The sequence below is a fragment of the Varanus komodoensis genome, unplaced genomic scaffold (assembly GCF_004798865.1).
Source record: "Varanus komodoensis strain SLA01 unplaced genomic scaffold, ASM479886v1 scaffold18_3, whole genome shotgun sequence".
Taxonomy (NCBI): domain Eukaryota; kingdom Metazoa; phylum Chordata; class Lepidosauria; order Squamata; family Varanidae; genus Varanus; species Varanus komodoensis.
The window spans coordinates 2,868,797-2,988,188 of record NW_025335549.1 but is presented as its reverse complement, the minus strand read 5'-3'; the positions used below and the strand labels follow the sequence as shown (position 1 = coordinate 2,988,188).

The window sequence follows — 119,392 nt, the reverse complement described above, 5'->3', positions numbered from 1 at the left end:
GCACACGCCGTCCGTGACCGTCACGTCGTAGTAGTAGCACGGTCCGGGCTGCGGGGGACCCTGGCGCGGGTGCTCGCCTCGGACCGCCTGCGCGCCGCGCTCCCGGACGCGCCGCCCGTCTCCGTGCTGCGGCTGGAGCGGTACGGCGCGGACGTGCCGCCCCCCGGCGCGGCCCCGCGGCCGCCCGCCGCGCCCTGCCCGTGCTACTACTACGACGTGACGGTCACGGACGGCGTGTGCCAGGAGAAGTGTCACCTGGCCCCCGAGCTGAACCCCCTGGTGCACAAGAGCGCGCTCCGCTGCGGCCTGCGCGTGCGCATCACGCAGTGCTCGTACATGTACAACGAGAAGCGGCTGGGCGACGGCTTCCTGTGCATCGAGGGCCTCGAGATCCTGGGGGTCTCGGACTTGGGGGAGGCCCCTCCGGCTCCCAAGCCGGGCCGCGAAAAGCCCGCGGTGCCACTGAGGGGGGGCAAGAGGCATTACCTTCCCTTGTGGAATAATGAGGACCCCTATGGGGAGATCTGGGTGGAAAAGAAGGTGGCACAGGATGTGTGTGTCGATGGTAAGTTGTGCACCAGGAGGTGGTGTGGCAGGCCGAGCCGTGGAGGCGGGTGGTGGATGGCAGGCCGTCCTCACGGGGGAGGGTGCCACCCTTCCGAGATGCCCCTGCTGACACTCCTCCTTCCTCCGGGCACGAGCCGGAGGCCCTTGCTTGCGAGAGTCCTGCACTCTGGCTCTGGCATAGTGCCACTTACGTTAAGGCAGTCAGTGAACAGCTCTAGGAAGGCGTCCTGACCACATTCCTGATGAAGAGTCAGGTTTGCAGGTGACACACAAGCTAAATTCTGAGAAGGGAATCATAGCCAGTAAGAGTGTGGGGTGCTTGAGTGGACTTGAGGGTGTACCTAGATCTAGGCCTGAACTGCCCTACTGTGCATTTAGGTACGTTGGAATAGTATGCCTTATTGCATTCTGGCCCCCTTCTGGAAGGCTGATTTTCTGTTTGGGGCTTTTGAATTCAGGCAAGGAATGCAGCTTGCATATTACCTGTGATAGAGCAGCTGTCCTAATATTGGGCTTGTTTATTATTTCTTTATTCATTGCTTTTCCATCCCACATTTTTTCTCCCTGGAAGGAACCCATGTGACTTAGATGGTCTTCATTCTTTCCATGTTATCTTTACACCTCTGTAAGTTAGTTTAGGCTGAGAGTCAGTGACTAGCCCAAAGTCACCAAGGGCACTTCATGACTGAGTGGAGATTAGGCCTGAAATTTCCCCAGTCACGATCTCACACTCTGCCACATTCACACTGGCTCTGTATGCTTTCGGGAGAGGCATATTAATCATAGATGGCCCAGTTTTTGATACCGGTACATCTTACTAACTTCCCTGTGTGCATTAATATGTTTCTGTAGGGGTATTACATGGGGCTATTACACCCAGTCTTGTCTGTTATTTGTTTCTGTTTGCTTTCTTAGAATCTAAGCTGGGAACTCTGTTGCAGCTGGACATGGGCTGGAAGTCCAAAATCAACTTCCAGCCCTTGCTTGTAAGAATCCTGCATAAGGCAAGATTACGGTATTATGGGAAACCTGACACAAAACTGGACATGCCGTATCAGGTAGGAAACCTGCATTTATTAGCAATAAAATATATTTATTTATTTATTTATTTATTTATTTATTTATTTATAGCATTTTTATGCTGCACCCATCGCCAAAGCCTCAGGGCGGCTTACAAAGAAAAAGTTTGTATGAGGGGATATAAAATAGGCAGTTGTACATCCAGTGCATTCTTGCATTGGTGCTGCTGGGTCAGTTTTAATTTGTTACAATGTCTGCTGAGTTGTTCCTTTAACAAATAGCTACAACTAAAGAAAACAATTGTGATTGATTACATAATCATGTCTTTGTACAAAGTAACTGTGTATAATACATATTTAGATACAGCTTGTGTTGATGTAGCACAGGCTTTCTAAACAATGAATTTTGTCCTAAACAGAATTGAAGTATACTAAAGGCAACCTCCAGTCTAGTATAGTGCATCGACCTCCATGATTGTAAGAATTCCAGCAGAGTTAGCTGGTTGTAGTGGAAGATCAGAATTGTTATTTTGATAGAATAAGAGGCAGTTTTGTTGCTGACTATTATGCTAATATGCATCTTACTTAAATAACTTTCTATTTAAATTTCCAGATCTTTACCTAGATTAGCCAAATTTCACTAACTTGAGCATGCAGAAAGGGGTGTCTTATAATGTTGTGATTAATACAAATTAGTAATTCTTAGTCATTAGGAATTGTTAATGTGATATGCAACATGCAGATCACTTGAATATGTAACAAGCGTTCACTGCACTGTGCAGTTTTTCATAGCTATGTCATTTCTTTTGTGACTACTTTTTCTCTTGTCGTAATGTCTCTTACCTTTCTTTTTTTACTGTGCTAGACAAAAACTTCCTTCTACAGATCATTCTCTTACGTTCTACCATGTTTCTTGCTATATCTAGAAGAGAACCTCTCTTTCCAATTTATTGCCTTTCTCTTCATCTTCAGGTTTTGTCACATGTGCCAGGTTTATATAATATGATTTAGTAATCTAAGGAGTATCATAGGCTTTGTGCTACTGGTTTTACCATACATTGCTTCATAAAGGCCTAACCTCTCTACCTTTTGTTCTCCCTGTTTTCATTCTGTTAAACACTAGATCAAAAGTAGGTAGTTTTGATTTTAGCATGACTTCCTTACTTAGGATTTTAACCTCAAAGCCCAATTCTGTTCAGTGGGGTTTTCAGTGTGGCTTACAACCAGGTAAGTGTGTTGGGGATTGCTCTCTTAAGGTGCAATCCTATGCATATTTAGACAGGAGAAAAAGTCCTGCAACTCCCAGCATCACCCAGGTAGCCATTTGGGCTGGGGAATGCTGGGAGTTCTAAGACTTTCATCTAAACATGCCTAAGATTGTGCTCTTAGACTTCTAAGGTCTTTATAAAGGGCAGTATTCTTTCTGTTTCTGTACAATATCTTGCATATATTTTATAATAAAATGAAGAGAAAAATCACACAGTTTGAAAAGTACAGCTCAGCCTTAAGCATTTAAAATAATTCTTAAGCAATGCATATTTATGCTGCAGTCTCACATAATACTCGGCACATGTTCTTAATTTTTGAAGGCCTATTTTGAAGTGGCTGATCCTTCTGGTATGATGTCAATGGTGCTGTGGAGCTCCTTATGCCCTGAGTGGTACCGCAGTATGAAGACCGGCACCGTTTTACTGCTTGAACAGTATGGTGTTAAAGCTAGTTACCCCTTCAAAACACAACCAACACCTGGCGATTTGCACATGAAGAGATTCTCTTCTTTAGGTTAAGTATCTAATGATGAATTGTAATTCTGTAATAAGGTGTTTTACAGGAGCTGGAAAATACACTTGCTTACAAATGTGCAAATGTTGTGTTCCTACTTTGTCATTTATTAGGCTTATATTCAGACACACCACCCTGGACCGTGAAAAAACTACCCTCAGAATTCTTTACTGTGTACACAGTCCCCCAGTGTGGCAGGAAGGGGTTTTCTTCCTTGGCTGGAGAGCCGAGGCTTAAAAGAAACTTCTTCTGTGTTCGGCCAAAACCTACTGAATTTTTCATCTGCTGAAGTACTAAATATTCAGCTGAATTCATTGTTCCAGTAACCACTCCTGAAACAAGCAAAAATCTGTACAGTGAGACTGCATGGGATCCTTACCTCTTCACTTTGTGATGTAGCTGGCACGGTTCTCTTACATGTGTCTTGCTTTGAGATCACATCGTAGTGTTTGATGTGTGCATGTGGTGTGTAGGCAAGAATGTCAGGCTAGGGAGGAGATAAATCAAAACTGTTGATGAATTATATGCCAATTTGACAGTGATTCTAATTATCTCCGTCAAATAGCATATTCAGGTTTGTCGATCCAAAATGTGAACAAACAGTATTCTCAGTAGATGTTGAAACCAAGTTTCGGCCTTTTAAAAGTGCTAATGGGGTTCATGTAATAATGGAGATATTTTTAAAAAATACAGCGGTGGGGGAGAAAAGGCAAGTGAAATCAACGAGAGGTGCAAATTAAGCAATGAGACTTTTCCACTGAAGAGTAGGGCTTCCTACAGCATAAATGGAATGCTTGTGCAATGTGTAAAATAGCTAATTATCTCTCAGATTCATAGCAGTTTTTTATTTAGCAAGTAATTTGAAAGTTTATTGTTTTAGAATATCAGAAACTGTTTAAGACCACAGTTAAAGGAGAAAGGAACATAACAAAAACAGCTTGTGGGGTAATGTACAGCTCCCTTCACAGAATAAGGGGAGCACCAAGCTGCTCAGTTTTCACCCCAAAATGACATTGAGAGTGAAATGTGTCTTAGGTCTGTTAAGAATAAAACTTATTCAAAAAAAAAAAAAGAAAAGAAAAAGAGTGAAATGTGTCTTGGTGCATCATTTTGAAGAGAATATGGAACTGGGTTTTAGCACGGGGGCTTAAGCTGAGTGTTCTCTCAGACAACTGTTTTGATTCAGAGATATTTGCTTACCATGATGCCCATCGTAACAGCCTCCAACTTGATGTAATCATATGCTCATTCTTGCCTCTTATGCAGAAGTACATACATATTTATCTTTCCATTACTGGATGCTGGGAAGCTTCTTAAGTACTCTTTTGTTCTAGCGTATGGAAAAAAGATCTCAGGGCTGAACCCATCTTGCAGAGATTTACCATTCTTTGTGTTCCTGTTTGCCAGGCCATTCGGTCTGAATGATTTCTGCTATAGAAATATCTCTCTTCTTCCCTTCAGTGTAGTGGGTAGGTTTGCACAAGGTGCTTAAGGCATCATAATTTCAAAGCCACTGGGACTTAAATGTGTCGTCCAAAGTCAGAATGACATTATGGCTTGCTGTAGGGTTGGCTAACTCTCTGTGGCCTGCTGAGTGACGCACAGGTCAAGGGAGGCCCCACTGCAAGCAAGCTGCTTGGGCTGAGCCGCACGGTCTCTCTGCCACTCTGGCCAAGTGTGGCATAGTGGGGGCTGATGACAGCTACCTGCAAGTGCCCAGTGATATTCATAGGCTTCTCTTCCAAGGTACGCCATTCCCTGAAGCCCCGTTCCCTGGAGGAGGGCCAAAGGAGCACTGGTTGTCTCCACCGTTGCTGGTCTCAACTGAGCAGGATGCCTCTGCCAGGATGAGTCCAGGGAGCCTTTGACAGCTGCTTAAACGTGCAGCTTGGGCACTTTTGGTACTGTCATCCCCACTCTGTTCCTTCAGTGCTCCTTGCTGTTCAGAAAGGTCCTTGTTTCCAAGTTACCTAATACCATGTTTAAGTGTGTGCAGTTAATAACTTGTCTTATTCAAAAACTTCAAAGTGAGATAATGCAATTTTAATAAAGATATGCTTGCTTTGCATAAAGTCATAGCCAGTTTTTATTACTGATATAGTCAATATTCAGCCAAAGCAGAACACTTTGTTTGTTTCATTTTTAGAAATCACTTTGAATATGCGAGACCCTCCAACTAAAATTAACATCATTCCAGAAAATAAAGTTAAAGTGGAATGGAAGTTGCCTGAAGTTAAATATCGATTTATAACAAGGTTACAGTTTTTTAATGTTCTTTTTAATAGGCAGTTTGTCATAGCAGTATACATGACCAGAATCAGTGATATTACAGAGTGTGTTGGGGGAGGCAGGACAGGGAGGGCAAAAAAAAAAAAATGTTGTTCAGGAGTTAACTCCTTCAGTAACCATCAGTATATTAGTCCTTTTGGATACGTTGATAGCAATCATAAGTTGACTCTTGTGAGGTGCAGGACTTTTGCCTGTGTTCTCTACCCAAAGATTTTCTTTGAATATTCAGATCAGTTTTGCTCTAAATGTGACTGCTGCAATTCCATCTGTTTTAGGTCAGAGTTAGATAACTTACCAAACAATCACTCTTGTGATATTATTGGCCTGGTACAGTATGTGGGAAGGACTGAGCGTACAAGAAAAAGAGGTAGTCCAAAAGTCTGTTTGAAATCCCTTTCAGTTTGTTCAAATGTATTCCTTTCAAGCATTCATCCACATTTCTGTTGCCTTTGCAGAACATGGAGAAGATTTCTGGATCCATCGCTGGGTGCATGTTGTAGATGGGACCTCTGAGCAGCCCTTCATATTAGAATTGTTTGCCACATCTCAGCCAGAGATATTTGAACAAATTCATCCAAGTATTTATGTTAATATGTTAAAAGTTGTTTTGTTTTTGTTTTTTACAAGTCTGTTTTATATTTCAGGCACCACAGTAATGATTAATACCACCACAGTGCTTTCCAATTTCCCTGCCAAAACAATGGAAATAGGGAAGTGGAAGGTGCCATGGGGTTCCTCTGTTCTAGTCTCCCACAATTTGCAAACACACAAAATCGCAGCAACATAAACACGTGTATCACCTTCAGATACAATGGTGGACATGGGTGGACATGTTTACTTCCGAATTACAGTTGAGAAAGAATGCCACATGTGATGAAGCCTTCCGTTTGTTTATATATCTATCTGTATTTATGGCGCAGCCCTCAGTGTTTGTAATCCACACAGTCCTTGGGGATAGTTTATAGCCTTAAGGCACTGTATGTAGGTGTCCACCAGGAGTGAGATGGTATGGCCCTAAGATCGTGATATTGGATCAGTCCCAGGGTCCTCTTAGGTCCTCTTAGTGGAGCACCTTGTTTCCCTTAGTAGTCAGCCAAATGTTTGTTTGTTTGTTCTATCCCTTTTTGAAATGTTTTCTGAAAGCCCAAAAGCGGGGCATGAAGGCAGTAAACTACTTACACGATTTCCTTTCAGTGAAACTGGTATGCTGTGACATGCCTCTTAGTTCTCAGAAGGAGCAGAGGAGTCTTTTTACTATTTCAAATTGCAAATGGGGGCTCTCCCTTTTCAGAAAAGATCCCAAAAGGAAGAAAAGTCTTGCATGAGGAAAGGGGTTAGGGTAGGACATGTTTCTCTTGCATCCAGTTCTCTATGTTCGGTATTTTTCAATTCAGAGGTGGCAGTCAGTTGCTCAACATTCTTTCCGAAGCGGTGTTGGATCTGGTGTCAAGGGCAGGTGCAGTTGGGCACTTGCTAAGGGCCCTTCCAGCAGGGACCCCTTAAAAAGAGCCTTCTGAATTTGCTCCACAGTTGCAGGCTGCTTGTTCACTTGCCTTAGCCTGGCCCAGCTAATAGAGGTGGTGAAGAGGAGCAAGATATGCCCTGCCTGCCTGTTATGCAGGCGAGCGGCAAGGATGAGAGAGAAAAAGCTGAGGAACAGTGGCAAAACACCCTCCATAGCCAGAACCCAGCAGTGGATGGTATAGACCAGACTCAAGTTCCTTACCTGCTGGACTTCGTTTGCACAACATTGTATAAGATCTTTTGTCTACTGAAGAAAATTCTGGGAAGAATAAAAAATTAAATTAGATTGATCTTGAAATCATGGAAAGTATTAACTGTAATAGTGCTTTTTCCTGCCATTGGTAGCTTTTGTTATTAATAGTAACATTTTGTATATTCATCAGTGCTACAGTGGAATTGTGCTTAAAAGTTTTACTCCAAAAGATGCGTAAATAACATGGCATGTGCATGTAAAATAAGTAAATATATCAAAATAATCTTTACAAAAAAGTGATGCAGCTCCCTCTCCATCTCCAGTGACATATTTGGTATGTACACAGATGAGGGTGATACGTGATACCTCTGAGAATGGCTCCTGTCCAGTTTACCTAACAACATCTAATGAAAGTGAAATATTTGTTACAGGTAAATAGCATTAAAAAATCATCAGTACATGCAAATCATGCAATCCCCTTCTTCTGCCCATGTACTTTTGAAGCAGCTTCCTGTTTCCCTTTTTACCTCTCTACAACAATCCTGACGACTGAAACAGCTCCCACTCGCATCAAGAAACTGTAGCTGGCCCTCATTTCTGCTCCATATAATAGAAATGTATTAAATATTATCACACATGTCTGCATGGCTTCCACACTCTGGGATAGTTCCCTGTCTGTTTCTCAAGAGAGGCAGCCTTATCAGCGCCTGTTGCATGTTAATTTAATATCAATAACATGTTGCTAGGTGCTATATTAATGGAGACAGCGCATTGCCAGTTGCATGTGATTTAGGCAAACATATTATTAGTGCTTCAGTCTTGGAGCTGGGGATCCACACTCTGATCTCCCTGTCTCCCCTCAGAGCCAGTGTGGCAAGAGCTACGCTGGCTGCTTCTCTGGGGTCAAAATCGGGACAGGGCAGGACAGGAGGGAGGGGGACTGGAGTCACCAGGATATGAGAAGTCCTAGCTGTTGCAGCCTGCTGCTTTCCCTCTCCAAAGTACCAGAATTGGTCATCCAGCTGAAATACAGAGTACAAAGCATAGAGAGGCAACGGTCACTTCTCCCACCCTGCACTGGATACTAGTGGACACAGGAGCAGTTGTGCCCTGAATTGCTTCACAGAATGATAGCTGCTCGATGTAACATTACAATCCCCACTAGTCAGTTTTGTGTACATCAACCAGAATGGTCAGAAGAACCCTGCCCCTGCGGCACCCGCCACCACTGATGGGCCAGGCTCATCGAAGAGGTGTGCACTGGGTATGACGCTTCTGGGAAACCAGTTCATACACGGTCACTTCTAAATGCTACTGTTTTCATCTTTTGATTCTTGCACCATAACTACCGCAACCTTTTTCTTTTGCATAATAGGGTGGCACAAGGGCCAGCCATATACAAAAGATAACAAGGTGAAGTGCTTTATCCAGTGGATTAAAACTCAGCAGGAAGCGGTTCATATGGAGAAAGCTGCCATTGGTGGATATTACCCTTTCCCACCTGTCCCTGACACCTTTTTGAAGTTTTGTAAAAGTGTTAAAGGTACTTCGTTTCATTCATGTACTCTCAATCATGCTCATCACTTTCTGAGGGGGTGTTGGCATTTCTTTGCAACTTCACACAATCCAGGTCTTTATCGATAGATTCTGAAAACATGTCAGGCCATGGTCTGGAAGTTGCAAGAAAATTGTGTATTTTCTCCCTTGGTCCTGCCATCCCTGTGGCCAGCTTGAAAGGGCAGAGGTGGTCTGGGCTTTAACTCTGACTGCAATTTAAAGCGACAGTATGTAAAAATCGCAATGCAATCAAAGGGGCGTGATGGCTTTGCATCCTTACTGTGTATGGATGTAGGTTTCATGGCACCACAGAGTTCCAGGGATGGCCTGAAATGTTTAAGGCAAAAAAGATATGCTTTCTGTCCATATTTAACTGAAACTGCCCAAACGCCTGCTTTTCTCAAATGTTTTGCAAATGAAAGTGCTTTAGATACTGTTTTGTGTCAGCTTAAAAACAATAACTCCGTATTAAAGTATTTTCCATATGAATCTTACAAATCTTATATTCATACTTTTTGGTGGTACTGTTTCTTTAAAACGAAGTTTCAGGGGATTGCTCTTTGCAGGTGAATCAGTTTTGACAACCATCAGTGAAATGGAGAAGGAGATTGAAAGCCTGCACTACAGGGAGCAGAAACGCATTGCTTTTCAGGGGATAATTAGTGCTATAAGATATGTCAGCTGTAGCAATACATCTCAAGTTGCCTCAGGAGTGGAACCAATGCAGGTATGGTGCTTGAGAATTAATAGTATAGTACTTAGGATACTGTGATCATAATTACAATGGAGAACTTGTGCATTTGAATTCAGAGAACCTGCAGACATTGTCTCTTGATTAACATTTTTCCCTGATTTTGAGAGCAAGCAGAATTTGAAAGTCACACTTTAAGGTTTTTAAAGTTATAATAACTTGAAGTGCCTCCTAGTACTATCAGTAGACATATGTATCTCCTCCATTTTTTTCCTTAATGCATTTTCAGTGGTACGGATAAAGACAGAAACTGCAGTGGGAAAACATGAGAAGAGTGAAAGGGGGTGATAACAACAGCTGATCCCCCCCCCCCATAAAAATCTATGAAAGAGGCAGGGCAATATCACAGTAAACACCTCATCAGGAAGTATAATCACTGTATGTTGGTGTATGATTTTAAGAGTATTTTGCATGGTGTATTTAAAATAAATCAGGGCAGTTAAGGATATGACATGTTAATGAGTGCTTCTGCTAAGAGAGTGAAAAATTAGTCATACCTGAAACTGAATGTGTTGTGAACCAATCCAGCTATTCAAACTCCAATAGATTAACAGAAGGTCACTATTGCAGATTTCTGAGTCAGAAAATGACTCTGCTGAGCAAGAAATAAGAAAGCATCAGCAAGCCGAGGAAGCAACTTCTGTGCAAGGGTCTCCATCATCTTTGCAGGAGCCATGCATCGTAACCAGAAAGAGCCGATCAAAGAGAAAGATTCCAGCTGTACAGTAAGCTGCTTCTACAAAATGGAACAGATTCTTTAATGTCCCTTCTTTATATTGTTGACATTTGTCCATTTTAGGGCACAATTCTGCCTCCGCATACTCTTTTCAGAACAAGATGAGGCATATATAGCACAGGAATTAACCTGTTTGAAATGGGGTGGATCAGTGGGCTGAATTCTGTTTTCATTGACAGTGGAAACCCTATTCGCAGGGCTGTCCCGGTTAGATGATAAATATCTGGGAATGGCCTCACTAAAGAAAAGTAGCCATACTGAGTGAGAATGGGTTCATTCCATGGGTTCCTTACCATCTGCATGATTGATGGATTGTACAATACCATTTTCTAGTATGGCATTCATTCAGACTAGGGTGGGGAACTACAGGATAAGGACATGCACAGTCCAGAGGAAATCTTACATATCCAGTAAGGTTATTGTGTCTTTATTCAGCCAAGTCCACAAACCAATGAATATGGAATGTGAAGGCCATTTCATCTTATTGCAATCAATGTGTTAACCTGATCTTGTCCTTTCCTGCAGCTGTTCTGATGAAAGCAAAACCCATGCAGATTCTGCTCTGTGAAATTAGGCTGGGTCGTACAGACCTGTTCCAGCTATTCCTAAAGTTTTGTGTAAGAATTATACCCTGCTGTTCTTGTGGGGTTTGTGTGTTTTTGAAGAGCTCGTGTTTAATAAGATGGCTTTTAAAATGGGGCTCAGGTTCTCTACATATCAAGAAAAGAATTAGGAATTCTCTCATGCCCAGACTAGCAGAAAGTATGTTTTGTACATGGAACAAGACACATTGCCCGTTGGACGAAGGCACCTCAGTTTTCATTAAGGAAAAAAAAAATATGACTTCATAATAAAGGAGTCAAGTCCCCAATTCAAGTTTGCTTACTCAGTGAAGTAATACAGATTTACTATTTGTTTTAAGGACAAGAGACCCTCTTCCTTTACCTTCTGGATATAAATACTTCACAAGGTCAGCAGGAAAAAAAATAATGTAAGTGGCAATTTCTCTGTCACTTTTCCATTTCATTGAACTTCTTAAAGTGGTATAAAGACTCTCAACATCCATGACAGCCAGGAAGGTGTTTTCTGGAATATTGATGATGATTTGTAGTTTGTTTGGGATGCCAGCAGTGTCCCATAGGTATTGAAGTTATGGGGTTGAAGCATGGCATCCATATAACCAGCTGCTTCAGCTGTGTAGCATTACTGATACCCCAAGCCTTTTGGGGGTGGGTGCCCAGGATTTCCTGGATCATTTAGTTTAGAAAGCATATAGTTGCCTAATCAAAGTTCCTGGAAAATTACCATGTGGTCTAGTTCCTTCTAGTATTCTTCAGTGAAATCTAAAGATAAGAGTTTATAAAATAGGATGCTGGAGAACTGTCTGTCAGCCTCCAATTTGTTCACAACAATTATAGTTCCTTTCTGTCAGCTTTTTTAATTGTAATGTTAGCATTGTTCCAGAATGTGTGGATAGGAGCAATGACCCAATTCAGCTTCCAGATGTATGTACCTAGATGTTTGTGAGTGTGTGTTGCAATGGGTTTTGTAATACAAATTGACCTTATTTAATGAGCTTTAAGAATGGTAATTGGAGTGAGACAAGGGTTGGAAAGGGCAGTGATATCAGGTTTGTGTCCAGACAAACTGAGTGCCTCCTAAACCAGTTGGAAACTATACTGCAATGTATTTCAAAAATTGCAAGGAATTAAATATTGTGAAAAGTAATTCATCTTAATTGGATCTTTTTTTTTTTAACATAGTGATAACCCAGCTGTTCCATGTTTGGCCAAAATAATTGGTTTCTTTACTGGAATTTAAGGCCCTTTTAACATACACAGTTTCACTTATTAAAATAGCAAAAACAAAAATATTAGACCTCATTTAATATAATAAAGCTAGAAGCTGTGATAGAATAGACCTGCCATATGGCAGAGTTTGATCTAAACAGTTCCAAGTTTCTGCCTGCCTTTTTCTTCTGTTGAAGAAACTTCTGGAAATGGTAAGATTCATCCACATTACAAAACTAGTGTTAGGGTTTTCTTTTTCCCCATAGGGTTGTATATAATTTGTATTTTGCTGTCTTTCTAACCCAGAAAAGTATTTGCTTATCAGGTTCATTTCTGCAATACTGTACTGTGAATACACATACTGTGAATACACAAACATATGTACCTCTGTTTCCTTCTTGATCATCATTCATGGAAAAAAGCTTGAATGTATTAAATATAAAATACAACAACTACATTTTAGCCTGGAGCTTTCTTCCTGTTTAGCTTGACAAAATTAAGATTCTTAGACCCAAATGATACCTTCATAAAAATATGCTGCCTCTGCAAAAGTACACTATTCTGTAAGGAAATTCCACAGGTTTTATTTGTACTGTTGATGTAGAAGAGAGTCAATGTATAATACAGTCCACTGTACATCTGGTCTCCAAAATTCTGTGCATAATGTTTCCTGACGGCCAACACAAAGTCCTGCTTGTTTTACTGATCTTACCCTGGGTGATGATATCTGAATTAATAAAGATTATTGGTAGTTTGAAATACAATGCTTTAGCAGCTTAGTCTCTGAAATAATGGATGTGTTTGATGACTCCTTGCAGTTCTCTGTTTATATCCACTAACCCCACATTTATAGCATTTATGTACCCTGGAAATTTTATCAGAATTAGCAAAGAAATGTGGGATGGTTTCTAAAATTGGATTATACTGCTACTAGCATCTCTTGTATCTTCAAGCAAACTCCCAACAGTCAGAGAGGAAAGCTGTTTTTAGATCCTATATTTCTAGCTAGTAAATTCTGGGGAAAATGTAGTTCTTGAGTTTTAAACATTAAAAAAGTTAACTGGGGTGGGTTTTGTTTACCTCCAATGATTTACTGAGGACCAAAGGGGACACGGCATTGGAAATCTATAGTTAAAGTCCCTTGAAATCTTTTTTTTCCATTTTAGACTCTGTGTCTTTGTCTTGGGAAGAGGGTATTAAAATGTACCCACACTAGCACAGATACTTTGAAGTTAAAAAAAAGTATTAAGAATTAGTGACTGTTCTTGTCAGCTGGTAAAATGCCACAATCTCAGCATTCTGTATGTTACACTTTCTGATTAGATAATAATGGTGCAATAATGGCTCCCCATGCCTTCATTTTTTTATTTTATTTTTTTGTGGCGGGGTTGCAGGTTACATACGCAAGAAAATTCCTCTTCAAGAGAAGAAAGCCACGAAGTGGTAGAAGCAATGCAACCCTGTAAAAGTAAGATTTGTTACTTGATTACTATATATAAAATTAAAATCAGCCATTCCTAATCATTTATTTATTTTACTATTTATTTAAAGCATTTCTCTGCCGCCTCCATCGCAACAAAGCCATCATCACCATAGGACCAGAGTGGAAAGCAAAGTTCATAGGCTTTCCTCATCTTTTATATCAATGCATTATGTTTACAGGGCAAGATTATAAGAAAATCGTAAGTTGTATATGTTGCTAAGCATAGAAGTAGTCTCAAGAACTTCGTTCCATGTAACTAAAGCTCGCCTTTTAGTTACCATAACTCCTTTTCCTTCTCGTGGTGCATAAGCACCGACCACTCTGTGTCAAGGCAATACTAGCTAATCATATGTAACGAGGAGACGGGCAATTGCGTATGAAGGTAAGACATGATCTAACATGAATCTTCTAGTCTCCCTGCTGGTCAGTGCTGCTTCACCATATGGCATCCGAGGATATAATTCTTGTGCACAAGGCAGTTCTTTGGGCCGTAGAGATTTTTTAAAGCCAGTGGCTGCTAGAAAGATTAGGATTTAGATGATTTGATAATAGTTACACTCAACTCCCGAACTTGCTGCATTGCAGCTAGAACTGGAACAGTTATTCTTGTTTTACAATTCTAAATGAGAATCATCGCATTCAGATTCCAAAACAGAGTGACATGCAGCCTGATCTCATGGCCATTTATCTTACTTAAATAAGTTTGCTTCCAGGTGAGTGTGTGTATGGTGGTAGTAAAAAAAAAGTGCTGGGAAATACATTTGTGAAGTTATCTGGATACAGGTGTCTATCACGTTTATTATGAAAATGAATGATCTCAGCCTTGCATTCATTGTCTGAGATTGCTGCATCTTTATGCATTGAAGAAAGGATAATGATGATCATTAACATAACTAACAAGTGCTAAATCTTTTTCAAAACCTAAAATGCTGCGTGTTCCCATCTGGATTTGTGGCAGAAGAATACTAAGGAAATGTATTTTCCTTCTTTCTTTAGAAAGTGATGAGCAGGATCAGATTTTCTTAACTAATTCCTAGTGTAGTGGACACTGGTTAAAAGCTTGTAATTTGTTACGGTTCATTTGGAACAACATTTCAGATTATCCTCTATGGTCTGGCCTAGACTTTGCTTTGTGGGGCACCCTTATATATGTCAGCATCATAAATATATTACAGACAGTTAGGATTTTCTGCACAGCCAGAATGCTTGGCCACATCGTGCAGCCGTTTGTTGTCACGTGCCATTTCTGACTTGTGACTCAATGAATGAAAGCCCTCAAATACCCTTTCCCTGGCAATTCTGCTCTTTGAAGTTTGTGCTTCCTTTATGGAATCACCCACCTTTTATTTGGTCTTCCTTTTCTTCTTCTGCCCTCACCTTTCCCTCGTGTGATGGTCGTCTTCACGGAGTCTTGCCTTCTCATGATGTGTCCAGAGGCTTAGATGGCTCATACTGGGCATCTTCAATGGAACAGCACTAATTATTCATATAACATTTGTATATTGTATGAAGACTTGTGGGAAATTCTGTCAGTTTATTTATTTATTTAGGAAATAGTTGTAGTCAGATTACCTCAAAAGCCAGATTAATAAATGTTGTGTAGAATGAGAATGATGGAAACAATGGCTAGGTTATGCGAATCATTCTGCCTGGAAGAACAAATCAATTTGCAAAGAGCTTTTGTAAATCTGGGCAGTTTCTGGTAATGTTAAAGAACGTGAGTGGGTTCCCCCCCCCCTTTATTAAGAAAATAGACAAAATACTATTTTTTCACTCCCAATGCACCTTCCTCACTTGAAATAGAACTAATTATAGTGTTATAATTGCCCAGCTGCTATGCTTGCTTTTCTCAGATAATTTTTTTTTAAGAAGTAGCCTTTTTTATTAGCAGTCAATGGAGTCCATGCGTGCTTGCCTGCGTGTGTCTTCTCTCTCTCCCTCTCCCCCCTGAACAAATAAATGCATGTTGGGAACTTTAGCCAGCAGGTATTGGAGGCTAAAATTAAGGAGATTAGCAACATGTTGATGCGCGAGAGCTAGCATAAAAGAATATGCAGTTTCTAATACAACAAAATGATTGCACTGGCAGTATTTAAGTTGGACTGGAAAGTATTGTAAGTTAAGGGGAGGATCCTGTGTACACAGAAGGAGAGGGCAGACCCGTAGTTCTTGGACAGAGATTCCAAGATCCAAATCAGGTTAAAGAGAAAAATCAGTAACAATCCTGGTTGGCATCACAGTATCTTGGGATGTTAGAGGGGATGGAAAGGGGGGAAAGCGAGGTAGGAAGAGGGATTTGGAGTGCAGATGGTACCTTTCCTAGAGCAGAAGGAAAGGAGAGCCATCTTCTTTGGGGGAGGCCTGTATATCAGGAGGCAATTCTAGGTGCCCGGCTATCAAAAGGACCTGGGGAAAAGTGGAGCCCTTACAGACCCCTAATGGATCCCCTTAGTCCTGTTCTACACAGGCCTTTTAAGGTGAACAGTAGGAAGGGGAGCACAAATTGTAAGTTCCCTTGGAGCACTGACAACACCACAAAGTCATGAAATTAGAGGTGGGGAAGGAAAATGAGGATGCAGGGGTAGGAGTGAGAAGCGAAGCTAACTTACAAGTAAAAGGCTGAGCAAAACCGAGCTGGAGTTCTTTGTTAGACTTTCTTGCCAGGATTTGGCTACAAACAGGAGGGGTTCCCAGAGCAAGAGGGGAAGGGTATTTGGAGTACTAGCTGGACTGAACATTTCTTGCCAGGAGGGGTGAGTGCAAAGGTGTGCAACAATGAGTCATAATATATTCACTAGTGGCAATGTTGTTTTAGGCATGGAGCCTTCCCTTTGCAGAGTACCTGACATTGGGCACGCCTTGGATGGCTAGATTGCATTAAGAGCCTGGCAAAGAGGACAGCATTTGCTGAGCTCAGAGGTTCCAGGCTTATTACAAAGAGAAAAGGAATTCATCGTAATGTACGTGTGAAAGGAGGTCGGTCTGTGTATATCCAGTTTGTTCTTCTGTGTGCCTTAGCTTCTGTTTTGCAAAATGACGAGATGCTAGGAACCGAGGTGCCCATTGGATCTGAGAGAGAGTGGCAGTAAGGCTGAGCCTCTGGATAAGAGGAGATTAACCATACATTTACAATCTTCATATTAGCAGGTGACAAAGAAACAGCTGATGTGTGTGAAACAGTTCAAGCAAGGAGGAGGTGCCATAATTCCTGGGAAAGCACTCTCTGGACAGCAGTAAAAGACAACTTAACACAGCACTTAAACTACAGCACCGTTTTCCCAGAAAGCTTCCCTTGTAAATTTAATTACATGCACAAAGAATTACTTATGCAGCGATACAATCTTCACCCAGCCAGTTGGAAACCAAAAGAACATATAAGAAATGGAGAAGTGAAAGTCTTTGAAAATACTTGTCCTCTGGAATACTATGAAGTAGCTATTCTTAGTAAGTAACCACCATCTTTCCAAGACAAAGTGCAGTACTTGGCTAGGACATGTTAACAGTTTTGAAGTCTGGATGTTAACGAATGAATGCTATGCACTGCTAAATGGATAAGATACTCATATTTGTTACTCTGTAGGAGCAGTAGGTTGCTTTAGATCACCTGTAAGGAACGTAGGGTAGGACTCACAGAACTTGCTACTACACAAACACATACAGAAAGGAGGGAGGAAGAGAGGTTTTGGTTTGTGTTTTTCAAATGGCAGACCTCTCATGGTATGCCACTGCCGAAACAGCAGAGTTTCACGAGCCAGCTGTAACATGGCATGCTGGTCTGCTGTTAGAAGCAGAGGCAGTCCTCTTGTGAATTCACACAAAACTCTTGACTTGCCCAAGGTAGATCTTTGGAGCCCAGCCATAATATGTCTGTCCCAAGCTTGCAGGGCCTACTGCTTGACTGTATAATTAATGTCCTCTGCCTTTACAAAGGAATCAGCTTTTAATTAATCTGCCCAGCTCTGCCATTTACTGAGATAATTTTAGATAGTTTACAACTTCATAATAATCTGCAGAGCTGGGCAGAGTTGAGGGGGAGAGAATTGAACAAGGGCAAATGCAATTACACTGGAGGAAGATCACCCCAATGTAGAGCAAGACGGTGAAAGTCTGCAATGTGGCAACACATTCAAGATAGATGTAAGTTATCTCAGGAATAAAATTGAAAATTATTTAACAGCAGGATTGGAGCAATGAAGGGCAATGTTATACTAGTCTTTGTAAATGAACAGCAGCACAGGTTCCAAGACTTTGGGCAGAGGTTTGTGGCGGAAATTGTGCAACTTTATTCAAAATCAATAATATGTCATTTGGAGTAATTTGCTCAGTATTAGAAAGATATTTAAAGTGCTTCAAAGAAAAATTACAAGGCTGTAAAAGGATCTAGGAATTACATCATACAAGGAATGCCTGCTGACTATATTTAATCAATAGAATAGGTTTTCATCATGACCCACAATTTGGTCTCATCTCAACCTGAGCTGGCTTAGAGTTGTAATCAATGCAACCAAATTCCTTTGAGGTTGGGGTTGGTTTTTTAAGAAACATTCATGTTTCTTAAAAAACATGCAAGCTAATGCAAGCTAATCCACACATTTACAGTATGCATTCAGGGAAACGAAGCTGCAAGCTACCTAGAAATGCAGTAGAACTTTTCTAGACATTTCCACGGAAAGTTTAGACAGGTAATTACCAGAGTATTATTTACTAGTATTTCAAGCTTTTACAGACCATTACGGTAGCCACATGGCTCTCTGGATGGTTATAGCCGTAACCTTAAGATTTTGCTCTAGGATTTTGTGGCTGAATATTGAGCCATGCAGATCACTGGACCTGTTTAAACTGATATTTCAACTTGCCATTCCTGAAATCTTTTAAAGATGTGCCAAAGAATCATAGCAAAAGGCAGGCATCAGAGCTTGGATGATTTGCTATACTCGCATCATCAACATCTCGTCCAAAGCTTCCTTTGCGAAAGGGATTCCTGCAGGCAATTAAACAGTTCCTTAAGTTATCTGGTGGTAACAAGAGATAACTATTTCTCGTACAGGCTTAAATCATGACATGGCAGTCGACGTAGCCTTCCTGCCGATATGCTGTCCCGAAGAATCTAATTTATTTCCAGCAGAAGCTGTGCCAAGTGATGCAGTGTTGCCTCGTGCCAGTGGCACCTCATGTCATCAGGAGACAACGAGCAAAGAAGAGCTCCCTGAGCTACTTTCCCTTTCAGGTAGGACCATCTCGATGACAGCAGGGTGGTTTGCAGCTTATTGCTTGCCCCAAAGTAAGCAGGTATGGTTGTAAGTGAAGGTTTGCCCTTTCCACTGAAACGTCACTTCTGGACAATTATGTTTGAAGGCAGACTGCTGGTTTGGCTACCCAAGGCAATTCTTCGATTCTCATTGCAGTGCTGAGCAGTGAACCATTTTAAATTGAGCTGTGTCTAAATGAATTATAATATCTTCTCCCTGAAGAAGTGGCAACATTATTAATGAATTGTAACAGTTTTTGAGGCTCACTTCCTCTTTCCTTTTGAAAAACAATTTTTAGTTGGCAACTGCAAAACCCGCGTGCTTAAATGAGCATGCCTTCCCTGCAGGTGTTCGCCTGTGTAATTGTGTCTGCAAAGCAAACTGGTCTTGAATATTTGACCCACAATCTAGAATGATTGCAAATTACGCTTTTCTGCCTATTAGTGCCAACTTGTCTTATGGTGCGTAAAGGAATTGCCAGTCTCTTCAGATATGTGAAACCAGGAAGTTGATGGAAGCTTTTTTTTATTGTGCCAATCATTTGTCATCTTGTGTTTTTATGTTTAAAACCGGAAGCTGCAAATCTGTTGGGGGTCATTAGGGAGCATACTAAGCTCCAGAAAAGTGAAATGTTGAAGGACTGTCTTTAAATAGAAGCAGTTGATTTTACTCTTTTGTTTGTTGCTTCACAACAAGTTTCACATACAGCATTTTCTACAGTTAATTCCAAACAATAGTTCAGTGTCCACCTTTATTAAATTTTGCTAAACAAAGAAGTTTATATTCAAAAGTCTAAGCTGCTAATACATGATCTCAATGAAGACAACGGTGGCAGTTTTCCTCTTTGGCTTAGGCATGCAACTGGACTTCCTGTGAATGGATTTGCTTTGTTGTTGTCATAGAGTTGGAAGTGAGAGAATAGATTTTCTTCATTTCCCACTTCATTACAACCATTCTGGGACATAACATGATAGAAAAAGCAATCAGTTGACACTAATGTTTTTTTCTGGATATGTAACAAAGCAAGTTAGGTCTCCTCATATTGTTAATTCATGTTCATGTTTCCACACCAGATGAAGTTGTAAAAGCAGCTGCTGACCTGGAGAAACAGCATGTCATCTGTATTCTGGATATCTGTTCTTTGGGTGAAGATAAAGTTGAAGTCTTCCTTAACAAAATCTATAAAATAACAGAAGTGGATGTAGCAAGCCAAACATAGCTCATTATTTATTATAGATTTGCACTGTTAAACTAAGAAGAATAAATATGGATCAGAATGCCTTTTTCCTGGCATTTGTCCAGCAGACGAACCTGGATACTTCGCAGTAAGGCTGTGAAGGAAAGTTCCGGACCCTTTGTACCTGGGAGCACACTTCTCTGTTCCATTCGCACACAGGGCACCCTGAAATCAGTGTTTGGGTGCCACAAAAAATGATAGTTAACCTTCACCTGAGGTTGATGTGCCAGAAGGGAAGCAATGAATCTATTAAGTGATCATGTCCTGCTTGTGCAGGAGAATTTGGCTTTCAGGTGCTGTTACCTGATTGCTTGGCATTTCGAGGTGGTGACATTCTAAACGTTTGGCATAATGAATAGTGAGCATCTCCAGATGGAAGAGAAGACTTGGTTCCAAGTATAACTAAGCTCTGACCTGCCAGAAAGGATAGCCAAAAATGGGTTTCCCGGTATTATCACTCATAACCAGAAAGAAAGTTGGGAAAGGAACAAGGAAAATGACTAGAGAGATGTTCTTGCTCTCTGAAGGCAACTACCTTAAATCCCCCAGAGCCTTGTCTACGGGGAAGGGTGTCCGTGTTCTACATTTGCTGTGCCAAAATGTGAGTTTCAATAATACTGTCAGCTAATATGTGTGGAATGGCTCTCTCTCACAGAGAAGGTGAGCTTGGAGCAAACTATTCAAATGAAAAGTACGTGGTAATGTTGGTTCTTGTAGCAATGGATATGCAGTGGAAGTGCTGTTGATGCAGAACTAGTAGCCTAGCTCAGGCATAGGGAACCCTCAGTGTGGCCTCCAAAGCAAGCAATACCGCTGCTGTGCAGTGAAAAGGAAAGCAGTGTTTGTGTGTGTGTTCCGAGCTGGGCAGCGTGCATTTTAATCTAATTATTCCAGGAGCCATTTCCACTCCCTGTGTCTTACTGCAATATTAAACCTACAGTGTGATGTACCTTACTGACATTTTAACTTAACAGTGACTCATCTTTAAGTGATAATTGTGCACATAATACTTTTCAAATAGCTCTTTCTTTCCTGTGATTACCTGTTTTTAATAAAAATGAAACATTGGTTCAGTTCTGTATGGTTAAAGCAAAACAAAGGGTTGCTTGTGTGTTTTCCCATGTGTACATGGATAACAGGCCTTTAGCGTTCAGTTATATACTCATTCTGGAAAGTGGAGGTAGTAAATTGCAAGACAGCCCTCCAGGTTGTTGCAAATGCCGCAGGAGGAGTTGCCACAATGGCTTGGATAGCTTGGGAAACGTCCCCAGCAGCAGCCGCTCCGAGGCTGCAGTTTCTCAAGTACAAGCAAGATGGCTGTGCTTGTCACCCCTCATGGCCACCTTCCTTCTGCCCCTCCCATGGAATTGCAGTTTGTGAGTCAAAACAAGAAGCATCTCCAATTCAGCTCCCTTACCAAGGCCTTTCTCAGTGTGGCTGGAACTCAGGAATGCCCTCGTTGGGGTGTGCTGACTCCTTGTCATTTTGGTGCTCAGCACACACCTCAGTTTTGCCAGCCTTTTATACTTTTAGTCTCTCTCTCTCTCTCTTGCATGTGTGCACATGCCCCCCACCTCGAGGGATCAACAGTTTTATTCTGCTTTGATTTCCGGGTTCCCCCCACCCCATCCTTGTATTTTTATTCCTTGCTTTCTGAGCCAGTCCTGGAAATGCTTTACATAAGAGTTAAGGATAGAAATGTGTACAGTAAGAATATACAATCCTAGAGGAGTGGCATGGATTAAGGGACAGACAGTGGGAAGTCAGAACGGGTGTATTTATGTAGGCTCCCTTGGGTGAAATTGTAGAAAAGGATAAGTCAGAGGAGTAAGAAGAGAATGCAAAATCATCATCATTCCAGCAAACTGGAAGAACAGCTAATTTCACCCCAGAATCTGTTACCCAGGCACCATGGGCCTTCAGTTGCCTTTTCTTGCTGGTGCTCCAGTCCCAGATCCTTTCTTTCCCCACAGTACCACTCATGTATGGAAGCTTATTATGGGGGATTTTGGAGCTGGCTGCCCTCACTAGTAGCAGCAAAATATGGGATGAGAAGAAGCAGGCATTCTTGCTCTCGAGTTTTCCAGGCCCGATATCTTGCAGGCTGCAAAGGAGCAAAGGTGTAAATTGTGGCTCCATCTCTCTTGCTCTTCACTTGAATAGGAACAGGAGAGAGCGCTTTCAGCTCTGCACCAACTGTGTAACTCCATAAATTTTCACCTTGTCACCTTCAAAGCTCACAGTTTTGGACTCATTTCCATATGTTGTTGTATATGCTAATACTGACTGAAGTCTTCCTGTGATTCAGTTCAGTTACCAAATTGGGCAAGAGGGTATTGGTAAACCCAGGGTGATACCCAGTTTTGCAAAACAGCAACAACATGGGGAAGAATCCCAAGGTGGGTGAAAAATCTTCTGAACAGCCACACAGTACCTCAATGGCAGGGAATGCTGATTGGCTAAGAGGGGGGGAAAGCCTGATATTTGGCTGGGATGGAAGAATAGAATACGGAGCGCACACAGAAGGGTAGAGATAGAAATGTTTAGAGAGAACCATCTAATTCTGAATAGGTCTCTCCCTGGTTCATACTGAAAAGCATTTTATGTGTTCCTACAGATTCAGAGAAATGTAGTGCAGTTGGGATTGTGAACAAGAGTTCACAATTGTTATTACCCACAACAATTCGGCAAGAACTACTGTTCGTGAGTGTCTACTTCAAAAAGCCCAGAATAGTTCAGCAAGAACTGAGCATGCTCAGTAGGCTCAGAGTGCTAACAATTGGGAAAGAAGCCAGAGTTGTGGAGTGGAGTGGCTGGAACCCTGAACAGAAATGTTCCACATAGTGAAGCATGTTCAGTTTATAATTCTAGTTTTGTCTTAATCTGATTGTTTCCTTGGCGAAAGCATTGACATGAAAATAACTGATTTGGCGTTCAGAGGTGCTTCCTTTTTTAACCTCCTTAACATCCCTGATGAAAGTCACTTTTACTCTTTCCTGCATATATTTTCTGCCTGACAAATATAACTGGAAGGCTATATGTAGAATTTCCTGGTGGCTTACTAAAGGGACATGAGGAATTCATTATCTGATGGTCATGTAGAATATGGTTAATATTTTAAAGCTCTTGTGCAAAGATTTGGAAGAACTATTTCTTTGTAAATACATGTTTGGATTCAGAAAGAGACACTTTAGAATCACAGTCCAGAATAGATAAGGACACACTACAGCAAATAAATTTCAAGAAGCGTTTTTTTCTTACAAAATCCAAAGACTTGTACCAACAGCCTGTGTTTAGGAAAGATATAGAACATGGGCCGAATTCTTTTTTAACAAATATAAAGTGTGCCAAACAATTACAAAAGTGTTTGTGTCTGTTTAGTGGGTCTGTTTCTAAGGGTCCAGTCAATGCTTTTTAAAAGAATAAACATGGGAGCTTTTTCTGGCTCTGTGAGCATAGATAAACTTAATATCAAAGACACACAAAAAGCACAACTGGTTCTGCATGCCCAAAGGGACTCCAGAATTGTGTTTCTTAAATAGCAACCTCTGCTAAGGGGGAACAAAGGATAAATTATGAGAGGGGGAAATGCTGTTGCAAGAAGAAAAGCCTAGAATCGCACTTAAGCATGCCTGCAGTAAACCTCAAGAGGCCAGTCCATGGTTGTAGTTCCCAGTTAAGCATGCTTCCCATTTCCAGTGTGTGAACTGCAAAATACACAGGAGAAATCTTGAGCTGATTGGAAATTCAGGATTTTGTTAAGGGGTTGAATTTAAAGATTTGTGGGCAGAAAGAAGATAACTGCTAATGTTCTTCATACACTTGCACAAGGTCTGCAAAATTTCATGCAATGCTATAATAGGAAAGGCCTGCAGTGATTCTGCACAGCTGTGAGAATGTCGCTGGAATTCAGTTTATTGAGTAATGCTTTAGCATGAGATGGAAAACGGCCTTTCCTTGAGCCCAAGATGCTTTCTGTGTATAAAAGAGCAACCCATTTTATTGAATCCCACCAGAGCACACAGGGCTTTTCAGGCTGACGTAAGCAAACGGGGGATCCAAAGGAGCTTAGGATCTAAGCATGGGGCAATGGAGAGGGGTGGGGGGGGAGCGGGGGTAATGGGGACATGTATGTACACCACCACAGGCACTTTGCCTTGTTGGAGGGAAGATTTAAAGCAATAAGGAAAATATTGTACAAAATAAATTATTTTTGAGAGAAAGATGGTACTATGCATTCATTTTAACAGGCTCTTGGATTTGTTTGGTAGTGAATAAAGGGTAGATAACCTAGCTTATCTGCTTGGGTGGTGGAGATATAAGACTGCTGACCTTCTGTTTAGCCTAAAGTGCAACCATCTTGATCTTTGGTTCCTGCAAGATGATCAGCTTGGATTGAAAATAGGCATCATGGTGTCCAAGGTGCCTCTGGACACATTGACTGGTGCCCAGCAAGGTATCCCTTCCCTCCCACTTACACTTTTTAAGTTAAAGTTCTGCATTGGCAGCTGCAATTGCTGTGAGATAGATTTCTGTGAGTTCGAAGAGTTGTTGGGTGTGCTTAGACCAAGACCGCATCCTGACCTTGCACTCTTTTGGTGGGACAATTGCCCTTTGCCAAACTTCCCCGGCAGCCATTGTGTGATGGTGCCTTTGGCCGATTCTCATATTTTTTTTATTTTATTTACATGCATTTATAGGCTGCCTATAATTCCCGAGGCCTTCCTGGGCAGCTTACAATGCATAAAATATACTAACAGAGTAAAAACACATTAAAAACCAATTAAAACATAATGAATTAAACATCTATAAAAGTAATTAAAAAGGGCCACAGCATACAGGCTAAATGTTGCAAATCTTCCTAAAAAGATACATATTCTGGTGCCGAAAGGAAAATAGAGATAGTGCCAGGCGAATTTCCCTAGGGAGAGCAGCAGTGGGAAAGGCCCTTTGCCTAGTTGCCACCCCCTCATCTCCCGGAGGGGTGGTTCTCGTGGCTGAATGTGCCTGGACTCTTCTCATGAACTTCCTTCCCCTAGATCTATTCCAAACATGTTCTCTACTTTTTAATTTGGCTTCTGCTTGCTTTTTCACTGAGACTGTTTTACATTCTGATGCTTTTCCTAAGACGATTGTGTCTCCTTTGGAGAAGAGATGAGAAGGGATGCAAAATCCCATTAACCAGCCATTGAAAAAGCTGTTGTATGGAAGCGAAGACCAAGGGGAGTGATGATGCAGAGGAAAATGAGTCAGCAGTAGAGGGGCAGACTCCATGCATGCGCTCTTGCTCTTCCCCTGTGGCTGCAGCATGGGCGGCTTTGTTCCCTTGAGATAAGGGCACTGACGCAACCAAAGATCTAATGATCCAGAGGGCAGTGCTATTGCTTACCTACCTGGGATTGTAATTTCAAACCACTGAGAGCAGCAGCGGACAAGCAGCAATTGAAAGGTGCTCCGTGCTTTGAATGTGATGACCGAGCAATGAAGTGCGGGAGAGAACCCAGCCCGGTCGGCTTCCTCGTTCTTGCTGGCCTGCTCCGAGTGGCACACTCCGTCTCGGTCAAAGCCAATGTGAGCTTGCTGTATTTCAACGCCCTCAACCGCACCACGGAGAGGGACAGGTGCGAATGCGGTTTGTTCGGGATGCATTCCCCGGTGGCTGATGCGCATGGGCTGGTGGTCCCCCCCAATTCCACCAACCTTCAAGCTTGCGCTCCAGACACCAAGTTTGTTGCAGCTGCGTCACCATGGATAGCACTGATCGCAAGGGGTAACTGCACCTTCACCGAGAAGATCACCCATGCAGCTCAGCAAGGGGCCGAAGCTGTTGTTATCTACAACTACGCTAGGCGTGGCAATCAGACCGTCCCCATGGCACACCCTGGTGAGTGTTACGATCTGGTCTGGACACCTGCAAGCTCTTGTCTCAACAGCCTGGAAAGGGTGTTGAATTACTCCTGTTGAATTACTCCAGCCAAAGAATCTTGTAAACAGCAAACTCTCCCCTCCCATCCATTGGAAAAGATTATTTTGCAGTGAGGGAAATGTTTAAATGAAGTTGCAATGTAGGTTTTGATAGGTGGACCCCAAGCAAAATATTGCTGGGTGGAGCGGGGGGCTGCATAACGTTATGCCCTTCTGAGGCTAACTCTGCTTCCTTGAGCAAGCCCAAGAGTGACTCCATAGACTCACTGTGATGATTAATAATTTCCACAAACCTTTTATTACACAAGGGCAGTGATCCAGAATGTCTTTCCTTGAGAAAATCCATTTGAACTCAGTGCAACTTCCTTCCCTGTAAACATGGATTAGTATCGCAAGGAAAATATTCTGTTCCAGGTGAGACACAATAATGTGTACCAGATGATGGTACATTAGCAACATGGGTAATATTTTCAACAAACGTCTTCCCTTGTTTACTAACCATTCTATTTTGGAACTTGAAAAGGCTCTCATATCTTTCTCCCTGCTCACAGACATGCACACAGTTTCTTTCCCCCAAACTCTTACTGAACACATCAAGGAAACAAGAAATCCCAACCTTGACAGTGAAGCACAAAACAGCTTAATGTTTTCACACCTATGACAAGGGTGTGCTGCCTTCACTCCTACAGAAATGGTGCAGAGATCTGGGCTATGATTTCCCAGCTCTTTATTTTAAAAGTGTGAGAGTCACTTTATAAGCAGTCTGCATTCTGTTGTGTCTCACCTTGCGCAACAGCCCTGAGTTAAAAACCCCTTTCTTCTAGATGGAGCCTTGAGGCTAAAGGGCATCAAGTTGGCCAAGCCCGTCTGGTACTGAGCTTTGACAAAATCCCTGCTTTTTGCATCCCAGGTTATTTTATTTTGTTGCTTTTAACCATCTCCTTTTAAACCCCATCATGATGTTAATGGCTGGTTCCTCCGAAAAGTCTGGTTTCCCTTCACTTGCAAGACAACCATGCACTAACACGGGGTGGGGGCACATATGTGTGCACACAAAAGGAGATTGCCACAATGGGAAGTCCACCTACATTTGGATCCCGCTAAAGGGTTTATCAGCATTTTTCTGTGATACAACAGTTGCAAACCACAGATAGAGGCTTAGCAGCATCCCCTGAGACAACGATGCAAGCGACAGAGAGCTGCACTCTGTTTAAAAATAGACTGCTTATCCTCTGCTTGCTTTCATGCACACTGATATTGGAACATTGATTGGTTCAAGGATTGATTTGGCCTCCCAGTTTTAGTAAGGAGTTTCCCAGTTTGGCAAGGGGTTAACATGTGCTGGAGCAGCCCAAAGCCCATTCAGGCCAGCATGCGATATCAAAAATGACCAGTCAGGATCAGGGAATTAAAGTGACAGATAATCCCCTTTTGTTTAAATCCCATTTGTTTGCTATTTCTGGGTGCAGAGGTTCTCTTTAGCCATCCTAAAATGCTAAATTAACTCATTGTTTAAGCATGAATTTCTCTCTTTTCAAAGCTAATGATGCAATCTAGAGCATTTGGGAGTTTTTCTCCAGTGTAATTTGCTGTGTTCAATAGGATTTACTCTTAATTCAGTGTGCAAAGGATTAAAGCCGAAATTAGTGGTCTGCATCTCAAGGTTGGCCCAAGTTTTGGCTTTGCTCCCTTAAGCAAGTTAGAATTGTGTTCCCTCCATCCTCAGTTTGTGTTTTACAGCATGCTAAATGATCAAGCGTTTTTCTTTCATTTTTCCTGTCCATTTTTCAAAGCATTTTCTTTCCATTTTTCCCTTCACTTCCTCCTTTCTTTGTAATCTGCTCAAGTTTTGTGACTGCATATATAAACACACACAAACTATAAATTAACTAGAGACACAACGTATCTCCACACAGTGGATGATACTGACTTGCCGATCTGTGTCCCTGCAGCTCAGTCCGCTGTCCAAGTGTTAATGGTTGGTAGGCAGCTTCAAGGCAATAGGACTCCCTTATTATTACTGTTATTAATTTCATTTCTATACTGCCTGATTGCTAGAGCTCTCTGAGTGGTTTACCGCAGTGCCTTTGACTTTAAAGCAGACTCAAACTGGCCATCTTTTCAAATCAGGCACTCCTTGAAACAGAAAACTCTTCTCTGCAGTGTTTCAGTCCTTGGCATGCCGAGGCTGCCGGTCCATGTCAGCAATACTGGCCTTAATGCAACCATGGTCCCGCACAGGAAAAGGCACCTTATTTCTCAGTTTGGGCACCCCAATTGGTAGCAGGGCTTGCCTCTGATTCAGCCCCACTCTCCCTGCCTTGTCGTGAATATTAGGGCTAAATGCCATGTTGCATCTGGCTTTGCCTTCATTTCTTCTTGTTCTTCGAGTACGTCAGAGTCTGGAAATTAAACCGGAATTGCTTTTGGTGCAGGAGGCGGAGGAGGGAGCCTTTATAGCCTTGACTGTTTTCCTGCAAAGGATCCCGTCCCCTGCTCACTGGTGCTGCGTTTGGTCCATGCAAAAGCTTGGGCTGCATGTATCTGTGCCCCGTGCCTGGGGGCGAAAGGGGTGCGGAGGGGAAATGCCTGCCGCACCCTGCTGGCCCTTTGCTTTCCTTGGCGCCTGAAGACGCCTTCTACAACTTGGAGCCCTGCTGAGAGGACAAGCTCTCTTTGTCCTGAGCTGCAGGTGATGGGATTGTTGAAGCCACCCAGGGAGCTTTGGCCGTGGGGCAGTATAGAAATGAAATCGGTCGTCCTTGTGGGGATAAACCCAACCCATTTGGAAGGGGCACCCGTTCTGGGAAGCCTGGGCTAGTACCTTGGGCCAGGACAGGCCTGGAAGGCTTCCACTTGGCCAGAAAGGTCCCTTTGGGCCCATCTTCCCCTTCTCCCTCTCAAGAGAAAAATGAAGAGTGCAAGCCACATTGAGCACCTTCAAGAAAACTAGGATATAATGGAAGTACTTCTGAGTTTGCAGCCTATGCAGCTACCATCTTTAATACTTTGATTTGTTATATTTATACCTGTTTTCCCCCTCTTGCAAGGAACCAGGGCGCTTAACATGATCTTCCTCGCCAATACACCATCACCAAGACCCTGTGGGGTGGGTTAAAATGGGAGTCAATGACTGGCCCAGAGCCACCCAGCGAGTTTCATGGCTGGGCAGAGGAAGGAGGCTAGAATCTAATCTCCCAAGCCCCAGCCCAGCACTCAAACCACCCCGCTATACTGGCCTGCTTGTAAAACAGCAAGAGGGCACCGCTGGGGACTCTCTGAGACGAGTGTAGCTGGCCTCAGGTTCAGGCACAATCCGGTGCTTATCTGGCAAAGAAGAAGTCCAGCATTCGCCAGCCACTGGGGCATTTAGCACTGCCAACGTTCCTTAATGACTGTTCTCCGTAACCATGACAAATTGTGGGGAGGGGGAAGCCTCCAACAGTTCAGCTCCTGCTCGAGGGGTGTGTGTGAGACCGAGAACGGTCTGAGACCTTTGCCTGCACAGAGCATCTCCCTTCCTCGTTGGTGTTCAGGCAGGACTCTGCCTCCCAGTCCCTATCCATCCCTGAGAGGCCAGACTTCAAATCGAAGTCCTTTGAATGTGTGTGCGTGTGTGTGTGTGGTGGGAGGCTTGTTGCTTGCGCTCTGCACTCGCAAAATGCCAGAGCCTGCAGAACAGGGGGCCACTGCCGGATGAATCGATTCTCTCCGAAGAGAGTTTGCAGCTTCCTCAGCAACTGATCAATTCTTGAGCACCTGTCCCCCTCTCCAGAGGGCTGGAAAAGAGGCCAGGAGATCCACTGGGCCAGAGTCAGGCGGGGGAAGCTTGTGCAGCAGGTCCTTTCTCTTTTCTCCCAGGTCTCTTTCCCAGTGTTTGATTTCTCTCCTGGAGCAACGGTGCCTCCATGTGGTCACCGTCTAGTCTTACCAAGGTGAGAAGCATCTCAGGCTTCCCTTATGATCGGGGACTGCCACGAATATCTCCCTCTGGCAGTCCTGTCTGATGGTTCCTCTGACCTTTCATGTGTTCATTAGCAGAGGTACCGACAACATTCAAAGAAGGAAATTAAGCAGGGTATTTTTAACAGTTCTCTTTCTTTTGACATCTACTGTCTCTTTCTTAGCTGAATGTCTCTTTCACTTTCTAGTGTCTGTTGCTTCAAATCCTCACCATACCTAACCGGTCCTTCCTTTAATATCCCCTCTCACCATCTTTGCAGTTTCTTTGCTGATTTGGTTTGCATCCTGTTGTAGTTATATTCCCCCCCTGACAGCCACACGATGGACTATCTCAGTAAAAGCCTTTTGGTCATTACACCAGCCTCAGGCAGAAAGACGAGACTGCAACTCGGTATTTCCCCAAACCACTTCCTCATAGATTACATCGAAACTGCCACTGTCATTTGAACTTCTGTGCCATGGAGAAAGTCAGCGCAAGACATTTGAGTTCTGCACTGGTGTGTCACACCAAAATCCGCCATTAAGGCTCAAATGGTCAGTTTCTTGCTAGGGCAAATAGGTTTATTTACAATTAAACACATGAATCCATGGGTGCCCAAGGCAGGGACACCCAATGCTAATTTCATTGGAGTTTTATAGAACGCACAAAAGAGGGTAAATGCAATACACAATCCATGACTATGGAATGCACTCCCCAGAGAGCTCCGCCTGGTGCTATTATTATATGTTTTTCGGCGCCAGGTCAAGACCTTTTTATTTAATCAATATTTTAATATGTTTTAATATTGAATTTTATTGTTGTATTTTCTTAATTTGCAGCCAGTGTGGATGGTCAATTTATTTATGTTGCAAGCCATCAAGAGACGCAAGTGATTGGCCGGCATACAAATTAATTGATTAATTAGTTAATTAAAGTGATTGGATACTTTGATATGGACAGGAAAGTGATTCGATGCATGTTACAGTTACAGCATCATAAAAGGAAGAGTTACATTTCACTCTAATTAGATACTTTTGACAGGCCTTCTAAATTAAAGTTACCTTGAACAGGCTTGCCAAGTTAAGTATAAATAGAAAGGTTGCATGTGTGAACTTACAGGGTTAGGCAGGCACCTTAGCAAGGCTGTATAATTCACTTAGATCAGACACCCGGTGATGGAGTGAGTTGTTTAACCTTCATTGCAGACGGTGAGGGTCTCTCTGGCCATGTACTGAGGTACATTGCAGGGCAGTGAGGCGAGATGGCAAAATCTGTCTTTCTGCGTACAGGTGCATTGCTTGAGGGTGTCCTTTGATTCTCCTTTTTGGGGTGGCAATGAGCAAAGAGAGCAGAGTTCACACTGAAGATGTTTTGCAACACACTGTTGCAGCACAGAGTGTCAGTTCAGGGTTCTGCCTGCCAGCTCTTCCTTGGTTTGGTGCTCCTTTTCTGAAAGGAGGGGACGATTTGCATTTTTGCTCCAATTTTATTTTGGTACCCTTGAAAACCTTGCAGTTCCCATACAAAATGTTAATAGATTCCTTTTGTTTGCATGTGTTGGGGAGAGGGCACCATTCTAGCTTGGTAAGACACCACGATTTGCATTATGCTTTCTTGTCAGCTTTTAGAGAGCCCACCCCAAGCAACTTCGACAGAGAGAAAAAATTAACCAAGATCTTTATAAGAACAGACTGTCCTGTCCCATCCTTTCCCTCTCCTGGCATCCGTGAGATGTCTTTGACTTTGTCTGTTATGCCAGCCAGCATGGGAATTGTGGTCTGGAACACCCAGAGGGCATCAGGTTGCAGAAAACTGGGGTGTCTCCTAACTGAGTGCTAATTGTTCTTCTGATGTTTTACCATGGATGCTTCCAGCCGAGGAACTCCAGGCATTGGCAGCCAGAATGCGTGGCCCTGAGGTCCTTTTCTCCTTAATGGGTGTTCTGCTTTCAGTAAAAAGGCAAACGTGTCCTGGGGTTACAAGGAAACCGCCAGGCTACTCCTTCCGCAAAACCTATTCTGCTGCAGTGAAAGTGGGCAAGGAGTCTTCACACGTTTGCTTCCTGTGGTGCTGGTGTTGCTTAGCAGCATGGAGCTCATTTCCTCTGCGGCAGCCCTGGCTGAGTCCTTCGGGGCGCATCTGATGGTGGAACTCTAGCCTTACCTGCAGTGGTGTATGACTTCGCAGCAGCTTTTATGGCAGGCTGGGGAAGACACAGCTCTTCCGGTGTGGCCGGACTGCGGCTCCCATGAGCCCCAGCCAGCCCAGTCACTGGGTCTGGCAGTCTAAAAACTTTGTGAGGGAGGGCCACACACTCCCCCCCCCCACCGGCCCCACTTTAAGTTGCCAGAAGCATGCGGCACTCTCAGGCTGTGTGGGCAAAAGTTCTCCCAGCACCAGTAACAGAAGCAGAGTTAGGGGGTGGCCCTCCATATTTCATTTGGAGCCCTGAATCTCTGGAAGCCCCCCCGCCCATAGGCCATGGGCACTGACTGGCTGAAATAGAGGGACAGGGCCCTGAGGAGGTCTGCTGCAGGGGGCCCACCCAGCTTAGCTGGCTGTTGGCCTAGTGGGCTTCCCCTTCCACTGCCCCTGCCCAAATCTTTTCCTTCCCTTTCCAGTGGGGGCATCCTTAGGAGACAGGGCCTTAAGGACGTGTGTGCATGCGCAAAGGCAAAATCGCATATGCAGAATGTGCTTTTTTCTCCCAGGGGACTGTGCTCCTAGTCTTTTCAGCCACCAGCACCACCTCTGCCTGTGAAGGCTCCGGGGGTGCCAGGAACTGGTCTTCCTCTCCCCCCTGCTTTCTGAAATGCCACTCATATACCGGGTGCCTAGCGACAGAGGAGAGAAGGCTGGACTTTGCATTGCATGCCCCACGGCTGCTGCCCAGAGCCTTCTTTTCTGGCTCCTGCCCCCCCAGACAGTGGATCTGAGGTGATCTGAGGCCAAGGGCTCAAGGACGGCCCTGCGACAGCTGCCTCCTTGCCCTCCCCTCTCGTTGCGCCTCGTCCTCTTTACATCATGGTGGCCCCTTGATGTAAGGCGGGCAGGGAGCCAGTGGGCCAGGAGGCCGTGGCCCCCCACTCCTCTTCTTGGCTCTGTGCTGGAGCAAGAGGCCGCCAATCCAGCAGGCCACAAGTCCAGGGGACCCTGGTTACTGGGGTCCCCCATGCCTCCCCGGCTTCTGCGTAGAAGAAATAAACGTGTGGAGAGTCTTCTAGTTCCCAGAGAAAAGCAGCAGCACATTGTTTTGTTCCAAACTTTCTGCCTTATCTCAGCCCTTTCCAAGATATGTCCTTATTAGTTTCTTGACGCAGTGCAGGGGCTGCTTCAGCCCTTATCTTTGCTTGGAAGATGGATGACAAGTTTTCTTGCAATGTCCTGAAAGTTGTTTCTAATTTTTTATCTTCCTTTAAAAAAAAAGTTCTAGATCACGGGATATATTTGCAGTTGATGATCTTTCCAGAGTGACCTGCTCTGTCCCCATCCTCACTGGTTCCTTGCTATTACACTCTAATAAATACTGACCTGCATCTCAAAGTACAGTTTGATCCCACATGTAAAGCTTTGCTTTTCTAACTGATCAACACAATCAAGTGACGGACTTCCACCAGATTTTTATTTGCTTTGAGTCCTGGTATGTGAAAGGGTGTCATTTAAGAAACATTCCTTTCTATTGATAAGTAAAATAATACTTTTTTTTATTGTGGTCATGTGGCCATAAACATTACAGGAATCTCAAGCTTTGGTCAACCCACTTATCTGCCCAGAGCAATCTGTTCCTTGCCTTTGTTTACTATAGGTTACCTTTTGCACAAAGACTGTACGTATACCTATTTTAATGGTTTTGTTGCTTGTTGTGTTGCTTTGTAAGAAGGATTTGTGTCCATGAAATTTGAACCCACTTATAATTTTAATTCAAGGGCTTGTGCAGAACTCAAGAGCTGTAGTACCCGGACCTCCACATTGGGATAAAAAGGCTTTGGTACTCAGTTGACTACCTACTCCAGAACTGTTGTAATAAATTCAGGAATTAATTACATTTTGATACCACCCGGAAAGTTGACAAAGATTAAAACCTTAAAAATATAATATAAAACATAATATAAAACCACGTTACATATTGAACAATTTATAACACCCAGCAAAAGAAGGTCTGGCTCCCCTGTTTGCCTTTTACACCTCTTTAAAGACCTCTCTAGCAGCCTGCACTTGGCTGGAGACAAGGGTGAGGCTTCCTTCTTTTTGGCCAAGTATCTGTAAAGCCAAGAGGCCCGGCTGATGCACTTGCCAGCTGCTTCCCTGGTTTCAAGTCTGCTCCACCCAAGTCCATGATCCTAACTTTCTTTCTTACCTCCCAGTCATTGCATGGGACTCGGACCTGGTCCCACCCAGTTGCTTGTCTCCATAAATCTCCCCTCTGCAGGGAGCTAAAAACGGTTAGTGTGGAGGGAGGCAGAGGGGGAAGTCCCTCAGTGTCAGCCATGCCCCCCCCCCCAAACCCGTTTGCAGGATGCTGGTGAATTTGCTGAGGAGGCACCACTGGATGAGAAGGTTTCCATCTCCCTTACGTATGGCTGCAGGTTCCACTCTGCAGGAGCGGGCAGGAGCTTACAGAAAAGACTGAAAAGGTTGGCATAATCTGCAAGCTACATATTTAGCAGTGTGCACAGGCTTGCCCTTAAACACTGGTACCTGGAGCAAAGCATCCCTGCTGTCAGAACCTCATTTTCCTAACTGTGTCTCTCCAAGCTTCCCTTTTTTACCCGGCCGGGAAACCCTCAGTGGCAGCCACAACAAGGTTCAGTCAGGAAAGACCCCTTTCGCCTTGAACCTCAGCAGTTTCATTGAAAGATCACCAAGGCCCCCTGGAGGTACTTACAACAGCATGCTACTGGGTAGTGGTTCTCGCCGCCAACTACAAGCTTTTAGAACATGTACAGAGTGACTTATAGATTCTGAGTCACATGGGCCCAGCAGGTGGCCAGCTGATGCTGAAATAAGGGGAACACAGTCAGAAGAAGGTGAGGGGTCTGCAGAGGGGCCCAAGACAATGGCATTTGATTACAGGAGATTAACACAACCATCACTCAGACACAAGGATTGTTGTGGGTCTTGGCATGCAAATGAGGGTGATTGCAATGCTGTTAACCTGGCAGCCTGATCAGTTCTTACTGATCAGCAAAACAATAGCTGATAGCTATCAGGTCCCACTGCTTTAAATAACAGCAAATGCTAAACTGTAACCTGGCTTGGAATTTTTGGGATAACACAAAGACACATAAGCATCCCTTGTCTGAATTTTCCCAACAACCTACTCACCAGTAACATTTTCCTCCAGTGCTGGCACTGCTCAGGAATGAATTTTCAGATATTGTTGGAGAAATTTGGATAAATCCTGGCAGAAAAAGGTTGCTTATGTGTGCTTTTGTGTTATAAAACCAAATCTGCACTCTTTCTCAAAAGCACCAGCTTTCCAAGCCAAGTCACTGTTTAAAAAGGCACTCCTCCCCACTTCCTTCTCTCGCTCTTCTCACTGTAAGCCAGAGCAGACAGGCCATTCAGTCGAATATACATTATATACATTCACAATGTAGCTATATAATCCCTGCAGGAATTCACAGTTTACCAGGAAGTATCTATTTTGCTAGCCCAGAGCGGCTCCATGCGCCCTGGCCAATCAGAAAGGTGTGGATCCATTACTCAGGGTCTCAGCCTTCCTGATAATGGAATGTAACACAGGGGCTTATGATTCCAGGTAAGATTTCTTAATAGCCTGAATTTACATGTCCAAGCAGACCCAGAGATGGGTTCAAATTTCTGGAATTTACTCAACTGAAATGTCAATACACTGCAATTAGAAATATTGTTGCTTGTATGTTTGGCTGAACGTCCTTATCTGTTTTGTATATGATGACCTCAGAATTTCATTGTAATGTCTGCATTCTGTCATTAATTGCTCTGTACCTGTTTACTGACCCGGAGAGTATAAAATGCTCTGCACTTGTACTGCAACCTGGCAGTTGAGTTTGCCTCTGCCCGGTAGTGCATTATCATTAGATAAAAACTGCAGGGAACCTGGGCTTATAAAGCAGCTGAGGTTCAAAAGTTTGATCTTTCCCATGAATCCAAGTTTTCTTTTCCTCCTCACAAATTGAAAATCGAGATTCTGTCAATATGCAGGGGAAGTGGAAGCTTTGTTCTCTCCTTGTTGGATTTGCTCCCAATTTCCTCAGCTACCTTTCCATTTATGACCTACCAACTTCCGCCTTGGGTTCCTCATCTCTGATGGAATATGAGGGGTGCAGGGGAAAAACAACATTGCACACCCAGGCTGATGCGTGGAAATGTTTCAGCTCTGCGGATTTATTTAAAGCACATCCCTGAAATCTTGACCTATCTGCATACACATCCAGAATTGCCTTTCTATCACATGCCTATCTTTAGTCAAAGGCAGTCTTGCACGTATAGATGCCCCAAATGAACATGTTCAGACATATTCCCTCCTTTGCAGGCTACCAGTAACTTGATGCTTCTGAGCTGTCAGGTCTAACTGTCTCATCTGCTTGATCATACGGAGAGTTAAGATCCCCGGTCTTGTGTAATCGGCTCCCTAAAGGGGGAAGAAAGGAGAGTAGAGAGAGAAATAAGTCTTTCTGATTCAGTTCCCACAAACGGAAACTCCACGCACTTGAGTAAAGACCTGATGAATCAGCTTATCCAGCGTTTTTTGTCTGAACTTGTCCGGACAAAGACCCTCCAGTTGTAAACCACATCAGTTTAATTTCATCCTTCTTCAGAGACTCTTCCGATGATTAAATCTTGCACTTTTAAGACACTGTTGAAGTTCTACATGACACTTTGCAACATAGGAAAGGAATCGAACTCGCTGCCCCCTTTTGCAGGAGCTCACACTGCACAGTCTGACAGCGGGGAAGAGAATGGAGGGGCCTGAGAGGGAAGGACACGGGAGGGCTGATGCCGGGCTGGCCTGCCAAAGCTGAAGGAGGCAACGCGGGAGAAGACAGAGCGGTGTGTGCCATTTGGCCCTTCCGCGTGCCCACGAAGCTCTCCTCAGACAGCCCCTCCTGCCTCTCAACTTTCACACTGGGTTCGGACAACTCGCACCCAAGGTTCAGTATGGGCTAAATGGGGCTTGTCATTGAACCATGGGTGGTTGTTGAAACATGGATTGTCTGAACGCAGCTTGGCTAACAAGCCATGCTTGTTGACCACAAACAACGCATAAAGACAATCTGGATAGTTCTTGGCTTGTGAACTGTGGGCTGCTCACCACAGATTTTATCTTGACTAGGTTCAGGCAACCTGATAACCCACATTTCAGCAACAGCCATGGTCCAGTGAAAATTCATGCTCAACCCATAATCAACCTTTATCTGAATTCAGTCACGGTCTGGTTTGCATCTGTATGTCAAATACTGGGAGGGCACCATCTTGCCTTTTCATCAGGCAGCAAAATATCTTGAGCTAGCCCTGGGTGGATGAGGGGTCCAGAGTCCCCAAGCACACTTTCTATACTGAAAATTATACATAAGTTGTCCTAAAGACCTGTCCTTCTAGAGCACTGTCACAAGTGCCTAGTCTAAAACATCACCCACATTTAACTTCCAGCTTTCTATGAGTGTTAATAAACCAAAAATGCCCAGAAGACCAAAACACTTCCCAAAATCTGCATTAGAATAGTTCTATGGATTATTTTAATCCAAACAATAGACCCTGAATAATGCAACAAAAGAAGTTTCAAAACAGATTATCTTGGTCTCTTTGTAGAGCTAAGATTTTTAGCTAAAGCTTCCAGAAAACAGAATTAAAATCCATTGAGGGGAAAGTGTTTTTTCAGTTGTTTTAAGCATACTTAAAACAATTAAAGCATACTTAAAACTTGAGTGGGGTTGTGAATAAAGATTTAGGGCAGAAGGAAAGGCTCCATGTCATGGGTGTGAGCTGCAAAGCCTGCAGCTGAGATCTTATTCCCTCTCCTACACATTCCATACAGATGCGCAGTTTTGATCTAGTGTATTTTTTGAGCTCATCAAGGGTTTTAACCTGGGACTTCCAAAACCAAAGCACCATCCAAACATTTCAGTTTACAGTTCCTATCATCCCATGCCGTTGGCTACGCAGGCTAAAGATGGATGAATGGTGCAGGCCAAAGCACTTGGAAAGCCACTCCGGATGCAGTGCGCTGGACTGACCAGGCTTGTTACGGTGCAAGAAAGCACTCACAACGACAGAAGTCATTTCTTTGCCCTGAGGCTTAGTCCTGGCCTGGAAACACACACCAGTGTGAGCAGGAAAGCGGGAATAGTAGAACCTTCTAAGAGCCTGGATGGCTCAGTCTTGAGGTCGTCTTTTCCCTGGTGCCACATCAGGACAGGTGCCTTTAGGACAAAACTGCCCTCTCCCACGGTCGGACTCTTTCTTGCCAGAGAACATATTCAGATCATTGACCCTCATCTTTTCCTCTAAGATAACATCTTAATTTGCTTGAAAGTCACTTTTATAACCAAGGTAATAACTTATGACAACCTTCCTCCACACCCCTCAGCAGAAGAAAGTCACACAAACCAAATTCTTCATTTAACCTCTCAAAATGTCAAAGAAATCTAGAGCAAACTCACTGTTACACCCTCAGCCCCGTTGTGAAAGGGGCTGTGGTTTGTTTTTTGTTTTTCAATGCTGCTTTAATTCATTCCCGGAGACAGCTTGGGCCACACTTCTTTGGCAGCTCACTCCTTCCTCTCAAATATTGTGTAGCATTGGAAGCCTGGACTTCAGCTTTACAGTCATGTCATTATTACTCCCTGTCACCTGGAAATATAATTAGACCAATTTTATAGGACTGTAAATCGCAGCAGAAAAGGGTTACGTAAGTCAGCCAAGGTTATTGGAGTGTAGCGTCAAGCCATTTTATCACAGCGCCTGAAGTAGTAAGTGGAAGGTTATTTGTCAAGGTTTCGATCCAGGTGCTAAGAAATGGCTTAGCTTCCATCCCGTTGTTATGAAAAAAAGAATGAATTCAGCCTGAGAACCGATCTCAAATGCCTTCTCCCAAATGCCTTGGATCCAGCGTCAGATCCAATAATATAACTAATACATTGCACTTACATCCCCCTTGTTTCCTCTTGTCAGGAATGCATGACTTTTGGCTTGCATGGTTCCATTTTATCTTCCCAAGCCTGTGAGGTAGGCTGGGCTGAGAGAGAGTGACTGGCCCAAAGTCACCCAGAGAGTTTCATGGCTGTGTAAGTCCCAGCACCCAGATCTCCTGTCCAACACTCTAACCACCCCATTACACCAGCTCTCAGTTATGTCAGAAATATGCCACTGTGTAAACAACTACAGGTGTAGGTATGATGAGATGGAATCAGATGCTATGAAAGCAACCCACTCGCGTTGTTAGCAGGAAAGATCCTAGGAGAGAGCAACAGGGAGCGCTTCTCTGTGCCCCTGTGCCCACTGAACGGAGCACAGCACGATCCAGCTCGAATTGTGCCCATCTAACAGCCTGGAGCCACAAATGGTGCCGACTGGGGACACCTTCCCATCCGAGGAAGGGCCCAGTATTTATATATTTAGCATGTGGCTTGTCATATGTAGACTTGTGGTATATACTAGTCTTTAGGCTGAGTCAAAAGCAGCTTTAAAATATACATGTTGAAGAGATCTCTATTCAGCCGTCACTGTCGAGGCCATCTAACCACTGAAGTGCAGCACCGTTTCTATGAAAAAAAGTCATACTGGGCCGGTATATGCCCTCGGTGTACAGCTGGCCGCAATATGGTGGGTTGGCGTGAAAACCCACGGTCACACTGAGGGGTGGGCGCTATACCCTATTTCTTCAGTGAGTCCTCGCAGGTGCAGTGGGAGGTGCAAATTCTGGTGGGAGAAGTCAGAACCTGGCACCTTTTGCATCGCATCGTCTGCCTGTTTCTGGGCATCCAGCAGCCCATTGGGAACTGAAGTTAAAGAGATTCTGCAGATGTTGTGTGAATGCCAGTGAGGGCTTCCTGGATTTGAGCCTGCTGGGTGATAGATAAGGGAGGTCAGCCTGTACTGGTAGAAGCAGATTGCTCATGATTTTTTGTATTCTCTCACTAGAGCAAGAGCCTTTGTAGAGTTGGTGGCACTGCATGGCTCAGAACAGGAAGCCAGCAAGTAGGAGTGGATTTGATACATTCGCTTACAACCCTCGTGGTGTGTTGGGACATTTCAGATAAATCCTGGGAGAAGAAGCTTGTTTATATGTGCCTTTGTGTTATAATATCAAATCTACACCCCTTTCTTAGACAGCATCAGCTTTCAAAGCCAGGTCACTGTTTAGCATTGCTGTCGCCTTCAGAAGATGGCATTCTTAGCTGGACTGAGAAGCTGCTGGAGGCTGATACTAGTAGTGAGGAAATACCTGTGTTCTCATCAGCTGCAGAAAAACTGAAACAATGGTGCCCATTTACTTCTGAGTGGACCCACTGAAGCATCTAGTCCCCCAGGGGCAAGCCCCTGCAGAGTGTGGTTGTCAAACCAGATTTCCTGAATGGTTCCTCCATCAGACACATTTGCATGTTTAAACAGATACGCTGGCTGACCTGAGCTGTCAAGAATTTGCTTGACTGACGTATCACTAAAGCAACCAGTAATGTTTTCCATACTATTGTTACTAGTATTTCTGATTTGTTCGGATGTCATGCTAAGGACATCAAGATGCTGTTGTACCAACATTATCTTGAAACTTAGCACTCTGTGTTGGTGTAAGTGACTAGTAGGTTATAAAAGTGTCTGTACATGGGCTGTGATTTTGTAGCTGAGTTTGCCTCTCCCCCTAATATATTATCATTAGTGCCTGCATGTACTGTGGCACAGATCAATAAAGCAACAGAGCCCCACCGAAATTCTGTCAGGTGTCATGTAAGTCTGACACCAGTCTTGCTAGTATGGCAGCGAGTGAGCCACGTGGGGGCACAATATTCTGCTGTGGAACAGGCCAGCCCTAGAGCTGAGGGTGACGAGTTCAGCTCCCCATTTTGTTCTGCTTAGTTTCTGAAGTATACTGTTCTCAGTCTTGACTTCTGCAGCTGTGTTCCCTAAACGCATCTTGTAGGAAGGAGTCTGGTCCAGTGTTACACCAAGGTATTTTGGATGGGGATTGAAGAGGAATAAGTAGCGTTTTGTGCTACACTGAGAGGGAACTCAGCCCGAGCCCCTCAGTTTGTGCACTGGCCTGAAGTGCAATGATTTGCTTGCTGTGCGAGAGGTGTACAAAATTATGTACAGGTGGAAAAAGTGGAGCGGGAAGCTCCTTTCTCTCGCTCTTATTACAACCCAGCAGTCATCCCAAGAAGCTGAGTGGGGGGCTATTCAGGGCAGATACAAGGAAGCGCTTCTTTGCACAGCACAAACTTAAACTATGGAATTTGCTGCCACAAGATTTAAGGTCATAAGAAGAGCTCTGTTGGGTCCATCCGGTCCAGCATTCTGCTCCTCAGACAACGTGGAACCCACCTGTGCAACCCTGAGCACAGCTGCTCTCTCCCTCTCTCTCTCTCTCTCACCCCACAGCAATGGTGCAGCCAGGGCTGGGCCGTCGGCCAGAGTCCCAGACCCCACAAGCCCAGCAAGCAGCAGGAGCAGAGCCAGAATCTATTTTATTCCTGTAGTCTTGGGGACTGATCAATGGCTACTAGTCCTCAAGGCTATATTCTCCCTTCAAGATCAGAGGCAGTACACTTATGCAGACCAGTTGCTGGGGAAGATGGGTAGGGGAGTCTGTTGCCCTCAAGTCCTGCTCGAGGGTAGCCACTGTGAGTTTTTTTAAAAAGGAAAAAGATAGAAATCTAATAAACAGACAACTCAACAGTTGATCTAATCCAGTATGACTCTTCTTATGGGAAGAAAAGGTAGGTAAGAGAAGAGTTATGTGGCCACAAATGCTCCAAATAAATAAATAAATAATAAAAATAATGCTAATAGTAGAAGTAGCAGTAGTAATGGCGCAGGACAGCCATGTCTGCTTGCTTTATCCAAACGCTGAGTCATGCCTTTGGCCCACTTGGTTGAGTACTTTCACTTCCTCCAAGGGCTTCCTCCAAGGGCTGAGGAAACAAGAAGGCAATTAGAAGTCAAACTCATCCCACATCTCTCTGTAAGAATCAGCTCATGTCTGCCAGTTTTACACACCCAAAGTACTTTGCACTGGTAATTGGGGAAAGGACCTAAACTGTCATTCATCAACTTGTTACAAGTACCATATTTTTCGCTCTATAAGACGCACCTGACCATAAGACGCAACTAGTTTTAAGAGGAGGGATCCATGGAAAGCTTCCTGATAATCACAGGCACATTCCCCGTCACTTCCCCATGGGCTTCATTAAAAGATGGGTTGCCATTTGAAAACACACACCGACCTGTGATTAACAGCTCTCACCTGCGCCGGAGGAGGAGGCGGAGCAGGGCGCACCGAGCGCGTGCCGGCCAGGTGTGGTGCAGCCAGGCTGGCAGCGTGCCGGCAGTGGTCTTCCCAGGCAGTGGGGGTGAGCAGTCTGTCTCTCTGTGCAGCCGGCAGGTTAAAGCCCACAGCTCCTCCTCCTCCGCGGCAGGTCTTCCCGGGCGGTGGGGGTGAGCAGCCGGGCTGGCAGCGTGCCGGCAGTGGCCTTCTGGGCAGCACAGTGGTGGCAGGTCTTCCTGGGAGGTGGGGGTGAGCAGTCCATCTCTCCGTGCGGCCGGCTCCTCCTCCTCCGCACGCCTCCCCCTGAGCGGCGCAGCTCTCACCTGCGCCGGAGGGGGGGGCAGAGCAGGGCGCCCCGAGCGCATGCCGGCCAGGTGGTGCCATGTGGTGCAGGCAGCCGGCAGCGTCACCAAAAGGCAGCACTATTGACCAACAGAGTTTGGGGCCACATTACTCATCTGCTGGCAAATATAATTTTGTGCTGGACTGAATGTTATCAGTTGGAATTTCCCCACCCCATTTTCCAGCACTTTTTGCTTAGCTGATCTTTGGATTTGACCAAACAATTGACATAAGTAAACTTTCCAGCCATTTTCTCTTTTGAAGTCAGCAGGAATTGAAGCCACTGTGGTCTCAGGGACTTTTGAAAGCTTGGGGCAGATCTATTTATACCCATAAGGTCCATAAGTCTTGGGAAGTGAGACTACAGAAGACCCTGTTGACATCTGCAAGGATTGGCATTGTTTATTTTGCTACTGGTTTGAGTGGGATTGTAGTTTACTGGAAAAGTTTTCTATCCTGTCTTTCAGGGGAATGGGCTGGCAGTATTTTTACTATATTATATTATAATTAAAGGTAGGCTAACTGTGTTGACCCGACAATTCAAGCAGAATATTATTATTATTATTATTATTATTAATAATAATAATAATATTAGAACATTTCTATGCCGCCCCTTGCCGAAGCCTCGGGGCGGCTTACAACACAATAAAATACAATACAATACAAAATTAACAATATAAAATTAAAATTAATAATATTAAATAAATAAATAATATATATATATATATATATATATACACAATATAAGAAAAGTTATAAAAGAAAAGAAAAGAAGTCGCCCTGGCCAGATAAATAAGTAAATATTGTTAACAATTAAAATGATGTTTAAATAAAAAGGTCTTCACCTGGCGCCGAAAAACAAATAACGACGGCGCCAGGCGGACCTCTCTGGGGAGCACATTCCATAGATTGGGCGCCATCGCAGAGAAAGCCCTCCTCCGAGTACCTACCCTCCTAATTTCTTTCACGGAGGGTTCCCGGAGAAGGGCCTCTCCCGCAGATCTCAAGGGGAGGTCGGGCATATACGGACGTAAGCGCTCGTTCAGGTAGCCAGGACCCAAGCTGTTTAGGGCTTTATAGGTCATAATCAACACCTTGAATTGGGCCCGGGCTTCAATGGGAAGCCAGTGAAGCTGTCGGAGGACTGGAGTCATGTGAACATAACGCCCCATCCCCGTCAGCAGCCTGGCAGCTCTATTTTGAACCAACTGAAGTATCCGGACCGTCTTCAAAGGAAGCCCCACGTAAAGCGCGTTACAGAAGTCAAGGCGGGAAGTCACCAGCGCGTGTGTCACCGTCGCCAGGCAGTCGTACTCCAGGTAGGGGCGCAGCTGATTAATCAGCCGAAGCTGAAAGAAGGCGTTCCTCGCCACCGCTGTCACCTGAGCTTCCAATGAAAGCTCCGGGTCAAGGAGTACTCCTAAGCTGCGGACCTTGTCCCTAAGAGGGAGTGCAACCCCATTCAGGGCCAGGTCAAATCCACCCTCTCTGAAGCCCAATCCGCCAACCAACAGGACCTCCGTCTTGTCTGGATTGAGCTTCAGTTTATTGGCTCTCATCCAACCTATAACCTCGGCCAAGCATCGGTTCAGCACAGCCACTGCCTCACCTGGATTGGTTGAAAATGAGAGGTAGAGCTGGGTATTATCAGCGTACTGATGATTCCATAGCCCACACCTCCTGATGCCCTCTCCCAGCGGTTTCATATAGATGTTAAACAGCAAAGGGGACAAAATGGAGCCCTGTGGTACTCCATGGCATAGCTGCCATGGCGCAAAGCCATAGTCCCCCAGCACTACCTTCTGGAATCAGCCGTTGAGATAGGAGCGGAACCACTGCAAAGCAGTGCCTCTGACTCCCAATCCCGCTAGCCTATCCAGAAGGATACCATGGTCGATGGTATCGAAAGCCGCTGAGAGGTCCAGAAGAACCAACAGGGATGCACTCCCCCTGTCCTTCTCCCTGCACAGGTCATCATACAGGGCGACCAAGGCAGATTCAGTACTGTACCCGGGTCTGAAGCCGGACTGAAATGGGTCCAGATAATCAGTTTCATCCAAGAGTGCTTGGAGTTGTCCCGCCACCACCCGCTCTAACACCTTGCCCAGAAACGGGATGTTGGCCACTGGTCTATAGTTAGTGGCCATCTCTGGATCCAGTGACGCTTTCTTCAGGACCGGTCGGACTGCCGCCTCCTTTAAAGGGGCAGGCACCCGACCCTCCCTCAGAGAAGCGTTAACCACTTCCAAGATCCAGGTCCCAATCCCGTGCTTGGAATTATTTAATAACCAAGACGGGCAAGGGTCCAATAGGCAAGCGGTGGGACCTGGCTATAGTCAAGATTAAATAACAGGTATAAACAGGTAATATTGCAGGAGAGTCTTCAGATCTGATTTAAAGTGTGATAAAATCTGAGCACTGTTAAGCATAAATCTAATTATTATTCTTAGCAAGTGGTCCAGAGAAATATTAGATTCTGCCCTTCCTCCAGGAAGTCCATAGATATTGATTCTTGTTCTTGCAAACTAGGGCTGATGACCACCCATTTCTGGAGGGATTTCTTGGGGGGGGGGGTGGTTCAGATCTTTGCAACCTTCTCCCCCAAAATGGACACCATTGTTCTGGCTTGCATACAGTGCTTCAAAATCATCTTTCCACTGTTGCTACAGGCACAGGTTTAATTCCAATTTGAAGATTCATATTCTTGCAATATTACAAGTGACAGCAATTCTCCCCCGAAGGTAAGAGTGAACTCTTTTGATGCTTTATTTACTTATTTTTCTGGTTATGCTGCTATCCTGCCTTTTCCTCTAAGGAACCCAAAGCAGTGTGTGCGCAGGGCTTGTCTCCACGAGGTGCTCATTGTGCATGCCAGCTTCCTCACTCCTGGTATTCTGTGTGTGGTTTACATGACGTCGGCACCCTCTGGGGCATCTCCCATGCCTTCCAAGCATGGCTGCAGCTTGTGTTGGAGCAGGGAAAGAGTGCTCTTATTTTTCAGTGGCAGAATGAGAAGGTGGCCTATTTCGCAACTCTGCTGCAGTGCAGCACTGCATGGAGCAAGAAAGAACCCCGAATGGGGAATGAGAATCCAGAAGAGGCCTTGGGGTGGGGGGATAAAACCTGCAGATGGGGAGTACCATAGTCCTCATCTCTATTTTGTTCTTCTGTGAGGCAGGTTAGGCTGGGCATACCTGACTGGCACAAAGTCCCCAAGAAAGCTTCAAGGCTGAATGGGAACCTAGAGCCCGGGTCTGTGAAGGCTCGGTCTGACCTTTAAACCAGCCTTCCCCAAACTGTGTTCTCCAGATCTGCAACTCAGGCTCCTCTGCAATGCCAGACAAGCATCTTTTTATTCTCTCAGGTTTTAAAAATTATTTCCATGTTAATTGGGTTTTAATATGCAATGGTTTATGTTGGCAGGTTAGGAATGATGTGGATTGCATCATCCAAAAGCAGAATCTCAAGCGAAAGATGTTCAAACACGCCTTCCCCAGTCCGATTGCATCCACCGAGCTGGACTGTAACGCCCGCCACTCCCAACCAGTGCATCCACAACTCCCATCATTCCCAGCCCCTGAACTACAATCCCCACCCTTGGCCCCTGGCCTGCAGCGTGACACGTGCGTGAGGTGCCCACGTGTGTGTGAAGCTGCTCTGCCCACACGAGACCCCACCCCTGGAGACGGGCGCACGCCCCCCCCCAGTGCCTCGAGGCGCGGGCTGGCGCGGGGGGGGGCGCCCGAGCGCGGCGCACGTGGCAGCAGCCCCGCGCCCCGGGGGGGCGTGGCCCCCGCTCGCCCCGCCCCGTCCCGCCCCCCCCGCGAGGGGGCGGCGAGGCAGCCCAGGTGAGGCGGCCGGCGCGGCGCGTGCGCGTGCATTCGCGCCAGCCGCAGCTTGCGAGAAGCGCAGCGCCGCTCGGCTCGTTCGCTCGGCTCTGCTGCGCGCCTCTGCCCCGTCCCGGTGCCGAGCACGCCCCGTCCGCGCGCGGTCGCGATGCGGGCGGCCTCCCCGCCGGCCCTGCTGCTGTGGCCGCTGGGCTGCGTGCTGTGGCTGGGCCCGCCGCTGCGCCCGCCGGGCACGGCGGAGGCGGTGTGGAGCGCCTGGCTCAACGTCTCGTGGAGCGCGCCCACCGGCGCCGGCGACTGGGAGGCCGGCGAGGGCGGCCTCTTCGGGCAGGACTCGCCGCTGCGCCGCGCGGCCGGCGTGCTGGTGCCGGCCGACGGGCTGAACGCCTGCGGGCCGTGGGACAACTTCAGCGCGGCGCCCGCCGCCCCCGCGCCCTGGCTCGCCCTCATCCAGCGCGGCGGCGGCTGCACCTTCAGCGAGAAGATCGGCGCGGCCGCCCGCCGCGGCGCCGCCGCCGCCGTCATCTACAACTACGCCGGCGGGTCGGGCACGGAGGTGCAGACCATGACTCACCCCGGTGAGTGGCCGGGCGGGCGGGCGGGCGGGCGCCCTTGGCGCGGGGGCTGCCCTTCCCCGGCCTCGCGGGGAGCCGCGCGCCTGGCTCCGGGCAGCGCGCGGGCCGGGGCGCCCTTCCCTGGTGCCCCCGCCCGCTCGCCCGGCTGACCCTGGCCTGGCCTGGCGTGGGGGCGCGGGCAGACGCTGCCGATGGCTGCGGAGGCGCAGTGCGCCCGGCCCGGTGGGCGCCTCGGGCGCGCGGTGCCCCTCCTGGCGCTCGTCCCCGGCGCGTGCATCCGTTCCCTTGGCCACGCTTTTTTGCAGGGGGCTGTGCGCATTTCATTTCATTTCTCCTTCTGGAAATGTTAAGGCCCTCCTGTTCCCAGAGGGGTCGTTCTTTCAGCCTTTTGCAGACCAAGAAATGAGGGCCTTGCGGGGTGGCTTAAAAGAATCAGCAGATATGTTCCGGCGTTGAGTTTTCTGGACTTCGTCGAAACTTCAAGGTGCTCCAAGATTCTTTGCCGCTGAGCTCCAATGGTTGTTTGGCGAGAGCCCTTTTCTCATTACTGTGTATATACAGCCTGAAGCACTGGCTGCAAACTGCCTAGTAGGGCCTCTAAGCGGGATGCAGTTCCCGGAACCATTTGCCAGAGTAAATGCACGTCTTGAAGGTGCCATGAGACTCTGTTGTTCTTGCTGCATCAAAAATCCACAGCAGGGCAAAGTTAATCATACTCGGAGTAGACCTGTTGAAATTAATGGGGTGTAAATCTCTCAGGACTCGCTTAGGTCTCATTTATTCAGTGGGTCTTCTCATAACTACCATTTAAATCTGGATTCGACCCTTTCCCAGGATAAAGGGTGCAACTGTCACAGAGCTGTGGCAAGCTCTTTAATTCTTTAGAGTGCCCTCCTCAGAACAGGGTGGCGTGCCCGTTTTTGTGAGGATCATTGGCATTAGTAAAGACATTCGCCTTCAGGTTTGTGCAGCCAGAGCTACCGAGTTTTCCTTTTCTACATACATTTACATGCATATGTTTTAATAATGCAATGTGGTGTGTCTGCTCAGAACTGCAGCCCACTGAATTCCCTTGGACCATTGGCATGCAAGTGTTTACAAGATTGCAATCTTAATTTCTCCCTGCTATTATGGATTACACTTTGCCTTTAAGTTAGTATTACTTCCCAAGCCTGTTTGTAATTAAAAGCCTTGGAAAGGTACAATATAATGAAGGACAGGTTGACTGGGCGTATGGCATTCTTCTCTGACTTGGTTCTTCCTGTTAGAGCAGGGCTTCTCCAGAGGTTGATGGACCAGTGCACATGTCATTCCTGACCATTGGCCAGGCGGGCTGAGCCTGATGGCACTTGTAGCTTCACAACTATTGGAGGGCCATGGGTTCTGCCCTCAGTTCTAGAAGAAAATATTGCAGGTGGACCTGGGTATGTTGTGCCAACCCACAAAGTCCCTTAGAAGCCCCCTTACTGGGCTTTTAAGACTTCTGTTCAGGGTCTTCCCTGCAGAGACAGAAGAGGCAAGAGGCCCCTACTGGTGAAAGACAGCAGCCTGCAGAAAGGTATCTTCTAATGGTCTGCAGTGTCTTCTGTTTACTGGTGAAGCCATATTATTGTGCATCTGTCACTCCCTTCTGTAAGATGCTCCAAGCACAATGTCATCAGGGTCTTGCTGCATCCCTGTGGATATTTATTTGAAAGTATCCCAGCAAAATTTGACCAGGCAACTCCCTAGAGAGTGGACTTAGGCTTGTAGCCTTGGCTGAGTTCCCAAGGTTGCAAACTGTGCTGATAACTCTGGCACGAAACTTTCTGTGTGTATGCACACAGATGAGAGAGAGCGCTCGCTCTCTCTCTCTCTCTCTCTCTCTCTCTCTCTCCCCTCTGCCTTCAGAAAGCGCTATTTGTCTGTCCCTCTGTTTTCTGAGTTGGTCAACAAAACTGGGAGCAAGTCAAACAACCAGTTAGTTCTGTGGGAGATTCCTTTTCTGATTATCTGAGGTCCAGGTGCTTGAGACCTTAAATGCTGGTTTTAACTATCAAATAAAAATACAGAGATTGATTTAGCTGCGTTTATAGACTATAATTTTGCTGCTGAAGATGAGGAATGTGGAATGTACCTGTGTACACGGACTGCATGGAAGTCACTGGGTAAACGCACAAAGCACACTTTCTAGCTTGCTAGGTGGTCTTTGTATGATGCTCAGGATGATCAGGAGAGGAAGCAGGGAAATATTTGACCTCCTGTTCCATTTGAGATTCTTTTTTTAAGTGGGCCAGGAAAGTGTGCTGCATGGTGCTGTTGCTTCAGACCTTTAAAACATAACTGATGGAGTTGTCTCAAAACTGTTTTCTGCTGCTTCCTGTCAGTAGAAACAACTATAAGTAGAAACATAGAGCGAGGCAGAAGGGTTTCCCGGGCCATCTAGTCTGACCTCCGGCACCAGCCGGCTCCACTCACGACATGCCCACCATGTGGACGTCCAGCCTATCCTTGAACACCCGCACCGATGGGGCCTCAACGACCTCCCGTGGAAGCCCATTCCACACCCTCGGGGTCCTGACTCTCAGGAAGTGCTTCCTGGCATCCAAATGGAACCTTGGCTCCCTGAGCTTTGCTCCGTTGGAATGCATCTTGCCTTCCTTCCAAACATTGTGTGAACGATTTCCACTTTAAAGGATTCCAGGAATACCAGGAGTAGTCATAATGGAGTCTTGTGTAGTAATGTGTTCCTCTGAGAAAAGAAAGAGAAGCATTTGGCTTTCCATTCCTCTGTAGTGCATCCCAGGTGGTTAGGGAATAATAATGTTGTCTTCATTTAGGTGATAGTCATCCTTTGGGGATTATTAAGTGCACAGCAGTTTTGTTTTGTTGCAAAACTTATGTTTACATCCTGGATTGATGTTACATTCCATTTTCTGTGACTATAGCATGCATATTTAGTTAGTTACTATATTTATAACAGAGTTTAGAAACATTGTTATAGTCCAGACACCCATTTGGGATACTCTTCTCCTCTGTGGAGTTTCAAATGCTCTGCTTTTTAGGGACAGATTCATAAAAAAGCTTTGATGATGTTGCTGCAGGTCCATCTATGCTAAACCAACTTTTCCGCAGTCTTCCCTGCCATTCTTGGCTGCTTTTTGCAAACATCTGCATCTGCCCATCGTGCCACAATTCGTGCCTCAGCAAATGAATAGTTGGTCAGAAAAAGGCTCTCTGCTGGCAATACAGCAAGGATCCTGGGTAGCTGAACACATTAACTGGGTGTACATGCTAAAATCTGTAACATAAAGTACATTATGTAGCCACTTAGTTCTCAGCTAATGCAGTTGAAGGTGGGTTATTTGTGTAAATATTTCAGCCACTGTGCTGCATGGTGTGTGCTTGTGTAGCAGTATGTAAGTAGGGCTGGGAGACTATGCAAATATGGGTATGTGTGCAATAGAGTGCAAAGAGACACTTCAGAATGAACGTGAGGAGAACTGGTTTGTCATCCGATCCCTTCAGTAAGTCATTTTCAAGCTGTCTTCTGCAGAATCTTTTTTCTGTCCCTCAATGCTTGTTGGATTTCTCATGGAAAGGATCCACTGTGGCAGTCGGGTTTCCTTGCCTAGCAGTTTGCCAGTGTTGCTGCTTTTTCTTACCAGTGCAAAGCCACAGGACGTGTTCTGGAGGGTGCTGCAGGTTAGTGTGTTGCTTTGGTAAGACTAAACAGGCTTGCGTGGAGCGGGTAGTGCAGCCCTGAGTCCCTAGAATCCTTTGCAGCTTGCAGAGCTTTCATAGAAAATGTGGATTAAGTTGGAAACAGGATGATGTAGAAGGGTAGGGAGCTTGAAAGTGCCTGGTTCAAATGCAAATAGTTTTGCACACAGTTGCAATGGTTGTGTTGACTCCACAACATTGTAATTGCTATCCTTTAAAATGTGGATTTAGCACTGTCTTGATGCCTTCTCTGACTAGTTGCATGTTATAGCTTAGTTTTCTGCTTTTTCTCACTTTTTTCCTCTGGTCTGTTGGAGGCACACCATTCAATTCTATATCCATGTTTGTGGCTTTTCTGTCATTTTATCCTGCCCATATATAATCTCATCACTAACATTTAAATTCTAGAAACTGGGTTTAACTTAACCATCTCTGACATTTCCAAACAAGTAAGTAAGAGTTTGACAAGTATCTTCTTGAGAGACATGTAAAAGAAACCGCTTGGTCTTGGTAATTCTGTGTCTTGATGTACGTGTGTGCATATTCTAAAAGGGGCTTGGTTTCATTATTACACACACATTAAAATAGTACGCACTGATCACGTTGAGGGTGAGTTGAGTGATAAATGCACTGTATGAACTCCAAGATGGAATTAATCAATGCATGTATAACTGTTAAATCTAGTCTAGTAAAATCATAGAATAGTGTTGGATGTCCATCCAGAAGGCCATCAGGTCCAAGTCCCTGCTCTTGCAGGTCACCAATTTATACCATCCCACTCAGATGACTGTCTAACAAACAGTCCTAAGCATATTAAATAGGTCTGGCAGAAAAGCAAATGGAATGCATAGACATCCATAGACAGAACTCAGACATGGAGAGACGTCTCGGTGCCTAGACTGAGGATTGTTGTGCACGGAAGACTAGGCTGGTGGATATGCGTGCTGAATCTGGGCCTAAATGAGCTAGACTGGTTCTTAGGGAGCTTGAGGGAAGTAAATCTGGGTTTAAAACTTGCTGGCAGAGGGCAAGGAAGAACTGCAGATTTGAGAGAGGTTTTGCATCAGTTTGAGTCAGGCATATGCATAAACCAGGTTTAGACATTGCACTGGGTCTAACTTCTCAACTTTCAGACAAGTACATGATGGGAAAGCAGCAGATAAAGGGGTGGAGGCTGGTGAAAGGACCACCAGAAAATAAATAAGTCTTAAGAGAGACATTGTTATGGATCCTGCTGAATTGTCTTGAAGATGGAGCTGGCTTCTTTGGGGAATTCCTGCACTTGTTGTGGGGAAAGGAACCTTGGGAAGGCGTTGTGAACCTCCACTTCAGCCGAAGTGGATAAAAGTAGCCAAAACTTGATGTTCTGGGAAGAAAGATTGGAGAGGCTCCTGACAGAAACCTGGGCCCTGTGTCTTGGAAGTGACATTAGCAAATGAAGCAAGTGAAACAGTGGATGTGGCCAAACACACAGCATTCTGCACAGCAGATGTTGTGAAAGAGTCACAAGCATTTGAACCTGGGTTGTGATTTTTGAAATAGTCTTTGGAAGCATGACCTGTGGAATCATGCCCTTGGATGAAATACATATCCTGGGGTATGCCTTTTGACACTCTGGAGGTCCTTTGTCCTTATGCAAAGGGATAATTTTTCAGAGATTGCTATAGGTAAGGGTGGAGTCTCTTAGCAGTAATTAAGCAGCACTGGGGATAGGTGACTCTGCCTCAGGTCTTTTCATGCTTGTCTCCTGATGAATGTGCCTTAAGTGAGAGGTGTCTGATTTTACTGCGGCTGATTGCCTCATACTCCTGCATTTTGGCCAATATGTGGGCAGAAGTGAAGTAAGCCATGAAGCAATCCCTTGCTGCCTGGTCTTGCCCCAACTAAAGAAGGAAGCCCTCTAGGCCGGTCTTTACACAGAATTGCAGGCTGGAGACCTCAGTGCCAGCATGCGGTATCAGATAATGGGTCAAAGTATCTCTCAGCTTCCTGTGCTAGCAGCTTAACAGCGAGCAGCACCTGACTGTGCCCTTTCCCGCATGTACCGTGGAATCAGGGGAAGGGTCTGCTGGCAACAGGGAGCCAGAACAGGCGCATTCTGGATTGGGCTGCAGTGCATTTTGGCACCCACTGGGCCAGCCTACAGACCAGCAACCCCACAATGCTGCCTCTCCAGGCTGCTGTTCTCAGCTTCTGTTAACAGGAGGGAAACCGGGATCCTGACTGGGATTTCCGGATATCCATGTGCTGCTTTACCTTGGCTCCTCCCAGCAATCTTGTTTCCCTGCTGGGCTTTGGGGGAACTTCTGCAACACACAGTGGGGCCAAATTGGGGGTGTTGAGTTTGGCCATTCCATAAAGGGCAGTTGCTACTCTTTGCCAAATACTGAAGCTTGGATCCAGGCTTTGATCCCACTGAAATCAGCTGGCATGCTCTCCATGACTTAGTTCAGTGGGAACTGAGTTCAGCTACATTAGCCTGTTTTCAGTCCTGTGCTTAGGCTAAAAGAAGTAGCAGTGGTGTATGCATGCTTGTGCTAATAGTCCATTTAGTGGGGAAGCAGAAAATTAAGGCCAGCGTTTTGAAAAACTGTCAAGTTGTACTGTGCCTACAGTTTTGACCGGGTCGTTCAGAGTGGAGGACTTTTGCAGGAGCAGCTCTGGAGTGCCTCTGTGTGGTGAATCCACCCAAGGCTGACATACAGTTGTTAATGTTGTGTAGCTGCCACCTTGAGGGATTAAAGGGAAGGCAAAGTCAGTGTCTTCATTGTATATGTTTTGTTGCAGAACCTTTGCATGTAGAGATGGCCCAACGTTTCCGTTGGTCGAGCCATACATACTATTGAATTCTGCAGCCTCTGGGAACTCGTGTGCCTCTGTCCTTGGCATCTAGAGAGCAAGTGATCGCTGCATGACAGTGAGCCATGGGAAAAATCTGCCTGGTTCTGAAGTACAGGGACACTGGGAAAGATCTAGAAGGACCTTGCCTTCTGAACGGTTCTCACTGGCTGAGCTGCTGCTGGAAGCACAACATCTGGCACTCAGAGGCCGATGGTGTGCTGGGTGGTTTTCAAGTGGGGATGGACCTTGTTTGTCTGCTGAGTGTCGTTGGCTTGCAGTGTCAACGGAAACACGACAGGCAAGCCCCATTAAGGTGACAGCCATACTGTAAAATAAAATGCTTGCCAGCAGCCTTTGCACGTGTGTGTGGTGTTGTCGATGCACAGACTTTAGAAATGAAAGTGGTTGCAATGGCAGTGCTTGGCCAGCATTGCTGTTGGAATAAATCAAGACTAACTGAATGCTATTTTAGGAAGGTGGAGCAGCAGTTAATATAACCACTGTGGCTCCGTATTTCATTTTTGCTCACATTTTGGATCTGCTCTAACTTCCCTTTTTCACAGTTAAAAAAAGAAATGGATGTTCAGTGAGCCTGGACAGAGCTAGGGATGGATGGACGCAAGGAAGCATTGCTTTTCAAACACTGGCCTGAAACTACATTTTATTTAGGGCAGAATCCTGCCTCTTTTGATGGAGTGCTCCAGATAGCCGTTGCTTTTCAGGGGGATGCCCAGCAGAACAGAAAGATCAACCAAGGCAGGATATTCCTCTGCACCCTCCTTGTTGCTTTCTCTAGGGCTTTGGAGCTTGTCTAGCGAGGCCATGGGAGGCCACAGCCCTCAGCCTCCTCCCTCCCTCCCCACTTTTCCCGTTAGAATAGCCTTTTCTCCCTTCCCCAAGTTGCCCTTGCAGCCCCAGTTACTGCCACTGCAGCTGCCAGAGGCAGGGGCAAGATTGGAATCCAGGGCCCCTTCTAGATCGTAGCAGTTCCTGTGGTCTTGGGAAGGGGGCTATGAGAAATCCTTTGGCCCCTGGGATACCTTGCAGAGACCTGAGGATCGCTAGCAATAAATACATAAAGCTTAGTATATACCCCCACTGAAGATGGTTGTCACTTAGGATACCTGTGATTAGCGAGTGAGGTAACGATGTCTTTAAAGCAGAGAGTAACGGCTTGCTATTAGAAAGCAACTTCCTCTGAACTGACACCCCTCTCAGATCTCTCAGTGAGCGCTGTTCAGAACAAGCAGAAGCCACATTCGTACCACTTCTGTCTGCCCCGAAGCCCAGCGCAGCGTGAAACCTCTGTTCTGTTCCCCTCCCCTCTCTCTCTCTCCGTGCACTTGTGTGTGTGCAGGGACTTCCCTGCTGAGTAGAGCCTTGTGTGCCAACAGGTTGCTGAGCGTACTTGGGGATTCTGAGCAAAAAATACTGTCTAAGAAAGAACATTGTCCATTTAAAATAAAATAACATTTGATTTGAGGCTTGAGCGGTGCCTGGTGGGTCTGCTCTGCCTCCACTGGCTCTTTGCACTCTAGTCGATCAGGCTTGTGTGTGTCTAAAAATTACCCTGGAAATGAGCTGGAAATGCGCATTTCCAAATCATTGCAAATTAGTGGAGTCCCCTTTCTGTGGGAGCCTGTTCCTCAGCCCATCCCAGTCTGTAAACAGGCGCTTCTGCTTGTTCTGGGTTAGTTGGAGCAGCATGAAAGTGCTGACCAAGTAGACTTACTCCCATGGGCCAATTATTGATTTATTATGGCACCGGCACCCACATTTCTTCCTCGAAGGAGCTAAGGGGATTTACATCCGTACGCTGATGACACTCAGCTCTACCTCTCATTCTCATCCGGTCTAGGTGCGGCACTCTCTGCTCTTGACAGGAGCCAGGGCTCACCCGGGCTGGGCAAAGGACTGGATCTGGGCCAGTAGACCGAAGCCCAATCCAATAAGCTGTCTGTCCAGCTGGGGAATTTCCGACTGTCCTGGACTGAATTGCACTGCCCCAAAGGACGAGGTCTGCAGCCTTGGAGTGCTGCTGGCTCCCAAGCTGTCACTTGCTGCTCAAGGGGACTCGGTAGCTGGAGGTGCTTTTTGCCAGCGTCAGCCGGTTTATCAGCTGCATCCCCGGAGCCTTGCTGCAGTTATCCATGCCCTGTGGGGACCCTGGTAACCTTTCATCTGGATCACTGCCATGTGCTCTGCAGGGGGCTGCCCTTGGAAATAGAGCAGCCATTGCAACTTGTCCAAAATAGGGCAGTGCGCTCGCTGATGAGGCCAGGTGCTCGTAAACACGTCATGCCAATCCGGCATGGGCTACACTGGCTGCCAGTTGCTCTCTGGGCCCTGTTCATGGTGCTTCCAATAACATATAAGCCCTAAACAGCTTGGAGCCAGGCTATCTGAAGGAACATCTTCTCCATATGTACCAACCTGATCAGTGACATCATCCTCTGAGGCCCTTTTCCGCATCCTCCCCAGTGAATTAAAAGGGGCGATGGCAAGGAGAAGGGCCTTCTGTGTAACCACTCCCAACTGTGGAACTCACTTTACCAGAGATCCAGCTGGTGTTATCTCTTCATTCTTTCAGACGCCAATTAAAAACCTTTCTTTTTCACTACCATTTTTGGTGGCTGAGCTGCCTGGTTTAATGGTTTTCAGGGCCTCATGTTGCTATTTTGCTGCTGTTGTATTATGATTCAGCACCAGATGATTTGATTTTGTATAAATTCATCTTACTTTTTATTAAGGTTATTTTAAATAGTTTGATATATTGCTTGTTGATATATTGCATCTATTTTTATTATTGATCTTATCTTTGTTGTTGGCTCTTACATTCTGGGTTGCTCTAATGCATTATGAATTGCATTGTTTTAATCATTGTATAATATGTTGTCATCTGCCCGGTGAGTCTTATGGCTAATGGGGTGGCATACAAATCCAATAAATAGAAAAGCACATAGCCTTTCCATTTTATCCTTACAAAATCATGTGAGGTAGGTCATGCTAAGAGTCAGTGACTGACCCGGACTCAAAGTAGAGATGAGAACTTGGGTCTCTCCAGGGGCAGCCCACCACTCGGACCACTCCACCACACTGTCCCCTCGTCAGCTGCTACTGCCTGGCTCACAATGGGATTCTCCTGTCTGTTTCCAAGGGACATGAACCTTCATCTTTGAGTGCTGATTTGACTAGTGCGGCTGCTTCAGAAGTCAAATGGTTACTCCAGCTTGTTTTGCAGTCAGGGAACCTACTTGGAAGCAGCATAACTTGCCTAAACTGGTGCTTAAACTCTTGAAGTTGCTTTTTAGATGATGATGATGATGGGGTGGTATGAAATATTTCCTGAGTGTAGTGGAGCTTTCTTGCAGGGAAGAATGCCCACAGTCTAACAATACAATCAATATTTATCTTGTAAATGTATAAATTCAGAATCTTATCATCCTGTTGCTGTGAGAAACTGGTGCCATTCGGTGACAGGTCTCAAAGTACAGAGCTGTGGTAATTGCTTAATCGTTGCATAATCTGCCCTGACTTTTGAAAGCACATATTACACAGGGAAGGATGGAAACAAAACAGCACAACCAAGTGCCTGTGCACATTCTAGTTTGGTTTTCCTGTTAAATTCTTATTTATTTATTTATTTATTTATTAAAACATTTCTATGCCGCCCCTTGCCAAAGCCTCGGGCGGCTCACAGCACAAAATAAAATACAATAAAATACAAAAATAACAATATAAAATCAACAATCTAAAATAAATAACAATATAAAAGTGTTTTGAAAGTGTGGAAGGGTAGATAATCGTGTCAATTGTATTTTTTTGTATTTTTAATTTAATGTTTATATTTTTGATTTATATTATAATTATTTTAACTTATTGTTGTAAGCCGCCCCGAGGCTTCAGCAAATGGGGCGGCATAAAAATGTTTTAATAAATAAATAAATAAATAAATTCAGAGGACTTGCTGGTTGTGAAAGCGAACCAACTGGTTCTGCCGCAAATTATACCCTTCTGCAATGATCTTGAAACCTGTTTTAGATGTTCCATATCTATTACAATATAAACAGTGACAGCGAATGGGGCGGCATAAATGGGGCGGCATAAAAATGTTTTAATAAATAAATAATAAATAAAAAATGACACATGAGTGAGAGTTTCTCCAGAATTTCTCTGTCCTCATTTTCAAAAGAAACCTGGAAACTGAAATAGTTAAGAAAATGCCTCCCCCCCCCCAAAAAAAAAACCCTGAATGACAACAGATAGGTTATTGAGAAAAGTGCTCAAATGGATGTTTTTTCCCTTCATGCAGGCTAGTTAAACCATATCGCTGAAAGCTGAGGCGGACGTTGCTGAATGGCCCTCTATGCAAAACCAAATTTTACCATGCCAGTGAGCACAGAATCATAGAATCACAGAATAGTAGAGTTGGAAGGGGCCAAGAAGACCACTGGGTCCAACCCTCTGCTGTTGCAGGACACCAAGTTACACCATCCCATTTAGATGACTGTCCAAACCTTTTTGAATGTCTCCAGCAAGGGAGAGCCCACAGCTGTCCCAAGTAATAGGTTCCATCATTGTACTGCTCTGATTGTCAGGAAGATCTTCTTGGTATCTACTCTAAGTATGGTCACTTTTAACTTAAGTGCTTTGTTCTGTGACCTGTACTCTGGAATGAATGAGAAGAAATCTTGTCCTTCCTCTTCGTGACAGCTTTTCAGGTACTTGTAGAGCGCTGTCATATCCCCCCTTGGTCTTCTCTTCCTGCGAATGAACATGCCCATTTCTCTCAGTCATAAGACTCTGCCTCCCATACCTGGATCATCCTTGTCCTCCTCTGTACCCTTTCTAGCCTTTCTGCATCTAGCATTCCTTAGGCATTTGGTTTCTCTGCATCCTTAACTACATGTTGTTAACTAATCAGATAATGTGGTCTGATTTCCCTCTGACTTCTTGAAGCGAGTTTACCAGAGAGGATGGACTAGGTCTTTCTGTGGTGCCAGAAAAATAATGTGGTTTTGGAGTGGCAGATGTCTAATACATTCCAAGGCTAGAAGAAACGGTTTTATGGCTCCACTGATGGTGCTGCTTGAGCTTAATTGATCCATCAGCTATATTGTTGAGCCAGATTCAGCCTAGAAAGAGGCACTGGGTGTTGCTGGAATGCAGATCTGAAAAACCAGCAATACTGGAGGTTGTGCCAAGAGCAAGCCATGCTGGTGCACAAGGGAAACAGCTCCTTACCTCAGCAGCACAATTATATTATTATTATTATTATTATTATTATTATTATTATTATTATTATTATTACATTTTTATACTGCCCATAGCCAAAGCTCTCTAGGCAGTTGACAGCAATAATCATAGAATCATACACTCAGGTCACCCATCCCACTTCTGCCCAGGCCTGACCCTGCTTAGCTTCCAAGATTAGGCAGGATCAGGCACTTCAGGCTACATTCAAGGGCTAGACTCTTATCAGTTTTGACCTCCTTGGACACAAGGTACTGAGGTGCACAAAGCCTTGTGCATGGTAAGTACAATAATGTATTAGATAACAGAACTAGCAAATGTGCCTCTTACATATTTTACCTAGCATAGCAACTTTTCTATGTGAAACTCATGTTTAAATGGAAATGGAGTTGCTGTAGGGCCGTATCTAGTGTGAAGTCCCATTAATTTCTATGGGTCAGTTTGTAAAGAGGACTAATACTCAACACAGCCCAGGGTATAAATAAATGTCTTGCGCAGAGATCAAGTGCTGCAGCTCTTGGTCCAGTCAGCACCTGGGTGGAAGAACACCTGGGAACGCCAGTGCATGTGTCCTGGAGCTCCACAACAGAAGAAGAGGGGAGAGAAACTGATTCATCAAATACAAAGGCATGGCTCTTGGCAGCATGCCTCTGACGTGATGAATATGGTCAGAGAAACATAAATTCATTTTCAAAGTTATGCTCCAACACAATTTTTTTAATTAGTATGTTTGCTGAGTGTGGTGTATAGAGTTGAACAGTTTGCTTGATGGACTTCACCCCTGCTATTTGTCGCAATCAGTTGTGCACTGATAAGGCAGTAAGAGGACAAAGGTGCAAAAGTGGCGGAGTTCCATGGGATTGCTCTGAATGACTTGATGGCAGCAGTGTCGTGAAACTACACACGAAGGGGTGTGAGGAGGAACCTTGTTTCCTGCAGTGCAGATGCCAGCTGGCCGTCACAGCTGCATGAGAAAGGCACTGGTAGGCTTACAGTTTGGACCTCAGCTGGACCCGCTCAAAATGACCAGGTGGAAGGCAGTGCTTAACCTGCCCCTTCCACAGAGCCGCTCCCGCAACTCGGACCTGTTTGCTGTGCAACAGGCTAAAACAGGTGGAGGGGGAACTTGGAGTGCAAGGGCTCAGCCATCCCTTTTTGGCCGTTGGTTTTCGCTGTACTTGAGGACCTGTTTTGTCTTCATACTGCGAACAGAAACACATCTGTATACCTTTAATGCCTGATGTCCTCCAAACTGACTCATGCCTAGGAAATCCGGGCCACGTTTGCAGTTGAAATTGCCCAGGGCCAAAGGCAGAACTGGGTTACAGCTTCCTTCATATTGTCATCTCTTGACAAGGACTAATTCATTCAAGGCATAATCCAATGCAAGTTTTAGATGGAGGAAAAGCCCACAATTTCCAGCTGGGGCATGCTCAGAGGTTTAGGCTTTTGTCTGTCTACTTGTTTAGGCTGCTGCTCCCACCAGCAAATCTGCATGGTGGATCTAGAACTGCAGGTCTCTTGGCCAAAACGCCTGGATTGTTTAAATCCTGTTTGGCCCAATGAAGAGTTGGGGAGAACTTGAAAGCTTGCAGACATCTGTAGCATTTTGGCTAGGCTGGCAGGTTAGGAGATGCAGCCTCTTGACTAGATCTCGGCATGTGTTTGCGGAGCATCCACCCTACATTAGCTCTCTGTCCCAAATGCTTCAGGCTGAACTAGGCTTTGGGCCATCTGCAGAAACACTGATTTATCGCAAGGCCTGTTCTTCAGAATGCAAAGTTAAAACCCAGGCACAGCTGAATAGTTTTGCACATTTGTGGGAAAACAGTTTTAAATGCTGGACGTGCACATGGTGGGCATGTCGTGAGCGGAGCCGGTTGGAGCTGGGGTCAGATTAGATGGCCTGGGAGACCCCTTCTGACTCGCTCTGTTTCTGTGTTTCTAAATTGTGCAAATTGTTTGCTCATACCTTATTCAGATAAGCCGGTCTGTTCTCCTGGAAGATTGCTGTGTGTCCTGTGCATGGCACTGCCAGGCGACCCAGTTCCGTAGTACATGATGTGACCAATGTAATCTCTGTAGGGAACACTTAATCTATGAGAAGGTTTACCGTGGTTTTAATACTAGTTGTGTACCTACCTACTAGGAAAGCCTGCTTGGTCAGAAATTTCATTCAGCTCCCCTGCAATTTGGATTGCTCTGCTGATGAGAAAGAACAGATTCCTCATAAACGTCCATTTGGGGCCAGCTGTTGCTTGCTTACTATATTTTCCTGGGATGAGAAAGAAACCTTTTCTGTAAGCAAAAGGAGGGTGTCTTGGGACTCTCCCTGGAATATGAAAATGCAGCCAAGAGTTTACAATATTGAAGAACACTTTATTAGTTCTAAGCCAGTGATCCAAACCTCAGCCTTCCTTCAAATCGTTAATGGGAGCCAGAAAATTTCAGTCTGACAATCAGCAGGATTGATAGTAAGTGCTGAAGTTCTGCAGTGATGGCATGTGCTGGCAGGAAGGGGCTGTGATAGTTGCCTCTCTTCACACAGCACTGCCGGTTCCCTGTGAAATCCCTCTCTTGAGCAGCAAGAGCAAAGCACACATTCATTCATTCATTCAGTTTGTATGCCACACCGCTAGCAATAGGCTCTCTGGGTGGCTCACATCATTAAAATCCATACAATAGACATAATATAAAACACACAAGACAATAGATAATACCAACAACCCTAAAATCATAATGCTATCAAAATCCAGTAAAAACAGAATACACAACATAAATACAATCTGTGAACGTACCCCAAAGATCAAACAAGACCATTAAAATTAATATTGTAATGGGTTAGCAATTAACAAATATTAAAACGGCAGCAACAAGGGTCCTCTACTCAAACAGCTGAGGGACAGATATGCCATTGGTTGGTGCCTAAAGGGCAAAAGGGTAGGGGCCACCCATTTCTGCAGTGGGATTGAGTTCCAGAGTGTGGGCGCCATGCTCGAGAAAGCTCTCCTCCTTGCGCACCCCCCCACTTCATTGTGGGGGGAACACAAGAGGAGGGCTTCAGGTGAAGACCACAGTGACCGGGCTGGTATGTGGGGAGAGGCGTTCCAAGCCCTTTCGCACAAGCAGCCATGCTTGTGAGCTTACAGACTCAATAGGATACTGCCCCCCAGGCCAGCCTGTGCAGCGTAAGATCACCCCGTGCTGTAATATACCTGGCAGAGCTCTTCCGGGTGCCCTCTTTGCAGGGTGCCTGGGTGCCCAGCTTGCTGTTCTTCACCATGCTATGCAAAACCAGGAGACAAGGGTCGTTTGAGGTTTAGGCAACTCGCAGATAATCTTAAAACAAGCCATGGGTTATTTTGTCTAACTCTCAATCCGCACCCGCAAGGTGGGTTGTGTGGGGTCAGGCACAAACTGGACACAGTGTTGCATTATCTGCAGTCACAGTGGGATGGCGTGTTGTGCAAACTAGGTCGACAATTCTCAGGGTGACAAAGAACGATATATATAACAACAATACAAACTACAATGGTGACAAAGAACAGGTGCATCTGGATAGCAACCAGAGGCTTTGATCTAGTGCTTAAACCAGGCACACGCCTTGTTTGGCTGTCCAGATGTTTGGGCCTGCAGCTCTCATGATCTCCCACCCTTGGCTGGGCTGGCTTGGGGTGCCGTTTTGTAGGCCAGCACATCTGGAGGGCTGAATTTGCCCATCAGTGCCTCAAGCAAGGGGGGCAAACACAAAAGCCCTAGGGCATCAACAATACTGAAAGCGTGGCCTTTGCTCAAGAGCTTCTGACACAGATGTCATGGGTAGGTTGAGTGCCACGAGGCCGAGGCCCTCTCCCGGCAGCCCTGAGAGCGGATGGGCAGAGGAAGAGCTGCAGTGGTGATCTCACTGATGCAGAGAGCCGGTGTGTGAGAAGGCAGCCCAAAGCTCAGTTGGCCCCAAGGCATACAGGGCCCTGGAGGTCCACACAGCCCTCTGACTTGGGTTGAAAGCCAACTGGCAAGAAACAAAAGCGGTCACCCTGCTTGTGAAGCTTGCCCTGGCTGCACACGGGCAGCTGCCTGCATTTAGGGTCCATTAGAGCATCTCTGCCTTTTTCAAAGTCATTCACTGGGAAAGAAGTAAATGGCTTTCAAATTACCACATGTGACATCAGTGCCTCATCCACTCGTACTTCACCGTGCTACTAATCATGGCACGTACAGCAAACTTACCAACTAGACTTCGTACCGAAGCATTTGAGTTCAGTTCTGTAAAATGCTGAGGCCACCCAGGTTTGTGTCCCTGTCAGTCTGAGGCTGGTCTGTCTCATGGAATTGCCTGTGGCCAGGAGTGGTTCAGCCCTGTTGGTGTATTTTTGCTTGGTTTGCCTCTCTTCTCCTAAATCTAAGCGTGAAACAAAAGTGAATGTGATTGCATGCAATTGCATTTCCTTGCCTCACAACTAGAGAGGTGGTGGTGTTTTTATACAAGGCCTGTTTGGCAACACTTGCCTAAGATTTGGTTCTACTAACATTTGAGATTTATGTTGGAAAACCAAATTCAGGGGCATGTATTTACTGTCGCTAGACCCTTTCAAGGATATTGTGTTGCAATGCTTGAATAGACTCCTTTAATGGATTACATTTGCATCTGCCTTTCTGTCGAAGAGTGTTCAAGAGGGCTAACAACACAAATAAAATACCATACAGCAATAACATAGAAAGATTTAAAAACAAGGCAAGTGAAACATTAATTAAAATAACTGATTAGAACCAGTGACTTGATATTTGCATGCTGGCTTGTAAATGGGTGAAAAACTTGTCTCGATATCTCTCTGCCTGCCAGTGGAGTCAGCTGGGCCTTCTTTATCTGTATCAAATTATTTGTTTGATAATTCCAGTTAATTTTTCATGCCTTTTTGTGTTGGCTGCCAAGTGGTCAGAGGTTGAGCATCTGATGCAGGAAACCTTGAAATTCTATATCCGGGGATGAGTGTCTACGCCAGACTTTCACTTTGTTCCAAGTATCACATCGAATGCATTCGTTGCAATGGGCCACCGGTTGAATCGCAGTGGCCCAGTAGCCAGTTTCTGCTCTCAGCTTTGCTGCCACATGTGTGGTTCTCGTTCGAGCTGGAGGCTGGCGGAAGCCCAGGTGTTGCAGACAGCCACCCAAAGGTGATGTGTGTTCTGAGCAGCTCAGCCACGTTGTGGTAGCAGCAGAAGCCCGAAGGAAGTGGGCAGAGCTGCTATTCATCTCTCCCCGCCTGTATTTGCAGAAGTAGCAGCTAGCAAGCAAATCCCTTCGAGCAGAAGGGCTGCATTCCCAAGACCGCTCCTGGCCCGAGCTGGCTTGGCCCGCTCCAGTTGCAGCAGCAGCACTTGTTCCCACCTGTGGGAAGGTGCAGCAGCAGGTGGGGCGGGGGCTTATCCAGCTCTCCCGGCCACTGGGCTCCAGATCTTTTGGCCTTCAGCTCCACCATCACCTCCACTGCACTACACAGGCTGGAGCTAATGCGAGGTGTAGGCAAGAACTTCTGGAGCGCCACGAGTCACCCACCTACCTCTGCAGGCCTGCATTTCAGTTTAAACATAAAGCTTCCCTAACCCTGATACCGCAGGTCTTAATCTGTGCTTGGTTGATGGCATCTGCAGGGCCTTTGGATCCTGAGACTAACCAACCCAGCATGCTTCACTGAAGTGGGATGCATGGCCAAACCCGCTTCCCCCCATTTTCTTATCACTGAGGTTGTGGACGTTGTGCCTTTCCTTGTGGGGCTTACCTTTCGCTGAGATGCGAAGCAGCAATTTTATAATTACATTGGAAACCCTCAGTTGATCAGGGCTAGTCTCTTAAAAAGCCAATAGAACAGAGTGGGCCAAAGTTTTCCATTCACAAAACTGGTCTTTAAAAGAAATTTTGTCACTTTTGGCTGTTGGGGGGAATTTAGCCCGGTGCCCACAGGAGGATTTGGACTACACCTGTAATCACTGCTCAGTGGCCATCCTGGATCGGGTTGCAGGAACTGGCACACAAGCCCATTCTGTGCTCCAATGAGGAAGTCTGCTTTTGGGCAGCCTGAGATGCAAAACGGCAGTTTGTCCCCACTTTCAAGCTATCCTGACCCCTGGACAGGAAATGACTCGTTGCTAAAGGAGCAGAGGAATTTGGCCCGAGCATCTGCCTTTGCTGCCTCTATCCTGCACGTGGGGGTGCTGAAGGCAGAGTAAGCTCACGCCCACTTGGGGATGCCCGTATGAAGTAGCCTCACATTGAGCGAGAGCAACAGCCATGCCAGCAGAGTTCCCCGGTTTGGTCCATATGTGCTTGTCTTGCTGCACAGACAGCTATGCTGAGATGGGTCCGTGATGCCTGCCCACTGCAGGCAAGCCGTACGCACCAGACTCGTCCAAGAGCAGAACAAAGAGCAACACCCAGGCTCTTCCTTCTTTTTTCTCGCAAGCTGCTGTACTTGCTTGCTGTACTGTTCTCTGAAATGGGTATAAGAGCACATCATGTCGAGGACTAAGTGAGCTTTTAGAGGCTAGCAGCCCCCTTTGGCATGAAAATCTAATGCTCTGATATTTTTTCTCTCATACAGGTACAGGAGAAATGGTCGCCATCATGATTAGCTATTTGAAAGGCAAAGAAATCCTTCGTAGGATCGAAAGTGGCTACGAAGTGACTATGATTATTGAGGTGGGGAAAAAGCAGGGCTCGTGGATGAACAGCTATTCCATCTTCTTTGTTTCGGTGTCCTTCTTCATTGTGACGGCAGCCACTGTGGGATACTTCATATTTTATTCTGCCCGAAGGCTTCGGCTCGCAAGGGCTCAGAACAGGAGGCAGGTGGGTTTCTTCTCCATTGATATTTATTTCCATTCATTTATTTATTTATACCTCCACTGGTATGTTGCCTGCTACCGAAGTCTCAAGGAGGCTTACAATAAAAGATACAGACACATACAGTGTGCATGCTGCCCTGCCCACCAGCATGCTTGCCCTAGCCTTGCCGTTGCCGGCTTCCCTCCTCTTGTTTACTGATGTGCAAATTCTCAGGATTTACATTACAAAAACCTGGCAGCACCAACCAGAGTCACACAGATGATTCCCCAAGATGTTCTTGTTGGTCCTGCCGCCTTAGGAAGGCCTTCCGGCGGTTGCCCTGACTCAGGGTGGGGATGGGTGGGAAGAGGAGACTGGCTTGTTGGGCCCAGCTGGGGTCCAGTTCCCAACCTCCCATGGTTTCCCTGGGTGAGTGTTCCTTGGGCACTGCTTGATCTTGCAGTCTGAACAGGTACAGTCCACTGCAGAACAAGCCCTACGTTTTCATGAGATGAGTTGCCTCAGGTTCCCAAAGACAGGGCCCTCTTAGGAAATGCTTAAGTTTGAGAAAGCCCTCTTGCTTCATATTTCTGGAAAGAGCATTAGCTTAGGAGCTCTACAGTGGCTTTGCCCTGGTCCGCTCACTCACAAGTGGCATCTTTGTTTGGAGCCGAAGCTTGTGGTCAGCACTGCCTTCTGCTGTAATTTTCTCTTTGTTGGCAACGTTTTTTTCCTTGCACATCCCAAACTCACAGCAGGCTCTTTGCTTCTAGACATTTGTAGGATAGGTAGACATTTCTTCTTTCACCAAACGGTCCAGAGATGGATGAATGGAGAACGACAGCTGCTGCTTTACCTCCGTCAACTTCAGCTAGCACAGGACATAATCTCTGCAGGAAAAGAAATCATTGTAATCGCATTCAGACAGAGTCACATCCTTATAGTTAACTTTATAGAAGCCTAAGCAACTTCTGCTTAGCTTTGTTTTGTGCTGTTTACAGACTGAGAATGTAGTTGCCTTAGCTTCTAAAAACACAGTTTGGGGAATTGGTCATTAGTCAAGTCTCTCTGGAGGTATTTCTCACTCATGCAAAGCCCAGGAAGCCATGCGGATAGAGAACACAAGCTGCCTCCCGGTTTCCCGTTGATATTTCTAATAAATTAGAAATTTGTCCAAAGCTTCTGATCTGGCAAAGGGGTTCTTTTAACGTCTGGGATTCTGGAACCTACAGGGTGTAGGATGCAACAATTGAAGCACCTCTTTTAGGCTTGTCTAAGTGCTTGCCCACTTGGTTCTGGCAAGTAAGAACTGAAACTGGATTGGGAACTTGTCTTTGAACCATTAGTGTTGATCTGGTCTGCAAGGCCGACCAAGTCCCACTGTCCCAACTGCAAGGTGCTCTGATTATCAAGCAAATGAAACCAGGAAACAGAAGGAAAATGCCAATGATTATGATATCAGTGATTTGCATAGCTGTAGGACAAATAATGTCATGATGATACGGATATGAACTGTTTGGAGTTTGCAAGTACCAACTTCTAGATTTCAAGCTCTGACATCATGTGCCAGTATGGGAAATGTACTTGTCTTTGCCCCACTGAAATCTAAATGTTTATGGAAAATGCAGTTATTAATTCTGCTTAGCTCAATTTCTTTTGCCAGCCTAATAATATTATAATGAGAGGCTGAAGAGGAGAAAATCTTTCCATGTATCTTGAATTTTTTAGTATTTTCCATGCAGTCATCTTTGCATTTTCCATTATAGTAATTAAATTCTCCTCTCAAGTATGCCATTCATGCAAGAAGGAGCAATTTAGGACGCCGAGTAGAAATCACAGGAGGACTCGCATACTTCCTGGATGCATTTAATTAATCTTGTTCAGGCTTCCTGATTTTTTGACTGGCAGGTGTGTTTGTCTTGTAATTGGTTTTTCAGTGTGTTGGTCTCATTCTGGCTGTGAATAAACCTTGTCATAACAAGCTTCCATTTTTTCCTCTAAAGTCAGTTAATTACATACCTTCTCCTTTTTTTAAGTATATAGGCACCTGAGTGCACATCTCTTCTTCAAGACCATTCAATGAATGCTGCAGTTCCCTGATGCGTTTTTGCTAGGGATTGCTCAGTCAGTATCATTGAAGAGTTTCTGTGAACAAGGCATAAGTGGGAACAGCTGTTCCTCAGCCCACACCTACCCGAAAATTGGAGCAAAATCAGTATATTTTTTCTAGTTTTTCCCACCCTAAATGGGCCTGACTTCTCAAGATGCTTCCTTCACTTCAGGCGTCTTGCCAGCTCAGGCCCTTCCAGTGCATAATTACAGCTTTTCTCTTGTTTTTTCTCATCCAGACTCAGATTAGTTTTGTGATGCCAAATGAGTCGTATTCTGCAAAATGCATTCATGGTGGCTCACCATGTTTACAGCCTCTTAAAAGGATGTGACTCTTTAAGGCTCATTATAGGTCTATGACAATTCATCTCTAAAATAAATGAGAGACAGTTTCCGTTCTCCTGTGTGCTGATAGAGGACTGCCAGTAGAAGAATCATTTAAAGCCTGGCTGTTTGTGCCCAATTTAACCGTAGCAGTTAATTTGAGCAATGTGTATGTAAGCCGTGTGGGGAGATTAGGTCACGTCACTGCCTGTTGGCTTCCAGTTCGAGGGCCTAAAACATGCAGAAAGCAGAAAACAACTTGCTGGTCGGGCTGCTTCAGGAAGGGGGCTGCCTTTCTCCTAGTAGCAACAGGTGATCTCTTAATACATAAACATGTATTTGTTTTGGCATCATGCTCCCGTGGCTGCCCTGAAGGAAGACACAAATCTTCAGAGAGAGACAGAGAGACAGAGAGACAGAGAGAGAGAGAGAGAGAGAGACAGAGAGAGTCAAAGCAGCAGAGAGAAACTTTCCCGGAGAGGCAGAAGTAGTGCGCAGGGCGACTCTTTCCCCTGTTCCCCTTTGTCTCACGATGGTCAAACAAGCTTGCAGAATGTTCGCAGTGCTCTGTCATTTCTGGGGCTCGTAGTGGGTCAGAAGCTTCGTTTACCACGTCACTGAAATCTCTGAAAAAGCACTCTCTTTGTGGATCATAAAGGCAGTAAAAGATTGTAGCCTTCTCTATGCCCGTTGCTGTAACTGAGATCCGTTTCCTTGCAGTGAGTGAATCAGAAGGCAGTGAACTGAACCCTTTTAAAAACGAACCAACCTTTTGTCCGCACTTCTCCAGATGCTATACTGGCTCTTATACCAGCCACCTTGTGTTTCTGGAGGAACAATCCAAATGTCCTATGAGTACAATTTCAGTTACCCACGCTTGTGATACTTCTTTAATTGAAAGTTATTGATGCGCTGTCTAATCAATGAATGGTCAGCACAGGTGTTTCTAGCATGCCAGTGTACTGATGTGGCATCTGTGCCGGTTTCACTGGGACACAGTTCCTTGTACTGCCCAGAGTTTCAGTTGTTGCTTCAGGGTATCAAACACAGAGCTTTCCCAGTCTGCACTGTTTGAGGAGATTGGTTCAGATCAGTCCAGTGGTGACTCAGTTGAACTGGATACAGACTTAGCTGCAACTTGAAAGAGCAAAATTGCAGAAACTTTTGCTCTTTCAAAAGTTTCTTTGCAAAATTGAGAGCCCTCTTTAAAGATCTTCCAAATATTGTGTTAGTAATTGGCAAACTTAACCTTCATAAGAAGGCTCTTCTGAAAACATGTGACCAGTTTTTGGAACTTTTTCTCCAATTTCCTTTAGGCAGAATGATAAACAGGCATTACCTGCTAAATAAACTCTGTAATGAATGCTTAGCAAACGCTCTGATGCAATTGTACACGAGTATCTTGCCTTAAAATTACCTTGTGATTAATTCTACAAAGCAGTAGTTCTCCACCTGTCTCAAGGAAGACTCTGCCCATTGTTAATGAATTGCATCACAGTTGGGTTTTGGGGAGAACAAGTCCGATATTGACCTAGAGTTTGTCTGTTACAGAAACGCCTGAAAGCGGATGCCAAAAAAGCAATCCAACAGCTTCAGCTGCGCACACTGAAACAGGGAGACAAGGTATAGTGCCCACGAACGGGGCAGGGGGCCCACCCTGTTCTGGATGGAGTTGCGGTACTCGAAAGGAGAAGGCACTCTGCTCGGAGCTGGCGTTGGACCTGTTGCCTTTTCTGAGCTCTGAGGTGGCTTTAGCTTGCTATGGGTACGATAAGCCAGCTGGGGATTCTTCTAGAGAAGATGGATTTGGCCACCTTGGGCGTCAGTGCTGTCTGTTTAGGGCTTCCTTGAAAACCCCCCAGTTACGCCAGTTGGTCCAAAACAAAAATTCAACTTTTGTTTGGTATCCAGTAATTGGATAGAACTCCAGTTTTATATCAGCATGGCTGTTCATTGTTTCTAGACTCAGCTTAAAGTGCTAGTCTTAGGCTTAAAAGCTTCTAATGGTCTAGGACCTGGTCACCTGAAGGACAGATGCCTCCCCTATAGACCTGTCTGAGTCTTAAGATCAGCTTCAGTGACCTTGCTCTCTGTACCATCTTCTCAGGTGGGTATAAGAGCACACGAAGCAGGGCCCTTTTGGTGGTGGCTTGTGTATTGTTTGAAATTGTTTTTCATGTTCTACTTTAAAAATACTATGTCTGAAGCTATACTGAGTTCTCTATGGTATGGTTGGTGTTCCAGTAAAGACCTTCAGTATATGCATAAATTGTTCCCTTCACAGCGCTGGTTGAAGCTTATAAACTTGTCACAATAGCTGAGAGTCACACAAATAAATGGGGAATGATAGTTTGATTCAGATGGCCTATTAGTGTTGAATGGCCCCAGCTTTGGAGGCATGGGAATGCTATCTTAGTTTTTAAAGAAATCACAGTTACCCTGCAACTTCAGAAGCAATATAAGGTTGCATTTTTACTATTTTAAACCTAGAGTGAATTCATTAAGAACAGCTTTGGGTAATGCTGCAGGCTGCACCCTTTCAGGCTTGGTGCCTGTGCACTTCTGTAGATTCTGTTCTCAGCCCCACCCTGTCTATGGCTTATGATCGAGAATGAGCCTGTACTCACATCATCACCTAAAGTGCCACGTCCGGAGATAGCTTTTTGCGCCCTGTCCTGGGACCATCGGCAGCATCGCAGTTGTCAGACTGGCTGCACGCAGGTTACAGACAAGATCACTAACAAGGGCAAATTTTTCTTTTCTCTTGTAGGAAACCGGTCCTGATGCAGATAACTGTGCTGTGTGCATTGAAGTATACAAGCCAAATGACGTTGTACGAATTTTAATATGCAAGTAGGTTGCATTTTTGCTCCTCTCCCCTCCTAGTTATGTTCCCGTATTAAATGACTGGTTATTTTCATCCTCCCCTTCATGATATGCTCACAGGTTCATGCTGTAAAGGCCTATTTCTTCATTCATCTTCTTAAAGCATATCCTGCCATCTAGCTGAAGCAGGTGGAGGTCAGTTTTGCAGTGCTGTGGATCATGTCCATGTGCCATGAGAGCTGACAAACCCCAAATCTTATTTTGTGATTGGCTCTGAAGCGGCAGTCCCCATGGCCCCAACATCTGCCTGTTTTAGAAACTTCTCCGTTTCTTCCCTACCCTGCTTTTTTGGACCACCTAATCCAAAAAAATGGTTTGGATAGCTTAAAGATTGCAGCTGCTTGTAGCATCACTTGGTCCTAGTGAATGTGTCAGGTTATTTTCCTCCTGGGTTAGCATGGCTGTTTTTTATTATTTTATGGCTTTTTGGCATGTTCTTCCTCTCAGTAAAATACAATAAAATTTACTCTATGTCCTGAGGTCATCCATTTTTCTCCAGCTGATATTATTGGTTGGAGAGAGGGAAGCTTTGCTATACTTTATTTGTGGACTTCCTATCCCTGAAAACAGGGGTGCCGTTTTCAATGGCTACTCCTTGTTTACATTTGGGTGTAAGCTCAGAGAATAGCTGAGGAGCCTGACTCTGACTCATACTTAAGTGGAATATCTACAGGTGTAAAAGCTGTACATTTGGCCTTAACTTTTAGGCTAATTTTAATATCAGGATCTGATGTACAAATGTTAATTTTGAATCGATGATCCTTAAGCTTTAACTTTCAACATGGGGCCAAGAACTGTGTTTATAGTAGCTTTATGTAACAAATGGCTTTGCATCTCTGTGGAGTCACAGCGACAGTCAAAAATAGCAGCGTTCGCAGGGCACGATTGCCTGGGCTGATTTGTCTTGGACACAGAATGCCAAGGGAGGAGTGGTGACCCATATCATGATTGTGAGACTTGAGGAAGTAGCTTTATTTCTTCCACTCAAGTTAAAAAGTGACTTTGAATGTGCTGTGAATGGTTAATATTCTAGTGGCAGATCTATAAAACAGACCCCCTGTTGTGTCCAGGTGCTATTGTGCTGTAGGCTGATCTTTACATTAAATAAGAAAATTACTGAAGAAATGGCAAACTGTAGAAAAGATTCTTTGGGGTGGGCAAAGACATCCAAATGCTTGCTTGTTTTCTCATGCTTTCTCGAGCCACAAAACCCCCCATCCCGTTGGCCACTGTGCTTGGGTAACTGCTTGTGGGTCTCAGAAAACAAATGCAATGCAGCATTACGGTTTTCTGTGGGAGCTCAGAGTCCTTTTCTGCAGAGGGAGGTGTCTGCATGATTTACGGCTGTAACCTTCACTTCCACGACCTGTGCTAATTCTGCCACATGTCTCGATCGGGTGGGTACAGTTTGATTGGTCAGTGACATCCAGCATCGCAGAGGAGCACAACTAGAAAAGTGCGATGCACACACACGTAGGTTGAGATGCTCTGTGTGCATACTGGAAGTTCATCCTCTTGCACTTTCTCAACGTAAACCTTTTTGAATGCAAGTGCGCTTCAGTGATCAGAATACCAGGAAACTGTATTACTCATAGGCAAACCATTTTTACAAAACTCTGTTCTTTGGGCAAACTTGTTGATCATGTCTTATGAAATCCATGGTGGTTTGACATGCCCTAAAGGTGCAATCTTGTGCATGTTATGGCACAGACTCTCTGCACTTCCCAGCCAGCATGGTCTGCACTTTTAATGTATTAAATGCTGCCTGCTCTTGAGCAGAGTTTAGAGGACCCCCTTTTTTAGCAATTTACATACAGTATAATATTTGTAAATGGGAGCTACATGTTCAGGTTTGGTTGAAATATTTAGAAAATGGTGATGACCGTATATCTTTAAGATGCGAATGGCCAGATGGGAGCCCTGGATGGTGGAGAAATTAGGTGGATGCTTGCCAGATGCCATTCCCAATGCAAGTTGGATTGCGCATGTATTATTTATTTTATATTTATTTATTTATATTGCAATTTATATCGTGCCCTTTTCCTACAAAGGGCTCAAGGCAGCTTACATCATTCTCCTCCTCCATCTTATCCCCACAACAACAGCCCTGTGAGGTAGGTTGGGCTGAGAGTCTGTGACTGGCCCAAAGTCACCCAGTTGGCTCCATGGCTGAGTGGGGACTAGAACCCAGAACGTCTGAGTCCCAGTCCCAGCTCTTAACCACTACGCCACACTGGCTCTCTTTATTGAAGCTGGCCTTCTGATGGTGCCTGACTACCCTTTTCAAGATCCAACTCCCTTTCCAAAGTGGAATGCAAAGGAGAGGTCAAGCACTTTAAAACACAAGCAGAACAATATCAAAACTGAAACAGGAAACACAGCCACAAACGTGTGTACAGGCTAATTTCCAGCACTGGAACAATATAAGACTCTTGACCTGCTTCTGAAGTGCCCTTAGACACATGAAAAACTTGTGGAAGAGAATTCCATCACTCTGGGGTGGGAACTGAAAGAGCCTACAAGGTTAAGAAGTCCAGCACGAAAGCAGCTAGTTGTCTTCCTTTGATTCTTGCTGTATTTCGATCTAGATCTAATGAGGAAAGGTGTGAGGGCCACTGACTGAGCTGGTCCCCTGAAGACAAAAGCTCATCCAAGCACACCTTCAATCCCTGGCCATTCTCATGCAGACGTCTTGCTTTTGTGTGTAAACACCTGCTGTTTCCTCCTAGTTCTCTATCACTACCTGTTTGCCTTCATTGCAGTCTTCCCATTGTTCCTTAAATTCCACAAAGCTTATGTAGTTGTTTTTCTCTTTAAAATGCTATTGTAACACTAAAAAGGTCAAACGGTTAATTGTTCAGTGTTTGTGTTGCTCTGGGTACTTGTTTAAAGTTCCAGACACTTCAAAACAATGCCAGTTGCTTGAACTTTTTGTAACCAGAGTTGCTTTCGTCTGCTGAGCCTTGGTATAAGTTACCCCCCTCCCCTCTCTCTCTTTCCAGCCATGTCTTTCACAAAAACTGTATCGATCCATGGCTGCTGGAGCATCGGACGTGCCCCATGTGCAAATGTGACATACTCAAGGCCCTGGGCATTGAGGTAAACCCGTGATCTCTGCTCTCTGCTGCTTCTGCAGTTTACGCAGTAAAGTAGTTGACTGCCTCAGTAAACTTGAGGAGATATTTAAGCCAAGTAAGGAGACCAGTTCTGTTTGTCAGTTACCAGACAAACATATGCACATCTCTGTGTTTTCTCCTGTTCTTCCTCACTGGTGAACAAATTTCCTTGCTAAACATTTGGTTGAACGTAAGATCAAAGAAAAGCCCTGCTGGATCAGACCCAAGGCCCACTAGTCCAGCGCTCCATACAGACAGGAGCAAGCCAGCTGCCCACCGGATCCCTCCAGGCCTCCCCGCCCAAGCCCCTCGGCAGCTGGTCTGTGCAGGCGTGCCCCCTCCGGCAAAGGAGTAGCCCGTGGCTGGCGAGGCTGGCAGCCACTGGTAGCCTCCTCCCTTATGAATCTGCCCAATCCCCTTGTAAAGCCAGCCGGACTGGCAGCAAATTCCTAGTTTAACTCTGCTGGGTGAAGAAGGACTTCCTTTGATCTGTCCTAAACCTCCCACCAATCAGCTTCATGGGATGATCCCGGGTTCAAGTGTTATGGGGGAGGAAGAACAATTTATTGATCTAGTTTCTGTCCAAGGACAAACGAGAGAGAGCTGAGGCCAGGTAGCTTGCTGCTTTGTTGAAAAAATGACGTTACAGTGGACTGCCTGTCTTCAAATCCGCTCGGCACAGGTGGATGTGGAAGACCAAGAAGAGTCTTTCCAACCCTCAGTGTCCAATGGACCCTCTAACATCCCTTCAGTTAATGAAGAGGACAGTCACAGTGAGACGGCATCCTCCGGCTATGCTTCTGTGCAGGGAACGGACGAGCCACCTGCTGAGGATCCTGCGCCTTCAGAGAGTAAGTATTCCCTTCACCCTGCAGATTCTGCTGCCAGCCTCTCAGGCTGTTGTACTTCTCAATAGGCTCGGGTTAGCATGTTTAATTCCCTTGGCAGCTGGGTGTGAAACTTAGACCCTGCAGGCATTGGGGGGAGGGGGGATTTAAATACAGTACTAGAATTTGCTGCCACCTGCTGGAGATCCACACTAAATGTGCACCTGCATCTACTTCCCTCTCCAGTAGGTTTGTGCTCCAGGTAGTCCTGTCCAGTGTGATTTCGGGAGCATTTCCGCTTTGAATAGAAGTCTGAGCTCACTTTGCATATTGTGATGACTTGGGGGACGTGGGTCACTGGGGCTGGAGGACAGTCAATGCCACAAAGGAGAACTACCAAAGTAATTTTTTTGGTGCGGGGGCTGACCCTGCCTATAAATCCTGAATGCGTGTACTTCTGCAAAAGGAGCCTAAATATTTGATTTGGTGCCAGAAATGTAGAACTACTTCTGGGAGAAGTCAGGCAGGAATATTGCTTTGGAAATGCAGCCACAAGAAAGGCCGTTTCGTTCATTGCTAGCAGTTTTATAAAAGGGCCTTTTGGAGGTAAAAAGTTCACGTGGTAATTAATCTCTGAAGATTTTATTTTTTTGTCACTAGATCCAAAATTAGTTTGCTGCCATACTTGAAGGGGGAGATCCCTGAAGAGGGAGGGATAATTGGAGTGGCTAAGTTGCTTGAAGGAATATATTAGAAGGTGAGACAATATCACCTATGGGAGAATGACTAATGAAACTTTTGTATTTGGATACTCTAAACAAAATTATCTGTTGTATAGGTATCTTGCCTGTATAGGAATATTCGGAACAGATTTGGGGAAGAAATGAAGGATTTTAAGGATTATAGGACCCCGAGGGTGTGGAATGGGCTTCCACCAGAGGTGGTTGAGGCCCCATTGGTGAGGGTATTCAAAAATAGGCTGGACATGCTCATGGTGGGCATGTCGTGAGCAGAGCCGGCTGGAGCCGGGGGTCAGACAAGATGACCCAGGAGTCCCCTTCTGACTCGCTCTCTTTCTATGTTTCTATTTAAACCATGTGGTCTTGTAGGGAATCCCTTTTCTTTCTTTGAAGTTATTTAAAATCTTTTTCTTTTTGAGGAGTATTACTGCTCTGAGAAATTTACAAATACACTGACTTATTCAAGTTATTGCTTTGTTATTTCACAAGTTGGCTTAAGACCCTTGTGGTAAGGCCAAGCCTGCGGTAGGATTTGAACTGTAGCCTTTCAGCTCACTCCCCATTCCCTTTATCTCTTTGCCACTGCTGTTAGTAGAACGAGTTGTGAACTGAGAGGTTTGTAGGCTGTAAGAGAAGACTAGACAAGCTGCTGAAATAGTCCAAGTGGGATATGCCGGGAGATAGCCCAGTATATTTAACTTCCAGCTTCCTTGTCAGACCAGTTTATATAAACTTTGTAAAATATGGAATTGAGATGTAACTGGAGTGGAATCTGCTGGTTACTGAGAATTGTGCTGTCTAAACTTACATTTTTTCTCCCCTTTCTAAAAGGCGACAATCTCCGCCTTGTGAACAACACAGCCCAACCTCCACCTGTAGATGTCCTTCCGCATCTCGACAATCCAGGTTTTGAGGCAGATGAAGTACAAGAACATGACGCAAAGTCCTAAAGGGCTGTTGTAAACCTGCTATCTACTTGGCATACCAGCATCCAACATTGACAAAACTGAGACTGACGTAGCAGCAGCGTTGCCTTGCTACTGAGATGAAATACACAATTTAAGATTGCAATCATATGGAGTGACCTACCTGTTTACTTGTCTCCTTGTGGATTAGTTTTAGTACTCCTGAGTACAGACCTTTCTTTCGATGTGACTGGAGAGGACCAAGGTCTTAGCACAAATTCAATTGAGCACAACCACGTTTCATGAAGTAGAAGTTTGTTTGTTCAGCCTACAGTAACATAAATCGTGCATTTTAAAGGGAGAACTCTACATTTTTTTTGAGGGAAAAAAAAGCTCTTAATTGAGCTAGCTTTTTGAGCTTTTGATTTATGTAACCACAAGGGTGTGTTACTTTTCAGGACTGGTCTGGATTAATATGTGTTTAAATAACCTGCAGAGTGGCCTTATATTCAGTCCTTAAACTCTGGGGTTAACCACTTGCTGCATTAAATAAACTATTTGACCAATCAAAGCAAACCATCTGTCAAGCATACGCATATAAAACATTGGAAATCCAGTGCACCTTCTTCACTGGATTTGACCAAGTTAACCTTTGTGAAAGAAACACACATTCCAGAAGTACTCAAGATATTTGAATACAAGATGAACCGTTTTGCATTTGCACATTTTACTGGAAAGGTAGCTGCATAAAATTACATACTTTGCCCATGTTTACTGTGAACTACTTTAAGTCTTAAGTGTTGCAAATGTCATGGCTTAAAAATCTGCCCAGTTTTTAGAGAATGCTGCTCTCAGCTTTGCCAGATGCAGAAGATCTGTCAGTGAGAGAAAGCTTCTTGCTGCTGCTTTGAGAGAACAGTTGAAAAAAGATACCCAAAGAAAAATGTGTCCATCGGAGTTGGTAGTGTGAGAACATGGCCGAAAGGCAAGTAAGGAATGGGTGAACTTCATAATTTTATTTTTCTAATATATGCGATGGGAGCATTAACGGGGAGCATAGGTTGCCTTAGCATGGAGTCTGGAACCGCGTCCACCAAAGTGAACTACTATAATAATGCACTTTATTTTTATTTTGTATCTTCTCTGGTTCTCTTTCTAACTGCAAGCCTAGCATAAGTATGTACCAGAGAACAGTGAGTATCTGTTTTTAACATTCCACTTGATTGTAACGGGAGAAAACAGTACGCCGTTTCCCTCATTTTTGCATAGTGTTTGATAAAGTTGTAAATATTTGATTTCTATTAAATTCCATTGAATATAAAATGTAAATAAAGCTATTCTAATACCTGTGCAGGATATTCATTTATTTTTGATAATAAAAAGCAGTTCTACATAAAGTGCCTGTGTTGGCAGTCCAGCTCTTGTCAAACGTTATAAACCTGCAGACTCCCAAGTTTAATCTGCATTTTAGTTTATGCTATACATTACATGAAAACTGCAGCTGAAGTCATGCCTTTCGCAATAAATAGAGGCTACACAGAACTAGGAGGAAATTGGCAGGCAGCACGGTGATGCTCTTTTAAGAACTTAGGTTTGAATATTTATTTAAAAGGAACCTAATAGGAGAAGAAGGGATTTTTGTCTAACTCTCTGCTTGCTCACCAGGAGCAACATGGCAGGTCCGCTGATTTTTGCAGTGCTTGTAAAGTTTTTTGAGGCTGTTACAGCCCCCAAAGTCCCAGCATGTTCCGATTGACACTGGAAATTGCTTCACCTTGACATGGCAGACTTTTGTAAAAGAAGCGAGGATGCTCAGGAGAATGTTCCATTATTCTTAGGGGTGCCACCTCCTGTGTTGTCATATTTGAAAATCATTTCCCCAAGCATTGTAGGAGCTACTAACGCACTCTGTTGTGAACTGATAGCCAGTCCCAAATCAGCAAGTTGCAGTGAGATCTGTAGGGTGAAATTCTTTGCATGTTTAAATGGAAAGTCTAGGAATCTCAGACTCTCCTGGCTAAACATCTAGAGGTCTGTGTCCTTGATCACTTTTTTTGGAAATAGTTAATGCTCATGTTGCCCCCTGTGCTTTGTCAGGCTAAGGATGGGCTATTACTACATTGTCAACGTACTTCACTCATTCATTGCTGTGATTAACTTGAAGCTTGACTGGTCTCCAAACACCAGGAAATGCCAGTAGTAAAATTACCCAGCTTCACAGTCTCTGGGGTCTGTTTTGGAAGAGAACCACATAACTCAATTTCAGCAGAGGCGCCATCTTCAAACTGGGGCAAATGAGCTAGGGATTGGATATGTAACATCAAAAACCCCTGTGCAAGTTCTGCAGGAAGCATTGATACAAGCCTTAAACTTGGGGGTTAACCTCACTGAAGGTAATGAGAGGAGTGTGTGTGTGTTCTGCATGCACCCCGATTGTCCAAGCTCTCTAATTCAAATTGTCCACCTCACTACATCTATAGGGTGGTGCTAAAGTCATCCTGCCCTTCTATTCCAGGTTCTGTTCAGATTTAAATGGGTGCTTGGGAACTGGGGACAGGTGAGAAACCACAGCACCTTCCAGTTCTAGCTGCCCATGGCAAAAGAATGTGTGTATCATTAACCAAGCCGACCTGAACAAAGATTTGGTCAGTGGCTGCTGTTTTTCTTGTGCAACTTGTTGCAAACAGGTTAACAAGCAGAGTTCTGTTGCGTTTTGAATGCTACGAGAATGAGCAAAGGAGGGCAAATCAAAGAGGCTTGGATAGGTGGATGCCGTGGCAGATTGCGCCCCCAAAATATGAACTCGGGTGCTGCAATTGCTGAACATTCCTGTCAAATAGAACACTTCTTTCTCAAACACCAGATACATGTTCTTTATTGTTCATGCTGTGAAAGTAACATTTCCTCCATCATCCTCTGGAATACCTATTAAACAGATTCTTAAATTTTCAAACAGAATTTTGTAAAGCAAGCATTTAGACTTAAAGTAGGTGAAATGTTTAAGTGTGTGCAAAATGGTTATTAGACATTATCCTACTTTCTCGTACAGGAGTACAGTCTTGCTCACGTAACAGAAGGGGATGTGGGTGGGACTCTGACTTTTACCAGTTGGTAGTTCTAGTGGTAGCCTTACTCTGATACAGTCATGTGATTTTCACAGTCCTGTGTCTGTGACACCAGCTGGTGGAGGGCGACAGAGCTGGTTGTAGTCTGAGCTAATTTTGGGCCTTGAATTTGTAAGCTCGCATTAAAAACACACCAGCGCCTTAAAGCCCTTTTCCTGGGTTTTGTTTTCATGGTTTGCACAAATAGCCTGAAGCTTGTGGAGGTGTAAATCCAGGGCCTCCAGAAGTTGAATTACAATGCCCATCATTCCTGACCTGGCTGAAGCAGATGGGGGCTGGAATCCATCAATAGCTGCAGGTCTGTGTTCTGCACCCCTTGCCTAGTCTAAAGGCACTTGGGAGATCCTTATGGCTTGCTTTGAGAAATTCCTAAATTAAATGCTGAACTGGTAACGTATAATGTGATTTAATTTTGCTCAGTGCTGTGCATGTGTGTCCTGGCAGATCTCAGGCGCCTGCTTGGAAGGCTACCCATCCTGGCGGGACTGACAATTAAGATTCCCAAGATGAGACTGTTTTTGAAACAATTCAAAGCCCTGCTGTGGTCCAAGGTCCCAAGACTCTTCAGGAGGCAGGAAATAGATAAGGGGGAGATTAGCCTGAGGTCAGATGAAGGGGCCAGACTAATCAGTCCCTGTGGGAAGGGGGAGCAGCGGCAGCCTCCTGCGGGGGGGGGGGGGCACTGAAATGGGTAGTTTTTCTGATGGAGAATTCCTGCCTCCTGAAGACGTTGGTCCGATCCCTAGATGTCATCCTTGGAGAGAAGTCCAGTTAGGTACCCAGCGGACAGCGGGGGCTGGCTCAGTTTCACAGGACACTTACCCCAAGTGGGAGGTGCAGAAGGGTTCTTAAAGAGAGTTTTGGGTAATGAATGTCAGAAAGGATTCAACATTCACTTTGTGTATGCTCAGAGACTCGGATGTAACAGTTAGCAAAGAAATGCTGGGGAGACTGAAATTGCCTGGAAGGAGAATCATGGCTCACAGGCCCTCCAGATCTTTTGGTATACAGCTCCCAAGCCAAGTGGGGATGACTTGCCCATTTCATTAGGGCCCTAATCACATTCCTCCCTTAAGGGAGCAAACAGGTACAGTTGCCAACTTCTTTTCTGGCAGGGTGCCTATGCCTTCAGCTACCGTAGAAGGAAAAGCAGAACTGCTGATGCTTTCGCTGCACTCTTGGGGGGAAGTGACACCTGGCACTGATGCTCTTCTGGAAGCTGCATCTTGCAGCTTCTCTTCTGAAAACTGCTCCTGAAAGCTGCAGTTTGAGGTGGGGTGAGAGGAAAAACCAGGAAACATCTGCCAGTTAGGACTGGGTCTCGGAAGCGAAGCCCAGTTCCCGAAAGCAGCAGCTGATGGAAGCAGGGCTGTGGGAAGGCCTGGCAAGGTGATGGCCAAGGTTTGTTACAGCATCCTTAAAAATATTCTGGGTTCTGGCTGGGCATGTATGAGGGTGCAGATTTTTCAAAATGATTTACACTTAAGATATGCACCATCCTTTTCTACAGCAAAATGCCAGTTACTCTCAAATCACTCATTTTCCATGAGAACAGGAAAGACCAGATTTGCTAGTTTCTTGCAGTAGGATACGATTTAAGGGACTTTCTGGTGCAAAAAGAAAAGCATTTAAAAAATTGGCATAATTCTGTTGCTCTATCCTATCAGGAGTATAGAAGCAGCTGTAAAGCATGAAATGACAGCTGGCTGCTGGTGGAGAGAAACAGACTGTCTCACGGGGAGGTTGTGTCTTCCATGCCCCATCCTATGCATGCTTGGAGAGAAATGAGCCTGGCAATGCTAAAAGTTACAGGACTTGTTTATCCCATGTAACCATGTATAGGATTGCTCCCTAAAGTCCAGGGTCTAAACCTACCTACCTGCAGAAACACTTAGGAGACCAGATGCAAGAGAGGGCAAGGTGCCTGCATTTCTAAGAAAACAATAGGGAGAGCTTCCAGCAGGAATGGCTTGCATACACTACACTTATTAATGCACTACCATATTTTTCTGTCCCATCCCACCTGCTTCCTCTTGCAAGGTATCTTCACAACAACCCTGTAAGGTAGGATAGGCTAAGAAGCAGTCACTGGCCCACAATTATCCAGGGAGCTTCATGGCCCAGTGGGGTACCAGAGCCTGGGGCTCCTGCTCCGCTCCAAAACTCTGCTACACCACACTGGCTTTTCTATTGAAATTCCCTCTTTTTACGTATGGCCACCCTAGCTCTTTCTTGATGGAGTGCAGAAGTCAGAAACAGCAGAGCGGGCATTACTCGAGAGAAAGAGGGTCCAGAAGAAGAGTCCTGCTGGATCAGTTCAAGGGTCTCTCTTCAGCTTTCAGCACTCTCCCATCCCCAGCAACTGGTGCTCCCCAGCAAACTGCCCCTGATCGTGGGGGTGTCGTAGAACCATGAGGACTAGCAGCCCTCAGGACTACAGTGGCGCTTGCTTCTGCACCTGTACCTGCAGATTGCGGGGCTGCGCGGGCCTGGACTTCGGCTCCCAGGTTCAGTCCTGGCCGCACCATTACACAGGAGTAAACAAGACACACAACACGCAGGAAGGCCTGCCGCACCAGAGCCGGCTGCCCGAGGAAGCCCCAAACAAGGCTGGAGCGCAAGGAACACGCTCCCGCCCGTGTCCCCGCAGCAGCAATCCGGAGAGCCAGGCCCGGCCCGGCCCGCCCCACTCCTCGCCCGCTCGGCCAGGCCAGCCAGCAAGGAGGCGAGCGACCGAGCGCAAGCAGCGCGGCGAGCAGCTCCCGCAAGGCTTGCCGGGGCCTGTAGTGCGCGCCGGGGCGCGCGGGGCGGGAGCAGCCGCGCGCGGAACTACAGTCCCCAGGTGCCCCGGGAGAGGGCTGGCCGGGGCTGGCCGGTCGGCCGGGCTGGCGCGCCCGCCCGCTCCTCCGGCTGCCTGGCTGGCTGCGTACGTGGGAGCTCCCGGAGGCGCTGCGCGCATGGAGGGCTGAAGCGCCCCGCCGCCGCCGCCGCCGCGCGCCCAGGATGTGGCTGAACCCCGAGGAGGTGCTGCTCAAGAACGCGCTCAAGCTGTGGGTGCTGGAGCGCTCCAACCGCTACTTCGTGCTGCAGCGGCGGCGCGGCTATGGCGAGGAAGGCGGGGGGCTCACCGGTGAGTGGGGCCGCCCGGCTGGGCTCGGTTGGGCCCCCCCGCCCTGCGGGGAGGGCAGGGGCTGCTCCGCGCCTCGCCGGCTCCCCTCCCCCGTGGGATCCTCAGACCGCCCTGTGAGATCGCCGGCCGCCCCGTAAGCGCTGAGCGCGGTGCGCTCTCTGCCTCTCCTCCCGTGCGCCCAACAGCCCTGTAAGTGGGAGGTTTGGCTTGCCTGGCCCGAGCTTTGTGGGGACTTGGTGCTAGCGCTGTTTCTCACCTCCGCCTTGTTGTATGCCTACAGCAACCCTGTGAGGTAGGCAGGAAGGTGAAGGCTGAGGTTTCTGTAATGTTCTGTAGATAAGATAAGCTAGACGTGCACATGGTGGGCATGTCGTGAGCGGAGCCGGCTGGAGCCGGGGGTCAGACTAGATGGCCCAGGAGACCCCTTCTGACTCGCTCTGTTCCTTTGTTGTCTCTCTCTTTCGTCAGGCCTTGCTGCACTTGTTCAGGGTTGGGGATTGTTTGCTCTCAGTGTGTTTGTTTTCCTGCGAGATGTGGGTCCTGTTGAAATACTAGAATTGTTTGTTGTTTTACAGGTCCGTTTGGAAAATGTTGCTCAGTTTTATTATGTAGCATTTTCTCGGTTGTTACTGTAAGCCTCTTTGGAGTGTAGTTTTTACCATGGGACACTGGCATGCCAAGAAAGAGAGGCTAATTGCCTTCCTCACATGTCATTGGACTGTAACTGCCATCAGACCTAGCCAGTAATGGCAGAAGACGATGGGAGTTGCAGCCCAACAGTATTCCCAAGCCGCCCATGCAGATCCAGCTCAGCCAGTGTCTTGGTTCCTCCTGGATGCATTTGGGAAGAGCCAGTAAATAGAGCAACAGACTTCCATCCATCTCTGGCATCTGGTGGTTGGAGGTATCCTGCTGCTGAACATGGAAGTTCCACTGAGCTTTTAACATCCGTGAAAAGATTTTCCTTTAGGATTCTCAACAAGAGGATCGCTGCTGGATCAGCAGATCAGAGGCTGCTTAGCAGCAGCCTTTTCCAACCAGGTTCCTTCCAGATGTTATAGACTGCAGTTCCCTTCAGCCTCAGCTGTGTAGCTAATGCTCAGGAAGGGTAGGAGCTGTAGGAAAACACCCGGAAAGGATCCAGCTTTGGGGCAAGGTGCATCTGTGGTCCAAGGTTAGGCAGCCTAGAGTGTGCCTGATGTTTTAGACGGACTTTTGGCCATGTTGGCTGAGGCGGATAGAAACTGTAATTCAGAACATCTGGAAGGACCCAGATTACTTCTGGCCAGACCAACAGGCTGTTTCCAACTGGGTACTTGTCCGGAAAACCTACGCAGATAGGAGATACATGGGCTGGTTTTGAGGGTCTTTCTGCTTCCACAGTGGCCATCACCAGCATTCGCTGTTCAGGAGATAGATTGCCACTCCAGATGGAGGTTTCATTTTATTTTTGTGAATTTGGTTGAGCTAGCTCTGTGCACGGATATAAGCCTTTCACAGGATTAAATGTGGAGGCGTTGGCTGTTGCATCTTTTCCAGTGAATTCCTCAGGTTGATTTTACTTGTGTGGACTTCTTTTTTTCTGAACCGAGTAGAACCTGTGCTGCTCATAGGAAGAAGCTGGTGGCTGAAGCTTCTTGTGGTGTGGAGATAAAAGCAGAACCACTTGCCGATGTCTCCAAATGCAGCTACTGTTTCAGGAGAAGACAATGGTTCAACAGACCAGAGAAGGGTCATTCATTCTGTCTTCTGAAGCTAGCGCTCTGGTCTGTTGCTCCCTTTGCAAACAAGGATTGTTTGGGTGCAACAAGCTTGGATCCCAGGGGTGGACAACATGCTAACCAGGAAGAGTCAAATGGGGGCTATGTAGGTTCATAGTGCATCCGTTTACTTAGTATACCTTTTTAAAGTGTTAATGGCACTTTACAAAGTACAAGAGACAAGGTGCCTGAATCTAGGAGCCAAAATATTGACCCACAGAAGGGGCTGAGGGGAAAATTGCCAGCAAGAATAAACATGGGGCAAAGATATGTTTATTTCAGTTACGTGTGCCAACTTGCAGTATGATACAAGGATCAAGGTATACAAAATGTCCTGTCCTGGATTCTGTTCCCATCATGGCTGGCCAAAAACATGTGAGCCGGACAAGACATTGATAACTACCCCTGTTCTTCTGTAGATATTTACAGCAATACTGCCTCTGATCATGGAGGTTCGGTTTAGCTGGCCTCCAGAAAAACCAGTGATAGAGTGAAGAAGTTGTGTGATTCTAATTATTTTTAAAAAATTGTAAACAACTGAAGCAGGTGCCCATCGCTGTGTCTTATAGCAGTGAAACTCTGCAAGCTGATTATTCATTGTATGAAGAAAATATATTCCTTTAATCAGCCCACTTGGCGGCTTGCCTGATGCCACCTGGCTTTGTAACATTGACCAATTTGGTCAGCTCCCACAGCTTTTTGTTCATGCAAAGAAGAAAGAGAGAACTTTAAATGTCTTCTGCTAAAATGCCCTCTTCCAAAGTACTCGTAAAGAAGGAGTTGAAGGACCAAAACAGAACTTATTTTGAATGCAGAAGATGCCATGTTCAAATCCCCAATATCTCGAGGCAGGGCTGGGAAAGGCCGCTGTCTGAAAACCCTGGAGAGTTGCTGCCGATCAGTGCAGGGCATACTGAACTAGATGACTTGATTCATATCGTAACTGGGACATGGCTGGGAAATGCTGGGAGATGTCGGACTTTCTTCTGTCTGCCCATGCATAGAATCACACCCTTATTTGATTTATATCTGACTCTTTGGAATTGCCACTTGCAGGCTCCCTTTTAGAAATTTCAAGCAGACAGCGGCTCGAAACAACCAACCAAAGAACCATAGTAATGTCTCCTAAAAGGCTGGCATGCCACGCGAGCCTTCCTGTTCCACATGTGGAGGCCACCACTAAAAGGCTCTCCCTCCCTGTTTCCTGTTTCCGAGGAAGGAGGCACCCAGAGAAGGGCCTCCGCAGATTTGCATGCAGCGCTTATTGGATGTGTTAAAGGTTCTAGCACTGATGAGTCCCGTTGGCCCGAATTGCTTGTTTGGAAAAGGAAATGTGGGTGGGCCCCAGCGTGTGGTTATACATAGCCACTGTCTTTGTTACAGATGCCTCCTTGGGGCTGACCTCCAGGAGAGAGCCGCCACCAATCAGAACAGGCAAAGCTGGCTTGACTGGACAGCCAGCCCAGCCAGCCTATTACTAGGGGAGGACGTGTAGCTCAGTGGCAGAGGTCCCGCTTTGCATATCGAGGGTCCCCGGTTCAATCCCTGGCTTCACCAGGTAGGGCAAGGAGAGAACCCTTCTGGAAATCCTGCAGAGCTGCTGCTAGTCCGTGTCTGGAATATTGGACTCGATGGACCAAGCATCTGGCTCCGGTAGGGCAGCCACTGATATCCGCAGTGCCTTTTGTCAGGGACTGTTTTGCCAAGTTCTCAGGTGAGCAAAAGAGGTCCAAAAAAGGTGCCTTCCCTGCTTCCCCCCTTCTCCTCTGCACCATACCTGGTCTTAAAGCGCCCGTCGTGGCCACGTGAGGCAGGCACAGCTTTGTTTGTATGAGAAGCTTCCATCGCTGATGCAATTCCCAGGAGGTGACTGGATTGGGCCACACGCGTTTGCTGGTCTCTCCGATTCCTCATGTGTTTTCCCGTGTGTTTCCTTGCGACAGCCCTGCACAGCAGGCAGGCTAGCTTTGCACATCCATCGGGATGTTAGAAGGCTGCCAGCTCGGGCCTTCGGTGATCCTTGGCGGCCTGTTGATGGCCTGGGGAAAGGAACCTGCTCTTTTTCAAACCCACCCGTCCCTGGAAACCCCGTGACACCTGCTACAAGCTCCTGGCAGAGGGACATTTACCAATCACAGAGCACAAACCATAATTAACTAATTAATTTACTACTCCAGCATTGTGCTCAACCTCTGGGCCCCTCCTCCAAGTGCCAACTCTGAGGGAAGTGCAGAGGTGGGCAACAAAGGGGAAGGGTTTCTTGCTGGTGCCCCCCCCCCCATCTATGAAATAACCTCCCCTAATGTTCTGCACCAGGTTAAGGCAGCCCTCTTTTCTGAGGCTTTTAAAGACTGACTTGGCCACCAGGGGCTCGAGGAGGATCACCGGGTGTCGCACCAGCTCACTCTTTTTTGTTATTCCTGGTTATTATCTGTTGTTATTGTCTGTTTTTAGCTGTTAAAAACTTTTTTCTCCTTTTATGATATTTTATTCTCTTTTTATCATCTGTTTTCATGGACTCTAAACCACCTAGAGAACTTCGAATGTGAGGTGATATAGAAATAGAATAAATAAATGTTCTCAGGTAGCACAAAGATTACTGACAATTTAAAAGTGGGTTTGGCTTATTAAAGGATCTGTACACAGTCCCTCCCATGGGTTCTTTGTTTCAGAGGTTGTAGAGCTATTGTCTTTCCCCCAGCTTCCTTTTAAAACATTAATGAACTTGTCCATACATCTGAGGGCAGGATGTAAGAGTTTTCAATTTGTTTTACATTGAACAGTGTCAAAAGGAATTTAACATAATTATTTAGCTGGAAGTAGCTGGGCTTGAGTCAGGGACATTTTCTGTATGACTAATACTGCAGATCTGCAAGCTGCCTTTATCCAGGGAAAGTCGGTAAAAATAAGAATTCTGTGCAAATGCTCTTGCCATAATTTAGGTCCCCTGGAGTATACTCAGCGAGACCATTTTTTTAAAAAAAAGCACATATTTTATTCTCTGCACCCCCCAACTCCAGCAGGCTGACCCATACATGCAAGTGTCTGATAAGCAAGTTGTGTGGGAGAGAATAAATCTTTAGGACCATATTGCTCACAAAGCAGTTTTCATCCAGCACTTACTGATACTATTAGAATATCATCTTATGGTTTAATTCAGAGCAGTAAACTTTAGCTCCTGGTTTTGCTAGATTAATGGATGGGCAAGCATTTTAATTTGATTGGATAGCTTCTCCAATCAGCCAACAGGCATAAATTTTCTTTTTCTTCCCGCTACCACTCTCAGTTCTGGCATTCTATCATAGCCACCTTCCTTCCTTTTCCAAGCAACTCAAGGTGGCTCCCTTTTCATTCTTCCCCTGCTACTCTCAATCCTATCCCCACAGCAACCACCATGTGAGTGGGCTGGTCTGGGAGTCTGTGACCGGCCCAAGGTCATCCAGTTGGCTGCATGGCAGAGTGGGGACTCGAACTGAGGCAGCCCGAGCCCAAGTCCAGCACTCTTAGCCATTGCACCACACTGCCTCTCAGTTTGCAGGCAATAAACCCACACCCACACGCTAAAGTAGAATAATATATATTAGAAATTTTATTTATTTATTTATTAAAACATTTCTATGCCGCCCCTTGCCAAGGCCTCGGGGCGGCTTACAACATCAAATACAAAATACATTAAAACAGTAACAATTAAAATATATACAGTAAAATAAAATAAGCCGCCCTGGCCGAATAAAATTCAATAATATTAACATTTAAAATGCTGCTTAAATAAAAAGGTCTTCGCCTGGCGCCGAAAAACAAATAACGATGGCGCCAGGCGGACCTCTGTACAGTACTTCTAACAAGAAATATAAACTTTTATTTATTTTATTTATTTAAAACTTTTCTACCTCATCCACCACTGACATCTCAGGAGAGCTTACAATAAAGGACAAATAAAATAAAACAAGCACAGCAACCAACAACTCTAGATAAAACCCCCAGTTAAAACCAACTAGACATTAAAATAGTGGGAAAATAAAAAGGTTTTCACCTGACACCGAAAAGCCTAAAGCATTGGTGCTAGGCAAACCTTTCTGGGGAGCGTTTTCCATAGTTGGGGTGCCACTGCAGAGAAGGCCCTAATCCAGGTAGCCACCCTCCTGATCTCCTTCAAGGAGGGCTCCTGGAGCAGGGCCTCCACCTCAGATCTCAAGGGGCGGGAGGGCACATATGGACGGAGGCGCTCCTTCAGGTAACCAGGCCCTAAGCCATTTAGGGCTTTGTAGGTCATCACCAGCACTTCAGTTGCCTGGCAGTGTAACCAACAGAGGACTGTAGATGAATGTACAGACATGGGTTTGGGCTCAGTTGTGTTGAATGGAATCGGACTTCCCTGGTACCTTCCTTTCCGCAGAAGCACCTCCAGCTCCGTGAAAATGCTTGCCACGAGTCAGGCAGCCTTGCTCCACCAGGTGAGCTGCCAAGAGGCACCTGCGCAGAGCAGAGCCTTGCAGAACGCCAGATGTGCATTCAGGTGCAGGCACTGCTGTCGTTCTTTCCAACATCTAAGGCATCGTTCGCACCGTACGGTCCTGGAGTACTGAACTGCAAGATCAGAATGTCCCATATCAACAGAGCCGTTCTTTCAGCTTTAGCAGGATGATCAGAAAGGCAGATGGACCACTTCTTCCACGCTTCAGGCCAGAAAGAAGGGCAGAGTAGAGTTTTATTCCCGCCCACCTTTCCAGCAGAAGGGGCATGTTGGATGCCCACTCCAGGGCTGCTGTAGCTCCCACCCATTGACCCCTGTGTGAGAGATGAGTCTGGGCGCTGGGGAGCTTGGGGCCTTTGCATGGCATAACTGGGAAGCGCTCTGCACTTTTCCTGGTGAGGATCTGCAAAGCTTCTCTGGACGTGGAAATCTTTGCTTCATGATCCAAACTGAGCCCAAGGTTGCTGGTGCCTGGGCTAGTGATGACTAATGGTTTTGACTGGATCCCAAGTTAGCCCAAATCCGTGGAGGTGAACCAACACCTGGCAGAGACTTGAGGCTATGGGTCCCACGATCCTGCTCTTTCTCCATCCTGACTGGTGCTTACATGGGATGCAGTCGGAAACATCTGGAGGAACCAGGTTATCTACCTCTGCCCTTGATAAAACTAAGCCGAAGGAAGGGCATAGGAATAGTACTAGCAAAGCAGAGAATGCTTCTCATTTCAGGGGGTGAAAATTATGGATTTTCATGAAACATAGTAATCTTGAAAATATGGGGTAAGGGAATACAGGGCCATGTGTACTATGTTTATACAACCACTTTGGAAAACTCTAATCTGTAGCAACTTGGTAAGCACTGAGAAGAATTTCTACTGAACACCAGGGAGAATTACCTGCAAACGAAAACGACTGGATTTCTCTCCCTTCTTTTCAAACTCTTGATAAGCCAGGATGCAAACATGTCCGGGCTGCTTTGCAAGGTGCCAGTGCAGATAACGAAGCGTCGTCAGGGCTCTTCACTCAGTACCAGCCAGCATGTTTGGGCTCTTTGAGAGCCATCATTTTGTAGAGGCTGCACTTGTGAGCTCTGTGTTCTGGGAATGTTGGCGAGGATCCCAGTGTTGTGTATGATCCAGGCAGGGGAGGGAGAAATGAATGAATGAATGTTCTGATGCAATTGCCTGTGTTAAGGTGAAGCCAGCTGCAGAATGTGCTTTTGCAATGAATAATTTGTTCTTCTGACAAATATAGATGTACCCCTCAAAGTAGCAGTTATGGACTCTTGGGGCGGAAGGGAAGATTGCCCTGCAAATGGTAATCATGTCAGTTTCAGGCCACTGCTCTCCCAGCATGAAATGAAATTTGGGGCCTTCCTCTGGGTAGGAGGGGACCCTGGACACATGTGTCCCCTGGTGGGGTCCCATCTTTTGTTGGTGGCCCCTGTTGGACTTAGCCAGCACTGCCATTCCGAGCAACGCTGTAGCAGAATCCTTCCATCAGCGCCTGGGATGCTTGTGGTGTTGCTGGTGGTCCTGCAGAAACGCTGCTAACACCTCTCTGCTCAGGAAGGGTGGTCTGCCCCAGACTTTAAGCAGCTGTATGTTGAGTTCTTACAATGTTTTAGAGTGATGGTGGGCCAGGGCAGTGTGGGAAATCAATATGGCAGCCAACTGGAGCCCCAGCCACTGCCAAGGTTAATGGGTGGTGTCACCCGCCCTTATACAAATTGCTTGTGTTGCTTTGAATGGTTGAGGGAGCGACAGATGTGATGCAGCATCGGAAGATTACTCCAAGATTAGCCCTGCAGTTCTGAAGTCTGGGTGCTTCACCTTTCCAGTTTTCTCTGCTAAGGAAATGCTTTCTGAGGCTATGCCACGTAGCACGAGGATCTTGGAAGTGGCAGGCGTGTTGCGAGTGGAACATTGCGAGTACAGCAAGAGCAAAAGAAGTATTTTCTTTCCCTAACAACATGCAGACTTAGGCTCACGCAGTGAAAGTGTTCCTGTTGCTCGTGGCCTGCTGAATGCAGCCCGGTTGGCTGCCTTGTTCCTTGCGTAAAGCATACAACCCTTTCCCAAACCACACAGAAGGCAAGCGCCAGTCCGCCGTGGATGCTGCAGGAGCCACCTGCATGACTGTGTTCTCAAGCTGAATCCTAAATGCTAAGAGGCCAGCTTGGCCGCCTCTTTCCACGGAGAGGCAAAGTCATTTTTCTTCAGCCAGGCCTTTAGTACATCATGATTCCACTGCATTTATAGCCTCTTGCAAAGAGCCCAAGGCAGTTGACTTGGCCTTTCTCCACTCTATCCTTATCCTGTCTGGAAGAACACTGGGGAGTGGTTTAGCCTGAGGAGGAGTGGCTGTTCCAAAGTCACCTGGAAAGTGAGAACTGAGCGAGAACTAGAACCCACACCGCTTAGGTTCTCACAGTCCAGCACCATAAGCACCACAAAACACCAAACTGGCGACTCTCTGGTTTCTCGCCCGGGGCGTTTTGATCTCTTTTGCTCTGTTTTTAACTTTGGTTTTAATGAGACATTTTAACCAAGATTTTGCTTTTATTCTGGATTTTATTGTTAAGCACCTCGAGTGCTAGTATACTTCAAGCAACTAATGAATCAATAAATCCCACAGGCCTCCTGGTGGGGACGCTGGATGCTGTTTTGGACTCCACATCCAAAGTAGCCCCTTTCCGCATCCTGCACCAGACGCCAGATTCCCAAGTCTACTGGTCCATCGCGTGCGGTAAGTGTGTGCAGTCCCAAACGGAGCAGTCTTGAGAAGAGAGGAAGGCCACTTCAGGGTATGTGGTCAGTACGGGGGTAAAGTATCCATCTGCGCAGCACAAGTCTTTGCTTTAGCTGAGGCTGGGGAGGTGCCAGGCTCAGCTTCAAGGGTTCCGTTTGCGCTCCACCACATCAGAATTGCATCACTTTCCACCTTTGGGAGGGAGCCTAGAGCAGTGGGTGAGTGCATGCTTCGGCCTCTGGCACCTCCTGTTGAAAGGCTCGACGAGCAGGTGATGGGCAGGTACCTTTCTTTGCCTGAGGCTCCGGAGATGAACTGCCAGTGAGATCAGGCAGCTTGGACTGAATCTGGGGGTGCCAATCCTTGTTCAGCCCACAGGCCGAACTCCATGTTAAGGAAACTCACACAGCTCATCGCGAGCTGAAAAGGTCTGGAGCGCAGTTGGGTAGAATGCTGATCAAAGGCATTTGCTACTCCTGGGGGACAAGATCAGCCTGGAAGGCAGGTCCTTGTCAGCATGTTTCCTCTGAATCAGTTTCCTGACAGTTTGATATCAGCTTTAGCTTGTTACCCGAGATAAAGTAACTGGCTTTCCCAGCGAGCAGCTAAGACACCTGGACTCTCTTGTAACATGATGCACTGTGTGGTCTAGACCAAGGCCGGTTTGCCCGAGCCCTTTTTTACATAATAAAAGCCAGTTGCCTAGAACTGCGAATCAAGCGCTAGTGGCCTGGACATTTTGTCCTCTGCGCAAGCCATTCCACATGGTTGGTTGGCATTCAGCGTGAAACTGGCAGTGGGGCCGGTATGCTGGGCCCCCTTCATGATACACCCAAATCCAATGCACTTCAGCTTTTCATTGTCCTTCCCAACACTGAGATACCCTCTTGGCTCTGTGTCTATTGCTTACCTCCAATGCTTGATGTAGGCAATTGTGAAAGTAAAATAATAATAATAGTAGTAGTAGTAGTAACAACAACAGTAGTAGTAGAAAAGCACAGTAGATAATTTCTTCACCAAAGAACAAAAAATCTCCAAGGAGAATGTGAGATCAGGGCAAACTGCAAATCCTACAAACAAGGAATGACATATTAACAAGATTTAGAGAGCACTGTAAAACTTCCAAAAATAACCAGTTGCCAGGAGAGGTGGTGGGCTCTCCCACACTAGAGACATTCAAAAAGAAACTGGAAGCCATCTGAGTGGGATGGTGTAATGTGGTGTCCTGCAACAGCAGCAGGGGGTTGGACCCGATGGCCTTCATGGCCCCTTCCAACTCTGCTCTTCTATGCTTCTATGAAAAGGAAACAGTAATATGCAGTATAAAACACTATAAGGGGACGGTCTCATGCAAGTTTAAACAGAAAAAGTCCCAGCATTCCCAAGCCAAACATGCTGACCGAAGAATGCTAGGAATTGTAGGACTTTTCTCTGTCAAGGGCCAGCAACTTGTTCTCCCAACCTTTTTCTTTGTCCCTTGCCAGCGGATCACAGCAGGAGGCTTCTAACTACAATCTTTAGTATGTTAAAAGTCATTAGCAAGAAACATCCACCACGTTAAGACCCTCTGATTTTTGAGTCAGTTCTTCTCTATACCAAGAGTTGATTCCAAACTGAATTGCCCTCCTCCCTTCGCCACCAAACAGGGCTGGCACCACCCTCGGGCAAGTTAGCATTGCTTGTGGACAAGGTGGAGGAAATGCTGGAAGTTACTTAACTTCTCCCTTCATTTGACTTAATGTCAGACTGTGGGGTTGATGAGCACACACCCCTTCCCCTCTAACCTTCTTGTTCCCCAGTGTCTCCCTTTACCCAGAAGCAATTTGGTTTTCACCAGCCACTTCATTTATCTTGAAGGTCACAGGCCTAAGCATTCTGCCCCCACTGCTGCTTCTAGTTCCAAATCAGAGTCTGAAACTTCCACATGGGAATATTATATTTTGGAAAGAGTGGTCCCAGTCCTCACAACTTGAATATAATTGTACCTTAAAACATTCTTAAGAAATGGTGAAACAAAGCAAATATTGTACTGCAGAAAGGTACAAATACAAGTCAGTCTTGGAACTGACTTCTTAAAAATATAGAACAGTTAAAAAGACAGACAAAATACCGCTCTATCCTGTTGCAAATATTATAAGACAAAATTACAAAGATAATCTATAAAATGAAACCCTCATGTTTGCCAAATGCATTCTACCTGGATAATGGTCAGTGGCCAATTTACAGGACTGCGTGTTGAGAAGGCTTCAGAATGGATGCAAAGCATCCAGTCACAAAATGAGTGTTACTCAGATCCAGGCAGTTGTAAAGTAACTCCCAGGGAGTGCTTCAGAACATTAGTATGTTTCATTGTTGGTGCACAAAGACTTGATCAGGATGCGTGTCTGACTTCCTCCCCTGCAAGGGAGCAGTTTACCAAAGGAGTTGCCGCCCTGGCAGTAGAGAGAAAGCACTTCCTAAATCTTATTTTCAAGCTTTCACAATGCCTGGCTGGCTATTGGAAATCATCTCCCAATGCAATAAGACCCTTTGCCCCAATGTAAAAGCCAACAGGATGCTTTTGGAAATGGCATGCCCTAATTAGGAAACATCAATATTGCGGCTCGCCAACTTCACCGCCACCAGTTTTACTTAACTTGGTTTTGCACAGAAGCAGAGGCCTTGTAACCATAGGCAACAAGGAGCTGCATGAAAGCGAGTGAGGGGGCTGGCGGAGCTCTCCCCCCTCCGCACCCAGCACAGAAATCAAGTGGGCTCCTGCAGGAGAGAGGTCCCCGGTGCCACAGCCAGTGTGGAGAGGCGGCATGCTGCAGCAAGGGGGACGTAGTGAGTCCCCCTCCGCCCTGAGCCTCGCCAGTTTTGCGAGGGACTATTTTGTGTGTTCGTTTAGAAGCGGGCTGCAGGCTAAGCTCAGGTTCAGCTTATCATTGAATGTGTGTGGTTGGGATTGGGGCCATGGCCCTTCATGGAAGGATCCAATCGCATGCATGTGTAGATGGGGGGATGCCAGGGAACACACCAGGAGAACGCTGGGAGTTGTGGGACTTCTTGCTGTCCAAACACGTCAAGAAACCTTCCCCGCACGACCATTTTTTCCTCCAAAATTGCCCCACCCTCTCATTCTTTGGAGGTTAATGGTTATAAGTGAACATTGCGCATGGCACCTGCTCGGTTTATCCGTCCCGCAGGCTGTAGCCCCACCGGGACTGTGCTTTTGGCTTTGCTTTCCTCGCCTGGCAGAAGGGAATGTCTTGCAAGCCTCAGCAGAAGTGAAATGCACGTAATGCAATTTATCCTTACCAGGAGCCAGCAGAGAAGAAATAACGGCGCACTGGGACTGGCTGGAGAACCACATCATGAAGACCCTCTCGGTGTTCGATTCCAACGAGGACATCACCAGTTTTGTGCATGGGAAGATAAGAGTGTGTATGCCGTCAGTTATTCTGAGCCTTCTGCCCACAGTCTTTCCCCAGAGGGTCTTGCTGGTAGGGCCACAAGCAGCTGAGTAGACATTGAAAGGCAGAATTGAAGGGGGTGGGTACAGGCCCACCTTTCCCCCTTTTAAGGAAATTTAGTAGCTTGCTGTGGTATGTTGAGAGTTGTGGTCCTTTCTGTTTCTTTTCGTGTCTGAACATGCATAAAATCATGGCCATAGTCAAGTGCGACTCCACATCATCAGGGCTCCCGTTGCATCTGTGCTTCAGTCTCTCATGCCTTCCCCTGCTCTCAGTTCTTCAGAGTGCTGGGACAGGGGTGAGGTGGGCTGGCTGGCTCTGGAGCTCAGGGAGATGTGTGTGCAGCCCGGCTCCTGGCTTTTGAGCAAGAGACCCCCCCATGAGCCTCGTCCCTCTGTGCATTGACCTTCTCACCCACATGGCCACCGCTGCTCTGGCTCTTCCTTCACCACTTTCTCATTCTCCCCTGGCCTTCTTGGCCAGTAGAGAGTTCAGGAAGCCATGGCATCTCCTGCTGCATTGCCTGGTCCAGAGCAAGAGGCAAGTGAACAAGCAGGTGGCAACAGAGGAGAGGAGGAGCAAGTTGAGCACCCTGCTGGGGTGTGGGCCCTTGGCAGGTGCCCAGCCAAGCCTACCTTTGACGCGGGTGCCAAATGACCTCCGATGGATGACTTGGGTGGACTGTCTGGTCTTCAGCTGCTCCTTCTTTTCCCTAGGGCTTGATCGCTGAGGAAAGCAAAGGTTCTTTAATAAGAGAGGATGATCCGGAGAAGTTCCGCGAGGTACACATGAAGTTTGAGAAGTGTTTTGGGCTGGCTGAGCAAGAGAAGCTGGTGACGTACTACTCGTGCAGCTACTGGAGAGGCCGGATGCCCTGCCAAGGGTGGCTCTACCTGAGCACCAACTTCCTGAGCTTTTACTCCTTTCTGTTGGGTGCTGAAAGTAAGTGGAGGCGAGCCATTCATTGACTCCTCTGGGGCCTTGCCTTGCCTGTTTGTGTATTTAGACAATACTTTTGTCATGAGCCAGTCTCTTCTCCCAAGCCTCTCTTCTTCCCCTTCCCAGAAGATGGACAGGAGAGGCCAAAAGCTATAGCCTTGTATTATGTTAAAAATCAGCCAGACTGGCTGTATGATCCAAAGAGGGGAAGGTAAAGTTATCAACAAGAACCTTCTGTCCAGTGAACGAGCTGGCTAATTAGGGGTTGGATTCTGCTCACACTAGGAATTGATTCCAGACTGTGTCCCCCTCCTCACGTCATCACCAAATATAGTGTGCTGCTCCCTCAGGGAGGTTCCCACAGCTTCTGAGTGGAAACACCAGGCATAACTTAATTGATTCGTGTTCTTGACCTGACGTTGGTTGGATGGCAACATCCATCCTGCTCTGGCCTTTCCTCTTCCACAGTGTCTGCTCCAAAACTGGAGATGGTTTGCTGCCTGCCTTATCTCAGCACTCTCTGGCCTTGACATTTTGAATAAGAATTCCGACCCTGCCTCTTCCGACTTTTGGAGCCTGAGGTGTCTGCTATAGAACACTGTATTTTTCGGAGAAGCTGAGCCGTCACTACAAATTTCCTTTCCTTTCTGTGGTCAGATATAACAAGTGATTTTTAATGGCCTTTTCATTCTTCTTCCTTAAGGTCTTTGCATTCTTCTGTTTTTACTTAAATGGGTTCTACTTCCCTTCTATTGTCCATACAACAACCCTATGAGGTGGGCTAGGCCAAACAGTGGTGACTGCAGTTTGAACCTGGGTCTTCTTAGCCCTAGTCTGACACTTCCCTCTGGAAATCTCGAAATCACAAGCAGTTCATTGTATACAACTCTGACTGCAGTTCTAAGTACCCTGAATACCAGAGGACTTACTTCTGAACGAGCCTGGCAGTAAGGCTTTGGTCCCGCTTGCATTGAAGTCCCTGGGGCTGACTTGGAGTAGAGGTGAACAGTATTAGACTTCCTGGGCCAGACAGTTGCCAAAGGGGTCGAGTCTCTTTGGTACATCTTCTGCTTTCTAAAAATAGCATATAAATATTCATTCCTGGCTCATTAAAATGCATTGCATTTAGCATGTGCTTCAAATAGCTTGTTATTTCAGATCAAGGGTGAACACTCAATATGGCTCTGTGAAAGCTGTGATGTTTTAATACATTTCAAATCGCAGATGCTCACCACGACAGGCTGTAGGGCCATGCCCCCAGGGGAAGTCCCAAAATGCCAGTCTTGATCTGTGTGTAAAATATAGGTCCTTTGTAAAGTTAATGGGTCTTAATTGCCCATTTAGGGCCAGACCTACCAAAGTAGTTCTCATTGCAACAGGGAAAGTCAGAATGATCCTATTAACTGGGTTCAGACAACACAAACTCAAGAGTTGAGCTTTGGTTGAAACATGGGTCATCATTGAAATGCGCATTATTGTGTTGTCTGAACCCAGCAAGCTGTAGCTTTTATTATGCACAAGCAAACCACAAAGACAACCTATGGTTTGTTGTCGGGTTGTGAGCGGTGGGTTGTGCACCGTCATTTGTTGTCTTGGTTGGGTTCAGGGAACATGGGTGACCAATGTTTTGCCAACAACCAGTGGCGCAGTGACAGCCCCCACTTAACCCGTGCTCAACCCATTTCCCCCCAGCTACTCTGAGGATTCAAGCAAAGCTTGAAGTAGAGGAACTCGGAGGATGTCTCTGCCCCTGCGAGTTGAAATTCCCAGCCTTTCGACTTAGCAAATGCTGGCTCTGCTGCCTCACTGCACCAAATGTGTAGCCTGCAGAAGTCCCAAAATCTCGAATAGGAGGCTGCAGATTGGCAAGCAAAGAATCTTCTACCCTGCAGCAAACAGCAGCATTTCTGTGCTGGGTTTCCCTGCTCCAGCAGAGTGCTTGGCTTTTGGCCGATCGCAGAGCATGGGCAGAGTGCTCATCCTTCCTCGGCCAGCCCACTCCCTCCCTTGTATGTGGTTTGGTGTCACCTTTGGGTTCCAGCAGGACGAGCCCTTCCGGAAGGCCAAGGAAGCAGATTTGGGGTGACGCAAAGACAGCAACTGGTTAGTTATCTACTCTTAAAATGATGCTTACGGCAGCTTTGCTGCCAGCAAAGCGGGAAGAGGCAGCTGCGGGGCTTTCTGCCTTGGGTGCCAAAATGGCTAGGCTTGTTTGGGGTTCTGTGTGCACCTTGACTCAGGTGGGATGAGGAGCACTGCACATGGCCCCACCTCAGGCAGAAAAGGGCCTTCAACCCGTTGGGCTCCCAGGTGAGTGCTTCAAATACAGGGCTGAAATAGCACTTTGGCTATGAAGGTGTAGTGCACCTGCTGAACGGCTGTTTCAAGGTCCCATTGGCTTGGTCATGAAAGGCAAAGTTCCTTGCAGGGACCTGTTTCGACAGACCGCCCCCCAAATAAAGATTTCACTTGAAAGGCTTTGGGTTTTGCTAGAATGGCATTGCTCCTTTAGGTCTGAGCAAGGATAGCCAGCCAATGTGACAGAGCAAGGCATGAGTCAAGTTCTCTTGCTTCCGCCTGCAGTAAAGCTCGTCATATCCTGGGATGAAATCTCCGTGCTTGAGAAGACGTCCAACGTCATCCTGACGGAGAGCATCCACGTCCGCTCCCGTGGGGAGGACCACTACTTCTCCATGCTTCTGCACATCGGCGAAACCTTCCTGCTCATGGAGCAGCTGGCACTGTATGCTGTTCGGAGGCTCTTCGACAAAGAGACCTTCGAAAGGGACCCCGTGCTCTGCGATCCCTTGCAAATCACCAAGAGGTAGAATAAAACTGCCAAAGGCTCGAGGATGGCCGGCTGACGGGCAGCTGGAGGGAAGGGGTGAGGCCATCTGGGGGTGGGATTTTGAGTGCCCTGGGAGTCAGCACCCCTGCCTAAATGTAACCAAAACAGCCACACATGGTTCCCTGGAGTTCCAAAACTCCGTGAGGCTCACCTGGCGCCTACATTGTGCTCTTGCAAGCACCAGAGGGACCCTCCTAATTTTTGCAAGAATTTTAGTCTTTCACTCTCTCTGCCTTTACATCTTGCCCTGTGTCCTAAACCTTGTACTGCTGCTCAGTTTTCCTTTGGTGTCCCCTCCTCGCTTACATGCTCTGTGTTATGGTTTCTATTATTCCGGGAGCTTGGCCTGTTGGACAGGGCAGCAATTTTGTCCACCAATGGAATCCAACTTTTGCTTCCAGGGGCCTTGAGAGCCGAGCCCACAGCGAGCAGTTCACCGCCTTCTTTAGGCTGCCCAAGGAGGAGTCGCTGCGGGAGGTGCACGAATGCTTCCTGTGGGTGCCTTTCAGTCACTACAATACTCTGGGCAAAATGTGCATTTCTGAGAACTATGTCTGCTTTGCCAGTCAGGACGGCTGCTTGTGCTGCGTGATCATCCCTCTGAGGGAGGTAGGTTTGGTGCCAGCGAAACGTAGGCGTCTCCCTGCCATTCTAGAATTTAAAGTGACTGCATCATTTACAGGATGCTCAAGTCAAGAGGCCTGTGAGTGTGTTGAATTGTTCCTTGCAGTCGTCTTCCCTCCAGCTGGCTGGCCGGCACGCCCAGCATCCAGGAGTTCTGGGAGATGAAGGGTACGAGGCTGCAGAAACCTGGCTTATTGTCTTTGTTTTTGCACGACATGTGATTTTTGCTGGGCATGTAGAGGTATTTGTAAGCCATCTGAGACAGGTCTGGAGACTGTGTAGAGACGTTGCGGATCGGTAATGTGCAATCTGCAGTACTCTGCCTACTCTCAAATGCCTCTGCTAGCACTCAGTTCAGGCCCCTGGCAAAAGCAGCCTTTCTCCTCACCCTCATAGCCTAGTGAGCGGAAAGAGCAAGTGTGGGAAGAGATGTGGGCATCTGAAAATGCAGAGCGCGAAAAAGGGCTGGCAGGAAGAGGGAAGGAACAATGGTGACTCCACCCACTTCTGGCTCTGGCCACACCTCCCGCTGGCTTTGGCCCAGCCTACTGCTGCCATGTGGCCCTTGACTAATTACCTCTAAGGGAATGTGGCCCTTCAGTCCACAGGCCCTCCAGGTAAATAAGAATGGCAGAAACAGGTGTTACTTTCTGGTGCCAGGAGGAGGCTATTGGCAGAAGACCTGCCAGGATTCCAGCCCAGTGCGGATGTTCAAATGTCATGAGATAGTGGGAGGTTCCTAATTGCACCGGCAAGACTCAGCTCCCTGGCGCATGTGCCCAGGAGCATAGCTTTGAAGTCTTTGGTAGCCACCCTTTGCCTGGATAGCAAGGCCATATTAGCGTTCGAAGCAAAGGCGCTGAGCACGGCTTTGACCTCCTGGTCTTGGCTGACTTCTCAGTCATAGCTGTGATCTCTGTGCATCAGGCAGGAGGGGTGGGCAACATGCGGCTCTCCTGTTTTGGCCTGCAGCTCCTACCATTGTTCACCACCACTTTGTTGGCTGGGGTAGATAATGGAATCGTAGAATAGTAGAGTTGGGAGGGGCCAAGAAAGGCCATTGGGAGTTCAGTGCAGGACTGCAAATCAAGCCATCCCACTCAGATGGCTGTCCAGCTGCCTCTTGAATGTCTCCAGTGTGGGAGAGCCCACAACCTCCCTGGGTCATTGGTTTCAGTGTCGTACTGCTTGAGCAGTCAGGGAGAAGTTCTTCCTGATGTCCAGCCAGAACCTGGCTTCCTGTAACTTGAGTTCATCATTCTGTGTTCTGCACTCTGGGATGATCGAGAAGAGATCCTGGCCTTTCTCTTTGTGACAACCTTTCAAGTACTTGTAGAATGCCATCCTATCTCTCCTCAGCCTGTTCTTTTCTAGGCTGAACATGTCCTCTTCTTCCAGTTTCTCCTTGTAGTACTTTGTTTCCAGTCCTCAGGTTATCATTGTTGCCCTCCTCAGAACCATTCCTGGTTTGCGTGCATCTTTCTTAAACTGTGGTGTCCACTCACAGACATAGAGGGGGCCACCTCTACTTTTAAAGCCTTAACAATTTGACATTATTTATGTATCCCAAGAACGTGCACCATAGAGCTGAGTTACTGGCCAAGAGGTTGACTTGAATCTTTGCATCCTGCAGGTTGTCGCCATCGAGATGCCCGACCCGGCCAGCAGAGTGGTTAGTATTGCTACCAAGGGGAAAAGAGCCTTCCGCTTCTCTGAAGTCAGGGACTTTGAACAGCTGGTGGCAAAGCTCAGGCACAAATGCAACATGACAGCAAGCCTGCAGCATCAGGCAAGCGTGGAGGTAACCCTGCTGGAAGCTTACCTTGTTTCCTTCTGTTGTCTAACTCTTGAAAGGCCTTTGTATGCTTCAGGCAGAGCTTCTTGCCGGGCTCAAGATGGGAGTTCCTTTCCTGGGTACTCATGGGATTCTTGGCTGCAAGATGATTTTAGAAGGCCAACCCACAGAGGAAAAGGCAGCCCACATCTCATAGGTGTGAGGGTTTCGTGCATCTTCAGGTTTGGAGGCAGAATGGCACCGGGTGTTAGCTTTTGGGAAGCTGTGGTGCAAGTAGAGTTGTTGGCTTCATGCCCTTCCAGAAACATTGCTGGTGTTAGTAAAACTCAGGATGCTGAACTGGGTGGACCTTTTTGGTCTTCTCTTGTGGTGGAAGGGCACTTCCTCTCTTGTAAGGCAGGGGTGGTTAACCTGCCTGGGGTACCAATCCAGCGCTCGGGTTTACCAGATTTGTTTATTTCTCAGTGATACCTGCATACCACGTAATATAATAACACACCGAGATAAAAAATCACTTTTCAGATTCACTATTTAAAAAGCAATTCTGCTCACAAGGGCAGTCTGAAACAGTGCTGCAAACAGATGGTGAAACTTGATTCATAGGGGTTCGTTACAGGCCAGGAAAAGGAAGCGTGCCTTTGCTTGTGCATAGTTTTGTCTGCAGCTCGCATTGTGAAATGCACTTTGCAGGTGGCTGTTGGTCCCGCCCCCACGCCTCTTCTGGATGACTACGAGGGGCAGCCGATGGCTAGCCACAAAGGGAGCAGCCAGTCCGTCAGTACAGAAGCCCTCATGACTGTCTTTCACCCCCAGGACATGGAGAATCTGGACTCTAAAATGGTAAGAAAGAGAGGCCATTCTCACCTGCAGGAATCTGTTCCTCCCCACATGGCTCCTCTGCAGTCCTTCATGTCTTCTTACCTCGCGTTTCCACTGGGCTAGCCACATTGCTCTCTTGCAGCGTAAGCAGACTGAGCCAGTGTATTGAGCTTCTTCTGCTTCATTATCAGAAGCTGAGTGCCCAGATCATGAGAACCCAGAACAGTTCTGCTCTCTTGTGCACTTGCTGAGCCAAATTTGGAGTCACGTGGCCAGTTCTAAAGAGGACGTTAGGTTAGAACACATTCCGAGAAGAGCCACCAGGCTGATGACAGGTCTGGGGGGCAGGTCCCATGAGGAATGATATGGATGCTTAACTTACAGAAGAGAAGGTTCAGATATCCAAATAGCCGTCAGGAACAGACTTGTTCTCTGTGGTTTCAGAAGGCAGGGCTAGAACCAGTGGGTGGAAACTGCAGGGAAGCCGTTTTTGGCTAAATATTAGGAGACATTTCGTAAGACTGAGAGCTGTAGAGGTAGCATGTTCTGTTTGGTGGAGTTGTCTTAAGAAGAAGCTGGATGGCTCCGGTCAGGGATGCTGCCACTGCACCCTGCAGAGCTTGCACTAGGCAAGGGGCTGGACTAGATGATCTCCACGGTCCCTTCCAGCTCTGTGATTCTATGAGCCTTATGACAGAAGGGGTCTGGCAGGCACAGTCAGGTAGCAGGGTTGCTTCCATCCCCATCGCATATGAATGGTGAGCCGAGATGCTCAGCATTTCCAGCTTATTGCTCTGTTTGAATGTGGCCAAAATCTTTTTGCAATCCCCCACTTAGGGTCATCTCTTGCCTCTTCTACACTGACCTCAGAAGCCTCCCCGATGTAACCAGCTAGCCTTATAGGTCTAACTGGTGCACGAAATGAGTCCTTTTCTTTCATGGCCACAAGAGGCAGAGCCCCTTGCTAAAGAGGTTTAGCTGGTAAAACAGCATGGAAATAGTTTTATTTATCAGGAGGGCCAGGAGAATGCTCCCTGGAGTCTAAGGCTGTGAGAAAACACTTCCTCTAAATTCAGCTTGGGAGTTTTCATGGCAGAGGCAAGATTTGAACCAGGAGCCTTGGGTGAGGGGATCTTTTTGACCTCCGCCACTACTGGGCTCATAATATCGACTGTGTCTCCCAACCCAAAATGGCAAATCTGTTCCACAGTTTTCCATGATCACAAATGCTCCAGTTTGAAGTAGATGAGGAGGCTGGGCCACCCACATTCAGCCCACCGATGTTGGCCACCATCCCCATCACAAGAACCCTCTCTTGCTTGCAGTTCTGAGAGCCAGTGAGGTGGAGTGGTTAAGAGCGCAGGAGTGGGACTCAGGCAATCTGGGTTCTAGTCCCTGCTCAGCCATGGAGCCAACTGGGTGGCTTTGGGCCAGTCACACACTCTCAGCCCAACCCACCTCATAGGGAGATTGGGGTAAAGATAAGATTCAGAAGAGGAGGAAGAGGATGCAAGCCGCCTTGAGTTCCTTGGATATAAATATAATAAGCCAATAATGAAGGTTTCATGTGCTTAGGCTTCAAAGCCTTCTCAATAACTTTGTTTTACTAGTTAAAAGAAAAAATGAAAGAGCAATCCTGGAACATCCTTTTCGTAGAATGCGGCCGTGGTTTGAGCATGTTTCGGATGAGGAAGACACGAGACCTGATTGTCCGGGGCATCCCTGAGCTATTAAGAGGAGAACTCTGGCTTCTTTTCTCAGGTGCGTCCGGCTGTGCATGGCATTGTTGGCTTCTTTGTCTTTGTTATTGCCGATTTTTATCACTATTGTTTGTTTTGTGTACTTACACCCTGCCATTCCATCGAAACACCAAAGGCAAGTAGCAGCTGTAAAATACCCCTTCTAGGGCTAGCCCCTTCAGCCAAAGTAGTTAGTCTGGGACAGTCTGGGCTTTTCTTCCCCTGACTTTCCAGCATGGGGCCCAGCTGTACACTTGCCCCGTCCGTCACAACAATGGCTTGGGAACAAACTCGTTTTGAAGCCCTATTTGAAGAGTCAACGGGGGCCGGTGTGAGAGCAGGTCAGTGTGTGGTGTCGTGGGTGGAGTGTTGGCCTGGGCCTTGGGAGAACTGGGGTCTAGTCTGCACAAAGCTCCCAGGCTGAGTTCGGGCAAGGCGTGGCCTCTCAGCCCAACCCAGCCTCACAGCCAGGCCCAGTCTCGGAAATGCTTATCGAAACTTGGATGCTATGTGGGGGCTGTTGGCTGCATCGCCAGGGGACTGCTCCTGTGTCCTTGAACTTCTTGTCCTGAAATGGTGTGTCCTAAACATGTTGGCAGGTGCAGTGAACGACATGGCCACCAACCCCGGTTACTACACCGAGCTGGTTGAGAAGTCCTTGGGGACGTGCACCTTGGCCACGGACGAAATCGAACGGGACCTGCGCCGCTCCCTGCCCGAGCACCCAGCGTTCCAGAGCGACACGGGCATCTCTGCTCTCAGGAGGGTTCTAACTGCCTATGCGTACCGGAACCCCAAGATTGGCTACTGTCAGGTGGGAAGTGCCCCCAGGCACCTTCACCCCTCTCATAGCTGGTAAACTACCGCAAGTGTGTGTGTGTGTGTGTGCGCTTGCTTGCGTGTGTGTGTGTGTGTTCATTTATAGTACTTGCAGAAGTTAAAACTGCGACAAAACCTTGCAGCCTGGACTGTTCAGGGTTGCAGCCAGCCATGCTTTCTTTCAGACTATTCCTATTCCACTCCTTCTTTTTCCCCCACCCCAACCCCATGATGCCCTGTTTCTCTGTTGATCCTCCCCCGGGGGGAACTCAGTTACCATTGAGTTGTTTCGGGATTTCCTCCCCATCGAAGTCCAGGCTTAATTCAAGGTGCTGGTTATCACCTATAAAGCCCTTAATGGCTTGGGACCTGGATACCTAAAGGAACGCCTTCTTCCATATTCGCCCTGCCGCCCCCTGAGATCGGCAGCAGAGGCCCTCCTCCGGGAACCCTCCGTGAAAGACATTAGGAAGCAAAGTACCCGGAGGAGGGCCTTCTCTGCGGTGGCGCCCCATCTATGGAATGCGCTCCCCAGAGAGGTCCGCCTGGTGCTGTCGTTATTTGTGTTTCAGCGCCAGGCTAATACCTTTTTATTTAAAAAAAAGCATACACTTAAGTCACCCATCCCAGTTCTGACCAGCCATGACCCTGCTTAGCATATAAAGAGCATAGCAAAAGTGCATAAAGAGTGTTAGATCACAGCAGTTCTTTGTTCCTTCCTCTTAACAGTGTTACCCTCTTGTGTACAAGGTAATAAAGTTAGTATTTTTGTCTGGCGAGTATTTAGTCTTGTGAGGAGCTCCAGATACAAGTTACGGAGCTAAACTTCAGTTCCTCTTCTGGAAGTAAACTTGGAGTCCCAGGACAAATGACAGCAACACAATAGCAACTCCCTCGTTTTGCTGTCAGTCTTGTTCTCCCAGGCTAAGCATGCTCAGTGCCCTTAATCTACCCTCTGGCGTTTCCTTGTTCTGACGGATCTTTGTTTGGCATGCCTTGACTTGGCAAAGGCTAATGCCACCGTGGGCTGCATCAGATAACAGGAAGGTCAAGAAAGTTCAGGTTCAGGAAAGAGGGTTGCTATTGCAGCACTGTTCCAAGCTGACTTCATTTTAACGAAGTAGTCCCTTCCCTTCTCTTTTAATGGGGTGGAGGATTTACTCACCTCTTCAGTACTGCAGAGAGATTTCTCCTATCTACTTACAATGGATTGTATCCAGTGCTGGTCATACTAAGAGTAGACCCATGGACTACTCTACCCAAGGTAACATTTGCCTCCACAGCAGTGCTTTTTGGTGGAATCCATTCACACATGAGGTTGACAAGGATCCAATATGGAGAAAGAGCACGTCTCTGTGGCCAGGCCCAAAGGCACCTCCATCTCCTCATGAAACGTCTGTCTAATGCCAGTGCCCCTCTGCTAATGCCAGCTATTGTGCTTGGACATTGGTAGGCGATGAACATTCTGACGTCGGTGCTGCTGCTTTACGCCAAAGAGGAGGAGGCGTTCTGGCTGCTGGTGGCTGTTTGTGAGAGGATGCTCCCGGATTATTTCAATCGTCGAATCATCGGTACTGTTTTCCTTTAACCTTCGCTTAGCCTGTGAATGACTTTTCAGTGCGGGCCGTGAATTGTGTACTCAGGTGATGTGAATCATATGGGAGAGTTAGTACATAATGCAGCACTTTGTGCATGGCTCAGAGGAACTTTAAGCACAACCTGAGGTTAGTGGACTCCCTGCTTCCATCTTTTTCTCCCATGCAAATGGGAGCACTCCTTCTGAGTTTTGTTTCAGAAGCTGGCTTATTGTTGCGCTCAAGTGTAAGGTGGTGGTTTAAAACAAACTCTGGTTAGTTAACTGGACAGCAAAACTATCTAGAGCAGTGGTTTTCAACCTTTTTACAGTTGGGGGCTAGCAAAAATAGGAAAATTATTTTGGGGACCGCTGAGGCAGAAATAAAAAGCATTATATACACATTTATTTATTTATTTAGGAAATTTATAGGCCATCCATCATTGTCATCTCTGAACGGCTTACAGAATTATTCTGTAATATAGTATTTTGTGTATTAGTTTTTAAATATAGTACCAAAAATGAAAATTTTCTATAATAGCCAGAAACTGAACAGTAAAAAATGCTAATAAAAGAATTATTTTAATTTAGTGAAATTAAATGTAATCAAATACAACTGTAACTTTTAGAGAGCAATATGTAATTCAAATAAGGCTACTGAGAAAACTGCTGTTGCTTTTTTTCAAGAATACTTGATTTAAAATTGTCAATAGCAAAATACAAAATCAAAATATAAATTCAGTACTGTATAGCAAATACAAATTCAAATACAATCAACAGCAGAGCAATACAAAATCAAACCAAGTTACTTAATACAATAATATTCATAATGTTAAATAATGAAATAGAATGAATCCACACACAGACTGGCTGAGGAAACACTCTCAACACAGTCCCGCCTCTGCATGTCACTTCCCAGGAGAAAACACAGCAGAGAAAGGAAAAGGCCTGGTTTTTGGGTCTCTGCCCAGAGGGCAGACCAGGCATGGCACAGATCCCAGCTGGGCTCCTATTGAGCTGACTCTCCCCTCCCCGGCCTCCTTGGCCAAGGAAGAAATGGGGAATTGGCAGTGAGAGCACTGCTAGCCCTGTGCTGTCTTTCATGGACTGCCAGGAAATGCCGGCGTACTGGTGCCGGCCGGCGGACTGGCAGTTGAAAAACACTGCTTTAGAGCTTGCAGGTGGCTTGTTTTGACTGGAGTATAATATGATAGATATGTATACAGAGCTACTGAGGATAACACTTCAAACATTGGAGGAAGTGGGTGCACGTCCACGAAAGCTTACCTTGGGATACTTCAGCAGGTGTTCCTACCTAAGTCCTTCCTCCTCTCTTGCAGGTGCCTTGGTGGACCAGGCTGTGTTTGAGGACCTCATTCGGGAACACCTGCCCCAGCTGACGGAGCATATGACCGACATGACGTTCTTCTCCTCCGTCTCCCTCTCCTGGTTCCTCACACTGTTCATCAGCGTGCTGCCCATCGAGAGTGCCGTCAATGTGGTCGATTGCTTTTTCTATGATGGGATAAAGGCCATCTTGCAGTTGGGCCTCGCTGTGCTGGACTATAACATGGACAAGCTGCTGACCTGTAAAGACGATGCAGAAGCCGTTACAGTCCTCAATCGGTAGGAACAGAGAAAGTTGCCTTGATCCATCAAGAGCAGTATTACCAACACTGGCGGGCAGCAGCAGGCTTCTGGGTTTCAGGCCAGAGGGGACTGAACCTGGGCCCTTGTGCATTCAAATCAGGAGCTCTGTCATTGGGCTGCTGAGCCTTTTTTTCAAGGAGGGATGAAGATTCTCTTGAAGCCCCAGGACCAAATTCCTTTCCAGTGGTGGGTGGGGCTGCCCCCAAGCCCAGCAGCTGCCCCCATACCCAACCTCAGCTCCTGAGTGGATCTCACTTTTTGGGTGGGTGGGTAGTAGCCATCAGCATCCCCGTAAACTCACTGGCCACAGAATGAGCCTTGGGAAGACCATGTGGGTTGAGATTCAGGACAAAGCTGGCCGAGTTTTGTGCAACCTGAGCAACACTTTCCTAAATTTGATGGGGTTTTCTGCCTGGCATTGTGCACACCCCTCCCTGTCTTCTCTTTTCCTTGTTCCCTTTCTTACTGGAAGCTCCTTACGGGCAGGCAGCCATCTCAGATGGGTAGCTATGAAGCCACTCATGACAATTTAGACTGATCATGCAGGCAGGGATCTTCTCCGTGGTTTTTTCTAATCGCCAAATTTCCACTCCCTCCCTCCACCTTTCGTGCATGCTCAGCTTTCCCTTTCTCTTTTCCGCGGAGGTTTTTCGACAGTGTCACCAACAAGGACAGCCCCCTGCCTCCGATGGTGCAGCAGGCATCTGGCATGACCGAACCCAAGAGCCAGCACCACTCAGTGGACATCACGGACCTGATCCGAGAGTCCAACGAGGTGAGTGCAGCGGCCCTTGTTTCCTCGCTGCAGAAGTTTTTCTCTAAACGGGCACAGCGAATGAGTGGAGTGAGGAACCTCTTTTGGCCTGCAGGTTGAGCTTAAGGTTGCAGAAGATTTGGGGAACTGCATTCCAGGGATGGGAGGGGCCAGAGGCATAAGGGGAGGGCCAGAAATGCAGAAAGTAACCTGCTTGTTGCATCTTACTGCCTGGTAAGGTGGGCCATTTTCAGCACTTGAGAATTGGGGTGGGGGGAAATTTCCCCAAAGTTGGGAAACCAGCAAAGGAGTCGTGATGGGGAGAGAAGCCAGAGGAGGGGGGAGTGTGACCTGGGAAATGCGGGGCAGGGGGTCCAGTTTTGGCCTGACAGTCCCAATCCTTGCAATAGATTAACCAGGCCTGGTCACAGTAGAACCTTGGTCCCCTCCTCAGCACGAGTTGCTTGCCCCAGTGTGGTCCGTGCCCAGCTGGAGGCTAGGCCACCCTGCCCTGATGGTTCCTGGTCCTTCTCCTAGAAATACGGCGAAATCCGGTTCGAGGAGGTCGAGTGCATGCGGCGCCGGAACAGGCTGCATATCATCCAGACGCTGGAAGCCACCACAAAGCAGAACGTGGTGAGTAGCGCCCTGCAGCCGGGGCTGCGCTTTTCATCATGGTTCCACGCATCACCCGTCGTCAGCCTAATCGAGTGTTTTGTATAAATCCAAGAAAGAAAAGAGAGGAGCGACGCTAGAGGGCCCCGGGAAAGAAACTGGGCCCATTAGGGGTTTGGCTCTGCATTGCTTTGCCATTTTTTGTTTCTTTGCTTTTAACAATGCAGACAAAGCCACGGATCTGGAGCAGAACGCTGCTCTTCAGGTTCCAGCTACTCCATTCAAGCCCCCACTTCTGATCTTCTTTCTCCCCCACTTGTCCTCCTCCAGCAGTGAGGCATTCAGCACTGGTCATGGGGCAAATTCAGTCCTCCTGGGATGGCTTTGGCCATTTTTCCCTCTGGTAGCAACCCCGCTCCCCACCCCTAAAGAACATTTATTCTCTGCAGACCTTGGGGTCTGCCTCCTTCTGGCGTAGGGACGGTGCCATCTTGGCTGCCCAGGCAGGGCTGTGCAACTGCCTGCATGTGGAAGTCGAGGGGATGGAGGCATGCCGTTGAAATGCGGAAGAGGGGCATAGGCAGGGTGCCTGCCCATTCAGCGCGTGGACGGCTGGGGAGGCCGCTTCCTCTGGGGGAGGTGCGATCCGTGGAAGTTTAAAGCCGTGCCAGTGCAATATGAGAAGGCACAGTCGTAACGCGGGCCGTGGCTTCTGTTGTTCGCTCCAGCTACGTGTTGTCTCCCAGGATGTGAAAATCAGTCCGAGCAACCTGGAAGAGCTGTATGAATTATTCAAGGTAACACATTACTTCCATTTACCTGTATATGGCGAAAAGGTTTTGATTTCCACTTCAGTAGTAGACCACGCTGTGCTTCCAAGAGAATTAAGGAAGAATTTGATTTAGTCTTTCTCACCAGGGTGACATTGATGCAGCAAGAGTCTTGCCTGTTTTGGTTTTGTTTTATTTGTTAAAGGGAGAATCCTTTTCTTTTCTAGCAGGGGTGCTCACCCAGTATCCCAGCAAACTGCCCCTAAGTCGGGGAAAAAAACTGGCCAGACTTGGTTCAGAAACAATGGAAACAGGAAAGCACATCTGGCTCCAGTATGCCAGAAAGCATCTGGGAGCTTTAATCCCTGTGGTGGAGCATTGAATAATCCATCTTTATTATGTGGTCACAGACCTGACAAAACTCGTAAGAGCTTTCCAAAAACAATTAAAAGCGGTTAAATAAAGCACATGGGAAAGACTTAAAAACAAATAAGTATTATAAAACAGAGGCAAGGATCATCTTGTGCATTCTTTGTGCTGATAGCAAAAACTTGGCCACTAATTCTGTACTGAACTTATTCTTATCTAGCTAGAAAATATTTTAAATACCAGTTGAAAACCTACCTGGGAAATCACTCATTGGAGGGGTAAGGAATCTTGTACACTCATCCCTGTAAAAATTGCATTTTTGTTGAGTCTCAAACTTTGACACAAGGAGGATGCAGTGTTCTTGTTAGCCACAGCATTCCTTGATGGCCAAACACCAGGAATCTTGAAACGGATCTCCTACCCAAGTCTGCTACGGTGGAATTTGCCAGAACTGTTGACAGACATGTTGGCTCATTGTAACAGCCTTGTTGAACAAGGGGCAAAGCCAGATCTTTTTTTTTCCTGTCTGATATGAGCAAAGGGATGCTTTTTATGCTTCATGTGGGAGAGGTGGTTGTGCAGGTGTGCCAGTCTTGAGGTGCCTGGGGATTTAAAGGTTATAAGCTACCCCTTGGGCGACTCCAGGAAACAGATTGTGAGACAACACAGCTTTTTCAGGGGTGGCACAACCTGCTCTCAGTTAATGGGCTTTAGTTTATATTGTGAGCAAGCAGAAATTCATGGTTCTGTTTCAGGCACGCTGCTGCGATCTAAGCTATGTCACTGTGGTTGGATCAGGAATGGGTGTGGTTTGTGTGCCCCTCTGTGCTGAGCTGTGCAGTATATCTGTCCTCAGCTGTCACCTGAGAATCTGAGGCCAAAACCAGTGTAGGAACGTTTCCCAGCTATAAGCTGTGATTTCAAGGGGTGTGTTACCAGCTGCAGCCCTGGCTGAATGTCTCTTCCTGGGTTAGCTCTTTGACTGACTTGGACTGAGCTGCTCTGTTGACCATCCGTTGTCAATGTTTGATCCGTCCCTCCCAGAATTGTCCTTCTCCCCTCCTACCCGCACATCAAAGCCAAATTCTTTGTGTTTGCAGAAAGAACATTTTCTCTCTTGTTACTGGAATGTCAGCAGCCCAACCCTGAAGCATCACGATCCCAGCCTGCCCTACCTGGACCAGTATCGGATCGACTGCCAGCAGTTCCGTCTGCTCCATCACCTCCTGAGCCCTTGGGCCAGTTGCGCTAACAGGGACTCCCTTGCACTGTGGACCTTCAGGCTGCTGGATGAGAACGTGGACGGCCTTATAAACTTCAAAGAATTTGCGTGTGCTTTTGGTATGGAGTTGCACACATATCGAGGATGGAATTCTTTGCACGTTGGTCTTAGGAATTAGATTGTTTGCCAGTTCATTTATTTATTTAAAGCATGTTTATACTGTTCCTTTAGTCAAACGCCTCTCCGGACGGTTCTGTTTCCTGTCCCTTGGGCAGACTGATGAGACAAAACAGTGATGCATAAGTTGTTTAGCTCATGTCTGTCTGGTCCAGTGTTGCCTGCTCTGATGGCCAGCTGCTCTCCAGGGCTTCAGGCACAAAGCACTCGTACCTGCAAAGTGTTAGAAGGCCAGAGCGGCCAGGGGTTGAACTGGGCATTCGGCATCCAAAGCCTCGGCCCAGTTGCTGAGCTCAAAAGCGGTCGAATGCTATTTTGGAATCAGTTACAACAAAGACATTTTAAAGCAATGTACAAAAGCACACCTTTAAAAAAGGACAAAGTTTACTTCCTGGGAATGCATGCCAGAAAATATAGAGTTGGCACCTGCTTAATTTACAGTGGGAGCTGCGGAGAGTGAGCACTACGATACGTAAGGCCCTGTTCTGATCTCTAAGGGGCTGGGCCTCTGAAATCAGGGATACCACCTGGAAGTTATTTCCGGATGCCAAAGCACTCAGGTGGTCTCTTAGGTATCCTGACTTGAGTGGTTCTGGACTTCATAAGCAAGGGGCAACATAAGCAAGGGGCAACCTTCATAAGCAAGGTTGTGCTGGGAGCCAGTGTGGTGCAGTGGTGCAGAGCCTGGGACTGGGACTCGGGCGATCTGGGTTCTTGTCCCCGCTCCGCCATGGAGCCAACTGGGTGACTTTGGGCCAGTCACAGACTCTCTGCCCAACCTACCTCACAGGGTTGTTGTTGTGGGGATAAGATGGAGGAGGAGATGTAAGCTGCCTTGAGCCCTTTGTAGGAAAAAGGCAGGCTATAAATCACAATATAAATAAATACATAAACATCTTAAACCTGTCCCAGTTACAGAAAAGTCCCTGATCATTGATCTGTCAGCTTTCACGATCTGTCAGCTTTCACTGACAGTTTCCCAGCAGCAACATCCATAGATTGGTGGGGGCAAGCACACTGAAACCCCTCCCCCCATAAACATCTCTTGGGTCACCTGCTAAGAGTATAAGTCCTGTAACCCTTAAAAAAGCGAAAAAACCTTCTATTTTTGAAGCATTTGATTCCATTTAAAGTTGCTCACGTGTGCTCACATTGCTCACCATTTACAGTTGAGAGTGGCAGGGCATCTACATTAACAAACAGCAAGGAAAGACAACAGAATAATCATCACTTGATGCTTTGGAGGTGCAGTCCTGTGTGTGTGTAGACAGAAAAAGGGCCGGCAACTCACAACATGCTTTGGATTGGGCATGCTCAGAACTGTAAGCTTTTTTGCTGCCTGAACAGGTGTAAGGTTGCATCCTGTGTCAGGCTAATATCATTTTAGGGAGCTTGGTACCCTCCAGGTGTATATATTCCAGAAACCCTGACATTTGGCCCACCAGGTTAGGGCTATGGGTGTTGTGGTCCAGGAGTCCCAGAACATGTTACCTAAGTGGGTCTCACCCAGCCTGCCTAGTCTTGGTCTCAAACAGCCAAGGAGTTAAGCCTGGTAATTCTCAGCCTGTTCTTTCCATGCATCCCAGGTGCTGTAGGGCTTGGTATATATTAGAGGTGATAAACCTCAGGCCTGCAGGCCAGCTCTCGGCTGCTCAGCATCCCAGTCCCATGGGGTTTCTTAGATGCTCATAGCTCCTTTCTGTGGCCCCTCCAACTGTCCCCTACAATCCCAGATCATTTGATGTTTTTCTGGCTTTTATGTGCCCCACCTCCATTCTAAAATATTCAGATGCCTCTGCTAAGACTTAGTTACTGGCAGAGTATGCTTTAAGCTGGAATTTTGGCCCTGCCCCTTTTGCTTGTGGCCCTTCCAACCACTGGAAGGCAACCCACAGGAGTGTCTTGGAAACCTCAGGCACAAAGAGGTTTAACACCCCTGGTATACATGGACAGGTGTCATCTGCTCCCCAAATGAACAATCTTGCTTTTCTTTCTGCTCTGTGTTTCTTAGATATCATGTATCATGGAAGTTTTACGCATAAGCTGAAGCTGCTTTTCAAACTCCACATTCCTCCAGGTGAGTCAGCTTTGGATGTCCTTCTGTTACTTTGCCATCTGTATAATGGGACTAAACGCCGCAAGGTAATACAATGAAGGTTTGCAGAGTGAAGATGTGCAGCCTTTGTAGATTTTTCAAACCTCGAGTGCATCTTGAGCTGTTCTCAGGTGTGTTTTCTTCTCACAGCGTTCACCGAAGTGGAATCCCTCAGCCCTTCCAAAGGTGGTCAGCTATCAAAAGAAGAGCTGATCCACTTTAGCCAATTAAATCGTAAGTATGCTCTATTTATGGAGCCCAGCCATGGCAATCTTCTCATCGACCCAGCAGGAGAACAGAGCAGGTGGCCAAGAGTTAACTCCATGTCCAACTCAGAAGGCAATGCCCTGGTTTTGATGCACCCAGCATATAACAAGACCACTGTTTTAAAAGCATCAAATCAAATAAAAAATCCAGTGTTAGAAAAGGTCTTGGCACCATGTTCTAGTGCTGGGTAGAGCTGAAGAAAATGAGGGTGGAGATGCAATAAATAACACTCCCAGTGCCCACCTATTTCAACTTAAAGCACTTACTGTCAGTAGTCCAGGAGAAGGATTGCTGCACTTCAGAAAGGGGAGCAAAAACTGGGCACTGGGGAAAAGAGGGCAGGGCCACAGAATGGGAGTGAGGAAGGAGGCCTCTTTGGGATCCCGCACAGGCTGGGTTTTGGCCCGCGATCCTGATGTTCAACATCTCAGGAAGAAATGGGTGCGTTTAGTTTTCCTCCGCTTTTGCAAATATTACTCAGAACTATGCATGTGCTCTAAATGTGATGGAACAAAGCAAAGCATATTTAGCTATAGCATGAGTTTATTTATTAGTTCTGTTTAAAAATCGGCCGTTAGCATCAAGCTCTCTGTTTATTAACCCGCCATTTCTGCCTGGGGTGGGGGGGGCATTCTGCTTCTTTCAGCCCATGGAGAAAGCACATCAGGCAGGGCAGCCGAACCTCTTCCATTAATTCTGGTGCCACACAGAACTTTTTAGAGGCATCGCCCCATCGTGGTTTCCAGAGAACTGATGTGCTGCAGTGTTTCTGTTTTTTCTGAGGAAGAAGCTTTTAGAAATCAAGGTGGTAGAGGTTGGACATGAGGAGGAATAGAGCGCAGAGTGCTTGCCTCTCTGGCTGAAGGACCTCAGGTAACAGGTGATAAGCAAAGAGACGGCTGTGCCTACATAGATCCCTGGACAAGGCAGTGCATTTGATGAGTTCAACGGAGAGGTGGTCTGCCTGATACTGAGCCATATGGTATGTTCCAATTAATTTGTATCCCTTTGTTCCCCTATCCTAGTTTCTTCTCCCGGGGACAGTGAGGATGCTGACATGTTGAAGACCAGCCCTGAAAAAGGTAGCCAGCAAGAAAACTGGAGCAATAGCAATGAGCCTGGGCCAGTGCCCATGTGCCTGTGTGCACGCGCGCTTGCTTCCAGGCATGAAAGACAGGCGCTGTTCTCCATCACAGCCGTCAGTAGCGCTGTAAGGTTTGACTTGGGCGGGTGGTTCATGACTTTAGACTCCTTGTCCATTCTGTCTTTGGTCTTGAGGAGGAGGAGAACTGCAGCTGAGTGGTAAGGCGTTGTGCTTGGCGTGCGACCCGTCAGGGAGGCTACCGACCATGAAGCAAAGGGCATAACGCTGTGGCCAAGCTGAGCAGAACTGGGAAGCCTTTTCTGGCACCTCCCGGAGCTCCTGGCTGTGCCACGTGCTTGCGCAGGCACGAATCCGAGTGAGTGCCTGCACCAGATCCTGGTCCTTCAGGAGCTTGCAGGTGAGGAAGAGATGTGAGGAGCTTGTGGCCCAGCTAAGCTGGTCCAGGGAACAAGGAACACAATTTAGTGTTAGCTCCAAGGCCCGCCAAAGGGCGAGGAATTCCCATTGTTCTTGGAGTGCTGGAATCCAGGAGGTGCTCAGTCGTCCTGGTGGTCTTGCATGCTTCTCAGCTTCCCACAGGCAGGAATGTGACCCATCGGTTCATGTTCTCAGGAGCTGGGTTTCTGTTGACTTGGAGAGCTGCTCCACAGAAGCCACTCTGGGCTTGGAGCAGACGCAGATCATTTGTTTGCCTTGAGTGTGACTCAGTGCCTCCCAAACAGGGAAGGGCAAGCTGGATATCCAGGCCTATTTGAAGCAGTGGCAGGATGAGCTGCTGAAAAAAGAAGAAAGCCTTAAGGATTTGCCCCGGATGGACCAGGTAAAGCTCTCCCGGGAGAGGAAGGGTGCTCTCTGTTGGCGTCGGTTTGACTTTACTTGCCTGGGCAGGCGTTGCTGAAGCAGCTAATGCTGAAATGGACTGCCAGGCTGTCCTCCCAGCCAGCATGGCCCATGGCTGTGGTGACTGGGGGAGAGTGGGGGTTGCTGGAGGGCACCCAATGGGCCCCTGCTAGCTTTTCCTCTGAATTACATGAAGGGGGCTTGTGGTGCGTTTTAGCTCCAACTCCATGCTTTTTCGCTCTTGCTCTCTCTCTCTCTCTCTCTCTCAATCCCCCTCACCTTCCCGCAGTCCCAGTTCATCCAGTTTTCAAAGACTTTATATAACTTGTTCCATGGGGACCCGGAAGAGGAGCTGCTCTACCGTGCCATCGCCACTGTGACCAGCCTCTTGCTCAGGATGGAGGAGGTTGGCCGGAAGCTCCAGAGCCCCACCTCACCAGCCAAAGGCATGGCACCTCCCGCAGCTTGCCGCAGCCCGGAAGATGGCGGCACACTCCAGGACCCCCCGCCAGCCCCACAGACTGCCAGCGCTGGGGCCCAGAGCCCACACGATGATTGCAACAGGTGGTCGTTCGCCTTCGAGCAGATTTTGGCCTCTTTACTAAACGAGCCTGCTCTGGTGAGGTTTTTTGAGAAACCAGTCGATGTCAAAGCCAAGTTAGAGAGCGCAAAAGTTTCCCAGTTTAAAGCAAGAGCCCGTGTATAGCGCTACCCGGGGTATTCGTCTCTCATGCTCTCTGCTCAGAACCTGTTTGCAACTTCACTGTATTTAGTTTATGTTGGGCGTTCAGGGTTGAGGTTCTCACTCACTCCCCCTGTTCTGCTGGGGGCAGAGGCCTGTGTTCTCACAGAGTTAAATAAGTATAGCTTGAAGCACAATTGCACCTGATCTTTGCATTTTCGTACCCTCAGTAACTGAGAACACGCCAACTAGCACATGTCACCTGGGAGGGACATGCCATGCCAGCTCATGGAAGGCGCAGGTGTGGCCACATCCCAGACTGCTGCTTTCTTGAGCGCAGTTCTCTGCTTCTTACACTGAATGTATTGTCTGCCACATCCCCAAAAAGCGGTATTGATGTTTACTTGTTGTATTGCAAGGGTGGTTAAATTTCCAAAGAAACACTTTTCAGTCTTCGAATGTAGGTCTGCTGAACGCTTTGGGAAGGATATCTTAAATGGCCAGTTGTTGAAGGATGCTACGTTGCTTCTGTGACTAGAACTAAGCGCTTCTCCCAAATGGTTTTTAATTGTGGCTACTAAAGATGAGCTTGGGGAAGCTCCTGTCAGGTTTGACCCTTCCTACTGGCACAACTCTGCCTTCTCATCTCTAAGAGTTGCATGGAGTTGGGATTTCACCATTTGGCCAGAATCTTGCAATCTGAGCAATTGCGTTGTGCGACTTCTTTGGTTTCCTCAACCTGCTACCCTCACTTGGCCTAATTCACACATTACCTCGGTGGCGTCGAAGCCACATTGCAGTGCCTTCCTTCTCAAACTCGCACGGATTAAGTGTGGGCAGGGTAGGGTTCTGTGGCTCTTTTCCGTGTGGAGGTCATCTTGGGAAATTAACAGTGGAATGGGAAGGAATCCCAACATTCGCTCCACCACCTCCAAGCCGGTATCACCAGTTCAGGCTGGGAGAGCTGTTGTGACACTTCATGAATGTGTGAATTGAGCTTTAGGCTACTAATTTCTTTTTGCAGTGGAAACCATCAGTGTGTGTGATGGTGCAGAACACAGACATTGGTGGTACAAATGGAACGGTACATTAAGTGTGATGGTACACTGCTGTGTAAACTTTTCCTACTTCTATCCACTGATTGTTCTATAATGAGCACGTAACCCCACACTTTCTGGTACTTTAGTTTAATGACCCCTAAGTGCTCCGCAGAACCCTCCTTCTTTTCATTGACAATGCCAATGAAATACTTCTTGGAAGCAAAAGAGCATTCATCTTGCCTGCCTTCCTCCTTTCCCACTCTTAGATATTACTGCAGGGTTTCCCAGTCAAATTGAATTAGTTGAATTGCATTAGTTTGAAAGTTCACTGGTGGAGTTAAAATTGAAATACAGATTTAACTGGAAACTGGTCTGTGTTAGTGTTGATGAGCAGGAGAGCTTGAGAAGAGCCTGCTGAATCCAGTAGATGAAATGGCTCAGGTATGCAGGCAATGCCTTGTATTTGCCTGCTCACCAGAACAAGCCATTTAAAAGCTAAATGGAAATTCTCTGCTGGGGACTTGTAGGGACAATCTTTTATATATATGCAGAATGACCACTATGTGTGTGCAATATGTTGCTGTTTATATTTCAGATTTTGATTATTACTGGTGGAGGCACTGGATTGGCGGGGGTTTCTTGTGTCTCTTTTTAGTCTGGGTTCTTTTTTTAAAAAATAATTGGAAATATGCAAATTTTATGCAGAGCCCTGTAGTCGAGCAAAAATGTGTGCAGAACAAATGTTTGCAATTTGATTAAACCAAGGAGGAATGAAATGGTTGTAATTTGATTAAGGTTGTGAAGGAGGGAGCTTGGGAGTTGCTTGCAGGTTGGTAGGAAAGAAAGAAGCAAACAAGCACAGATATCATGGCCACTTTTTGGTATTTGCCCAGTAAATCTGCATCTTGCCCAAGGTTTAATCTTATCCTGGTGGCTAGCACCATAACCATTTGCAAAACTGGGGCATTCTATATCACCCTACACACGTCTCTGCTGGAGGGACTATCCTTCTAAATTCTGTGCAAATATCCTAGCAGCCGAAGGCATAAATTTTCTGTTAAAATGGACCAATTCTTGTTACACGGGGAAGTGGGCATTTTTACATTACACACACAGGCATGCCCACACAGAGACAATATTGTGTTTGAACACAG

The 119,392-nt window shown here is 46.4% G+C and overlaps 3 protein-coding genes across 3 annotated transcripts; all 3 read left to right on the top strand.

Moving 5' to 3' along the window:
* The first annotated feature begins 179 nt into the window (after window positions 1–179).
* Window positions 180–21,250, top strand: RADX (RPA1 related single stranded DNA binding protein, X-linked). Its single transcript, XM_044427260.1, has 15 exons — window positions 180–565; window positions 1,483–1,625; window positions 3,176–3,368; window positions 5,515–5,623; window positions 5,933–6,024; window positions 6,113–6,235; window positions 7,698–7,805; window positions 8,750–8,917; window positions 9,498–9,658; window positions 10,253–10,407; window positions 11,341–11,409; window positions 13,603–13,676; window positions 16,836–17,135; window positions 18,739–18,918; window positions 20,014–21,250. The coding sequence occupies exons 1-15, from the start codon at window positions 337–339 to the stop codon at window positions 20,157–20,159; spliced, it is 2,250 nt and encodes a 749-aa protein (XP_044283195.1). The 5' UTR covers window positions 180–336; the 3' UTR covers window positions 20,160–21,250.
* A 25,538-nt stretch (window positions 21,251–46,788) lies between these two features.
* On the top strand, window positions 46,789–78,150 carry RNF128 (ring finger protein 128). The gene is made up of 7 exons (XM_044427536.1): window positions 46,789–47,279; window positions 65,672–65,919; window positions 69,880–69,951; window positions 71,099–71,181; window positions 74,217–74,313; window positions 75,013–75,181; window positions 76,729–78,150. The coding sequence occupies exons 1-7, from the start codon at window positions 46,850–46,852 to the stop codon at window positions 76,845–76,847; spliced, it is 1,218 nt and encodes a 405-aa protein (XP_044283471.1). The 5' UTR covers window positions 46,789–46,849; the 3' UTR covers window positions 76,848–78,150.
* Window positions 78,151–82,858: 4,708 nt separating this feature from the next.
* On the top strand, window positions 82,859–119,010 carry TBC1D8B (TBC1 domain family member 8B). Its single transcript, XM_044427378.1, has 21 exons — window positions 82,859–83,057; window positions 91,928–92,038; window positions 95,345–95,463; window positions 96,213–96,438; window positions 99,019–99,259; window positions 99,685–99,892; window positions 101,541–101,708; window positions 102,393–102,542; window positions 104,132–104,282; window positions 104,860–105,074; window positions 106,533–106,650; window positions 107,993–108,278; window positions 108,948–109,077; window positions 109,594–109,692; window positions 110,400–110,468; window positions 111,911–112,151; window positions 114,221–114,286; window positions 114,455–114,538; window positions 115,597–115,653; window positions 116,399–116,496; window positions 116,806–119,010. Exons 1-21 carry the CDS (start codon window positions 82,931–82,933, stop codon window positions 117,220–117,222), a joined length of 3,381 nt encoding a protein of 1,126 aa, XP_044283313.1. The 5' UTR covers window positions 82,859–82,930; the 3' UTR covers window positions 117,223–119,010.
* Window positions 119,011–119,392: the final 382 nt, after the last annotated feature.

What these genes read in the sequence shown, in the direction of transcription:
- TBC1D8B (XM_044427378.1), top strand. Translation starts at nt 82,931, where the DNA reads ATGTGGCTGAACCCCGAGGAGGTGCTGCTCAAGAACGCGCTCAAGCTG. An exon ending in TTGTGCATGGGAAGATAAGA is followed by an intron (nt 95,464 to 96,212) that starts GTGTGTATGCCG and finishes TCTTTTCCCTAG; the next exon opens with GGCTTGATCGCTGAGGAAAG. An exon ending in TGATCCGAGAGTCCAACGAG is followed by an intron (nt 109,078 to 109,593) that starts GTGAGTGCAGCG and finishes TCCTTCTCCTAG; the next exon opens with AAATACGGCGAAATCCGGTT.
- RADX (XM_044427260.1), top strand. Translation starts at nt 337, where the DNA reads ATGTACAACGAGAAGCGGCTGGGCGACGGCTTCCTGTGCATCGAGGGC. An exon ending in GAAGAGATTCTCTTCTTTAG is followed by an intron (nt 3,369 to 5,514) that starts GTTAAGTATCTA and finishes TTTCATTTTTAG; the next exon opens with AAATCACTTTGAATATGCGA. An exon ending in TGAGCGTACAAGAAAAAGAG is followed by an intron (nt 6,025 to 6,112) that starts GTAGTCCAAAAG and finishes TTGCCTTTGCAG; the next exon opens with AACATGGAGAAGATTTCTGG.
- RNF128 (XM_044427536.1), top strand. Translation starts at nt 46,850, where the DNA reads ATGCGGGCGGCCTCCCCGCCGGCCCTGCTGCTGTGGCCGCTGGGCTGC. An exon ending in GCAGACCATGACTCACCCCG is followed by an intron (nt 47,280 to 65,671) that starts GTGAGTGGCCGG and finishes TCTCTCATACAG; the next exon opens with GTACAGGAGAAATGGTCGCC. An exon ending in GGGCTCAGAACAGGAGGCAG is followed by an intron (nt 65,920 to 69,879) that starts GTGGGTTTCTTC and finishes TGTCTGTTACAG; the next exon opens with AAACGCCTGAAAGCGGATGC.